At 43.9% G+C, this 102,776-nt stretch overlaps 1 protein-coding gene and 1 long non-coding RNA gene across 2 annotated transcripts; one reads left to right on the top strand and one right to left on the bottom strand.

Annotated features, from left to right (window-relative positions):
* The first annotated feature begins 46,448 nt into the window (after positions 1-46,448).
* On the top strand, positions 46,449-77,170 carry PTP4A2 (protein tyrosine phosphatase 4A2). The gene is made up of 6 exons (XM_042996272.1): positions 46,449-46,601; positions 62,534-63,239; positions 66,799-66,891; positions 71,022-71,152; positions 73,747-73,821; positions 74,628-77,170. The coding sequence occupies exons 2-6, from the start codon at positions 63,144-63,146 to the stop codon at positions 74,734-74,736; spliced, it is 504 nt and encodes a 167-aa protein (XP_042852206.1). The 5' UTR covers positions 46,449-46,601; positions 62,534-63,143; the 3' UTR covers positions 74,737-77,170.
* Positions 77,171-90,419: 13,249 nt separating this feature from the next.
* On the bottom strand, positions 90,420-101,738 carry LOC122241118. The gene is made up of 3 exons (XR_006221093.1): positions 101,211-101,738; positions 91,719-91,865; positions 90,420-90,499 (listed from the first exon to the last, which is right to left on the bottom strand). It is a non-coding gene; the product is annotated as an uncharacterized LOC122241118 (long non-coding RNA).
* Positions 101,739-102,776: the final 1,038 nt, after the last annotated feature.

The following is a 102,776-nucleotide window of genomic DNA, read 5'->3' as shown; positions in this document are numbered from 1 at the left end:
AAGCAGGCTCTGTGCTGTCAGTGTAGAGCCCGATGCAGGGCTTGATCTCATGAACCGTGAGATCATGACCTCAGTTGAAATCAAGAATCAGATACTTAACTGACTGAGCCACCCAGACGCCCCAAAATACATTTTAGAAAGACAATGGCACCAGATACTGTGCAAGAGTGACTGAGAAGGGGTGGAGTTGGGCATTTTATGTGGGGATAGTTCAGGAAGGTCTCTCTGAGAGGGTCCTGATGAGAGAGAAGAAGCTGGCCATAGCAAGTACTGGAGGAAGAACACTCTGGAAAAAAGGAGCAGCAGGTGCAGGGGCCCTGAGTCAGGAGCTGGTTGAGTGAATTCTAGGAACAGAAGAAAGGCCATATGGCTGGAGAATAAAGTGGGCACAGAGAGTAGTTATAGAAGTGAGATGGGGTGAGGTGGGTGGGATCAGAATCCTGTATAGCTGTGCAGGCTGTGGAGCCGAATTTTCCCTGGCTGTTGTGGAAAAACTGGGGGTTGGGGCACCTGGGTGGCGTAGTCGGTTCAGCTGCTGACTTCGGCCAGGTCACGATCTTGTAGTTCGTGGGTTCGAGCCCCGCGTCGGGCTCTGTGCTGACAGGTCGGAGCCTGGAGCCTGCTTCTGATTGTGTGTCTCCCTCTCTCTCTGCCACTCCCCTGTTTGTGCTCTGTCTCTCTCTCTCTCTCAAAACATGAATAAACATTTAAAAAAATGAAAAAAAAAAACTGGGGGAAGAACAGAAGTGCAAGACAAAGAGGCTATCACCCTAAATATTCAACAAATAGTTTTTGAGTATCTGCTATATGTCAGGAACTGTGCTAGATGTTAGGGATATAATGGTGAATAAGATTTGGGTTCCTGTCCTCAGGTTGCTGATGATAGTGGGGGACGGACAAGAAAACTGGTGATTGCCTATCAGTGTGGTAAATGCTAGACTGAGGTAAGTACAAGATGCCATGAGAACGCAGAGGACAGTCCCCAGTCTGAGGGGTTAAGAATGCTTCCTGGAGGAGATGTCATTTAAGTTGACCTTGAAGGACCTTAGGAGTCAACTAGGTGAAGGGCTATGGAAGGGCATCCCAGGCATTGAGAGGCTTAGAGGAGAGGGAAAACTTAGTGAGTTCAGCATGGCTGGATCTTAGAGGTATGTGTCCTGTAAAAAAGAAATCAGTTTTTTGTTTTGTTTTTGTTTTTTTGTAGTACAAGCTTTTTGGATTTGTGTGGGTAAGGTATTCAAAGTTTTTCGGCACAGAATAACATAATTCAGGGGCCTGTCCAACTCTCAACTGCCTCTCCCTAATCTCCTTGGATCAGTCTTAATAATAATCTGTTGAGCTGTAACTCTGAACCTGATAATATATTCAGTGTCGAAAAGCACAAAGCATGCTGGTTGAACACCTCTGTTCTCCTCTAACTGGCTGAGAAGGCACAGTGGAGGGAAAAATCACTACTCCCTGAGTAATGGAAAAGACCTACTTGGGAAACTGAGACAACTTAGATCCAACCATCCGTGAGGCCACAGCCCAGGGGGACAGTGTGCTAAAGAAGCTTGGTGCCTGCTTTAAGCATTTTTTTTTCGTAGGCTCCACACCCAACGTGGGGCTTGAATTTACAACCCCAAGATCAAGAGTCATATGCTCCACCAACTGAGCCAGGCAGGCGCCCCTACCTTAAGCTTTTTTATGGAGTCCTGAAAAATTCTATTAGTCGAAGGATGGGACCAGTCAGTTGATTCTCTGCTCCAATAAGCTGACTTGCTAGGTTTGTCCCTAACCTCTAGGGTAGTCATGAATAAAATGGATTCCTGAGTGGCACAGTTGGTCTGTTTCTTTGGGTAGTGGTTTACTACCTGTGGGATCAGATTTTTCCCTTGACACAAGCTCACTAGAGCACTTATGACTTTCAGATACCTTTTTTGATAGGAGAAACTGTTTTACTTCTCTCCACGATTAACTTCTTACTAGGAACTCAGAATCACAGAAAAAAGGCCATGATAGCCAACAATACATGTGTTCAGTTTATTCTCACAGCGGTTCTACGAAGCCGGTGTTGTTATTCCTATGTTAAAGTTGAAAAAATAAAAGCACAGGGAGGTTATGCCACTTCCTCAAGGTTCTCAGGGATTCGAACCCAGGTAATTAGATTCAAATTTTTAAGCACTACACCATAAGTGGGACTAATTTAGGAATAAAACACTAGGATATGATCATAAGCCCCTAAAATTATATTTTGCCCTCTAGTTCTATAAACTTGGGCATAATTATATTGAATACTTACTTTTTTGAAGTTTTTATTTGTTTTAAAGGAATCTCTACCCCCAACGTGGGGCTTGAACTCAGGACTCTGAGATCAAGAGTCGCACGCTCCACCTACTGTGCCAGCCAGGTGACCTGGGCGTAATTATATTTAATTCAGTAATTATATGATGGTATTAGCCATCATATATCAATGGCTACAAAAACATTTACAACCCATAAAAACAGAATTTATTTCTGTCATTAAGTTGACCTAAATGAGTTAATTCGTTTTCAAACGATTATATTTTTTAAGTTTTAATTTTAATTTAATTTGAAAAATTTAATTTTTTAAATGTTTATTTTTTTTTTGAGAGACAGAGAGAGAGAGAGAGAGAGAGAGCAGGAGTGGGGCAGAGAGAGAGGAAGACACAGAATCGGAAGCAGGCTCCAGGCTCTGAGCTGTCAGCACAGAGCCTGACAGCAGGCTTGAACTCACAGACTGTGAGATCATGACCTGAGCTGAAGTTGGGGGCTTAACCAACTGAGTCACCCAGGCGGCCCTAATTTTAATTTTAAACTGCTATGATATTAAGTTGCCATGATAACTCTCACGTTAAGCAATTGTGCTTGCTTTTTTTTTTTTTTTTTTTTTTTTTTTTTGAGAAAGAGAGAGAGAGTGTGCATGGGGGAGAGGGCTCCACGCCTCAGCCCAATGCCAGCCAGACACGGGGCTCAATCCCACGACCCTGGAATCATGACCTGAGCCAGAATCAAGAGTCAGATGCTCAACCAACTGAGCCACCCAGGTACCCCTGTGCTTGCTTTCTTAAAGCTTATCAAGTCTTTGGGAGTGGGGATAGCAGGAGGAGGGAGGGGAAATGACCTAATCTTCTAAAAAACCAATCAAAAGGAAACTTAGGTTGGAGTCTTTTCCTCTTGGTAAATCTCCCTGTTACACACAGAGACTTCTAAAAGATTTCATTCACCCTAGGGCCCAGCATATAATACATAATACATTCCTACTACAAATCACAATTACTGAATAACTTAATATATGCCAGGCTCTGTGTAAGCCTTTAAGTCTAAGAGAAAGGACTGTATAGTTATGCTCACTTTACAGAGAGGAAGAAACTGAGGTTAGAGAGTTTAAATAATTTGTCCAGATTACATAAGTGGTGAGTTAAAGTTTTGGAACTTGGGGTTGTCTGATTTTGGAGTCCAAGCTCTTAGACTTATAAACTAGCTGTAGAGACTGACTCCAAGAAACAGATACTTACTTAAATGTATGAAATGATTATTTTTTTTATAAATTAAAAAAAAATTTTTTTTAACATTTATTTATTTTTGAGACAGAGAGAGACAGAGCATGAATGGGGGAGGGGCAGAGAGAGAGGGAGACACAATCGGAAGCAGGCTCCAGGCTCTGAGCCATCAGCCCAGAGCCTGACGCGGGGCTCGAACTCACGGACCGCGAGATCGTGACCTGAGCTGAAGTTGGACGCTCAACCGACTGAGCCACCCAGGCGCCCCTGAAATGATTATTATAATGAGGGTGTTTCTCCTACAATTTTGAACAAATCCAAATTTTCCTTTCATCCCAAACTACTTCTCAGTTTAATCTAAGTTATCAGATCAAAATGTGAAATGGGAAGCACTGGGGGTCATTAGCTTTCTTCCTTGACTTCAACCCCGGGCCTGCTTGACACCTTCTTGATGTGTTACAGAGCATATCACACTTTATGACTGTCACAGAATTACCAGGTTGTCATATCTAAAACATCTCTGTGAAAATGGCTGATATAGGCATAGTGGACATGTTCTCTAGTAGAGGGGGTGAGACAATGAGAGCTGAGATATAAGTGACAATTAGGCACTAAAGAGCGTGGCAAAAGCCAAGTATCTTAGGTGGGATCTGCCTGGAGAATCTAAAAAGATCCTTATAGAACAAGAGCATTTTTTATTTTCTTGGCTTTGTTTGTTTGGGTGAGGAAGATACCAAGGTGTTCTCAAATAACCCAAATATCCTTTTCATCAAGAGATGGTAAGACCACCCAACAGCAAAAATGTCCAATTCAGATGTCACACCTTAAGACAAATTCTGGATGGCATAGAAATAGCTTAGCAAACCACAGCCAGGTGACTTCTGGGAATGCCATCTAGGAAATAGCAACCTGTGAAGTTAAGGTGATGTCAAAGGAAATGGTATATGCCTTAAATAAGCAACGAATATATGGTGCCACCTTCTTTATGGTCAGAATCCAGGGGTCCAGAGTGGAAATGGGAGTGAGCTTTCTCACATTTATACTTAACAACTCACCCATAGAATTTTTGTTTTTTGGGGGTGCCTGAGTGCCTCCGTCGGTTAAGCCTCTGACTTTGGCTTAGGTCACGATCTCACAATTTGTGGGTTTGAGCCCCGCGTCGGGCTCTGCGCTGACAGCTCGGAGCCTGGAGCCTGCTTTAGATTCTGTGTCTCCCTCTCTCCCTGCCCTTGTCCCGCTTGTGCTCTCTCTCTTTCGCTCTCAAAAATAAATAAACATTAAAAAAAAGGAATTTTTACTTTTTGTTCCTGCAACTTGGATTCACTGGGTTTGGACGTCCTATTTCGCAAGGAATGCTTCTGTCAGGGAACAGACATTAATCTGGTTGCATTAAATTGGAAGCTGAGACTTCCCCGTGTTCATTTTGGGTTCCTCATCTATTCAGCCAATGGCAGAAAAGGGGTTTACAGTATTGGCTAGGGTGATTGGTCCTGATTATCTAGCGGGAATTAGGTTGCTGCTACCAACAGGGGCAAGGCGAACTCTGTCCACTCCCAGGGGATTCACCAGAATACCTCTTAGTACTTCCATTCCTAATAACCATCAATGTAAAATTATAGCAAAGTGGTAAAGACAGGAACACTAAACGCTTGAATCCTGTGGAAATGAAGGTGTATGTCATGCCATCAAGCAGAGAATCTCCTCCAGCCAATGTGCTTGCAGAAGTAAGGAACATAGAATAGATAATGGAAGAAGGCAGCCGTGAGTACCATTTAGCCCTCCTGGCCACCTGCTGAGGCAGGGTCTGTAGCTACTATGGATATCTGACATTCATTGTTTCTCCTTCTCCCCTACTTCCTTACCATCTCGCATGAAAAACACTGGTGGTGGCTAACGTCACAGTGGAGGTTCCAGTTGGAGAGATAACTGAGGTGACATGGCTTGACTACAAGGTGGTTGGTAACTGACGGACTTGGTGCCTTGCCTGTGTGGCCCACGCTCATTCATTCTCTGCCCTTGTTTGCTCTGTGCCCTGGGAAGGTAAGCTCCGTGGACCGTATCACCTGGACTCATTGCTCTCTTGGATTCTGCCGGTGGGAGGTACTGGCAAGAGACTGGCATGCAGGGGGAGAGAGAGTTTGAGGTTTTCCTCCGCTCTGTGCTCTATTTTCTTATTTTCTGGCAGTGACTGCTTCCTTCCAAGACAACAGCTCCTGTCAGCAGCCCCTTTGCCATGGCGCAGGGTCTCACTGGGTTCACAAAACTCCCATTTCCTTCCCCTTGTCTTTTCTTCTCTTTTTCCGCACACCCCCCCCCTTGTCTTTTTAAGCAAGCATGATAATAACTTGCTTCTGTTGGCAGTTTCCGATGACCTCAACCCCCCTCTTCATTTCCCCCAACTGTGCCCACATCTCATGAATAGTCCCTTCATTGAAGTTTCTTGAATCATCTGAAACTGAGTTTCAGTTTTCTGCTGAGGCCCTGACTGGTAGATCAACCATTTAAAGGTGAGATGCAGAATTTTCAAAGTAAACCTGTTTATTATTGAACAATAAATTAAGGGGCGCCTGGATGGCTCAGTCGGTTAAGTTTCCAACTCTTGGTTTCAGCTCAGGTCATGATCTCGCAGTTTGTGGGGTTGAGCCCGGCACGGGGCCCTATGCTGGCAGTGCGGAGACTGCTTGGGATTTCTGTCTTCCTCTCTCTGTGCCCCTCCCCAACTTGTGCTGTCTCTCTCTCTCTCTCTCTCTCCAAATAAATAAATTAATTAAAAAAAAATTTTTTTTTAAAGCAAATCAGGCCAGGGGCACCTGGGTGTCTCAGTTGGTTAAGAGCCCAACTTCGGCTCAGGTCATGATCTCATGGCTTGTGAGTTTGAGCCCCGTGTGTGTCGGGCTCTGTGCTGACAGCTCAGAGCCCGGAGCCTGCTTCCGATTCTGTGTCTCCCTCTCTCTCTCTCTGTCCCCGCCCACCAACTTGCGCTCTGTCTCTCTCTGTCTCTCAAATGTAAATAAACATTTAAAATTTTTGAAAAAAAAAAAAACACACAAAAAAAATCAAGCCAAAAAACACAATTAGAAGGATGGGAGATGAGAGGCGCCCCGAAACACACTTATTTTTAAAAGCTTATTTTCATATTATGTCTTAGGCTAGGATATTAATTCTCAGTGCAACAGGAAAAGATCTGGAGGGATACCCAACAAAGTGTTCCCAGTTGTTACCTCTGGGAAATAGGAATAGGAGAATAAAATTTCATCGTCACTTTATTCCTTTCTATGTCATTTACATTGTTTTTCAATTAAACATTAGATTAAAAAATTGGTAAAACTCTATGCAATTAAATACGTAGTATAAGTGAAAGAAAGAGAAGATATAATGGTTATGGCAGATCTCAGAAAAGAGGATATTGATTTGGGTCTTAAGGAATGAGTAGGAGGAATTCATGGAGTAGAGAAAGAGGAGAGAGAGAATAAAACATAATCACAGGGGCGCCTGGGTGCGTCAGTTGGTTAAGCCTCCGACTTCGGCTCAGGTCATGATCTCAGGTTCGTGGGTTCGAACCCCGCATCGGGCTCTGTGCTGACAGCTCAGAGCCTGGACCCTGCTTTAGATTCTGTGTCTCCCTCTCTCTCTGCTCCTCTCACGCTCTGTCTCTCAAAAATAAATAAACATTTAAAAAAACATAATCACAGAATATCTCATCCTTGTTTCAGATTGTTGTAGTTCTTCCTTCGCACCTGCGCCTGTAAATTAACTCATTGATAGCATCTTGTCAGAAAGCAAATATATATCTAATCCTTGCTCTTTGCCAGTGTACTAGATATCAAGGCAGCAGGAGAGAGTTTCTGTTCTCAGAGCATTTACAGTCCCGGTGGGGAGTTAAGACATTCTAGAGACAGCCCATGGTTAAGTGCCAACGGGTTTGGCCCATGAAAGCGCAGAAAAAGCTGAGTCCACTGCCAACGTTGGAGTCTGGGAGAGACTTTGGAAGAGTGGTGCCATTTATAAAAATGGAAAGTTGGAAAAAGAGAGCTGTTTTGAAAGCAGATATACCTATAGTAAAATATCACAGTCTATGGAAATTCCTGTTTGGCTATGCAAATGAGCAGGGCTGCATAAGTAATGTTGGGACTGCAGGGTGCCAGGGACTATAATAATCTCTACCTTTTATTGAATGTAGACTGGGTGCCAGGCACTGTGCAAAGCCATGTGCACACATTCTCATTTAATCTCTCCGATAACTCTATGAGGCCACTGTGACCTCTGCTTTTCAGATGAGGAAAGCGAGACTTGAAGAGGTTGGGTCACCTGCTAAGGCCTTGCAACCAGTGGGAAAGATTAGGATTTGAACACAAGCCCGTCCAACTCCAAACCACTGTGACACGGTGACACTATGCTGTGTTATTCAGGAGGATGTGGGAGATAGCAAATCTGCCCTTAGGTCCAAGGTGAAGAAGGTATAGGCAGGAGTGTGGCAGGCAATTGACCAGCTCCTCCCACCCGCGGCCCTCCATGCCCACCACCACATCATCATCCAGAGAAACTTGGAGGAAGCCATAACCTTGGACCGGAGTGGGCGGGGATGGCCTCAGGAATGAGTTGAGTTTTGAGCCAGACCTTAGAGGATGGATTGAATCTGAATAGAGGAGGGAACGGAGGAAATGGTGTTCCAGGGGGAGGTAGCAGAAAAGGCAAAGAGGAGATGGGTGTGGGTGAGGCATGCACGGAATGAAAGTCAAATCTAGAAAATGAGATGGGGGGGGTGGCGCCTGGGTGGCTCAGTCAGTTAAGCATCTGACTTCGGCTCAGGTCATGATCTTACGGTTCGTGGGTTTGAGCCCCACGTTGGGCTCTGTGCTGACAGCTCGCGTCAGGCTCTGTGCTGACAGCTCGGAGCCTGGAGGCTGCCTCGGATTCTGTGTCTCCCTCCCTCGCTTACACTCTGTCCGTCTCTCTCAAAGATAAATAAACTTAAAAAATAAATAAATAAAAAATAAGATGAGATGGAAGGCCTTGAATGTCCTCAACATCTCACAGAACAGGCCTTAAAGGGACTTTGAAGGAGATGGGAGCGGGTGGAAGGAGCACATCTGGCATGCTTAAAAAGTGATCTTTTTTTACATGGGTGCAGTATTCACGATGGATTGGAATTAGCCATTAAACCTGGATCAGACCTGGTCTAGAGTGACAAGAGGAAAGATGGGAAAGAAGAAGGAGGCGGAAGTGAGAAATGTTTTGAAGAAAAAAATAGAGATGCTTGGCAATTGATTGGACTCAGAAAGAGAGGGAAAGAAATAGACCAGCATCTAGAATTTGGTGTGTGGGTGGCCAGGAGCTTTGAGATCGGGAGCCAGAACAGACTGAGTTTGCTTTTGGTGACTGTGTTGTGGCCTTTCTCTGGGGACAAGCAGGTAGAATGTGGAGAGCAAAGGACAGAGAAATAATCTGAGGAGGATGAAAAGCCTGGGAAAGAGCGGGGAGAGAGGGAGGGAGGGCCAGATGGTGGGGAGAGAGAGAGGCCGAGTGATCCATCAATCAGGGGATCAAAGAGTGAAGAAGACCACTGGGGAGAGGGAGGAGGTCTCAAAAAAAGGCAGAGGTGAAGACCAGGGTCAAGTAGTACACAGATGGCAAGAAGAATCACAACAGGCAAGAGACCACTGGCTTTGAGAAAATCAATACGCTCTCCCAAAGTAAATCACTTTGAGCAGACTTTCCTCTCAGTAAAAACTACCAGACAAGGTGAAGGATGTTGGAAGAGGGTGATGAGTCTATACCAATGCAGCTAATATTTCCTGAGGACCTTCTGTGTGCTCGGGCTCGGGGGTTGGCTGACTCTATCCCGTGGATCAGGCCAGTATTATCAGTGTCTTCTTAGAGCAGGAGACCGAAGCTCAGAGCAGTTAATTAACTCTCCCAAGGCCACGTAATGGAAGTAATCGAACTAGGATCTCAAATCAGGTCTGCATGGTCCTAAAGGTCCCACCCTTTCTGCCTCACCACAGTGTCTGTGCTGGAGTGAGCGCTGATGGCTCCATAATTGTAGTAGTATGATCGTCTACCATTGAATGAGCACTTCCTGGGCACTAAGTACTGTGCTAAGTAGTTTATATACATTTATTTTATTTTATGACACCCTTTGAAGTAGGTATACTTAATTCTATTTTGCAGATGGGGAAAATGAAGCTCAGAGAGGAGAAGTGATATGACCAAAGTTACACAGCTAGAAATTTAAAAAAAAATTTTTTTAATGTTTATTTATTTTTGAGAGAGACAGACAGAATCCGAAGCAGGCTCCAGGCTCTGAGCTGTCAGCACAGAGCCCAGTGCGGGGCTCGAACCCACAAACCCTGAGATCATGACCTGAGCCGAAGTCAGACGCTTAACCGACTGAGCCACCCAGGCGCCCCTGCCTTTCAAGAATTTCTTTTTTTTTTTTTTAACGTTTTATTTATTTTTGAGACAGAGAGAGACAGAACATGAACGGCGGAGGGGCAGAGAGAGAGGGAGATACAGAATCGGAAGCACGCTCCAGGCTCTGAACCATCAGCCTAGAGCCCGACGCGGGGCTCGAACTCACGGACCGCGAGATCGTGACCTGAGCTGAAGTTAGACACTTAACCGACTGAGCCACCCAGGCGTCCCTCAAGAATTTCTTAAAGAAAATTTCTTCTTGGGGCCCAATAGTGCTCAGAAGCTTTAGAAGTCATTAATTGGATAAAGCCAGTATCACATACTTCCTGGGTGATTTTCAGTGGCTGGAATGCTGAGCTTCTCTGGTGGCCGACTCTCTGTGTGGCATCGGCATCACTCAAGGCGGCTCTATTGAGTTACAATGCTTTCTCTTTATCACATTCTTTCCTCACCCCAGGGGTTGCGGACAGTATGTGGCTTTTGAACTTGCTTTCCATCAGGGATGGAGAAAGCGTGAGAGTTCATGGCTGCCTTAATTGTCAGAAGTGTTCGGGCAGAATCAGGCACTTGTGGCTGGCCGGTGCCTCCCCCTGCAGTTCCGGTGGCCGGCATCACTTTTCCTGTCTGAACTCGGCAGGAAGAGACTGGCTGGGTCAATGGAGGCATCCGCCTGGCAGTCGGGGGGCCTGTGAGCCAGAGCTCCAATTCTCTCTCGGCAACATTACCCGTGGCCTGGCCAAGACCTGCTGAAGGCTTGGTCTTAGTGACAGCAGCCTGGATGGGGAGGGGGCACAGAGATTTGCCTGTGGGGTTCTGGGCAGAAATGAGCAGGCGCTCCCCTGACACACTGGTTGGTAGGCCAGAGCAGGGAGGGAATATTAGGCCAAGTGCCTCTCTTCCCCTTGGTCGTTAGTCAGAGGGCCTCGGGGAAAATGTCAGCCTTCCTGATCTGATCTAATTTCGGCCCCCCTGCTGTATAACTGAGTGATCCTCTCTGTACATAATCAGCAGCAGATTTTTCTCAAGGTGAAAACAATTAGGCCTTCGTCCCCTCCTCCCCCTACTGCTGGAAAGAAAAGGAACACGGAAGGGAAGCTGTCCCTGCTTCCACCAAGGTCAGCCAGGGTGCCCTGGCCTGTTCCAGTAATTGGCTACCCCACCTAGTCCCACCTGTCACAAGTTGTCGTGGTCTCAGGCATCCTGTTGTCCCTGAGGGCTGAGGCAGCAGAAGAGGGCTGGAGCTGCTTCTACGCTTCCCTTCAGGAACAAGAGACAGGGCATCTCACCCTGCCCTAGGCAGGGAATGAGCCCGGACTGGGCGGCACTCACGGGTGGGGTTGAGCTGTTCACTCTTCTCTCTGAGAGATTCAAAGCCAGGCAGGAGAGAACTCTTTATTATTATTATTATTATTATTATTATTATTATTATTAAGTGTTTTATTTTATATTCAAGAGAGAGAGACACACACACATACAGAGAGCGAGCAGGGGAGGTGCAGAGAGAGATGGAGACAGACTCTGAAGCAGGCTCCAGGCTCCGAGCTGTCAGCACAAAGCCCGTCGTGGGGCTCGAACTCACGAGCAGTGAGATCATGACTCGAGTGGAAGTCAGATGCTTAACCGACTGACCGTAGGAGAGAACTCTTTGGAAGAAGAATTCATTCATTCTGATTAGCAACTATAGCAAGCTCTCTGCTAGGAGTTTCTGGTCTCTGTGAGCCTGGGGGGTGGGGGGGGGGAAGGGGCGGGGGGAGGGGCTAGGAGAGGTTGTGAAGGAGCAAGTAGAAAGGTGCTAAATGTCACAGTGGAGGAGGGGAGGATACCCTGAGGATCTACCTGATCTAGTCAGGGAAGACTGCTTGAGGAAGAGACTTTTGAAAAAGGGATACAATCCCCTGATAAAATGTTTAAAGGTTAAGGGGCACCTGGCTGGTTCAGTTAGCGGAGCATGCGACTCTTGATCTCAGGGTCCTGAGTTCAAGCCCCACATTGGGCATGGAGCCTACTGAATACTAATACTACTACTACTAATAATAAAGTGTGTAAAGATAAAAGTGCTTAAAGATGAAAGGTAAAAACTGAAAAAAGAAGCTTCTGATGATCCCCTACCACCCTCCATAGTGGTAACAGCTGCTAGTTTGGTGTTATATACTTTTTTTTTTTTAATCTTTTTTAATGTTTATTTACTTTTGAGACAGAGAGAGACACAGCATGAGCAGGGAAGGGGCAGAGAGAGAGGGAGACACAGAATGTGAAGCAGGCTCCAGGCTCCAAGCTGTCAGCAGAGCCCGACGCGGGGCTCGAACTCACAAACTGTGAGATCATGACCCGAGCCGAAGTCGGACGCTTAACCGACTGAGCCACCCAGGCGCCCCTGGTGTTATATACTTTTTAAGGAATTTTCCGTATGTAGCCAAGTGTCAATGCATATACGTAGCGCTCCTTTTAAAAAATGGGACTGTCTGAGGCTCCTGGGTGGCTCAGTCGGTCAAGCAACCAACTTCAGCTCACATCATGATCTCATAAAAAATGGGACTGTATTATGCACTTATTCTGCTGGTTACTTTTTTTCGCTTCACAATCTATCCAGTGCTTTTTTTCATGTCAGTAGAGAGAGCTTTGCCTCATTCTTTTTGAAGGCTGGGTGTGGTATGAGGAAGTGATTTTTGAAAAGTACAACCTGGAGAATGAGTGAGTAGTGGTTCCCTGAGGAGCAGAGTCCCTAATGTGCAAAGCAATTCAACTCCCTTTGTCTTGCCCTCGCCCTGGGGAGATTCATTCTTCAAGCCGAAGCAACTTATTAAGTATTTTCCTAAACAAAGAGCCATCTACCTAGAGAAAAATTATGCCATTCCCCTAACAGACAAAAGTAGCTGCAGGCAGTTGTGGTTTTAAATAGCAATTAAGAGGGGAAAAAATCTGTTCTGCTGTAAAGCACCCGGCAGTTCAGAAATGGTAGTTGTTTGTTACTATTATTATTTTACAGGTGCTGATGGATGAACTGGCTGCTGCAGGAACCCCTCCTTCATCCTGCGACACCCACCTCTTGGCTGGCAGGCTTGAAGGGCAGGGATGGTGTTTTCCATTCTCCCTGCTCTCAGCACAGGGCCTGGCACAGGGCAGATACGCAGGAAACGAGTGTTGAGTTGAACAAGGGCTAGAGTGTGCTGCTCTGAACAGACACTGGGTCATGGCTGCTGTGAGCCTGCTGTGATCTTAACCCCAGTATGCTTTAGAACAGGAGAGCTAAAAATCAAAACAAGACTTCTGGCCCTGGGAAACTTCACTATCCAGCTGGGCCTCTTGAACTGTCATAACATATCATGAAACTAAAATATCGATAGTCCCTGGATTGGAGCTTTGTTTTTTGTTTTTTGTTTTTTTGTTTTTGCCTTGTGGGGGGAGGGGACAAACTTCCCCCCCCCCCCGCTCTTTAGATACAAAATAGACACAGTAATGTGCACAAATCTTAAGTGAGCAACTGCATGAATTTTTATACGTGTATTTGGCTTTATAGCCACCGCTCAGATCAAGATACAAAAAAGCATTTCCAGCACCCTAGCAGACTCTCTTGGCTCCCTTTCAGGTATACCCCCTCCCATAAGAGAAACCACTATTTTTGACCTGTATCACCATTAACCAGTCACATCTGTTTTTGAGCTTTTCATGAACGGAATCACACAGTATGATTCTTTTAGGTCCGGCTTTTCTTATTCAACATTATACCTGTAAGATTCATCCATATCAGTATTTCATTCTTTTTGTAAGAATGGTGTAGTGTTGTATTGAATGAACATATAACAATGGACTTGGGTTGGTTTCCTGCTTTTGGCTCTTCTGAAGAGTGCTGTTACGGACATTGTTTACACATCTTTTGGTGGAACGAAGCGCAAATTTCTCTTGGCTATATAGCATAGGTGAGTAGAATTGCTAGGTCGTGGAGGATACATTTGTTTCGTTTCAGTGAATACTGCCAGTTTCCCAAAGTAGTTTGTCATTTACCCTCCTGTCAGCGGTGTATGGGAGTTCCATTTGTTCTACATCCTTGCTAACACTTGATGGTGTCAATCCTTTTTTTTTTTTTTTTTTTAACGCTTATTTATTTTTCAGACAGAGAGAGACACAGCATGAACGGGGGAGGGGCAGAGAGAGAGGGAAACACAGAATCGGAAGCAGGCTCCAGGCTCTGAGCTCTGAGCCATCAGCCCAGAGCCCGACGCAGGGCTCGAACCCGCGGACCGCGAGATCGTGACCTGAGCCGAAGTCGGACGCTTAACCGACTGAGCCACCCAGGCGCCCTGGTGTCAATCCTTTTAATTTCAGCCCTTCTGCTGGATGGGTAGGGGCCTCTCACTCTTTTCCTATCTGTACCCTAATAAGTAATGATGTTGTTTTCATATGCTTATTTCATGTGTTTTTGGCCTTTTCATATGTTTATTGGCCAGTTGGCTGTTCTTTTCCAAGATTCTGTTCAATCTTGATCCTCTCACCCAGAGATGTCCCCCCGGGGGGATTAATGACCATCCTTGTGTGGGTCACTCATGTGCTGCCTCCAGAGTTCCTGTTCCTAAACTCCACACCCACATATCCTGCTGGCTCTTTGATAACCTCTAACAGGATGACCCACATGCCCCTCAAGATCAAAATCCCAAACTGAATCTCCTCTTTAGTCCCAAATCCATTTTTCGTCCTTTCTGCTCAGGCCCACTCATAATCTGGTCCATCATCTTCATTCTAACTGTCCCTGTTAAGGTTCAGGTCAAGGGGCACCTGGGTGGCTCAGGTTGAGCATCCGACTCTTTTTTTTTTTTTTTTTTATGTTTATTTTTGAGAGAGAGCGTGAGTGGGGCAGGGGCAGAAAGAGAGGGGGACAGAGGATGGGAAGTGCTGAGAGCAGAGAGCCAAATGTGGGGCTTGAACTCATAAACCCTGAGATCATGATCTGAGCCAAAGTCAGATGCTTAAGCAGCTGAGCCACCCAGATGCCCAGAGTGTCAGACTCGATTTCAGCTCAGGTCATGATCCCAGGGTCATGGGATTGAGCTTTGTGTTGGGCTCGCTCTGTCTGCCCTTTCTGTCTCTCTCTCTCTCTGCCCTTCTCCCTCTCTTGTTCTCTCTCTCAAAAAAAAAAAAAAAAAAAAAAAAAAATGTTCAGGCCACAATCTCAAGAAATTTGCATGACCTGTTTCCTTTTCTCACCCCATGCCCCTCCTCCTGCCCCCAAGACCTCCTCTCAAGTCTCAGCTTGCATGCACTTCCTCAGGGTTAGGCGTTTCCTATGTGCCCCTCTAGCGCCAGTTCCTCCCCTTTGTGTCATTTACCACACTGGGTTGTAAATATCATTGCCTGAATCTCTGGATCAGACATCTGCTGTTTCGCTTACAAAGCAGAACTTCCCTGCTTCTTGATACAACGGTGGCCTGGGGGCCGTGCCTGCATTCTCAATCCGTGTGGTCCAGCTGGGGCTGCACAGAGGGGTGTGTATATCACCCAGACCTGGCTAGTCCCCACGGTCCATCCTTCAGCCCCATTACTTGCTCTTAACAGGGAATCAAAGTAGTTGATGGGAGCCAATCTTAGATTCTTACTGGAACAACTGGGAAAGAAACATTCTTTTCCTGAGGGGGTTACTCACAGGCCAAGAGGAAAAGAGCCAGTGAGAAAGAAAAGAGCCAAGAGGAAAGAGCCAAGGAGAAAGCCTGCCTGAGAATGGAGAAAGCCCAGAGGAGAGCAAGGTCAGGGTGGGAAGAGACAGACTCCCACTGACAGTTTTGAGCCCGGGAACAACCAGCCTGAAGCCCATCCTGCCACTTGCCTTTTCAAGTAAATTCTCCTTTGTTTGAGCCCATTTGAATTGGTTTCAATCACTTGCAACCAGAAATGTGCCAAATAATATGCTCCCTCACTAGACTGCAAACTTTGTGAAGGCAGGAGGGACTGGCACGTCACAGGAATTCAGCAATAGGAGTTTAAGGAAGGAGAGATGGAAGGGTTCCTCCTCTTCCCTTTGCTGGGTCCTTCCTTCTGACTCTCCCTGCCAGTCCTCCCTCCAGCCCTCCATCCTCAGGTGCGCCCTTGCTGGTCTAAGGGCTGTTCACACATTCTCAGCCATGGATCTCTGCTCCCTGATTCCTTGTTAAGCTCACCTGCCTCTCCCACCAAAGGCTCCGATGGATGGTTATTTTTAGCTCACTGTGCCCCGGAGTTTCTCTCTTGCTCAGTCCATCCAGCCACGTGTTCTAGGTAGGAGATCTGTCTTCCACGTTACTGGAACACATAGATTCTACAAAAAAAGGACTCCTCCACAGTCCTTTTTGCATGTTTAGTACTTTGATGGATTTTCTAATTATCTTCATTTAGCTTTATGTCAAACTAAAGAGTCGCAGCTGCTAAAAGCACAAATTCGGGAGGCCGATTCAAGGGTTCAAATCCCTGCACTTCTACTTACCAGCTGTGTGACTTTCAGGAAGTTACTTAACCTCTTAGTGCCTCACTTTCCTCCTATGTAAAATGAACATGGGAGTGGCACTCACTTTATACTATTGCTGTGAGCATTAAATGAGTTGATTAACATAAAAACACTTGTTTACACTGGGTGGGGGGAAATACCACACGGGACATTTCACAAAGGAAGTGAAAGCAAGGCCAGGTTTCCAAGTGACTATAGACGGCTTTATCGGTGGTGGGAAATGCAGCCTGAGTGTCTTACCAGTAACTTCTAGAGAGTTCCTTTGTTTTCTGTATTTTGTCTGTAACGTGTTCTTGATCTCACACTGACATTACTAATGAAATTATTTCAAGTGTTTGGCGTCTCACTGGGGCTCGACAGTCAGAGTGGAGGCCAAGTGGGCTAACCATAACAAGATGATCGTGGTGTTTGTTGCAAAATCTGGGGAGATTGCATCGTTTACACTGAACGGGGATGTATTTCCTGTGCATAACAAACGGGGGTCACTGTGATTCCAGCACACACGTGCATCCGTGTTATAGAGAAGGCTCGGGAACTCCTTCAGCCACTGCCTACCTCTAGGACACCGTCAAACAGCGCAATTTGTAGACGATGGGCTCTGTGATCGGCCATCCCTGGGTTTCGGTCCCACCTCTGCCTCTTGCTTGCTTGTGTGAACTTAAAGTAGTAATTTATCTGCTCTGAGCCTCAGTGGTCTCTTCTGTAGAAATGAATAAAGTAATTGCTCCTCAGATTGCCTCATGGCACAATCCCGGGGGGTGCCGATCACAACATAGCCTATACTGATAGCACCTGCTGTATAAGGTGGTCGTGAGGATTACACGAGCTGGTTTCTGTACGGCAGTTAGCTCAGTGGGCACACAGAACGCACTCAGTAAATATGAGTTGCTCTTCTTAGTTATATTACGTGCAGAAGTACTTCGGATAGCCATCCTAATAGCAGGAGAGTGCACAGTCAGGCAAATTAATGAGAAAAGCTTTCTGAGGAGATTCAGAGGTTTTAACCGGATTTGAGAGGTAGAGAGGAATCTATTTTGGCAAAGAAGATGGGGGTGAATGTTTTGGGAAGGAAGAAGAGGGAACAGGTGTCTGTGTGACCAAAATGAGATACTTGGACGCAGCTCAGGCCTGTCCTCAGGGCACTGTTGGGCCCCTGCCAGTAGTGGGGAATCCCAGAAGCTTCTCAGGCTTGGCTGCAGAAGGAAACAGACATCTCCCATGGAGAGAAAGGGAAATCACAGAGCCGCTGTCTGGTGGTGCCTGAGATTGGGGCCAAACCAGCCCGCAGACAGATTTCTAAGGGGTCAAGGGAGCTGGCAGGGTAATGGCTTGAGGGTCAGCTCAGGACTCTCTGGCCATGTGGGAAGCTGAGCTGGAGGCTTTTTGCTCCCAAGTTAGCAGGGCTAGTTCAGTGACTTCTTCCCAGATGTTCAAAGTACTTGTCCCCTATATGCCATCTTTTGGGGTTGCCTCCGTGGAAGGACGGAGAGTGCTATGCAGGAAAGACCAAAGCAAACCATGAGAGTTTTAAAACCGGTCTGAGCTTCCAAAAGATGATCATGGGATTGTGGGAAAGACAGCCAGACCAGGCTGTGCTGCTTTCTTGTTGGGCCCCCTATTTCCTGTCTGTCCCTCCAGCTCCACGCTTCACTCTGTTCTGGGTCTGACTTGTTTTGATGCATTGGCAGACTCCTTTACCTTCTGGCTTCTGGCTGGGCTCAGCCGATGGTAGTCTGTTGATGAGAGACAAGCAGAGAGAGAAGTCGGGGTATTTATTCCCCTGGCTCCCTCCACAGACCAGTAATATGATTGAGAGTCCCTGCTCTTCTTGAGGAGGTCCCTTTTCCAAAGCTCTCTCTCTCCTGGTTCAGATGACTATCTTCTCTGTCCATTCAGGCCTAGGGGTGGTGATAGCTCCTCAGTTGTTAGTAGCCCCTGGTCCCCATGCTGTCTCCCGTGGTTCTCCTACACCACCTATACCATTAGATAGATGGTATCTTCAAATTACTCTAATTTGGGGCACCTCGGGGGTTCAGTCGGTTAAGCATCCGACTTCGGCTCAGGTCATGGTCTGATAGTTCGTGAGTTCAAGTTCCGCACTGGGCTCTGTGCTGACAGCTCAGAGCCCGGAGCCTGCTTCGGATTCTGTGTCTCCATCTCTCTTCGCTCCTCCCCTGCTTGCGCGCTCTCTCTCTCTCTCAAAGTAAATAGACAAACATTAAAAAAATTCAAATTACTCTAATTTGAGCATTCCATCTGTTTTCAGTTGGGACCCTGATGGAGACATTTGCCAAATAACGATTCTTTGGGTGGACTTCAGGAAAGAGAGAGAATGTGAATTATTGTCTTGTGTGCCTAAAGCCTGAAGTATAGACTTTAGACATATCTGTCCAAGCATTTAGGCAAGAGCTCCGAGTGTACACGCTCAGCCCCATTCCACCCTTCTGCTCTATTTCTTTTGGATTTGCTTTGCACACAGGCATGTTCTCCACCTGGCAACCCCCAGCAGTCCCAAGCTTCTCTGCACCTGATGTCAAGTCCAAAGGCAGGTTCATCTGTTTCCCAATGGACTCAACAAAGTTCCAGGATTCTCACTGACTCGGCATGAGTTACAAGTCTAATCTCAAACCATTCCCTGTGACCAGAGGGATAGAGTAAGGAACTTGCCAGACCTGAGTCACGTATCCGCCCCTGGAGCTTGAAATAGAGGTGTCAACCCCACCCAAATCACGCGGCCTGAGAGTGGGGGAGGGCTGTTGCCAAAAGACAGTGAAGGTACTCTAACCAAAAGAGTAGGATGGCTGCCCAGGAAGCAAAACTACAGGAGTCTATAACGCCTGGCTGTGTGAATTCCGATACATGACCCACCCTCTGGAACTTTGGTGTCCTCTCCTCCGAGAGCACTAAAAATAGCTAATGAATATTGAGCAGCTATTGTACACAAGGCCCTAGGCTAAGGGTTTTAAATGAATTTTTGTTTGGCAGGTACCATTATTTCCCCCACTTTATCGATGAGCAAACCAAGAGTCGGAAAAGTAAAGTCGCGTTTCCGGGATCACAAAAGCCTAGATGCAGCTAGAATTTGAACCCAGATTTGTCTGACCCAAGAGCACGCACCATTACAACAGACTGCCTCTCATTTTGGAGCCCAGCTTGCAGGGGTGTTGGAGGATTCAAAGAGATACGATAAAAATAACGTATCCAACATTTATTGTACTCTTACTGGGCTCTACATGGATTCATATTCATATTCCCTGCCACAGGTCTCTCAGCCCTGAAAGCACCTGGCACAGCCCCTGGCCCGGTAGGAACTCAGAGTGGCTTCTCTCCCCTCCTCCTGCCTGCCTTTTCTTTTCACGTTGGTTCAAGTATCTCTGCAGCGTTGACCATTCGTGGTTCTTTGATGTTGCACAGGGTCTCTGAGCCATTTCCCCGGTTGCCCAGAAGCTGAGAAGAACCAGCTTCAGGGCCTCAAGATATTGGAGAAGTCCTGATCGGGGGACAGGGCCCAACCAGAGGAGAGCAGGAGGGAAAAGGGATATAGGGATGTGATGTGATGTGATGTGATGTGATGTGATGTGATGTGATGTGATGTGATGTGATGTGATGCGATGTAACGTCACCGCATCAGTGTTTTCCCCCTGAGCAGCTTTGGACACTTCTCTGGAGGACTGGGGTTTACCCCTATTGGGGAAGTGAGAGGCAGAGGCCTGATGAGTTCAAGGTTTCCCAGCTAGCTGGTGTGAAGACAGATATACATTCTGGTTTGCTCTCCAATCCCCCGCATTGCTTCTTTCTGAGGCTGGTTGTCCATTATTTTTGATTCTTCCTCTATTCTCTTTGTCCAGTCAGGTGCCAGGCCTTGGTGTTTCCCCCAGAGGACTGTTGTTACCTGAGAGATTGTTTGTTGAGAACTTTGGTTGAGTTTTCTCCATTCGGGGTTGAGGGTAGAGGCTGTATCTTTCTTTTTTCTGTTTCTAGCCACCGCCGCATGTTTAATTGAACTTAATCATAGTGATGATTTATTCAAAGCCTCCCATGAACCAGTTACTTTACTGTCAAATTTGATCCTCACAATGACCTTGTGTTATAGCTACTGCTTTTTTTTTTTAAAAAAAGAAGTTTATTTATTTTGAGAGGGGTGAGGGGCAGAGAGAAGGAGACAGAGAATCCCAAGCAGGCTCCACACTGTCAGTGTGGAGCCCGACGTGGGGCTCGAACTCACAAACTGTGAGATCATACCTTGAGCCGAAACCAAGAATCAGATGCTTAACCGACTGAGCCACCCAGGTGCCCCAGCTGCTACTGTTTTATTCCTATTTGACAGAAGGATCAAGTGCAGCTCTGGGAAGTTAGGTGACTTGTCTAGGGTCACAAGGCTAGCAAGTAGCTGAATGGTAAGCTAGTGAGTAGTTTGGGCCTCTCTCTTGAACTCCAGACTCACGTGTCCCAACTGCCTATTCGACACATCCTCTTGAATGTTCAGTGGGCCTCTGAGAATGAACATGCCCAAGACTGAGTTCCTGATGTCCACTCCCTCCTATCCGCTCAGCTAATTGCAACTACATCTTTCTTTTTGTTTTTTTTTTCTTAAAAAAAAATTTTTTTTTAATGTTTATTTATTTTTGAGACAGAGAGAGACAGAGCATGAACGGGGGAGGGGCAGAGAGAGAGGGAGACACAGAATCAGAAGCACGCTCCAGGCTCTGAGCTGTCAGCACAGAGCCCGACGCGGGGCTCGAACTCACGGACTGCGAGATCGTGACCTGAGCTGAAGTCGGACGCTTAACCGACTGAGCCACCCAGGCGCCCCTGCAACTACATCTTTCAATTGCTCAGGACGAAAACTTTGAGTTATCTTTAACTTCTTTCTCATACGTCGTAGCTCTAATCCATCAACACATTCTGCCAGCTCCTCCTTCAAAATCCCAACAGAATTGACCACTTCTCACTCTCTCTACTGCTCCCTGTCTGGTCCAACCTATCATCATAAGCCGCTGGTTTCCCTGCTTCTTTCTGCCTTTGCCTTCTTTAATCTGTTCTCAGCAGAGTCAGATGTCCCCCTTCTGCTCAAAACCCTTCAGTGGGTAAGTTGATGAGTAAAAGTCAAAGTCCTTACTCTGAGCTGTGGGGGATTATCTGAGCTGGTTTCCTGAGACTTCTCTTACCTCATTTCCGGTCTCCCCTCCCCACCATCACTCTGCTACCCGTGCTTTTCTATGCATTCTTACTTGACAGCTTTTGCCCGTGCTGGCACCCTGCCTGGGAGAATCTCTTCCCCAAGATTCTCAACATGACTTGCTTCCAGATCTCTTTTAGGTCTTTCCTCCAATTCCATCTTCCTGGCGGGGCTTGTCCTGGTCACTCTATCCAAAATGTCACACCCTCCGATAATATTTCCTGTTCTCTTTCCCTATGTTATATATATATTTTCTCCTTAGGACTTACCATCATCTAAGATAACATATATCCTGGTTTATTGTCAGTCTTCCCACTAAAATATATGCTCCATTATACCAGGGTTTTGGTCACTTTTTTTTCCACTGTTGAACCCCCAGCTCCTTTAGCAATGCCTGGCACATACTGGATGCTTAAATGTCTGTTTTTTTTTTTTTTTTAATTTTTAAACGTTTTTATTTATTTTTGAGACAGAGACAGAGCACGAACGGGGAAGGGTCAGAGAGAGAGAGGGAGACAGAGAATCCGAAACAGGCTCCAGGCTCCAAGCTGTCAGCCCAGAGCCCGACGCGGGGCTCGAACTCACGGACCGTGAGATCATGACCTGAGCTGAAGTTGGACGCTTCACCGACTGAGCCACTCAGGCGCCCCTTAAATATCTGTTGAATAAATGTATGAATGAATGGAATGAGAGGGAGAGATGAGGGCTGTTGACTTACTCCATTGCTCCATGCTACCTCTCCCAACTCAATGGCTCCGTGATATACAAGTAGTTATTGGATGGAATTCATACTAGGCCGGGGTTCTTGGGGAGTCAATTAAATAGCACCCCCCATGCTTCAAAATGTTCTGAGCCACTTGAGAAATAAGATGAGGGAATGAGGCGTATGAAAACCAAAGCAGCAGTATCGGTAAAGCTGATATTGGAGTTTGTGGATAGGTGCTTCCTAATAGTGACCCCAGAATTGGGCCACCTTAACCACCCACTCACAGGCAATGGCTGATATTGCAGAATTTAAGGCATACAGAACGAGGGAGAATGCCTCCTCCAGGAAGAGAGGAGTGTGCAGAACTGCATGCCTCAGTTCTTTATTCCAAACACACAGATCAATTAAATAGCTTCTTTCTTTTAGGGGAGGAGTGAGTCGCAGGCAGAAAGAAGCCAAGAGGACCACACTAATGGCTGCCTTTCCCGTGGAAGGGAAACCTCAGGAGGAGGCTGTGTGTATTTCACATATAACAATCCCCAATTAAAAAAAATAATAGTAGCTTTATTGGTATACAATTCACACACTGTACAATTCACTCTTCTAAAGTATGTAATTCAGCGGTGTTTAGCATGTTCACAGTTGTGCAACCATCACCACCCTCTGATTCCAGAATATTTTCATGGCTCCCAAAGAAACCCCATACTTACTAGCAGTCACTCCCCAACCCCCACCAACCCTTGGCAGCCGCCAATCTACTTTCTGTTTCTATGGGTTTGACTCTTCTGGCTGTTTTCTGTACATGGAATCATAAAAGATGTGACTTTTGTGATCGGTTTCTTTCGTTGAGCATAATGTCTTCGAGGTTCATTCCTTTTGTAGCATGTGTCAGTATTTCGTTCCTTTTTATTACAAATAATATTCTATTGTATGGACACGTCACATTTTGTTTATCTATTCACTAGCTGATGGACATTTGGGTTGTTTCCACTTCTTGACTATTGTGAATACTGTTGCTATTAACATTCATATACACATTTTTGTGTGGCTATGTTTTCATTTCTCCTGGTTATATACCTAGGGGTGTAACTCTATGTGTAACATTTTGAGGAGATGCCAAATTATTTTCCAAAGTGGCTGCACTATTTTACATTCCCGCCAACGGTGTACAGGATTATGAAGGCTTTAATTTCTCCACATCTTCACCAACACTTATTATTATCTTTTTTTTTTTTAATTTTAGCCATCTTAGTGGGCGTGAAGTGGTATCTATCTCATTGTAATTTTGATTTTGCGCATCTTTTCATGTGCTTATTGGCCATTTGTGTATCTCCTTTGGAGAAATGTTTTTTTCAAATTATTTGCTCGTTTTTAAATTGAACTATTCTTATTGTTGAGTTTTAGAGTTCTTTATGCATTCTAAATACAAGTTCCCTTATTTGGCATATGATTTGCAAGTGTTTTCTCCCATTCTGCGGGGTGTCTTTTCACCATCAAGAGATGGTGTCCATTGAAACACAAAAACTTTTAGTGTTTGGAAAGTTCGATTTATCTAATTTTTTATTTTGTTGCTCATTCTTTTGGTTTCATATCTAAGAAATGATTACCTGACCCAATGTCATGAGGGTTTACTCCTATTTTTTTTTTTTTAAGAGTTTTTGGTTTTACCTCTTACATTTAGGTCTATGATGCATTTTTTTCCTATGGTGCATTTTGAATTAATTTGTTTGTATGGCACGAATAGGGGCCCAACTTCATTCTTTTACATATGGATGTCCAGTTGTTGTCTTCATATTTTTGTCTAAAATTCATTGACCATAAATATAAAAAAAAGACTGACTTGTATACTTTAGAAGAGTGAATTGTATAGTATGTGAATTGTATATCAATAAAGCTATTATTATTATTTCTTTTAATATGGGGATTGTTACATGTGAAATACTCATAGCTTCCTCCTGATGTTTCCCTACCATGGAAAAGGCATCCGTTAGTGTCATACTCTTGGCTTCTCTCTGCCTGCATAAATATAAGTTTATTTCTAGACTCTTATTTCTATTCCATTAATCTGTATGTTTATTTAAAAAATTTTTTTAAATGTTTTTATTTATTTTTGAGACAGAGAGAGACAGAGCATGAGCAGGGGAGGGGCAGAGAGAGAGGGAACACAGAATCTGAAGCAGGCTCCAGGCTCTGAGCTGTCAGCACAGAGCCCGACGCGGGGCTCGAACTCACAGATTGTGAGATCATGACCTGAGCTGAAGTTGGATGCTAACCGTCTGAGCCACCTATGTGCCCCTGTATGTTTATTTTTATATCAGTATCACACATTATTTCAGCTATGTGATAGGCTATATAATACGTTTTGAATTTTTTTTTTTTTTGGCTATTCTGTGTCCCTTGCATTTCCATACAAATTTTAGGGTCAGCTTGTCAATTTCTACAAAAAAAACCAACTGAGATTTTGACGAGCATTGATCGCATTGGAGATGCCGATCAGTTTGAGAGCCGTTATCATCTTACTCCTCACAATGCTCTGTTTATTTCCATCTATGAACCTAAGATTCCACACCCCTGCCCCGATTTACCTGTATTCAGTTTTTCTTTAAATTTCTTCAGTGTTTTATAGTTTTCAGTGTACACGTTATGTACCTCTTTTGTTAAATTTATTCCTGAATATAATATTCTTCTTGTTGCTGTTTTAAATGAAATTATTTTCTCAATTTCTAGATTGTTCATGGCTAGTGATTATGGGCTGAATGCTTATGTCCCTACCAAATTATCATGTTGAAATCCTAAAACCCACTGCGACGGTATTAGGAAGGGAGGGGGCCCTTTTAGAGCGTAATTAAGTCCCACCCTCATGAATGGGATTAGAGCTCCTATGAAAGGGACCCCAGAGAAAATCGCCAACTGCAGCCTGGAAGAGGGCTTTTACCAGACCCCAAATATGGTGCCCCAACTCTGATTTCAGATTTCCCACCTCCAGAACTGTGAGGAATAAATTTTTGGGTTTTGTGTCACCCAGTCTCTGGTATTCTATGACAGCAGCCTGGATGGACTAAGACACTAGCACATAGAAATTCAACTGATTTTTGCGTGTTGATCTTGTGTCCTGAAAACTTGGTCAACTTATTTATTAGGTCTAATTGTGCGTGTGTGTGTGTGTGTGTGTGTGTGTGTATTCTGTAGGATGTTCTATATGTAAGATCATGTTATCTGCAAATAGAAAGAGTGTTACTTCTTACCTTCGAATCTAGGTGCCTGATCTCCGACTCTTATCCTTATCCTTATGTCTTTCTTCTCACACATAGCCTTTAGCTAATCCCCCTCGTGTTTTGCTTTTAATTTGGAGTAGGAATTTGGAGACCTATGTCCTGAGCCAGCTCTGGCTGCTGATCTATTCCTGTTTCTGTAGGTACAAAATTCTTTGAAGAAATGACAAATCAAACTGAAATTACACATGAAAATTGTAAGTTTTTCTCCCTGTATCTACCACATACCAGACCCCATATTCAGCAGGGCCATCACAATGTTCATCTCTAGAGGGTGCCCATCATATGAAAGGTAACATGAATAATGCCCCCTGGAGGTGTGTGGCAAGATTGTCCTGATACTAAATGCTTATTTTTAATCCTCACAACAATGCCATGAGACTGATGTTACTGATACCATTGTAGATGTAAGAAAATTGGGGTTCAGAGTCGCTAAGTGGTTTACTCAAGGTCATGTAATTGGTAAATCTGAGTCTAGCTTTAAACCCAAGCCTTTCTGATGCCATTATATCAAACTGTCTTTTGGGAAATATTATTTTAAAATTTAAAAATTAATTGAAAAAGCCATACATGTATGTGGTGAAGAATTTAACATTATACAAAGATATAGCGAAAGTAGTTCTCTTTCCTATTGCCATGATCCTCAGTCTTTCCTTCCCTAGAGGCAGTCATTATTATTTGTTTCTGTTGTTTCCTTCTGATTGTATATCTAGAAACTTATTTCTCCAGTTATATAGATCCTTATTTAAGACACATACACTCACACTTCTTGACTCTTACACATCTTTCTTTTTTTTTTTTTAACTTAATGAATCTTGGAAATCATTCTATAACAGCACATACTGATCCACCTTATTTTTTTAAGTTTATTCATTTGTTTATTTTTAAGTAATCTCTACACCCAAAGTGGGGCTCAAACTCAAACCCTGACATCAAGAGTCGCATGCTCTTCTGGGGGCACCTGGGTGGCTCGGTTGGTTAAGCATCTGACTCCGGCTCAGGTCACGATCTTGAGGTCTGTGAGTTCGAGCCCTGCATTGGGCTCTGTGCTGACAGCATGGAGCCTGGAGTGTGCTTTGAGTTCTGTGTCTCCCTCTCTCTCTCTGCCCCTCCCCGGCTCATTCTCGGTCTGTCTGTCTCTCAAAAATAAGTAAAAATTAAAAAAAAAAAAAAAAAAAAGAGTCGCATGTTCTTCCAACTGAGCCAATCAGGTGCCCCCGGATCCACCTCGTTTTCGAAACGGCTATATACTATTCCATTTTGTCCAAATATTCCCACACAGAGGGATATTTAGATTGTTTCAGTCTTTTGCTGATACAAGCAATTCTGCAGCAGACATCTTTATATGAATTTATTTGTACATGTCAAACCACTTTGGAAAGACCTTAAAACATGAAAGGAACCATACAAAGACAAGGGCTTTCGTGATAGGGGTGATTGCAGTTGTCTTCCTGCAACACGGTCTTCTTCTCTCTCGAGGCCCAAGGCCTGACCGTCAGCGCTTTCTAGTTGACAGGAAAGCTCTCCACCACTTGCTCTAGCAGTTGGAATAGAGCATCTCCCAGGATTCTCCGGCGTGGAGTGGACAGCACTGTCCAGATGGGTTTGCAGGCACGGTTAAGCCTGGGTCTTGGTCTGTTCTGGGAAGAGGTGCCGAGCTACTGACACTGGGGTGCAGCACGTTGAGGACTGCAGGGGTAGCTAGAAATCACACCTCCGGAGATGACCTTGGAGGGTGCACTGGGTGCAGTTTAGCTACATCAGGCTCTGACCTGTTTTCACCAGGAGAGGGCAGTAGTGAGCTGCCTAGCACGGAAGGCTGTCTTCCCTGTACAAGTCACTTCTGTCTCCCGCAGCTCCACAGAGGACTGAGCAAGTAAGCCTCTCTATTCTTGACGGAGGAAGATGTGTTAGAGGACATCTGGTAGAACATGCATCTTGGACAATAGAAGACAAAATAAAATCAAGCTAACCTCCCCTGCCCCATGAAAATAGTTTTTTTCTTTTCTTTTCTTTTTAAATGTTTTATTCATTTTCTGAGAGAGGGGGATGGGCGAGAAGGGGCAGAGAGAGAAAGAGGGAGACACAGAATCCGAAGCAGCCTCCACGGCCCGGAGCCTGACATGGGGCTCGAACTCACGAACCATGAGATCATGACCTGAGCTGTAGTCAGATGTTTGACTGACTGAGCCACCCAGGCACCCCCGTTTTATTTTTTCTCATAAATATAATACACACACATTATAAAAACGTCAAACAATATATGAGTATAAAGAAGAAAAAAAAACTGCCTGAAATCCCATGGCATGAAGTAACCACTATTCTTTTAGGATTTTTTTTTTTTTTAAGTTTATTTATTTTGAGAGAGAGAACACAGTGGGGAAGGTGCAGAGGGAGAGAGAGGGACAGACAGTGAATCCCAGGCAGGCTCCACACTCCCAGAGCAGAGCCCAATGCGGGGCTCAAACTCACAGACTCTGAGATCATGACCTGAACCGAAGTCAGACGCTTAACAGACTGAGTCACCCAGGCACCCTGTAACCTGTCTTTCCTGTAACTTGGAAAATGTTGTGGACATCTATCTTTGTCAATACCTTTAATGTTAGAGGCCTCAGGACTTGTACTTACATAAATGCTTCTTAAAATTTTCCACCCAAGTTACCCCAAAGGCAGAGAAGATGAACGAACGCGTTGCTGGGTGGTTGGTGTGTGAGACGGTGTGAGGTGCTGAAATGTAAGAAATATTGGGCTCCTACCTTAAAACTCAGACAAATGTCGCATTAAATCCCATAACATCCTTCATCCCACCCCCTTTATTTTTTATTTATAAATATTGTGGTTTTTTTTCTCTCCCCAATCTTCATAATATTCTATTGTGTGTATATACGTAGCATCATCTATTAAACAAAACATAGTGATGGACATTTAAGTCACTTCCAGTTTTTCTCTAATATAAACACTACTGCACTTATGCATATATATTTTCTTTTGTTTGACTATATTATTAGAACACAGTTCCAGAATGGGCACGTTTAAAAATAACGATAGGGGTAGGGGTGCCTGGGTGGCTCGGTTGGTTGAGCATCCGACTTCGGCTCAGGTCATGATCTCGCGGTCTGTGAGTTCAAGCCCCGCGTCGGGCTCTGTGCTGACAGCTCACAGCCTGGACCCTGCTTTAGATTCTGTATCCCTCTCTCTCTGCCCCTCCCCTGCTCATGCTGTCTCTCTCTCTCTCTCTCTCTCTCTCAAAAATAAATAAACATTAAAAAAATAATAAATCTTAAAAAAAAAAATGATAGGGGTGCCTGGGTGGCTCAGTCAGTTAAGCATCAGATTCTTGATTTCTGCCCAGGCCATGACCTCATGGTTCATGACAGCATGGAGTCTGCTTGGGATTCTCTCTCTCCTCTCTCTCTCTGCCCCTCCCCCTGCTCGCGCTTTCTCTCTCGAAAGAAATAAAAACTAAAAAAATACAAATAAAAATAAAGATATTCCTTTCCTCCTCAATGCTTTTGAAAAATCGGTGCAAATGAGATGAAAAGGGTGCCGATAGGGACAGAGCTTGTATCTTTAAGCTTCCTTTGCTCGTCCTGTGTGGGACCCACCAACGGACTGGTTCTAGGCTGGTACCCAGTCTCTCTCCTGCATTCAGCTCACACCGATTATAATGGGTTCTTGGGGCCCCCAAGTGTGCTAAGCTCGTCTTTCCATCTTATCTCAGTCTTCACAATAACCCAGTTGGGTAGGCATTAGTATTCCCATTTTCCAGAGGAGGAAGCCAGTTCAATGAATCCAGGGGTTTTGGCCACGATTACAGTTAGTACTGGGATGTGAGGGTGTCCTGATTCAGGAAGCCAGGGTCTTCGTCAGCCTAGAGAACAGGACACTTAGCAGCAGACTTGCTCCTGGGCCGGTTGTCTAAAAGCCATTTAGTTACAAGTAAAAACAATGCAAAACAAAACACCACTCGAGCTATTTTAAGTTATAAAAAAAAACAACAACCAAAAAACAAAACAGGGGAGGGTGATGGCAGGGGAGGGCATTATGTGAATCCTGAGAAATCTCATGGAACCCAAGAGGAGAAGTAATTAGTCTCAGGAGGGACGAGGAGGCCGCCTGTACTCGCTCGCTCTCTTTCTCCTCTCTGTCTCTCTGGGAAAACATGGCCTCCAGCCTCTGCTTCCCTGTGTGCGGCAGCCTCATTCTTGTCCTTCGGCAGATCAGCTTCCCTGCCGCTCTGTGCCTGTGACCTTCTCCCAGCTCCCAATTTGACATCCCTCAGTTTAAGCACGCGGCTCTGTCGCTAACAGAACAGTTAAGGGCTTGGCTGCAGGCACAGCTAGATCCACTTGCTCAAAAAATACCGTTAGGAACCCATCTCTTTCCATTTCTCAGACCTTTTTCTGTGTTATTCCTAGGTAGGCTTTCCTCTCATGGTGGTAACATTACCACTAGCAGTGCTAGCCTTGTAGTCTCGTGACCTAGCTTCGGGTGTGGAAAGCGAATGTCTCCTTTCCAAAAGTTTCAGCTCTGATTGGCTTTGATTGAGTTATAAGCCCATCCTGAGCCAATCACAATACTCAGGGGGTAGCTATCTCTGATTGGCTAGCCCTGAGAGTCACATGACCATCCCTACAGCTGAGGGGGGGTCAACCACAAGAGACAAGGGGGTGGGGAGGACAGTTCCCTAAAGGAAAAATGGGGTTATTAACAGACATTCCAGAACCTACTGTTTTAAAACAGTGGATTGAGATTTGTACCAGTAACCTCCAAGGGTATGTTAAAGAATCCTGGGGGTGCTTGGGTGGCTCAGTCGGTTGAGCGTCCGACTTCAGCTCAGGTCATGATCTCCACCTCGCGGGGTTCGGTGGGTTAGAGCGAGTTGGGCTCTGTGCTGACAACTCAGAGCTCGGAGCCTGCTTGGGATCCTGTGTCTCCCTCTCTCTCTCTCTCTGCACCTCCCCTGCTGGCACTCTGTCTCTGTCTCTCTCCTTTAGAAATAAACATTAAAAAAATTAAAAAAAAAAAAAAAAAAAAGAATCCTGGTGGAAGGGGGCGCCTGGGTGGCTCAGTCGGTTAAGTGTCCAACCTTGGTTTTCGGGTCATGGTCTCATAGTTCATGAGTTCGAGCCCGCGACGGGCTCTGTGCTGACAGCTCAGAGCCTGGAGCCTGCTTCCGATCCTGTGTCTCCCTCTCTCTCTGCCCCTTCCCCACTCACACTCTGTCTCTCGCACGTTAAAAAAAAAAAAAAAAAAAAAAAAAAGAATCCCGGTGGAAGGCAAAGAGATGCCTTTCATTTTTTTATTCAGTATCCATGAGTCGAGGGTCTTACTACCTGTGCTCAGCACCGTGTGAGGCACGGGATACACGAGCGAGTCAGATAGACAAGGTCCTTATTTTCACGGAGACTAAATTCCAGTAGTGTACCAACAAATAGATGTTTCTTGAGCGCCTACCAGGTACAAAACACACACTTCCTTTCTAAAGAGAGATAAAATGTGGTTTTACGATATATCAAGGCAGCTAAAATAGCGATCCGTCAGAAGAGCAAATGGTAAATGCCCAGAGAGTTACACGAACAAGAAAGTGTTCTGAGAGAGAAGGCTGGGCTGAGACCGAACGCTACTACTGATGACAGAAATGACAGCAATGGTTAATGTTCATTCAGTGCGTTGCTGGGTGTCAGGCTAAGAGCTTTCTGAGCAATATCTCCTTTAATCCCAGTAACAACCCTATTAAAAATGTACCCCATGTTGCAGAGGAAGGAACTGAGGTTCATAGAGGTGAAGTGACTTGCTCACCGTCACTCAGCTGAGGAGTCGAAGACTCGGCCCTTGAACCCAGGTCTGTCTGACTTCAGGGCCCGTAACTTTATCAAAAAACCCTGGGCCTGGGAGGAAGAACAGGAGATGAGATGCTGGGCCAGAAGATGTGGGCAAGGACCACATATCCCTGGGGGGACAAGGAGCCAGCAGGATCAGGCTTTGTTCTCTCTGTGCAGAGGGTTTTCTCCGCTTCTCCATACACGCGGCAGAAAGTGGCCGTCCCCAGCTTTGGGTCCGGTGCTTAAACCCTACTCCCTGGTGCTGACTACAAACTGACAGCCCTGTATGCCAGATATGATGCACAAGATATGCTTAGCTGGTGGCATTTAAAAGAATGAGTTAGTGCCCAAAATTCGAAAATTGGTAAATTTCACATAAAAAAAAAAAAACCTGGAAAATCGGAATATGCGACAAGCCTGGGCTTATATTCCCATGGCAACCATCTGCTGTCTTTAGACGAGGCACATACTCTCCGTTTGCTTGGGCTCTTTCACGTGTTTTTATTACTGACGTAACCCTTGGGGGGCATTTGGACTAGAGTGGCCGTATCCCAGTTTCATAGTCCCAGGAGATAGAATTCAGCTCAGCGTGGGTCGGATGTGCACCTCTGGTTCAAGACATCCTGGGGATAGCAGGGCAGGCTTCGGTGAGATCAACGTGGGCATCTCGGGGACAGTCTTCAGCAAGGTCTGTGGGTAACAGTGGGTCCTCAGGAAGAGGACTGTAGCTGGGCAGACACTCGAAGACAGGTCCAGTCAAAGCGGGGGGAAGACTGAAGGCCTAGAGCCCACTTATAATAAGCTGCACGGTGATCTAGGCTTCAGGTCATGATGAAGGCAGAAACCAGGGGGATGGGAGGGAAAAGGGGAGACTGAGAAGATGTGAAGAGCATGGTGGTTTTGTATGCAGGGCGGGGGGTGGAGAGGCAGGGTGACGTTTGAGCCTCTGGCTTGGGTAACACGGTGAAAAGGTGGTGTTGGTAGGCAGGTGACATTTGGAGGAGAGATCGGGGCTGGAGATACAGTGTGGGAAGTCGCCAGCAAAGAGGTGGAGTTAAAGACTCCGGACACAGGTTAACCCTGCAAGGGGAATGCAGACCGGGAGGGGAAAGGGCTAAGAGCAGAACCGGGGAGCAACCTTTAAGGAAGGGAGAGAAACCCATATCCCATACCAAAAAGTGCTGGCTGCAGAGGGAGGAGGACAACCGGTTGGCTGTGGCCTCAGAGAAACCCAGGAAGGAGACTTTAAAGACTAGGGTGGGGTCAGTGCTGGGTGTTTAGAGAGGGCGGGAAGGAAAGGCCTGGAGGCAGTCTTTGTCAATTAAGAGGTCATTGATGAGCCTGATGGTGTTGGAGTGGCTGGGTTAAGTTGCTAGAGGCTGAGAAATTAGTGGGTGGGGAGGCTGGGAGGCAGGGTGTCCACTCTCCCTAGGACTGGGGTGTGGAGGGACGGAGAAAGTTTGTCCAAGAGCTCGTGTCAAACAAGATTCCGTGGGAAGGCCTGGCGGCAGGCTGCTAATGTCTTGTTCCCAGCACCCACCCGGGAGGGCCTGGGGTCAGGTGCCGGCTTGTTTGTGGCACCTGCATGAAAGTTCAGCCTAGGGACCAACAGAGGGAATTGCCCTGAGAGGAGAGCAACCTAACTTTGTGGCTGGGTTTTCCCCATTCTGCATCTGGTTTCCTTGACCCCACCGATTGTCTTGGGCTGGTTTTGCTGAATGACTCAGGAGTTTGAGCAAGTTTGCTACTTGGTTTCACAGCTCTGGGGGAGGGGAGGTCAGATTCTTTCCTGATAACTGGGAAACAGTCATTAGATATTGAAAGAAGGACAATTGGGCCCCAGCTTCAGAGAAAAAAAAATGTCCTCTAAGCACTAGAGAATTCTAGTGCTTGGATCTGGGAGCAAACAGCTGATGCTGAGATGCTTTTCCTCTCTGCCTCCCCACCCCCTCCAGGTCTGAATAAAAATAACAATATCTAACAGTCATTGAGTGCTTTTACTCACAGGGCCCTGCACTGTCTGTGGGCCCTGTGGCCCTGTGGGCCCTGTGGGCTTTATCTCTGAAGTCGACTACTCTCATTATCCTGTTTGACAAGAGGAAGTTGAGAGTGAGAGACAGGAAGTGGCTGGCCTGGGGCATCCAGCCAGTAGCTGCAAGAGCTGAGAATTGACTGCCAAAAGCCATGTTCTTTACCACTAGGCACCACTGCCCTTCTTAGGATGTCTCTAGGTGACCCAGCAAGGCTGAGGGTTTGGTGAGGGGCCCCCCCAGATGAAGATCCTGCACAAGTGATAGGAAAACAAACTTCTTTCCAGCTACGATTTCTATTGGGGAGGAAGGGACAGGATCCTCTGAGCTTGTTCAGAGGCTCCATGTCACCTGAGACCCCTTCCCGTGGCTCCCTCCCCACAAGCTTCCAGGTTCAGGGATAAAAGGCCTATTCATCGGGACTCAGAGAGCTGGGTCTGGAAGTTGGCCCTGGCATCGGCCAGGGATTAGTCCCTCCCTCCCGGAGCCTGCCTTCCCTGCCCCTCCCTCTGGCCTCACACCTGGTATCTTTTTCTGGTGTCCCGGAGCCAGGGCACACGAGGCCCAGGTGGGCACAGTGTAGCTTTGTCACACAATTTCATATGCTGTGTGGCCCTGTTGTCAGCGCACACTTGCAAGGGTTCCTGTGGAATCCAGCCTCCGGTAAACACCCAAAGAGGAGGAAGTTGGCCAAGCAATGAGCCTGTGATTGCATCAGGACTGACGCACTCCCTGCCTCTCCCCACCTCACTCGCAGGGGAGCCAATGGGGCCAGGCCCAGGCCCTCTCCCCTTCATTCAGCCTGGGAGAGAGGCTAACAAGGCCAAGGTGATAAAGGGGATGCTGGGGAGGGAGGGATGTAGACCTCAAGCTGCACCTTCCTCGGCCTGGGAGAGAAATAGCCAACACTGTTGAAATCTAGAGAAGGCACAGAGGGAGCGTGGCTAGAGGAAAGGCTCCAAAAAGGCTGGGAAAGTAATGTTTACAGAATGTGAGCCAGGTGCCATGTGACAATAGCAATAATATCTGACTTAGGACACATCAGGAACAGGAGCTCTACTTCTGTAATAAGTAACTAGAATTTTGCTATCGGCTGGTGCTATGTGGTTTACGCACATTATCTCATGTAATTCTAGCACTACTCTTATGAGTTACTATGATTATGATTACTAATTTTTTTAATGTTGTTTATTTCTGAGAGAGAGAGAGAGAAAGAGAGAGCATGAGCAAGGGAGGGGCAGAGAGAGAGGGAGACACAGAATCTGAAGCAGGCTCCAGGCTCCGAGCTGTCAGCACAGAGCCCAATGCGGGGCTCGAACTCATGACTGCGAGATCATGACCTGAGCCGAAGTTGGACGCTTAACCAACACTAAAATATTTTTTTAGTGTTTATTTTTGAAGGAGAGAGAGACAGAGCGGGAGTGGGGCAGAGAGTGAGGGAGACACAGAATCTTTTGAAGCAGGCTTCAGGCTCTGAGCTATTAGCACAGAGCCTGATGTAGGGTTCAAACTCAGGAGTTGTGAGATCACTACCTGAGCTGAAGTTTGACACTTAACTGACTGAGCCACCCAGGTGCCCCTATCGTGATTACCCTATTAAGGTGAGGAAACTGGCTCAGAAGGGTTAATGTTCGGAATTCTCCGGAGTCACTCAGTTGAGCATTGGAGAGTTGAGCTTTGAATCTGGGCCTGTTTTTTGCTTCATCATTATATATTAATGAATGTAACTTTTCTCAACAAGAGGTAAGGTAGTTATCATTAGCTTTGGTTTACAGATGGGGAAAGTGAGGCACAGGACAGTGAATTAATTTGCCTGGGGTCATAGTGCAAGTCTCAATTCTTGTCACCCTTAATCTGATGCCTTCATGCTCAAGGCGAAGGAATCCTGGGGCGCCTGGGTGCCTCAGTCGGTTAAGCGTCTGACTTTGGCTCAGGTCATGATCTCACGGTTTGTTAGTTCGAGTCCTATGTCAGGCTCTGTGCTAATAGCTCAGAGCTTGGAGCCTGCTTTGGATTCTGTGCCTCCCTCTCTCTCTGCGCCACCCCCCCAAATAAATAAACATGAAAAAAAAAAAAAAAAGGAATGGGGGAAGGAATCCTTGCTCCAGCGTTTCTAAGAGTCCTTCTCAGTGCAGTGTGGGTTTCATATAGTTTCTTTCCTCCCTGGAAGGTCACCTCTCTGGGCAGTGATAGAACCGGCACCTGCCTCTGCAAAGTCACTTATACTGGCTCTGCTGACCCAGCTTTCCCTCTGGACTACCAAATGTCTGAGAGTCAACTCTGGCTGTTAAGTCTTCTCTTTGTACCCGCTAGTGCTGGCCCAGACGAGGGCTTGTTTGAATGAATGGATTCGCCGAGGAGCTGGGATTTGAACCTAGGCCTTTTGGGCTCTGCCAGAGCCATTTCTGTTCCCTTGCTGCAGACCCCTCTTACCCAGGGAGGCCTTTAGTTACACAAGCTCAAAAGCAAATAGCCAAGGCAGCAGACAAGCTAGCTTAGAATCTTTCCCTTGCCTCCCCTTTCCTTCTCCAGAAGCCAAGGAGAAACATGAAAGCTTAAATGTGCCCTGAACCAGTCTCAACCCCCAAGTCAAAGAATGCAAAAGGTGAGGAGTCGCCATGGAAACAGCAGTGCCCGGTGTGGTGGTGAATACTTACTAAGTTCCTGCAGCATCACTGAGGAAGGCCTGCCCAGTGCCTGTCTGTCTGAGGGTTTGCATTTTCTGGCTACAGGGGAGCTGCATTTCATTTGTTCCTCTTAATGGGACGTTACAGGAGACTTTTGCTTTTCATTGCTTCCATTTTCTTATAAGTGGAAGGGGAGGGGGGAAAAAAACCAACAACAAATATTTTCCTCTCCTCCCAAGCCACTCAGAGAAATGCCAAAAAAACACCTGCATCCCCATCCGAGGCTCTGTCGCCACTGGTCACAAAACCCCATCATCACCTAAATTGCTCTATTTTAAAGGTTTGTGAAAACTGCATCAAATTGATTTTTCCCATATCACCCCTATCTGTTATTTCTGCGGTTTTTCTTCTCGAGTGCTGTATTTCCTGGGAACAGGAGAGCAAGTCTATATGAAAACTTGAGGCACTCTTATGTGGTTTGGGAACCAAAAACTAAAGGTGTGTGAGAGAAGACCAAATTGTTTTTCTTTCTTTTACTTATTCAGGTATTTATGTATTTATTTTTACCTTGGGTCTGTTGAAAAAGATTTGATTCACAGATTCAAACTTAATTTAGCTTTAGGACTTAACCAGTATTGAGCAGAGAATCTTATACAGGGACGGAAAGAACCTTAGGAGTCACTTGGCTCAGATATAACACTGTATGTTAATTATAGTTCAATAATAATAATTTTAAAAAAATAAATCACTTGAAAAAAAATAAATAAATCACCTGGCTCAGACTTTTAGATGTCAGTTATAGTCAAAAGTTTAAAAAATGAGGAGGGGGACCTAGAATTGGTTGCCAGCTTTTAGTTTGGCCAGACAAGAACATTAAAGAAAGATAACTCCCATGGACTACAACCACTGCTTCATAAAAGGACATTTTCATACCAAAAAAAAGTAGAAAAGGTATACTCTCAGAATGAAAGACTGTCCTTTAAACTGAACAAGTGTAGCATATAAAAATTCATCACTTTATTTTACTTATTTATTAAAAAATTTTTAGTGTTTATTTATTCTTTGATAGAGAGAGAGAGAGAGAGAGAGAGAAAGAGAGAGCGAGCATGAGCAGGGAAGGGGCAGAGAGGGAGACCAGAATCCAAATTAGGTTCCAGGCTCTGAGCTGTCACCACAGAGTCCGACACAGGGCTCGAACTCACGAACCATGAGATCATGACCTGAGCTGTAGTTGGATGCTTAACCGACTGGAGCCACCCAGACGCCCCCAAAACTCACCACTTTATTTTCCTCCTTTCCCCATGAGTGAGTCTGAGGATGGCCGTTTGAGAACCAAATTTGGTTTATGGTTCCTACCAGTATTTCTTGGGGGTGGTGCCTTGGCCTTTGCTTGGATACCTCTGGTGGCTGGGGCACTGACTGCCTTACGTCTTTGGATAATTGAAGCTATGACTTCTTTCTCAACATTCCTGCCCTTCTTCAGGCTGCTTAGTGTCCCTCCTACATGCTCCCTCATCTCCCCTGAGGTTACCACTTTTGTGGTACTTATCTCAGAGGTGTTGTAATTGTCAGTTGACACATTCCTCCACAAGAGATTGTCAACTTCTGGAGGGCAGGATCCACCTCTGTTCACGGTTGGCTCCTCGGGCCCATCCCATGGCAGAAGTTCATCAATAATTGTTGACTGAAGGAATGAATTTCTTGGCACCAGGCCGATGATTGTGTGACATAAAGGTAAGAATAATCATGAAAACAACTAAAATGTATTCAATGTGCACTATATCCTAAGCAGTTGATGTGATTTTGATCAGGAACAGGCTTTTATGTCAAGGCGTTTGGAATTAGACGAAAACGATACTTTATGAAGCGTGGTGTTTTAAAAGGAATAGTTTCTCTGGGAATTTATCATTCAGAATTCCCCTAAAAGGGCTCCAAGATCTATGTGCAAAAATGTCCCTTGCAGTACTGTTTGTAATAGCAAAATATTGGAAGCAATCCAAATATCTATCACTAGGGAACCGGTTAAGTAAATTATAGTTTATCCATACTACGCAGGCAGCCTTTCAAAGAATAAAGTAGATCTATATGCACTGACTTGGAAAACTGTCCGAGACATATTGTTAAGAGAAACAATCCCATTTTTGTTAAACATACACATGCGCGGGAGTGTGTGCATTCATGCATAAATGAATACACAGAAAAAAATCTGAATGTACAGAGAGAAAAGTCTAGAGAAACAATATAATACAACTTTTTTTTCAGAGAGGGAGAGGGAGTGAGAAAGAGAATCTGAGCCCAACCCTGAGATCATGACCTGAGCCAAAATCAAGAGTCAGACGCTTAACTGACTGAACCACCCAGGCGCCCCTAACACAAAATGTTAATAGTGGTTCCTTTTCTGGGAATGATTGTGGAGGACTTTTACTTTATTAAATATTCATCCCTATAATTAAAAAATATTTATAAGAAGCATGTCTTATTTTTTAACAGCTTTATTAAAGCATAATTTACATACCATAAAATGCATGTATTATTTTTAAGGCTGGGGGAGAACAGATTTTTTATTTTTTATTTATTTTTTGAAAGAGAGAGAGAGTGAGAGAGAGCAAGTGGGGGAGCGGCAGAGAGAGAGAGAGAGAAAAAAAAATCCTAAGTAGGCTCCACGCAGATGTGGTGGGGCTAGATCTTACTACCCTTGAGATCATGACCTGAGTCGAAATCAAGAGTCAGATGCTTAACCAACTGAGTTACCCAGGTGCCCTGGGAGAACAGATTATTTATTTATTTATTTATTTGTCTATCTATTTATTTATTTATTATTATTTTTTTTTTGAGAGCAGATTTTTTTTTAATTTTTTTTAACGTTTATTTATTTATTTATTTTTATTATTATTATTTTTTTTATTTATTTTTGGGACAGAGAGAGACAGAGCATGAACGGGGGAGGGGCAGAGAGAGAGGGAGACACAGAATCGGAAACAGGCTCCAGGCTCCGAGCCATCAGCCCAGAGCCTGACGCGGGGCTCGAACTCACGGACCGCGAGATCCTGACCTGGCTGAAGTCGGACGCTTAACCGACTGCGCCACCCAGGCGCCCCAACGTTTATTTATTTTTGAGACAGACAGAGACAGAGCATGAATGGGGGAGGGGCAGAGAGAGAGAGAGGGAGACACAGAATCGGAAGCAGGCTCCAGGCTCTGAGCCATCAGCCCAGAGCCTGACGCGGGGCTCGAACTCACGGACCGTGAGATCGTGACCTGAGCTGAAGTCGGAGGCTTAACCGACTGAGCCACCCAGGCGCCCCAAGAGAGAGAGCAGATTTTTTTTAAAACACCACTGGAGGGGCACCTGGCTGGCTTAGTCAGTGAAGCACGTGACTCTTGGTCTCTTGGTTGTGAGTTCAAGCCTCACACTGGGCATGGAGCTTGCTTGAAAAAAAAAAACAAAACACCCACCACTGGAAGGAAAGGCTTCTAACATTGAGGCTAATCTAGTCTTTTGTCCCTTTGCCTATAGGTCTGTTCCCTTCCCCACAGTGGGTCCCCTTACCCCTTCTCAGGCTCTCAATATCTCTGAGTGGCTGGGACATTCTTTTTCTTTAGCTGGGCTCATAAAAGGAGGCATTGCACTGGGTGACTTCTGCCATTCTTTCAGGCATTAATTCAGGGAGGTTCATAGTCCAGCTCTCTCTCTCCCCCACCAAAACTCATTTTTAGGGAGGCTCTCATAATCTTGTTCTCATTACATGAAAATGGCTGGTGAAATCCAGTTAATTTTTTTTCCCTTGTAATGTTTGCATTTTAACAAAAGATGAACTCTATTTTGGCTTGAAACCAAGAAAGAAACCTCCAATTCTGTAGTTTATAGGCACACAAGCTAAGGATGGCGTAGGGGATATATTTTGGGTGGGGGGCAGGGTAACATTTTCAGCACCTTTGAAAGCATACCAGTAGTCAAATTAGGATCACTGGTGGGGAGATGGGTACTCCAGGTTACCAGTAGGTATGATGGAGCCCACTGTGGCTGGGGTGGGATCGGGGCGGGGGGGTAAGTCAACATTCTGGCCATAGCACTGGACAGAATTAAGACAACTGTGTACCATTGGGGAATGCATCTTCTCAATTTCACAATGTGACCTTGACTGCCCCATTTAACCCAGTGCTTTGATGTCTCAGTGTGTAGAAACATTATCACAGTCAGAGAGCACATATTAAACATTTATGCTCACACAGATAATCTAAGTCACTCTGAAAGAGGTTGCCATGATGAAAAGAGCTTACACTGTTAAACCAATGTGCAGGTGGGTAGGCTGTGACCACATTCTCATTAGGAGAGGCAGATGACATTGTGGTTGAGGGTGTGGGGCCCTGGAAAAATACTCCCTGGGTTCAAATCCTGCCTCCATCATATACTAGCTGGGAGACTTTGGTCAAGTGGCTTTGCTGTTATCACACTTTCCCCATATTCTATATGGGGATAATAAAATGTTCCATCTCCTAGCATATTGAGAAATTTAAGTTAGTTAATACATATAAAATGCTTAGAACAGTACTTGGCTCAGTACGTGTTAGTTGTGAACATCATTACCTCCAAAACCCTTTGTTGTGTCAGGAGATGAGTTACATTTCCAACAGCTCTTGTTTCAGTTATAAATTCTTTTTTATTTCCCCACTGCCAAATGGGGAAACTAAGTCTCGAGGTTATCAGAGAATGCTGCGAACGGAACCCAGAAGGCGGGGCAGCTTCAGAGGTTCAAGTTCTGGGGAGTCCACCGCTGACTCTCCGTACCGCCTGGAGCAGATCCCCACCTTGTCCGGGAGCAGTTGCCCCTATCCTTAGGAGGGTCCAAAAAGGTGGCTGAGCTACCTTTTCTACAAAGTTTCTAAACTTTTCCCACTCCTTCGCCGCCAGGTCCTGAAGTCGTTTTCTCTTTGGTTTCCTGGTTGAAATCCAGCTACACCTGACTGCGGTGGAGATGGGGATCCTGAGAGCCGATTGGCCTCGGGAAGGTTCCTGAAGGAGGCCGCGGCCTTCCAGCGCACTCAGGCCTCAGCCGGGATTCAGCTCCAGCTCTCCAGCTCCTACCGGCTAGAGGCGAGGGAACTCTCTCCACCCGGAGACCCACCCGGAGCGAGCCTGGCCGTCGGTCGCAATTCACAGTTCCTCTCCCCCACCGCGGGGCTCCCCTCCAACAGCACGCACCGCAGGGAGCAAACTGCACGGGTCCGTGCTTGAATCCCCAGGCTTCCCGCAGCAGCTGATTGGCAGGGTGTGTGTGCGCGGAGGGGAGGGGGGGGGGGGTGGTTTCTGCTGCCGGCCTTAACTGGGGCCCTGCCCCCTCCGCCTCCGCCCGAGTACAAGAGGGCTGTAAAATTCCGGAAGAGAGATTAGAAGCAGGGGATGGGTGGGGCGGTGAATCAGTACATTCCTTCCTCCCCCTGCCTCCTCCTCCCCGGTTATCACTTTGGGAGGGGGTGGGTCCTCTCTTGGCCTTCTCCTGACCGGTCCTTGGGGTCCAGACAAGCTAAGCCGTGCTGGGCGGGCACCTCCCAAGCTCCGCTGAACTTTGTAGAGGCTGGATCGTTTATTTTGCAGCTCATGACCGCATCTGGTGTCGGGTTGGGGAATTTTGGTCGTTGCTTCCAACTGGGTCCTTTTCATAAGAGTAGTTCATAGGTCTGTCAGTACATTGGTTAGTAGTTCCCATTTATTGAGCAAGACCCTCCTCTGAGGCAAGGTCTGTGCTTGGTCAATCAGTCTTGTTTTCCTAAAACTGCAACGTAGACATACCTTATCTCTTATTAGAGGCAAGGAATCTGAAAGCTCAGAGAGGTTAGATAACTTGCCCAAGGCCACACGGTGGCAAGAATAATGCCAGCTCTATTACTGATTTTATACATTTCCCACCACATCCTGCAGCTTCCTTTACTTTAGGACGTTGAAAAGCAACACTTGTTGGGGGTTAGGGAAGTAACATGTATGGCCCACCTCCACCGTGCTAGGCACTAGAATATATCGCCTTTAATCATTTAATGTTTTTCCCCACGACCCCCTGAGAGCGATGTGATCCCCATCCCATATTACACATGAAGGAACTTTACAGGTCAGGGATTTCAGGGGCAGAACTGGGATTCCTGTACCGTCATAGCACAAAACCACGGTTCGTGTCTACACAGTGCTTGACCGTTTACAAAGCACCTTCAGGATCTTCATTTCAGAACTGTCTCATTTCACAGATGAAGACAGTGGTTCATTCATGAAGTGAAGCCCCGTGTCCAAGGTCGCAAAGCTAGTAATAAGGAACAGAGCCTGCAATTTTGAAATAGACTCTGAGAACCAGGGGTAACAAAACTTATTCCATTTATTCATTCCACAGTGCCCAGTACCATTCTCATAGTTGTAATAGTAGCTAATATTTATTGAACACTTTTTTTTTTTTTTTGCGTTTTATTTATCTAAGTAATTTTTGGACTCAATGTGAGGCACGAGCTCATGACCCCAAGACCAAGAGTTGCTCACTCTATTGGCTGAGCCAGCCAGGCGCCCCTGTCGAACACTCACTATGTGTCTGGTGTTGGTGTGGTTCTACCTGAGTTATGTACGCTGGTTCCCGTGATGCTCAAAACTACCTTTGGAGGTAAGCACTGTTACCATTTCAATTTTACAGGTGAGGAGATTGAGACTAGATGAAGTAACTTCCCAAGGCCACCCAGGAACTACATGGCAATGCAAAGATGCCACAGGAAACAGCCTGGAGTCCTGGGGTGGGAACCAGGCACCTGGGTTGTGTCCCCACCTCTATCTAAAACCACTTCTCCAAGGGTCTCAGTTTCTTTGCCACATCACCATTATGTCTAACTCCTGTGTGTGGCAGGCCCACACAGCTTCTGCTCTTAAGAAGCTAACACTCTATAAAATCAGCCAAGAATAATGCCAGCTTTGCCTCACAGGGGCACTGGGTAGATTAATAAGCTAATGGCACTTGGAAGGTTTCAGCAAAGGCAGTGGATGAAGTCAGGGCACTCATTATGTGTGAAACTCACTGCCAAGGGTGGTTTATAACTATAGTAAGGCGCCTGCAGCCCAGTTCCTGATCTGTTTGAGGTGTGCAGCCTTCCTTGGGAAACCGTTTGGACAAGGTCATTCATGTTAGGGGTTAGAGCATTCCCCTGCTGTCCTGGGGGTATGGTGGCATCATGGTCTCAGGCCTTTCACTCTCGGAGGCCAGTGTTTCTAACACTTCAGAAGGGTTTCCAGCTTACTCTGAGGGACACCCATTATTGATTGGAGTCAGAGACTAATATGCTAATTTGGGCTTCAGAGGCAGATGCCTGGGTTGAGTCCTGGTTCTGCCACTTCATCTCTCTGAAATTCCAATTGCCCCTTAAAAAAAAATTCTTTAAATGTTTGTTTATTTTTGAGGGGGGGGGGACAGAGAGAGTCAGACGTGCGCAGGGGAAGGGGAGAGAGAAAGGGAGACACAGAATCCGAAGCAGGCTGCAGGCTCTGAGCTGTCAGCACAGAGCCCAACGTGGGACTCGAACCTGCAAACTACGAGATCATCACCTGAGCTGAAGTCCGATGCTCAACCGACTGAGCCACCCAGGCACCCCTAATCCCTTTTAAAATGAGAATAATAGGGGTGCCGGGGTGGCTCAGCTGGTTAAGCATCTGGCTTTTTGATTTCGGCTCAGGTCATGATCTCATGGTTTGTGAGATTGAACCCCAAGTCGGGCCTGGCGCTCAGTGAAGAGCCTGTTTGGGATTTTCTCTTTCCTCTCTCTCTCTGCCCCTCCCCCCCCCTCTCTTTCTCTCTCAAAATAGATAAATAAACTTAAAAAAATTTTTTAAAAAGGGGCGCCTGGGTGGCTCAGTAGGTTGAGCATCCGACTTCGGCTCAGGTCATGATCTTGCGGTCTGTGGGTTCGAGCCCTGTGTCGGACTCTGTGCTGACAGCTCAGAGCCTGGAGACTGCTTCAGATTCTGTCTCCCTCTCTCTCTGTCCCTCCCCCGCTCATGCTCTGTCTCTCTCTCTCTCTGTCAAAAATAAAAATAAACATTAAAAAAATTAAAAAAAAGACAAAATAAGAATGATACCTTCCTTATAGTATTATTTTGAAGAGTAAACTTGATAATATATTTAAAAACAATTTACCTGGGGCTTAGAATACTGTACATGTGGGGCACCTGGGTGGCTCAGTGGGCTAAGCACCCGGCTTCGGCCCAGGTTATGATCTCAGGGTTTGTGGGTTCGAGCCCCACGTTGGGCTCTGTGCTGACAGCTCAGAGCCTGGAGCCTGCTTCAGATTCTGTGTCTCCTTCTCTCTCTGCCCCGGCCCCTGCTCAGACTCTGTGTCTCTGCCTCCGAAAATGAATAAAATTAAAAAAAAAAAAAAAAAGAATAGTGTAGATACTTAATAATTGGTAGCTACTATCATAGCCATTATTGTTTTCCTTAGTTGATATTGTATTATTCACTGACATCTTAGGGCCAGGCTGAGAGCTAGATGAGGGAAGATTCATTCGTTTGTTCAACCATGTACTAGATTGCCCAAGGTAGGTCAATCGAAGGAGGGGAGAATCATGAAAATAGGCATTTACAATACACATGATAAGTGCTATGACAAGGGACTGCATAAGGTGTTTTGAGACTTTAGTGGAAGAATCAATGGCCGGGAAACTCAGCGCAAGTTTTGTGGAGGAGGCAGTTCTCTGTTTCAAGTCTGTGCTTCCGGGAAGTAGAAGATGCTGCCTGCTGGAGGCAGACAGAGTGCAAATGGCAGCTGAGCCTGTGCTCCTCATCCAAGGGCCTTGAGGGCCTCTCAACTCCCACACAGTCCTGCCAGCCAGCCTTGCCCTGGAATACCCTCTCCTGGGCCACCTGCTGGTGGTGAACATCTTGGGTTCTGTTCTGTGGCTTAATGTGGCTGAGTCATAAGACCTTTCTTTTTACTGCTAAGCTCTAATGGAAGCCTTCTGGTCAGGAGCAATGCCCCAGGTCTACCTTGTGGGGATGGCCTAATGATGACTGCTGACCACTGCTTCTCCGCACAGGGCCAGATGAACATGTGTGTGGTGGAGGGGAAGCAGCCTAAGGGGCAGGAGCCCCTTCTGGACAGGTGGCATTTCTGGGCAGGTGAGACATTTTAGGGTGGACAGGGGAGATCAAGCCCCCCTCCCCAACCCTCATGGGTGAGCCTCCCCTCTTCCTCCCAAGCCAGTTTGGAATTCCTCTTTTTGGCTGCCATCCAGTAGTGGCCCAGACCACTCTCCCAACTCACCGGTGACCACATTTTCCAAACCCAAACTCAGAACTCGTGGTCTGGCAAAGAATTAAAGAATTTGTGGTCACCTTCCAAACACAAGAGAGAATAGTAGATTCTCCAGGATAATCTCTGTCGTTACAGGGGACATTGGGTTGGAAACCCAGGCATTTTTCATACATTATTATCACTGGTATGTGAAAAGAGCCCTATGAGGTAGCTAACTATTTCCACTTAATAGTTGAGAATACTCAGAGAGAGGAAATAACTTGCCCAAGAAGTTCCGTCCCGGAAGTTTGAATTTTGGTCTGTCAAGGAGGGTTCCTAGGATGTGTGTTTGCGTGCGTGTGTGTGTGTGTGTGTGTGTGTCGCGCGGAGTTGGGCGGGGAGAGAAGCAGAAACATCCTTCACAATTGCAGACGCACACGCTATTTATTTGGGGCCTCGAGAAAGGGCAGCCAAGTACTGAGCGGCCCTGGTTGTCACTTCTGAGCTGGAAATCCCCGGGCAAAGGGCTCGGTCGCCGCCCCGTCCCATCAGGATCTGGCCCCAGGCTTCGCGGCTCGGGATGCGGGAAAAAGCCCTTCGACCTTGCACGTTACACAGCGGCCACCGGCCCTCGCCTCTGCCCAGGTGCGGGTTGAGGGGGCCGCGGCGTGGGCGAACGACTCCCCAGGCCACGTTCCGCCTCCCCCCCCCTCCCCGGTCACATGGACGCGCCTTCCGCAGCCGGGAGCGCGGAGCGGAACGAACCACGAGGAGGAGCTGGGGAGGCGCCGAGGGCAGTGGGTCAGCGCCCCGCGGGGTAGGTGGGCGGGCTCAACCGCCCCGCGAGCCGGCCGGTCAGCCAGTCAGCGGGCGCGGGGGGCGGGCCAGTGGGCGCGCGCGCCGCGCCCCGCAGCGCCCCCTGAGGGGCGGTGGCAGGAGCTGGTTCCGGCTGCGCGCGCAGCGGTGGTGGCGGCGGCGCGATCGGCCGGGCTGTAACCGTCGTCCGTCCGGTAGCGGCTGGAGCGGCAGCGGCGGCCGGGCAAGGCGCGAGGTGACGCCACAGGGCAGCGGCGGGAGCGGGGCCAGCGGCGGCAGCAGGAGACGCAGCAGCGGCCGCAGCAGCAGCAGCAAGACGGACTCGTGGACACGCGCCGCCGCCGCCGCCGGGCCGGGCCGGGTGTCGCGCGCCGAGGCTGGGGGGGAGTCGTCGCCGCCGCCGCCACCGCTACCGCCGCCGCCGCCGCCGCCGAGGTGACTGAGGAGAGAGGCGCCTCCTCGCTCCCGCCGCCGCCGGACTTCAATGCCCAGTCCCCAGCTCGCCAGCGTGAGTGCGCTCCTCCCGGGCGGCCCCCGCGCCGGCTCCCGGGGCCTCGGGGAAGGGGAGGGCGGGAGGCGCCGCAGCCATTAGTGCAGGCCCGAGACACGTCCCCGGAAGGAGGGCCGGGCCGGGCCGGGGGCGGGGGGAGCGCAGCCGGGAAGCGTGGAGAACGAGGGTGGGTGGGGAAGGGGGGACTGTGCGTGTGCAAGAATGTGGAGTGTGTGTGTGGGGAATGTGCGTGCATGAGGGGGACAGTGTGAGTTGGGGAGAGGGCTGGGTGTGCATATGGGGTGAGGAAGACGGAGTGGGGGGTGTGGATGGGAGAGTTGGGGGCCGTGTCCGGGGTCAATGTGTGTGTGTGTGTGAGTGCGGGCGGAGTGTAGAGGGCAGTGGGGGTGTGTTGGGGGAGTGTGCGTAGGCGACAGGGGTAAATGGGGGAGAGTGAGGAAGCGGGAGAGGGAGAGAGCGGTCAGTGTATGGGGTAGAGTGGGGGGGAATATGAGTGGTGCGTGAGAGGGAGGACGGGGAGAGGGTGAATGGCAGAGGAGGGAGTGTGGCAGGGTGTGCCTGCGATTGTCCAGCGTGTGAGCGGGCATCCTGGAGACTCCCCGTGATCGTGATCGCTGTGTATGGCGATAGTGAACCCGCGTGTCCTCGGTTAGAGAGTTCTTTCCAAGAGCGTCTTGTTCCTGGGTTCCAGTATGAGGAAACGGTATAGGAGTCTATTCCAATGGCACTATAATCTTCTGGTTCTGCGATTTCTAAAAGAACGGTCGTGTTTTTTCGGAAGGGGGGGGAGGGTGAATGTTTTCCCCCATGTCTTATGACATCCATATAAATTTCTAAATTTGTCAAGGACATGGTCTTCATCCCAACCTAGTCTGGCCCTCTGAACGCTAACTTGTCTATTGCCCAGGATCCTCGACTCTTGTCTTTAGAGTGTTCAGAGGCATAGACGGTTTTGTACAAGTACTGCTGGTTTTTCAGGTGAAAGGTATTTTATTGTTAGGTAAGTGGAAAGAATTTTTGTTAGGTTTTGGCTCTTTTCTACCCTTCTGGAGAAGAACTCTTAAGAAAAAATAATGTGATGATGATGATGATGAACCACAGGCTAGTTTATTATTCCCTGGAGTTTGTCAAGAAACAAACATATAAAGTGTTCCGCAGTTCTAGCATCACCATAGACGACCTTGTCTGTTTGGAATCACCAAACTACAACTGGTGCTGGATTAGAATATGGTAGTTATTTACAGTAGTTTCAGACAGGAAGTGAGTGAAGTTATGCCTTGTTCAATGTGCGAAGGGAAATTAAGGCTGCGGAACAACACGTTATTAAGGCTCCAGAATCACTTGTGTTGGTGTAGATGGTGAGAAGTTGTTTGCCTGTATTTTGATCTGACATTTTCAAAATCATTTCCTATTGGATAGTGAAAAGACTTTTTTTTTTTTTTAAATGATTATTTATTTTTGAGAGAGAGATCGAGTGTGAACGGGCGAGGGGCAGAGAGAGAGGGAGACATAGAATCCGAAGCAGGCTCCAGGCTCTGAGCTGTCATGACCTGAGCTGAAGTCAGTCACTCAACTGACTGAGCCACCCAAGCGCCCCTGGAATAGACATTGTTAACAGACTTTGCCAGATTCTTGTGTTGTGGAAGTAGGGGTTTTTGATAAAGAGTATTTGGTATGGATTTTACACTTTAATGATAAGTTTCTTAGAAGTTGGGAGTCTTTCAATATGATAAGCAAAGAGGAAGGTAGTCCTTTTGATAGTAGACATAATCGAATTATAGACCAAAGCATCTACGTGTAATTAGAAGTCTGAAATTATATTTTTTCTAGAGTGTCCTTCTCATTCACTAGCATGCCATGCTCTCTGCTTTCAGAAGTAGTGAATAGTATTGTTAACTAATATTCAGTGGGGGACTGGACTAATTAGTATTAAGTGCCTGTTGTGCACCAGGTACTTTTTATACACTCTCATTTAAATCTCACAGCTACTGTGAAGGTTGTAGCGATCCTCACTTACGTTTATTTGGCACATACTGAGTGGTTTTTGTTTGCTAGGCACTGGGGATTCAGTGCTGAGCCCTCAATGACTTACAGTGATGAGATGAAGAGATAATAGAGATGCAAAGAGGTTAAGTAACTTGTCCCAGGTCACAAGATAATAAGAATTGGAGCTGGATTAAAAACCCAGGTCTGTCTGATTCGAGTCCTTGGTTTTTCCACTACACCATCACCACCCTCGCAGTAGGTTGTCTCACTTTGAGGTTTCTCAACCACACAGTGACCCAGCAGCTTCTACAGATGAGAAATGTTGAATTTAATGCAGAAGACTAGATGGCCAGAGGCAAAGGGATCATTTAGGAGATGCTGACTTGAGGCTCTTTGGGGCCTAAGCTAGGCTTTTATGTGGGTGGAGGTTCTGCCTTGAAACTCTTGGGGCCCCAGGGTGTGTGCTTTGAGACATAGTTTTTATGAGGCACCTGGGATATGTCTGGGAGAGGAAAGTCTGATTAAAGAAACCCATCAGCCTTTTATGTTTTTTTATTTTGGGGGAAAGAGAAAGAGTTACTGGGGTTAAGAGTCAACTAGAAGTTGTCATTCCTATGTGAAAGTCTTTTCTGTTCAGCTGTATGAGATATTTAACTCAGATTGTGAAGGCAAGTGAGCAAATACATGTGGAAGCACTTTGTTAATTATAAATTGAACTATATAGATTCAAAATATTATCACCATTAAGACCTTTCTAAGGCAACAGTTTGTCATATTTAGTAACTGGAAAAAGCTAGCATTTAGGACACCTATACAAATGAAAAATTGTTTAGAACTGCTGAACTGGGTATATTCTGACTCAGAACAGCAAAAGTCAAACCACTCCCTCCATGAGTCAGTCTAGTAATATTTAATTTGAACGAACCAAATTTATAAGCAGAAATCATTTACAACATCATTGAACTTTGGTGGCACTAGGAAGAGTAAATGTTTGAATGCTTTTGTGTATAACTTTCTTAAAAAGTTTGAAAGTCTCATATTTCCTTGAAAAGATATTTGTGTGAAATGAGGTAAAATAGATTTGTTTTTCTTAAGATTTAGCTCTTTGTTTAACAATTTGTCTTAACTTTTTTTTTGTTTATTTATTTTTGAGAGAGAGACAGAGAGACAGTGTGAGCAGGGGGAGGGGCAGAGAGAGAGAGGGGGACACAGAATTGGAAGCAGGCTCCAGGCTCTGAGCTGTCAGCACAGAGCTGGACGTGGGGCTCGAACCCACAGACCCCGCGAGATCATGACCTGAGCTGAAGTTGGAGGCTTAACTGACAACCCACACAGGTGCCCCTTAACATTTTTTCTTTCAAAGGTAGAAGTTTTGTATGTAATAGTTATAGAACTTTTTATGATTTTTGAGACAAAGTTGAAATTTAGTAAAGGTTCATTTAACAGGGTTTTATACTGTACCTTTTTGTTGGAATATGGGATTGTTAACCAGTGAAGCCTCTAGAAAAAACATTTACAGATAAGGTGCAGAGGGGCAGTACATAAATTTTTAGCTGTTGCTCTTGGAAGAGCGAAACTTAAGTTAGAGTGAAACCCAAGTTAGATTGATTTCTTCAAGTAATGTATAATCAGCTATACTACTTATAGAAGTTGGGGATCTTTAAACGTTTTGAGCAACTGAATATCAAGATCCATCATTTTAACGTGGTAGATTTAGTTATGTTTATTGAGTAGGGCAGTGGTAGAGATTTTGAGGTCATAGGATACTTGTGATGTCCAACATTATTACACTTTAAATTTCAACATTCCCTTCTTGAGAATCTTATGTATGCTGAATCATAAATCTTACTTAAAATTCATAATAATCCTTTGAGTAAGTGGCATTCTTTAAATTGTACAGATAAAGAAATTGATTTATAGAATCAGTTGTTGAATCCCAGGTTTTGGAATCCAAGTTAAAGAGTATCGGTAAATAGATGGCAGTGGATAAAAAAAAATTCCCCTTGAGGCTTAAGGTACTTAAATCTCTGGCTAAACTTGATTTTTGAGTTAACTCTGGTCATTTTATAGGGAGGTATATAGGAGTTAAGTAGATGTTAAAGAAGTTGGCCTTGGGGCACCTGGCTGGATCAGTCGGAGAAGCATGTGATTCTTGATCTCAAGGTCATGAGTTTGAGCCCCACATTGGGTAGAGAGATTACTTAAATAAATAAATAAATAAATAAATAAATAAATACATACATAAGCAGATGAACTTAAAGAAGTTGGTCTTTTGTTTGAAATGTAGTTTTTAGGGTTTTTTTTTTCTTTTTTTCTTTTTTTTTTTTTTAAAGGATACTTCAGTTACCTGCATATTTTTTGTTTGCTCTTTTGGTGATATTGTTGCTTTGAGAGTTTTCTTCAGACACTAGTTGGGTTATATAGAGACTGATGATTATTTTCTTTTCTTTTTTTTTTTTTTTAACGCTTATTTATTTTTGAGACAGAGAGAGACAGAGCATGAACAGGGGAGGGGCAGAGAGAGAGGGAGACACAGAATCTGAAACAGGCTCCAGGCTCTGAGCTGTCAGCACAGAGCCTGACGCGGGGCTCGAACTCCCGGACCGTGAGATCATGACCTGAGCTGAAGTCGGACACTTAACCGACCGAGCCACCCAGGCGCCCCTGATTATTTTCTAAAATAAAGCAAGAGTCTGTGATGTTACAGTTCACATAATTTTGTACCTTGGGTTTGTTAATGAACAATGGATACCACCAATTACAAATTTTGGGGGAAATGGTGATTTGAGTCTGTTAATCTGGAATGTTAGAAGAGCCTTTTATCCATTTTCATCCTTAGGGCTAGTGTATACGTATAGAGGTGTCTGGTCGCTTTCTCTAGTTACCCTTTGTTTTACTGATTGAACCACATTCTCTAGCTCCTTTGACTTCTGGCCACTGTCTTGGGACTTGGAGCCCTATAGGACTGCTTGATGTAGAGCCCAAGTAGGTATTGTATGTATGTTTTCTCTCCTTGGAGTAGTGGAGATCTATCTGGGCTGAACAGAAATTGTCACTAGTCTAGCACCTCTAAGAAAGAAGCTGCACAGCACTGTGGGCTCTGTCCACTTTCCACAGTTACCCTGTGGAGTTAACAGGACCTGGGTCAGAAAATGACCCTTCTGCACGTCTTACGGTGGTTTTCCCTGAACTATCTGTTCAATCAGCATAGATTGACAGGGCACAAAATCTTTCCTGACAAAATGACTGTGAGGAGTTGACAGATTATACCAACAGTTTTTTGTTACTTGAATACAAATGTTTTTTGTTTGCCTGCACGGATTTCTTACCCATACATTCTGTAATACAGCATCTACTTCATTTTAAGGGGCCTAGAAACTAAATTTCATCATTTGAATATAAATTTACATTGCACAACATTGCCTTTTCAAACGATAGAGGATTTTAAGCTTTTCTGTGACTCTTTTCTAGTTGAGCCTGTTTTGAAAAAATATTTTGACCATTAGAATGGTCTTTACCTTTAGAGATATTTAATTCCTTTCATAGTATTTTTGGGTTGAAATTTCATTCTTCTCAGAAAATGTTAATTCTTTTGGCTATAAAATGCACACATGATATATTTGCTTTAGCAGATCAGATAAATTACTTTGTGTTTTTATTTCTGCAGTGGTCAAAAATGTTGGCTCTTAACTAATGTATCCTTTGACAAGAATTCAAATTCAGTCTGCTTTCTTGTAGTCCTCTTTTAGTTTTAGTTGAGATTTGAGCAGTCTTATAGGAGACGTTCACTAGGTTGTATCACCACAGTATCCGTAAATTGGATTTATAGACATATGCTGATATTTACTGTTTTTAGTAGCAAAACAAATTGATGTGTTTTTTATTTTCCATTATATATGAAAAGCCTCTCATGAGGGAGCAGAATGACTGGTTAGTGCAGAAGGATATGAGTCATCGGCAGGGTTTGTCAGCAAATTGAGAAGGATATGATGGAGAAACAATAGATTCTAGTGACATTATTCTTCATACCACACGTGTGGATGCAAACAAGTTTCCTTTGGTGATTGGTTTAAGTTACTCAAATAATTTAGATCTTCCAAGATGAGAAGCAGTCCAAATTTAAGTCACAGACTATGCCCTGAATTGGTTTTCTGGTGAAATGAGGTCTTCATTTGGAGGTCGTCAACAAGTAGAATTTAGTTAAACTCCTCTCTCTGTTTACTAGGAAAAATAATTCACCTATGAGGTAGGAGTTAGTAAGTTGAGAGTCTGTTTTTGTGAAGCTTGTAACTATGGACGTGCTCGTAGATCAGAAGATGTCCACCAATGTGACGTATTTGTTTTCTGTCATTGAGTAAAGAGTCACTCCCTGACTGCTACTCCTACTTTTAAATTCTTAAAAGCTTTTATTGCATTCAAATTGGTTTGAAATTCTCAGCATGGTCAAGGCCTCCTAGAGTTATTTAACCAAAGACTCCTTTCCTTTCTCAAGGCATGCTACCATGGCCCTTCACTGTTTCTACAGTCTTGTCAGAAAAGTTTTACCTTTCCTCAGAAGTCGTAATCCTCCTCCATTCTGCTCATACTTACTTTGTGTCTTCAAAGTATGTGGCATTAGTATGAAATTTTAATGTCCTTCATCAAATATTTTCACCCACGTGGATTCTTTTAGGCTCTTGATCCTGGGTAGTGTTTGTATGGTGTGCACAAAGAGCTCCACAAAGGCTCGTTGTTCTATTGGATATGCTGCACTTTAGTATCGTTCAGAGGTGGCATACTGTCCCCCATCTCAGTAAGCATTTGGAGGAAGAGGACGAGAAAGAGTACCTTTTGCATTCTTTAAGTTGGAAGAGAAGGAAGGTGAATCCATGTTGACCTAAACTGGTGAGCAAAGAATAATAATCCCTTGACATGGTGTTATAGAGGTATTTCACCATTTTTACTTCACTCTCGTGTTTTAATGTGAAACAACTGCTTTCACTGTATGGTTTTTAAAGATTGTGAATGTTGTGTTTTATGAAAATAAACATCAAGCCATTCATGGACAATTAGTGGGTAGACAGTATATTTTAAAAGGCCACTGGCAGCTCCAAATAGAATGATTTGGGTTCTTGTCTATCTTGTATTACAGTGAGTACACAGAGAGAGATGGCCGTGAAGTACAATGTAATTTATAAAAAGCAAGTTTAGGAGAGGAAGTGAAGTGTAACTTAACCGGTTTTAGGGGAAACTTGGACCAAAATGCCCTAACAGCAGAAAAATTTCTGGGGCTCAAACAAAAGAATTTATGCTGACAAGATGTAATTTGGAATGTTTTTTATTCTGTATCCTGTGCATAGCTTCCTTCCCTCCCTGTCAGTGGTGGATATTTAAACAGGACCTTTAAATAATGTTCAATATATTTGACAAAATGGGGAAATGAAAGGGTTAAGCTGACCCATAAACTGCTCAGCTCTGAAACATATATTTTAAATAATGCTAACAATAGCCTGGAAGTTCTTACTTTGCATGCTGCTCCTGTGCTGTAGGTTATTTTGAAAGGTGATTCAAATAACCTTTTCCCAAGTATCTATTTTGCAACCTCAGGGAACTCACAGCTGTTACAGTCATTCTAACTGTCCTGATATAGCTCAGAAAATATTTCAAAGTGGTGTTGACAGGATGAATCCAGGTGTCCTTGTGGATTTTCTTTCTTTCTTTTTCTTTTTTTCTGGATTTTCACTACTGAATTTGCATTATTACAGTTGAAGTTCAGAACCTCAAATGTATTTCTTTATTAATGAAATAATCAATTCAGTGGTTCTGGGTTAATGTACATACAGTGATGTTGGAAACTAAATTAAAATGATTAAAACTTAAATTGTTTTCCAGGAAAATTACTTAGCCTTTTGAGGTTAAAGGAGGTAAGAAAGGAAAAAAACAAATATTAGAATTTAATTATACGGGAGTGCTGCTGAATTTGAGATAGTTATTATTATATAAAGGAGGTTACCAGTTATTTAGGAAAACAGTGAACTTAAACTTGATAACATTGGGAGTCTTAAAGTGCACGTAAACTAAAGTCTTTAAACGCAAAGCCGGTGAAGACGATAGCCGTAATATCTTTGCCTAGAAAGGAAAAGTGTGAATAAATAGAATCAATTTAATAGAGCTATTTAACTTAACTTTTAAAAGATTTTAAAGGTTGCCTGGATGGCTCAGTTGGTTAAGCGTCCCAACTCTTGATTTCGGCTCAGGTCGTGATCCCAGGGTTGTGAGATCAAGCCCCGCGTTGGGCTCTCAGCTGAGTGTGGAGCCTGCTTGGGATTTTCTCTCTCTCCCTCTCCCCTGCTCATACACTCTCTAAAATAATAATAAAAAATAACAAAAGATTTACTGAAATCAATAAGATTAAGCCCAATATTAGAATTGTGCTGTTAGGATTTTTAATGTTATTACCAGTATTCAAATAACTATTAAAATTAAAAAAAATTTTTTTTGAGAGAGAGAGAGAGCGTGAGTGAGCAAGGAGCAGAGGGAGAGAGACAGTGTGGAGTGCGGAGGCCACAGTGGGGCTTGAGCTCACCCCATGTGGGGCTCGAACTCACGAACTGTGAGATCATGACCTGAGCCGAAGTCGGACCCTTAACCTACTGAGCCACCTAAGCGCCCCTAAAAAAATTTTTTTAATGTTTATTTATTTTTGAGAGAGAGAGAGAGAGAGAGAGAGAGAGAGAGACAGATAGATGAGTGGGAGAGGCACAGAGAGAGAGAGACATAGACCCTGAAGCAGGCTCCAAGCTCTGAGCTGTCAGCACAGAGCTCAGTCTGGGGCTTGAACCCACGAACTGTGAGATCATGATCTGAGCTGAAGTCTGTCGCTTAACCGACTGAGCCACCCAGACGCCCCTCAAATGACTATTTTGGAAAAACTGAAAACTGGCCATAGTCCTGTTACCACCGTTTACATTTTATTTAAATTTAAAGGAAAAATAACATTTTTGGGACAAATTCAGCTGCAGAATTGCTAATTTTTAGAGAAACAGTAAAGTACAAAATTGAAAAGTAAGTATTTTCAAGTGTGGTATTGAAAATATTTAATGCAGTTTTCATCTTATAGTTATTTGTAGAGGTAAGAATTACTAGAAAATGACAAGTACTTCTAATCACTAGGGCACATACAAATTTGAAAACCACTCCCTTTTCATTTGAGTGGGAACAGAGCCCACAGGACTTCAGTAAATAACGGTCACTGTTCTCAGAAGCAGGTGCGATTGTTGGTTAATGACTTTCCTTTCTGAGTGGCAGGCCATGTTATCTCAGGCTGGTTCTGAAATGTTAAGATACTTTCCCACCATCAAGGTCATGATTTCTTTTTATATAAGTGATTATTGATTTCTGTACTGGAACTTGATTCTCAAGTTCCCTCCTTAAATGAGGAAGTGGAAAAGTGGGAATAACCAAGACAGTAACTATGAAACTTTTTTTTTTTTTTTTAGCAGTAAAGAAGCATCTTGGTATTTTTAGCTTGTTTACAGATATTTTGGATCCTAATTTGTGTAGAATTTAATGATACCTCTTTCCTTATCAACTCCCTGCCACTGTAGTAGGGGAGGGGAACTAACATTAATTTGAATTGTCTAAGTTCACGGATCCAGATGTATACAATTTTAGCTTGATAAATCAATTTTAGCTTGATAAATGGCAACCATCGAGGGATGAACAAAGTAGCAGAGAGAGTAGAACTGTTGTCTCTACAAGGCTCTGATGAGTTGGTAGGGTATGAAAGAAGAGTACGATTTCAGTTTGAGACCAGGTAACTAGAAGATTCATTAGCGAAGTTGAGTTCTCCTTAATTAACAAGTCTTTAAGATACATTTTCCCACAAATGGTCAGGATGCAGTAGATACAGAAGTTTCCCTACTCTTCTTGCGTGGTGTTGTGGTGATTTTATGGTCCATTGTTTGAATAGACTCAGAATATTAAGTTAGGCTTCTCTGAGTTCTTGGAGTTACTCAGGGCCTTCTTTTTTCACAGACCCCACATCCAGTCTGGACAGATCTACCTCAAAGTATATCTTGAAACTGATCCCTCCTTATCCTCTACTGCTATTACCATGGTCCAAGCTATTTCTCTCCTGATACGGCTAGCAGTGGTTCCTACCAGATCTCCCTGTTTCTGCCCTCACTACTCGTATTATCTGTCTCCACATAGCAGCTAGAGTGGTCTTTTTAAACATAAGTTGTCAATCTTCCTTGAAACCTTATCATTTTTCTTGGAACAAGACCGAAATACTTACATTGACCTTTAAGGCTCTCTTATTTCTCTGACCCTATTCATTCCATTGCCTTCTCTGCTCTGGTAGCACTAGCCCCCTTGCTGTTCCTAGAACACTCCAAGCATGGCCCCACCTCATAACCTTTGCAACAGCTAATCCCTTTTGCCTAGAATGCTCCCTCAAATATCTATTTGGCTCACACCCCCAGGTCTTGGATAAAATGTCACTTTTTTCAGTGAGGCCTTTTCTGATAGCCTTATTTAAAATTGGAATCCCTCTCTTTTCTGGCACTGTAGATTCCCCTACTTTGCCTTTTCCTCTGTAACAGTGGCATAGTTTGTCTTTTTCTGCCTACTAAAATATAAGGTCCACCCTGACAGGAATTTTTGTTTACTGCTCTTGCTGCATCTATAAAAGTATATGATGCATAGGAAATGTCTAATATATACTTGAATTATTAATAAATTGTTAATTAGCCAAATTGCAAGGAGGATGTCTTAACTCTTCAGAAGAATGAATTCTTTACCGTTGACAGATTATTCATTTCTAGTTTGAGAGAAGTGCTGGTGTCTTTGTTGAAGTGAGATGAATTTGTTTTAGGAAGAGATTGTTGCAAGGTTTTAGCCTTATATGCAGTATAATGCCTTCATGTTGCCTGTTTGTACAAACCAAGCTGACTCAAATTTGCATGACTTCCTGTAGAATTTCTGGTAAGAAAAGCAACAGTAAACGTATGCTTACTTGTTTTTCTAGACCTTTGCTCTTAGATTTTTTCTTAGGTCTAGAATTCTTTATTGTGCATTTATGTTATAATTTACTGTTTTAATTTGGTGAATACTGGTGTGACCCATCAAATTAGAGGGTTTATTGTATTATTTAATTTGGAAATAGGGGTAATTTCTCAGTGGAAAACTTGATGTGAGTGGATTGACAGGATTTTTAAAAGGATGCCTAGTAAGTTTGGGTTGCCCTCAAATTCTGTTCATTGATGTTTGAACTTAGAATTACAGTTGCGAAAGAGGAACCTGAATGTTACTCAATAATTTAATACTTTTTTTTAAAGTTTGTTTATTTTGAGAGAGAGTGCACATGCATGTGTGAGTGGGAGAAGCGGCAGAGAGGGAGAAAGAGAATCCCAAGCAGGCTGTTAGTGTGGGTCCATCTTGGGGCTCAATCTCACAAACACTAAGATCATGACCTGAGCTGAAATCAGGAGTCAGATGCCTAACCAACTGAGCCACCCAGGTGCCCCAATAATTTAATATCTTTAACAAAGAAGAAAACTGTCTGGAATTGTGTAGGTACAGGCCTGCCTGGGACAGAGTGACTAGCTCTCTCTTAAGGCTCTTTGTAATCCTATGGTTATAGCACTGTTGAGAATGTAAATTGTAGTTTTTAGTTTTTGGGGGGCTGGAGGGAAGAGAGAGTATGCATGTGTGGGAGGGGCAGGGGGAGAGAGAGAGAGGGAGAGAGAGAATCTTAAACAGGCTTCACAGCCCAGCGTGGAGCCTGATGTGGGGCTCCATTTCACGACTGTGAGATCATGATCTGAGCTGAAATCAAGTCAGTTGCTTAATGGGCTGAGCTACCCAGGTGCCCTGAGAACGTAAATTGTAAATCATTGTAGGGTTCTTTATCGCCCTAGAATTTCATTTTAATTAAAAAGTATATTTATTTATTTTTGAGAGAGAGAGAGGGACTCGTGTATGCACAAGCAAGGGAGGGGCAGAGAGAAGGGGACAGAGGATCTGAAGTGGACTCCGTGCTGACAGCAGAGAACCTGACATGGGGCTCGAACTCATGAATGGAGAGATCATGGCCTAAGCCAAAGTCGGATGCTTAACCGACTGAGCCACCCAGGCATCCCATACCCTAGAATTTTATAAAAGTAATATATGTATGTGTGTGTGTATGTATATATATATATATATATATATATATATATATATACATATATATATATACATATATATGAAAAACAAAACATTTCAAAAGGTATGTATTATGGTAGAGTAATTCAGAGTTCTGGCCTCCAGCTCCAGTCCCTTCCACCCCCTAGACAACCACTGTTACTTCTTTGTAACTCTCCAGATAATTGATGGGTATGAAAGCTGTACAGCACTCACAGATGTTTCTGTATATACTGTTCATACTATCATGTGCTCTTTTCACTTATTAGTCTCTTAGCCATCTTTCCATATTTCACATAGATGTGTTTTATTCCTTTTAACCTCGGCATAGTTTTCCTTTTTAAGAATATACCATGATTAACTGATGGTTATTGTATAATTTCATGTATTTTGGTTTTTGATTCTCATCTAAGTAGATGTTAGGACTAGACTTGACACAGGACATTTAAACTCTAATACACCGCTTTTCAAAGCTTTAAGTAGTCTCTGTTGTGTTACTGACTTAGTCTTTCTGGCAGTACACTATCTTAGCTTGGTAGGCCTCTGCTTGCTTGTTTCCAGTCTCCTCTTTATTCTGTTTTCTCTTTCCCTCTTTCCTCTCTTCGTCTCCTTAATTTAAAACGGTTGCAGGGGGGCACCTGGGTGGCTCAGTCGGTTAAGCGTCCGACTTCGGCTCAGGTCATGATCTCACAGTTCGTGAGTTCGAGCCCCGCCTCGGGCTCTGTGCTGACAGCTCAGAGCCTGGAGCCTGCTTCACATTCTGTGTCTCCCTCTCTCTCTGCCCCTTCCCTGCTCATGCTGTGTCTCTCTCTGTCTCAAAAATAAATAAACATTAAAAAAAAATTAAAACGGTTGCAGGGCGCCTGGGTGGCTCAGTTAAAAACTTCTAACTTCAGCTCAGGTCATGATCTCACAGTTCGTGAGTTTGAGCCCTTGGTCAGGCTCTGTGCTGACAGCTCAGAGCCTGGAGCTTGCTTCGGATTCTGTGTCTCCTTCTCTCTCTGACCCTGCCCTGCTCCTGCTCTGTCTCTGTCTCTTAAAAAAAAAAAAAAAAAAAAAAAAAAAAATCAAATGGATTTTTCTGTCACAGACCATTCCTTCTAATCCTGCAGTGAAGTTACCATCTTTTGTTAAAAATGGAAATGTTGTATAGGAGATGTCCCAAATTCAACATTTTAAAAGTTAAGTTCTCTAAAAGATAACATTACTTAATTAATGCCAGTGAGACAGTTTTAGAAGAAAGTTTTCCTGTAAGATGTGCAGGTGCTAAGTTTATGCTGAAATAACAGGCCTTTGTAACTTTTGAGTATTTTCCAGCTGTGGTGAGTTGTTTATGATTTTTTTTACAGACTGCTTGTTTTGTGTTCTTATGTCTGTTACAGGAATTAACATTAGTTTATCTGAATTGACAGGTGCAAGAGCATTTAACTGTTGATGTGTAGTTGAACTGGGGAGGGGGGCTGGAGAAGGAGCAGAAGCTTGTTTTTATCATGTATCTGTTAACATTGATAGAACATACTGTTTCATTTGGCAGAAATTCCTTTGCTGGGGATCTCAGTATGGTGTTAAGAATTGAAAATCTAATAACGAATTATCCTTATCCTTGGAAGTGGTCCTTCTAAAATGAAGTTGGAGGAGTAAGATGGGATAACATTTGTTTTGTTTGCTGAGCAGACAAACACTGGAGACTAGGTAGAAAACTTAATGCTAGAGCTGTAACCTTTTAAGCCTGGCCATCCCTACAAAGCAGGTCTTTCAGTGCTTTTCCTCAGCTGACACACATATTAGCTGTGATAACATCGTTAAACCAAAGGGATTCAAACAGGTTAGAATTTCCTTGTGTTTTGCTTTTCACTGCATGCAAACCATTGTTGAGTGGTTACTTTAATAATCTTTTCTCCCCTTATTTAAGGTCACAGAGTTGCAGATCAACATCCAAGCAAATATTTGAAGAAAAGTTACAGTTGCATGAAAAAAAAATTATGACTTGAAAAATATGTGGGTTCCTCCTAGTCAAAATTGGAAACATGAGTGGAGTTAGGAGATCTGGGTTCTTGTCCTTGATCTGCTACTTATTAGGGATGTGGTCTTAGTTAAGTCATTTTAATCTGCCTCCCAAACATCATCCCCCCCCCCCCCCCACCAAAGGTCAGAGTAGTTGCTAAGTTTCTTGTAGCTTTAAAATTCCTTGACTGCACAGGGAGTAGTACTCTATGAAATGTGTAATCTAAGGTGGCTGTGTTTTGTGGTTAGAGTTAGAATTAGGAGTTGGGAAAGTGGTGGTGTATATTCTTGTTTTTCTTAGTTTGAGTATAGAAGTTTCATGTTTTTACTGTAGTGTATAACTTCTGCTGAGGTATTGAAGTTCTTAGAATGCCATTTTGGATTTCTTATGTGTTTTGTGCTTGTGTCCATGGTTAACGTAGTCACAAGTATGTCACTGACAACAAAATACAGTACAGTGCCATAAGAATATCATAAAAAGATGACTTGTAAATAGAATAGGTTGAAAGTTTGTAAGCTTAGGTTCTTTCTTAGATGTATTTTAGTTTCTTCCTGAAAATGGTTCTGTAGCCATTATCTTCCATGTCTTTTTCTATCTGGTCAAATCATCTTTTCAGAGACTACTAAATAAGCGTTTACTAGTGGCTGAGAAGAGGCAAGTGAAAGAACTTAGACCCTGTCCCTATTTCCAGAGCTATGCATTTATTTAGATTTATTTATTTGAGTAATCTCTACCCCCAAGGTGGGGCTCCAACTCCCAAATCCTCACTTCCAAACCCTTACGGACTGTGCCAGCCAGGCATCCCCAGAGCAATTTATGATTATCTTGATACTCTGACTGAGCTAACTATAAAGGTTACTGTGTTTCAAAGCAGCAGGCCCAAAATAATATTAAAAAATTCTGCCACTTTTTTGCCTTGTTTTGGGGATGGATTAATATTTGGGCAGAAGAATGCTGTGTGAATCAATGACCTTTAGATGCTTTGTACTCTGGAGATAAGAGATGTGATGTGAGAAATAGTAAAGAAGTAAACTGGGCTAGAAATGAGATGATGGGATTCATGCATTAGTTGAGGTAGCAGGCATTATGTGTGGTACATTGGAAAAACATTGGATTAACAGAAGACATTTACCTAGACAAGTCATTTCACTTTTCTGATGCTCTTTCCTCATTCCTTCTAGGTAGCAATAAGTACTCAGAGTTGTGAGGAAAATAAGCTAATTTTTCAAAAAGTACTTTATGGACTAGTGTTATAATTGGGGGCCATTGCATATCCTTTGGATAGAAAGAATTCAGTCCTCAGAGTGGAATTTTGGTAAATATCCTTCATCCATTTACAGATGTATCTTATTTTAAGCAAAGTGTGTCTATGAAAGACTTAACCATCAAAGCAGAAGAATAAGATTGCTGTGAACTTTACGAAGAGCCTATGGACGGAAGGTTCTTTAAGGATATTTTAGTAATTATTTTAAGTGAATTTAAAAATTCAGTCATTTAAAAAATGACTTGAGTTACAAATAATCTTATTGACACAGAAATTTTGCTGAATCCCGTTTTAGAAAAGAAAAAACACACTTTTGAATTTTGGACTTTTAAAACTCTTGGTATACATTTTTATCCTAGTCTTCATAGATGACAGTAATTAAAACTTGGTGGCATTTCAGCATTTCAGAGCTCTTTGGGCTCACAGAGAATGTATTCATGACTTTGAGCATCATGTTTACTATGCTGTCAACCTCCACTTCATTTTATTTCTGCTTTTCTCCTCTAGGTTTTTCGTTGGAATATACGTTGCACATTTATGGCGATTCTGAGCGTGAGGGCAGACTTCTGCCAGGCTCAGCACAGCGTTTTCGCTGACAAGTGAGCTTGGGGCTTCTATGTGCCATAATTAACATTGCCTTGAAGACTCTGGACACCGAGACTGGCCTCAGAAACAGTTGGCTTTTTTTTTTTTTTTTTTTTTTTTTATTGCAAGCATATTTCTTTTAATGACTCCAGTAAAATTAAGCATCAAGTAAACAAAAGTGGAAAGCAACCTACACTTTTAACTTGTCTCACTAGTGCCTAAATGTAGTAAAGGCTACTTCAGTTTTGTATGTAGTTGGAATTTTTGGAGTCCGAAGGTATCCATCTGCAGACATTGAGGCCCAAGTTGAATTTGGATTCAAGTGGATTCTAAATACTTCTGCTTACCTTGAAGAGAGAAGCTTCTTAAAGAATAAACAAGTTGAATAGAGAAAACACTGATTGATACTAGGCATTTTAGTGGTCTTTTTAATGTTTTCTGCTGTGAAACATTTCAAGATTTATTGATTTTTTTTTTTTTCATTTTCCCCATCACACCTACACACGCACGCTCACACTTTTTATTTGCCATAATGAACCGTCCAGCCCCTGTGGAGATCTCCTATGAGAACATGCGTTTTCTGATAACTCACAACCCTACCAATGCTACCCTCAACAAGTTCACAGAGGTAAGATTGTAGTATGGTCTACTTTTTGGGTCGATTTATAGGTAAAGTTCCATTATAAGTGAACACCATTAGTAAAGAAATCTCTTACCACAAAGCCATTTATTTCTGTGATTGGAATATGGGTGGTCATCCTTCCCAGTCTCTGTTTAAATTGGGTTGAGTTAATTATAACAATTTTTTTTTTAGAGTTTATTTATTTAGAGAGAGAGTGAGCAGGGGAAGGGCTGACAGAGAGAGAGAGAGAGAGAGAGAGAGAGAGAGAGAGAGTGTGTGAATATCTCAAGCAGGCTCTGTGCTGTCAGCGCAGAGCCCAGGGCAGGGCTCGATCTCACGAACCATGAGAACATGGTCTGAGCCGAAATCCAGAGTTGGGCACTTAACCAGCTGAATCACCCAGGCGCCCCTACAACAGTTTTTAAAAGAACACTTACAGAATTTGGGGAGATTGTCTAGTGCTGGTTTTTTTAATATCCTTTTTACGTAATTAGCAGTTCTTTTGTCAGATTTTTAATAATAAAAATAATGTTTATTGAATACTTAGTATGTACCCAACGTTATAATCAGTCTTATAAAAAAAAAAAAGCGCAGTTTTAGGCGTTATATTATTTACTACTCAGAATAGCCCTATGAGGTATAGGTACTGTTATTTTCTTCCTCTTACAGATGAGGAAATTGAGGTTCAAGGCAATTTGGTAATTTAGTAATTTGGCTAGAGGTACACAACATATAGTAGAACTGTCTCTGACCCTGAAACCCAGGTCTGCCTCAAATATTCTAGCCACTTTTGATAAAAAGCTACTCCAGAACTACTTATCAGTCGTAACTATCATCTACAAGGATCAAAACCTTATGGGGAGGAAAGGTATTATAGGTAACATTTTTATGTCAGATCTTTCATTTTCTCTGCTGTATTTATAGAGTAAACTTAGCTGGATGAACTCCTAGGGATTCTAAATCTACCCCTCTCATTTTACAGATAGCAAAATGGAGTTCAGAAGAGGTTTTGACTTTCATAAGGACACAAATATTTACTATAAAAAACTGTACCATAACCTTTCAGTGAATGGCTACTATGGAGTTCATTTTAATAGGATTTTATTTGTATTTTGAAGTGTTTTAAAATTACTGACTCCATGTAATAGCAACAACTTTCCTGACTCTGTTTTAGAAGAAGTCCATTCTCTGAAAAATAAAGTCCTTTAGCAATTAGAATAACTTTTACCCTTTAGTTAACCAAATGATGGACACTTGTAGGATATCACTGTTCCTGCTTATTTATATTTATAATTCCCTGAGCTTCTTAACTGTGTGTACACAGTGTGTAAGTTGATTCCAGGCCTGTGTGCCCTTAGCTTGTTCAGTCACCTTTAAGCCTGGTTGAATTATGTGATACTATTTTCAGCCTGTGGATTCCTTGGCCATAGACTCCGAGAGTGGCAGAAGCCACTGTCCTGCAACTATAAAAAGATGTTGGTGACCCATTGAAGATAGGTAGTCACTGGATTAGGCATTACTGGAGAAAATTTTCATTTTTTATTTGTTAAAAAATTTTTTTTAAATGTTTATTTATTTTTGAGAGGGAGAGAGAGCAGGGGAGGGGTGGAGAGAGGGAGACACAGGATTGAAGCAGGCTCCACGCTATCAGGGCAAAGCCTGACGTGGAGCTCGAACTCATGAGCTGTGAGATCATGACCTGAGCTGAAGTCAGACACTCAACTGCCTGAGCCACCCAGGCGCCCTGGAGGAAAATTTTTAAAGGAGCAAGGCTTCTGGCTGTAATTATATGTTTGTTGGCTTTATAACATGATACCGCTTTTTAATCTTAATTTCAAAATTACTTTTGTTTCCTTTTATTTTTTAAAATATTTTATTATTTATTATTCATTAAAAAAATGTTTTTGGGGTGCTGGGTGGCTCAGTCGGTTAAGCATCTGACGTTGGCTCAGGTCTTGGTCTCGCAGTTTGTGAGTTCAAGCCCCGCATCGGGCTCTGTGCTGACAGCTCGGGGCCTGGAGCCTGCTTTGGATTCTGTGTCTTCCTCTCTCTCTCTCTCTGCACCTCCCCTGCTTGTGCTCTGTTTCTCTCTGTCTCTCAAAAATGAATAAATGTAAAAAAAAAAAAAAAAAAAAATTTTTTAAATAAAAAAAAAATGTTTTTAGGTTTATTTATTTTGAGCGAAAGAGAAAGTGCAAGCAAGGGAGGGGTAGAAGAAGAGAGAGAATCCCAAACAGGCTCTGTGCTGCCAGCGCAGAGCCAGACGTGGGGCTCGAACCCTGAAACTGTGAGGTCATGACCTGAGCCGAAACCGAGAGTTGGATACTCAACTGACTGAGCCACCCAGAAGCCCCTTTAAAGATTTTATTTTTAAGTAATTTCTGTACCCAACATGGTGCTTGAATGTACAGCCCCAAGATGGAGTTGTATGCTCTGCCAGCTGAGCCAGCCAGGCATCCCACTTTTTGTTTCTTTAAATTAAAAAAGCAGTGGTACTTAGTATGTAAAAATCAGAAGATACATATAAGCAAAAGACAGTTTAGGGTTGCCTGGGTGGCTCCATTGGTTAAGCCTTTGGCTTTGGCTCGGGCCATGATCTCTTAGTTCATGAGTTTGAGCCCCACATTGGGCTGTCTGCTGTTGGCACGGAGCCCCGCTTCGGATCCTCTGTCTCCCCTCTCTCTGCCCCTCCCTTGCTCAGGTTCTTTCTCTCTCTCTCTCAAAAATCAACATTAAAAAATTTTTAAAAAGACAGTTTAAAAATACTTAACTCTTCTTAATACCTGTCTTCTGGATGTTTTTCTCTACATATATGTATATATTCGCTTACGTTCATATACATAGGATCACATTATATTTTATCATCCCCCCAACCTTCTTAGTATTATTTTTATAGCTGTCACAGTATTCTGTATGGATGTACCATACTTTCTTTTTTTTGTAATTTTTTTTTTTTTAATGTTTTATTATTTATTTTTGAGACAGAGGGAGACAGAGCATGAACAGGGGAGGGTCAGAGAGGGAGGCACAGAATCCGAAGCAGGCTCCGGGCTCTGAGCTGTCAGCACAGAGCCTGACGCGGGGCTTGAACTCATGGACCGCGAGATCATGACCTAAGCCAAAGTCGGACGCTTAACCAACCGATTGAGCCACGCAGGTGCCCCATGCCATACTTTCTTTAACTGTTCCCCTGTTTTTGGACCATTAATGTTTCTACCTTTTTACCATTCCAAACAGCCCATGCTGCACATGTTGGTACCTAAGTCTTTGGGTGTATATTTAATTATTTTGTTACTATAAATTCTCAGAGGTAGGATTTCTAGGTCATAGTGTGTGTGTGCTTTCAAAGGTTTTGTGACAGGTTACCAAACTGCCCTTTATAAAGGTGAATCATAATGATGCTTCCATTAAGAACTTGAGTGTCCATTCTATATGTTGCCACAATGAGAATGATTTTGATCTTTTGAGAGTGATGTCTCATTGCTTCAATTCGTAATTGTATGCTTTTAAAGTTTTGGTTGCAGATTCTAAAAGTAAGTTCCCTTATATTTGTTTTTCTTCAAAGGAACTTAAGAAGTATGGAGTGACAACTTTGGTTCGAGTTTGTGATGCTACATATGATAAAGCTCCAGTTGAAAAAGAAGGAATCCACGTTCTAGTGAGTGTGTAGTGTTTTCATTTTTCATTACGAACTACTAGTAGTACCTTTTAAACATAGCTGTTTTGAAAACTGGACATTCAGTATGCTTTTTAAGCTTCTAGGAGGTACAACGTTGATAGCAGTCTTTTAAACTTTTTAGATTGGCAGTTTTGTTCATTTGTGCCCTTAAAGTCTATATATGCAAAGTATTTTCAACAAATGAAAAGCAAAATTTAATGTACACTTATTTCAAGAAAATGGAAATTTGATTTTGTTTTCTCTAGGAAATTATTGCAATATTTAGTTTTTGTTTCTAGGCTACTGTTTTGAATCTAGCTGAAAGTAATTTCCATCAGGAATTAAGTCACGTGGAAATACAGTTGACCTTTGAATGCAGGGTTAGAGACACCAATCCACATATGACTTTTGACTTCCCCAAAACTTTACTAATAAGCCTACTGTTGACCAGAAGCCTTACTAATAACATCAGCAGTCCATTAACACGTATTTTGTATGTTATAGGTATTATGTACTATATTCTTACAATAAAGTTAGCTAGAGAAAAGAAAATTTCATTAAGAAAAAATAAGAGAAAATACGTTAAAGTACCGTACTCTGTTTATTGAAAACAAATCTGCATGTAAGTGGATCTGTACAGTTCAAATGCATGTTGTGTGAGGGTCAGCTGTATTCTGTCTCACTTTGCAAATGCTATTTGTTATTTAATGTTTTGTGGATAACTTATAGGGGACAAAAAGGTTGGAGAAGAGGTTAAGAAGGGAGAGGGAGAAGGCATCTTGCTCTAGAGTAATCAGCATAGGTTCTGACACGTTTTGGTGGGCTTCTAACAAGCTCATGTGTGATTAGATTTATTTATGCTCAGTTTGAGCATAAAGTGCTTGGAATTATTTTAAATTCCTCCTTAGCCCCTAAATACACTATTTCATGTATCAGAAACAGGAGCATTAGGCTATTTTTCCCTAAATAATTGTCTAAATTGCAAGAGCATGTAATGAAATGACCTTGTAGTCTTAGGTGTCTTAGAGCTATTTGATTTGATTGTGGGAAGACACTGTGGTGTTGTAAGTAGTTGGTTAGGAAAAAGGTAATAAAGAAGATATTGGTACAAGGTTATTTATTGAGAGGTACTTTTGTAGTCTTAATGCATTGGTCATCCGTGGTTGGAAAGTCAGTTGCAAAGGAAATAAATGCCTTCTTGGTAAGGCAGCTGTCTCATATCTGATTTGTAAAGTTTCCTCGCCTTCATTTTGGTGAAAACATAAAAACAAAACAACCAAGCATTAGGTTTTTTTTTTTTTTTTAAACATTTATTTATTTTTTATTCTGTTTATAAATTTTTTTTTAATGTTTATTTATTTTTGAGAGAAAGAGTGCAAGTGGAGGAGGGGCAGACAGAGAGGGAGACAGAATCTGAAGCAGGCTCCAGGCTCTGAGCTGTCAGCACAGAGCCCAGCGTGGGGCTCGAACTCCTGAACTGTGAGATCATGACCTGAGCCAAGGTTGGACGCTTAACCAACTGAGCCATGCAGGCGCCCTGTTTTTTTAATGCTTATTTATTTATTTTGAGAGAGAGGGAGAAGTATATGTGCACTTGCGCACAAGCTGGGGAGGGGCAGAGAGAGAGAAAGAGAGAGAGAGAGAGAGAGAGAGAGAGAGAGAGAGAATCCCATGCAGGCTCTGCACTGCGAGCACAGAGCTGCACCTGAGGCTCAGTCCCATGAACCATGAGATCAAGACCTGAGCTGAAATCAAAATTCAGGCACTTAACCAACTGAGCCACCCAGGTGCCCCCAAGCATTATGTTGTAAAAAAAAAAATGTATTTTAATAGTATGGCATGGTAATAATTTGCTTGCATTCCCATTTCTAAATGATTTTAAGGTCCTCTGGCTGTAAATCACTGGGGAATAAGTAGAAACTTGTATAAAATGTAGCCCTGTGTTAAAAAAAAAATTTTTTTTTTCTGAAACTAGGCTAAATACAAGTTCTTTTTCCTATGTTGTGAGTATGATCTCCAGTGGCCAGATGAGAAATCCGTTTTTGACATATGGCATGGGTCAGAAAATGAACTGTGGGTTGACCATAGTCTGTTTGAATCAGTAATGTTGGTAAACACCTTTATGAAAGAGAAATGAACTAAAGAACTTGAACTAGTTTGTAGAAGATAATGGTAGGGCTGGGATTTATGTTAGGCCCTTAAATCTAGGCTATTGTTTTGTTTTTGTTTCAAATAGCTGTGATCAGATAAAATTAAAGGTCTAATTTAAGCTTATAAAAAACCAGAACATTTAGAATTAAGCTTGGAATTTCTTTCCTTTTCCCAGACAGAGATTTTAAGTGGATCGTTAATCTACTTTTGGTAGGTGAGGAGGGTTTGGAACACTTTATAAGGGCATATCCCCAAAATAAGACTTTTCAAATCCTTTGACTAATGTTCTTACAAATCAGAGGCATATTGGAAGACTAATAATGGTAGTTTCATTTATGTCCATCAGTTTGAAGTTCAGACCATTCTAAGTTATTTTGATGATTTTTTTGGTAGAGACTGCTTATATAAGTGAAGCATATTTCATATTACTGTTACTTAACTAGGTACATTTTAGGAAGTATTAGAGGAAATAAGCTCTCAACTAAGGCACTAACTTGTTTTACTGCTATTTACAGTTAAACTCTATGGTGACATTTTTAATGGTAACACTGACAGCCATTTAATAATGGGGTGTAGTTGACAAATCAAACATAATGTGTTGTCATTGCTAATGGGCTACATGAAATGTTCTAGTGGTGCCCATGAGTGTAGAATCAATTTAGTGTTCTGTCACTTTTCTTTTTCTTTCTCTAGTGTCTTAAAGTGTCCTTATCCAATCTCATTAGGATAATCTTATGTTTAAAAAAAATTCCCAGTGTTTTTGCATTTCTGTCCTTGAAGCTAGATGGAAGAGAGAGACTGCAAAATGTGAATTCCCTTCCCCTTTTTTTTCTTTTTTAATAAAGTTTATTTATTTTGAGAGAGAGAGTGTGCACCATGCACGTGAACTGGACAGAGGCAGAGAGAGAGAGGGAGAGAGAGAGAGAATTCCAAGCAGGCTCCTCGCTGTCCAAGCAGAGCCCATTGCTGGGCTCGGTCTCATGTACCTCGAGATCACGACTTGAGCCGAAATCAAGAGTTGGACACTTAACCAGCTGAACCACCCTGGCGCCCCTCCCCTCTTTCTTTAAAGCTGATTTATGTTGGTTTCTTAGGTCTTTTGCTAGGTAGAAAGGAAGATAAACCTCTGCCTATATGATAAATGCACATGGGGTTGGTCTTAATTAAAAAGCAACCTGAGGGGCACCTGGCTGCCTCAGTCAATAGCGCATGCAATTCTTGATCTTGAGATTGTGAGTTTCAGCTCACTTTGGGTGTAGAGATTACTTAAAAAACAAAAAACCAAAAATGCACAAATTGGTGAATATAAAGAGAAAGGGATACTTAAGAAAAAGTTCTCCATTTGCTCAGGACCCTATCGTCTGGTACTGTGCTTTTTAAATGGGATATGTATACTTTAGGCAGAACTTTTAAAAATATTTGCTACTTGGCTTTTTTTTTTTTTTTTTTTTTAATATATAAGCACAAAGATGGTAGTATATTTCTGTTACGATATGCCAACTACTGGTGATTTCTTGAGAGTCTTCCTCTAAAGGAAAGACATCATAACTTAGAGCTATTTGAGGGGATAATCCTCAAAATATTTGTACAGGTCAGATGGTATTCTTTGCCAGAGTGGACATTTATGTCATACTGACAGGTGTTTATCCTCTCTTTGTCTCGGCTTTATAGTTTTCTCTATTATGTCTAATTACTGCTTTATTCAGATAAAATATTTGAGGAACACTGGTTTCTCATCACTCTGATAAAAGATCTCCATCAGATAAAACTAGATGTTTACAGTGCTGACTACATGTATTTGAGAAGGAATTTTGGTCTTGGATCATTTTTCAATAGTGATCAGAATTGCAGTATTAAGAATAGGTATATAAAGTACAGTTAGTTCACTTAAATCCCCGCTGTGTACTGTGCAGCTATTCTGCATTAGATATTATCCTGGAGAAAATAACAATTTAATGTAAAAGATCTTTCCTTTCCAGGATTGGCCATTTGATGATGGAGCACCACCCCCTAATCAGATAGTAGACGATTGGCTGAACCTGTTAAAAACCAAATTTCGTGAAGAGCCAGGTTGCTGTGTTGCAGTGCATTGTGTTGCAGGATTGGGAAGGTAAGCTCTTTCTTTTTTGTCTGTGAATTCATTATCAAAAACTTCACTTTGGTAGAAATTTGTATTTATGACACTAAATATTAATTTGCCTGAAAGAAAAGGAAATGAGAGCAAAAACTGGTGTAGATTTCTTGAGACAGCTTTTTGTGTTTCATTGGTTGTCTGATTCTAATGCCATAATAGGTTTAGTAGATGATCACTCAGAAATTGTTTTGAAACTGATTCAATGTAATTATCTTATTTGAGTTAAAAAAAATATGGTCTTAATTCAGTATTTTTTTTCCTTCTCCTTATTTCACATATTCAATTTAAAAAAAAAATATTCGTTTTTGAGAGAGTGTGAGTGGTGAGTAGCAGAGAGAGAGGGAGACACAGAACTGAAGCAGGCTCCATGAGCTGCCAGCACAGAGCCTGATGCTGGGCTCGAACTCACGGACCGTGAGATGATGACCTGAGCTGAAGTCGGACGCCTAACTGACTGAGCCACCCAGGCGCCCCCTTATTTCACATATTCAAAGGCTTAGGTCTTTGAAATAGGCAACGAAATGAAAATAATTTTAGATTTTGAAGAATCTATATGGGGTTAATTTTGGATTGAGATGAATGGGAAGTTAATAGGTGGAGAGAAGATGGCTGAGCTTCAAACTCATGAAAGGAGATGTAGAGAGAATGAAAAATGATGTTGATTTCAAAGCCTTTTTCCTGGAGCGCTGTGTGGAATGGTGCCGCAACACTCTCATCGGCAGCAGATTAAATGCCAGTTTATGACGTGCACTTTGACTCAGAACATTAGTGCAGGCTGCTCTTGCCTCAAGGTGGTGGTGACTCAGGCTGTTACCTCTGCTTAGCCCTTTTGTTTGCTGTTTTCCTTTTTTTCCATATCAGTGTCTAACAGTTTCTTCTTCAGGGTCAGAAGCTTCAGTCTTTATTCTGAGGGTGAAGGTAGTGTTCTAACTGGACTTGGCAGTTTTGTAACTAGTACCTATTGTAGCAGGTAGTCCAAAGTTGGTGCCAGGTAGTAGATTTTTTTTTTCTTGTTGCAATTTTGTATATATATAGTTTTTAATTTTATTTTTTCAAATTTACATCCACATTAGTTAGCATATAGTGCAACAGTGATTTCAGGAGTATATTTCCTTAGTGCCCCTTACCTATTTAGCCCCTCCCCCCCACACCCCCTCCAGTAACCCTTTGTTTGTTCTCCATATTTATGAGTCTTTTCTGTTTTGTCCCCCTCCCTGTTTTTATATTATTTTTGTTTCCCTTCCCTTATGTTCATCTCTTTTGTCTCTTAAAGTCTTCATGAGTGGAGTCATATGGTATTTGTCTTTCCTTGACTAATTTCACTTAGCATAATATCCTCCAGTTCCATCCACGTAGTTGCAAATGGCAAGATTTCATTCTTTTTGATTGCTGAGTAATACTCCATTGTCTATATATACCACATCTTCTTTCTCCATTCATCCATCAATGGACATTTGGGCTCTTTCCATACTTTGGCTATTGTCGATAGTGCGCCTATAAACATAGGGGGTGCATGTGTCCCATCGAAACAGCACACTTGTATCCCGTGGATAAATGCCTAGTAGTGCAATTGCTGGGTTGTAGGGTAGTTCTATTTTTAGTTTTTTGAGGAACCTCCATGCTGTTTTCCCGAGTGGCTGTACCAGCTTGCGGTCCCAGGTAGTAGACATTTTCAAACATCATTTCCCTTGTTAGATTTTTTTTTGTGTGTGTATTATTTTATTGTTAAGGAGTCTGCTTCTGTGACTGTCATGAAGCCCAAGCTGGGTTCACAGTAACGAGTCCTGGAGGTAACTATATCTCACTCTGGACTCTCTGATCAGGATCCAGTCTTCTGTCTCTCCCTCAGCTGAAAACACAGACTCCCTAGGCCCCAATCCCTGCCTTCCCATTCCTGGAAGATGCCAAATCCAACTATGTAGGAGGCTTTTTCAGAGGAGACAACTTTGTCTTCCCAGAAGACAAACCCTCTCCTTTGCTTTATGAGGCAGATAGCATCTCCAAACCAAGGACAGGTTGGGACCTGCTCAGGCCTCAACGTCCCTTGTTAGATGTTTAAAAAAAAAAAAAGATACTTATATAGAAAACTGTTTGTAAATACCAATTTTCTGACACTCTCGTAGCTCACAGAAAGGATTTTGTTGAAGAAATGTAGCACGTTTTAGTATTTGTTGAGGAAATGATATTAAAATGGATTTGTAATGAAAATTCTGAGATGCTTAGTATGGATGACATACTTGTTCACTTATTTTGCTACAGTACTGGTTAAAGGCCAATGAAGAATTTTTGATGACATATAATGTGAAAATTTGAGATCTAATGTGACGGTGCTTTAAATAAAGATCTCTTAACGAGGTGTAGAATTTAGTGCTTTACTAAAAGTGGGTATCACCATAGACCCTATCATGATACAGACATTTGTATAAGGAGAATAGCAGCTATTTTAGTACACGGAAAAAAAGGGAAGCTCAAACTTCGTGTTGTTTTGGTAATATGTAATCCTGGGTTAAAAAAAAAATCCTTTAATTCCAAAGACTTGTGGATATTTACAGATGCGTTTCTCTCTATAGGGCACCCGTGCTGGTTGCACTTGCTTTGATTGAATGTGGAATGAAGTATGAAGATGCAGTTCAGTTTATAAGACAGTGAGTAGTAAGTTTTATGTTCAGAAACACATAAAGCAAGACCATACAAGAAGAAGGAATTACGGAAAGTACCCTTTTGTAGTATGGAGTCACTTGTTGGTTTAAAATATTGTTTGATCGAAGAAATCAAAAGTGCTAAACTTGTAACAGTACTGTTGGCTCCCAGATTTAAAGATTTTTTAAGTTAGGTGGCAAATTTGGACGCTAAAGAATTTGCCCAGTATGGCTTGAATATCTAGGAATCTTTAAAATGAATAGGTAGTAGAGTCTCAGAGATCGAGTGACTCTTTTAGTGGATGTCCAAAACACCTTTCAAGTGCAACTATGACCAAGAGGCAAGGAAGAATCTATAGAGGAGCAGTTAATCACTTAAGAATCTTAAGTGACCTGTTCAGGCACAAAATCGGGATGGTAGTGCCCAGACAGAATCTTGGCATCAATCTGGAATAATGGGCCATGTTATTTTGTTGTCCAGAATTCTTTGGCAGTTAATACCTTGTCCTTTCCCTTTCAGCCTTTTCTTTAAAAAAAAAAAAAAAAGAAAAGAAAAGACTGTGACAAGAGGTCATGAAATGTATGGTAGCAGCTCTAGGAAGGTGACATATTTCAAGGAATGCCATCTGTGCCTGCTGCTTCATTTAATACTTGGTCATTCATCAGCCCCTTCTCTTAAGAAGTGATACTGTACAAGGAATATGCTGGTTTTCACAGCGTGAAGTTAGAAAAGCCTTAGGCCATAAATAATGCATTTCAGTGAATCAGATAGCTTTTTTCCATGATAAAGTTTGTCATTCTTGTATTTTCAGAAAAAGAAGGGGAGCATTCAATTCCAAACAGCTGCTTTACCTGGAGAAATACCGACCTAAGATGCGATTGCGTGTCAGAGACACCAATGGGCACTGCTGTGTTCAGTAGAAAGAAGTGTAAACGAAGGCTGACTTGATTGTGCATTTAGAGGGAACTCTTGGTACCTGGAAATGTGAATCTGGAATCTTAACTGTGTCACCAAAGTAGCGATGGATTCAGTACTCCTCAACCACTCTCCTAATGATTGGAAAAAAGCAAAAAAGAAATCCCTCTATAACATGAATAAAATGTTTAAGAAAAGAAAAAGAGAAAGAAAAAAGGGATTAATTCAGTGAAGGATGAGTTTGCTCCTAATTGTTGGAGTTTGAATTTCTGTCAGAATTGAATTATATCAAAATCCCCTGTCTTTTTTAACTTTTCAAACTAGGTCTCTAAGGAAAACCAGCAGAACATTAGCCTGTGCAGAACCATCTGTTTGGGGAGCACACTTTTCCATTATGCTTGGCACATAGGTCTCCCTGTTGTGGGACTTTCTTTCTTTTTCTTTTTGGTGGTGGTGGGCGTATATTTTTCTCTTCTCTTCTTTCCCCATCCCCCCACCCCCCACCCCCCATACAAGTTGTAGATGGAATAGGAGAAGCCCTTGTTGCTGTAGACGTGTGTGCAGTCTGGCAGCCTTAAGCCCACCTGGGCACTTTTAGAAAAAACAAACAAACAAACAAAAAAAACCAACAAAAAAAAGAAACAAAAAACACCAAAAAAAAAAAAAAAAAAAAGCAGTGGCATATATATTATATGATCCAGGTGGTTTTTAGTCTTTACTGATGATGGGGTGTTCATGTTAGTTTCTTTTCTTGAAAACCCTATTCAACATTAGGCAACGTAGCCAAGAGCCTTTTGTTTTGGTTTTGTTTTGGTAAATTAGTGGGGAAATGGCATTTTAAAAAGAGTCTTTCTTCTCAGAGAACTTAGCTGAGAGTCGAATTCTTCTCTTTTCCAACCAATGAAGCTAAGTAGGTATCCCAGAAACTTTTGCTTTCTGAAGGGGAGCGCTCCAGGCCATCACTAAAGGTGTGTCCAGGCGGAGAGTGAGCATACTTTGTACATCACCGAAAATTGTGGGTCGTAGCATTACTCTGATTTTCTGTCTCATGATATCAGAGAATGCCGATAGTTTGAAATTTTTATTCAGGATTTACTCGTACTATGAATTTTTGAGAATGGTGGAAGGAGTAACAGCAAAGATGGGGTATTTTGGACTCGAGAAATGCCTGTGATGCATATTTTCCAAACTGCCCCCTCTATGTACAGTTAAGTTTAACCACTGATTGCCTTGTTATTTTCTTACTAGGTTCTTTATGAGATTAAAAAAAAAAATCGCTGGTTCAAAACCAACAATGCCTAGTGAGTATGTGTCCACAGGCCATCCAGGGTGGCAGAGAGACCTAAAGCAACCCAGTGAATAGCAAAGGGACTGTGTTGTTGATGAAATGGTGTAGTATCAGTTTTACAGATTCTTTGCTGGGTTCATTGTGCTGATCTAGAGAAGCTGTTTTTCTGCTCTTCTGCAGAAAGCAGTCGTGACCGGGCTGCACTCACAAAGCAAGTTGAAGGACACCATCCAGGGCTCTTGCACCCTTCATCTAAACATTACTTAATAGTGCTCTGCTGCTAAGGATTTGAATAAAGGCTTAGGGTCATCTTGTCTTGCTGGAATTTGCTATGCAGAGCCATAAACTTCCCATTTTTTTTAGGATCAGCTAGGCCAGTAGGAATGGACCGGAACCTTGTCTCACACTGATGATACCTCAGACGTTGGCTGGCTATGTGAACTGCCTATTTCCTGTGCCGGAGTTGTTCTGATTTTTAACTAAATGAAAGTATGTAGGTTCTCTCCTCCCCCATCCCTGAAAACAAAACAAAATAATGCTTTTTGAAATTGTTTCTAGAATTTTAAAGTGAAAAATGATGGTACTCTCCAAAATTCTTTATTTCAGAACATTACAATAGATTCCATTAACGTAGGTTCAAGATCAGAACAGCATACCATCTAAACTCAGACTGTCTGTTGACTCCAAGGGTTTTGATCAATACAATAACAGACTTTTTCCCTTTGACATGCTCTGATTTTTGTTGTTTGTGGGGAGTGTGTGTGTGTGTGTGTGTGTGTGTGTGTGTGTGCGCGCGTGCGCGCGTGCATGTGTCGGGTGTATATGTGTGTGCAGTGTCCAGCAGTATCAGTGCCTGCCTGAGTTAAGAAAATTACATTCCTGGTTCTGTATGAGGAGAAGGGTGTATAAAGCGACAAGAAACATTATCCCTCATTTTGTTTTAAATTACATACTAATGTTAATTGTTCTCAGAACTGGATTTTCTTCCTCAAAATTAAAAGTTTTTTTTTTCTTTTGGATTTAATGAAGTATTGCTAGCTGAAGCCAGTTTGACATGGTGAGAGAGATGTCAGACTGATGAAAGGTGTGCAGCCTGATTGAAAACCAAACCCTGAACCCTTTTAAAGAACAATAAAACATATTTTACATGCTCTTTGTCTGTGTATTGTTCTCCACCCCAGGTTGAATTTCATTTATGTCTCCTTAGAAAACTTAGTATTCTCAAGGTCTGTTTTGGATCCTGCTAATTACTGCAAGGAGGTGAAATAATTAGAGGCTGGGAAGTTGAAAGATTTCATGCCACCCAGGTGTTCAATACGGCAAACTTAACTGCAGTTGGGATACATCTGGTACATTTCGGGGATCAGTTCTTGTACACAACATTGTAGGAATTCAGCATCTTATTCCACGGGATTTTTTTTTTTTTTTTTTTTTTTTTTTTTTAAAGCTACTCGGGAAGAGGTGGGTTCCCAATAACTTGCTGGCTTTTAGGACCAAAGGATTTGTTTATACCATAGGTTTTGGTGAAGCATTGCAATTTTTTACTTGAACTCTTAAAGAACAGTAAGGAAGGAGGAACATTATATATCCTAGGTCTGGGGTGGGGAATTTCCTTCAAACCATGGGTCAGCATCCATCCATTCATTCAGAAAACAAGCTTATCTGCTAGGGTACTAAGGACGAGAAGACAAGACACTGTTCGCACTGTGAGGACCTTAGTTTAGGAGAGGAGTTAGATCTGTAGATGTTAAGAACAGAGTAAGCAGATACAGTACTGTGTGACTTACAGTTCATTGAGCCTCCTCCCTGTTTTAAAGTTCCCACCTTCCGGTCTTCATTATCTAGCTTCCATTCAGTGGGCTGTTGTTCCATTCACTTGGCTACATGGCAAATTGCCCTGCCGCATCTCTTGCTTCATTTTACTTGCCTGGCTAACCTCCATTTTTGGTGAAGTTCAGTCCGCCCCCTTATTTGCACATGTGCACTTGTGCAACTGGACACGCTGACTCCGCGTCTGTGTTTAAAGTCGTGACCTTAGATAGACCTTAGTACCGTCTGACAATCCTGCTTCATTTCTCTCTCTGATTTATTTACTCCTTGACTTTCCCCGAGAACACTTAAATGTTAATTCTTTCCCCCTTGTCTCAGTTTGCGGCCTCCCCCGCCCAGACTAAGAAAATAGAAACAAGGAAATTTCCGCCTGATGGCATCTCTACTTACCTACATGCATCTCTGTTTGTATGCTCAGTCTTTCCTTTGGTTGTGTGGACAGATTGTCCTGGCCCTTCTTCAGGCAAGCTCTAACACTTGTGTACTGGATTCCATCACTGTTCAAAGGGCCCAGATCCAGCCATTCTTCCTTCTGTTCATTAACTTACCTCTGCTAGATTACTCCTGTCAGCCTTTGAACGTACTATTATTTCTTCCATGTTAAAATCCTGTTTGACCCACACTCATCCCCTTTGCTCTTTATAGCAAAACTCAAAAGGGTTATGTAACTGTACACTCTACTTTTGTCTTTTGAACCCATTCCAATGAAGATTTTGATTCCACTGAAACTGCCCACGTAAAGATCACTAGAAGCTCTGTGGTACTTAATCCAGTGGTCAATTTTTTTTTTTTTAATGTTTATTTTTGAGAGAGAGAGGCACAGAATCCGAAGCAGGCTCCAGGCTCTGAGCTGTCCACACAGAGCCCAACGCAGGGCTCGAACTCAAGAACGGCGAGATCATGACTTGAGCTGACGTCATATGCTTAACTGACCGAGTCACCCAGGCGCCCCAGTCCAATGGTCAGTTCTTAATCCTTACCTTTTTTTTGGCATGTTAGCATATGACATAGTTAATCACTCTTTGAAATGCTTTCATTTATTGTGGTAGGAGGAGTAATGCCTCCCAACCCACTACCCCATGTTCATACTCTAAATCCCTGGAACCTGTAAATATGTTGCATGGTAAAAGGGACTTCTGGCTGTGGATAAAGATTGTGAGATGGGGAGATTGTCTTGGATTATCTAGATGAGTCCAGTCTAATTGCGTGAGTCCTTAAAAGCAGAGAATCTTCCCTGGCTGAGATCAGGAGATGGGACTAAGGAAGAATGGTCCGAGAGATGCAGTGTCGCTGTCTTGGAAGATAGAGGAAGGGGGCCTCCAGAATCTGGAAAAAGCAAGGAAACGTTCTCTCTTAGAGTCTTCAAAAAGGAACTCAGCCTGCTCATGATTTAGGCCCATGTGGGACATCCTACAGAATGTAGGATGATAGATTTATGTTGTTTTAAGCCACTAAGTTTGTGTTAATTTGTTAACTGCAATAGAAAATGAACACAGAGTTTTGCTTTCTAGGACAGATCTCATACTCTGAGGTTTCACCTAGTTTAGCAGCCACACCTTAGTCTGAGGTTCTGGTTCTTCATGATCTCTACCTCTGCTTTATCTACCTGGACTCTATTCTCTGGACTCCAGACCCATTATTCAAAACCTACTTGACATCTCTCATGGATGTTCCATAGTTCAGACAATTTCAATTCCTGCTCAACTTAACTTCAGTGAGACCTTCCATGACTTTCACTTTAGAATTGCCCCCCCCCCCCCCACCATTGGCATGTTCTACTGTGTGGCTATGCTTTAGTCCTTAACAACCATTTCACAAACTTTGTCTCTTTCTGCCAGCTCCACAGGGCACAGGGGTTTTTGGTTTCGTTCACTGTATCTTCACCTAGAACAGTGCTTGGCATGTACCGGGTGCTCAGGAATGGTAATAGATCAATAGATAAATGATGGTATTATGGAGAATGAGTGACAATCTGGCCTGGAGCAGGTTAGGAAGTTCCATGGCGGTCACATTTGAACTGGGCTTTGACGTGTGAGGTGCAAATACCTGTTGCATGAGGTAGCACTTGACGTCCACTAGGATGGCTAAAATAAAAAAAAAACAAAACGGTGGACAGTGACAAGTCCTGGCAAGAGTGTGGAGAAACTGGAGCCTTCATACCTTGCTGATGGGGATGGACAGTGTGGTGCAGCCTCTTTTGAAAACAGTCTGGCAGGTCCTCAAAAAGTTAGACATAGAATTGCCATATAACCCGGCAATTGCAATGTATCCAATATCAGTTCTAGATACATACCCGAGAGAATGGAAAGCATGAGTGGTTGCTTGGGGCTGGGGTGGGGGTGAGGATGTGGAGTGGCTGCTGATGGGTATGGGGTTTCTTTCTGTAGTGATGAAATGTTCTGGAATCAATAGTGATGGCTGCACAACACTGTGAATGTACCGAGGCTGGGCTTTGAAGAAAATACATTTCAGGCAGGAAAAACAATACAAGGGAATGGATAAAGAGGAAGGTATGTTCGGGAGAAGTGGCATGATTTGATATCTCTGGAGGGGATGGTTTATGCCAGGCAGCTTTGGTTGTCCTGAGATTCTAGGAAGCGTGCTAGACACTCCTCTCTTGTGCTTCCCTCTCCATCCCCAAGGCTACAACTAATTGGGTCAAGAGATAGACAGCTGGCCCAAAGCTAACCAGCGGCCCGCAAATTCTTACTTTTAACTGAGGGAGACTCTTGGATGTTGAGAAGCCAGCAGGGCCGGTGCATATGTTGGGTCATAGGTGAGCTGAGTAAACACAGGACAAGGAGGAGGATGGAGTTGCAGCTTAGGGAGCAAAACATAAAGACGATGGCCCGGGAGCTGGGTAGAAATGCCTTGGCCCCAGCCAAGTTCCACTTTGCCATGAGGCCTTCTCGGTGATTCCTGCCCCTTCCCTTGTCCCTCGTGTCCCTTGTCCCTAGTTTGTGTCCGTTGCTTCATAACCAACAGAGCCTAGACTTTGATGATACAAACGGCGTGTTAAGTGCTGTGACCGAAGCACCCATAGGAGGAGAGATGATCTAGTCACTAAGTATTTGAGTACCCACCACTTACTACACACTGTTCTAGGCACTGAGGATATGGCAGGAAATGCTCTGCCCTGACAGAGCTTAAATTCTAGCTGAGATGAAAGGATAAACAGGTACGCCACCAAGTAATATATGTTTAGATAATGATTAACGCTCTGAAAGTTGGAAGAAAGTAAGGCAGGTAAGGGGTTAGTGACTGGGGTTATGTATGGAGTTAGATGGGATGGTCAGGGAAGGTCTCTGAGAAAGGTAAAGGAGCCTACTATGTGCAATGCTCTGTGAAGGTGCTGGAGGCACTTTTCAAGTAGTGGCCATAATAGCATGTGTCAACTTGAAAGGGTCATGATCTTGCGGTTTGGGAGTTCAAGCCCCACATTAGGCTCTGTGCTGACAGCTCAGAGCCTGGAGCCTGCTTCAGATTCTGTGTCTCCCTCTCTCTCTGCCCCTCCCCTGCTTGTGCTCTGTCTCTCTCTCTCTCTCTCTCTCAAAAATAAAATAAACATTAAAAAAATGTTTAAACATTTATTAAAATAAGTAAATAAACATTCATTAAAATAAATAAATAAATAAATGTTTATTTATTTACTTTGAGAGAGAGTGTGCCAGTAGGGGAGGAACAGAGAGAGAAGGAGAGAGAGAATCGCAAACATGGAGCCCAATGTGGGGCTTGATCCCATGAACCATGAGACCATGACCTCAGCCGAAATTAATAGAAGCTTAACATCCTGAGCCACCCCATGCCCCCAAGAAACTCTTCAGAGACCGTACCTGTAAACCCAGTGCCTGATTCGTATTATTCATGCAACCAATACCAGCTGAAGGAAGGAAAATGAATTGCAGAGAGAAGTTGACCGTTTATGGACGGTGAGTTGACGATGGCTTGCAGGAGGCCAGGACAGAGGTGTTGGGGCCTCATCTAAGGGAGCCGCAGAGGAATAGGGTAGAAAACTATCTTTTCTGTCAGCCACCAGCCTGGATTACACGAAACGATGACTGGTGTATCTGCATTCACATTTCAAGGGAGTAATTTCATCAGCTGTGATATCTGGCCTTGGGGAAAGATTTGTAAGATGGCCCCCACCTCTTGTTTTCTCTGCAGATCACACATGCAATGAAAGCAATTAGAACACCTCACTGCCTGCAGCCTGGTCAACCACCCTGGAAGATTCACTGGCCCGTGTGACCACAGTGCCATGCCTTTGCTGTTCTGGGGTCAGGGCAGTCAGGATGATGAAGGAACACGGGGTGAATCCTAGCCAACATCGGCCGAGTACAGCTGTGCTCAGAATCTCACGTGCATTTTCTCATGTAATCTCCATGGGCTTCTACTCATTGCTAACCCCATTTTGTAGATGAGGAAACTGAGGAGGGAAATACTAAGTAATTGGCTAGGCCAGTATTTGAATTAGGGCCTGATTTCTAAAATGCTTGCCTATACTGCCATAGCAAAATGGGACGATATTTATGTTCAGGATGTTGCTGTGGGTTTTTGCACTCAATGAGTCCCTGTTAATTGAGCTGCACCTTTGTGTGCGTGTGTGTGTGTGTGTGTGTGTGTGTGTGCAGCACACGTATGTGTGTGTCTAGCAAGCCATTCTGTCTAGTCAGTGGATTTAACTTGTACAAACTGTGTAATGGGCCCTACCAGTGACAAACCAGGATGTTTGAGCAGAGTGGTTTATAGTTTATAATTGGCTTCCTATTACTGTTGGCTGCTTCCCCTGCACATAGAGTCGTACTCCAGGATTGGTATTTGATTTAAGAAATTTTTAAATTGATTTTATCTTCAGTGCATTAATGCGTGGCCTAAATTCCTGCAGAGGCATTAGATAACCAGCCTGGACATGCCTTAGCGATCGTAACCGGATCTGAGCTGCCAGGGTCACAGCTTTTATTCAGCAGAGATGAATCACTTTTCTGAAAACACTTTTCTACCTAAGCCCTGTGACTTATTTTTTTTAGGGTCCCTCAAGTTTAGGCCCCTTGAAATTGGAATATATTCCCCAGATCATGCTAAAACACACAAATGGGAATATGTTCATACAAGTAGGTTTAATCTTTATCTTCCTGTAGGAATGGAACACATAAATATTCAAGGAATGGTGTGGAAATCAGCCTAATTTTCAAGGGTGCACAATTGTAATGTCTTTTAAAATCAGGAAATATGAAATGTGACTCCAGTAATGAACATGCTATAAATGTAGCTGAGTGCATGAAAAACTGAAAGGTGTTCTGCAATTTCATGAGGATTACTGTAGGTAAATGTTTTTAGGGGAAATTTTTTTTCAGCTCTTGAAGTGCCGAATGGATCACAGCTGTATGAAAATACCAATTAATCATCTTCTAATGCTTTTATGCAAATGATTACATTTGACTTTCATTTAGAATTGCCATTAACACCTGGAACCCTAAGATTGATAACGGGTAAAATTTTAATGAATACATAAATTAAAGATTTGAATCATGTTTAGATTAATTTATAGCACTTTTATTCATGAAAAGTCCTCCTGAAATGTAAAAATCATAGGATGAGACAGAAAATAGAGAAGAGGAGACAGTCTTTGAACTTACTCATTTCTTTACTGGTGAAAAAAGATGATTTGGGAATGCTAAACTCTGCAAATATTTTTTCTGCCCTTTGCAATAATTTGCTAGGGTGATAGGCCTGTGTATACCACAGAAGACTTTAAAAAATTTTTCTCATGCCCTGAGACAACACTGGTCTTTTTTTTTTTTTTTTTTAAATGAGGATTTTCCTTGCTATACACTGTCCTTGCTTGCTTAAAAAGTATTTTTTTCTGGGGCTCCTGGATGGCTTGGTCGGTTAAGTGACAGATTCTTCGTTTTGGCTCAGGTCAGGATCTCATGGATTTGTGAGATGGAACCCCACACTGGGCTCTGTGCTGATGGGGGCATGGAACCTACTTGGGATTCTCTCCCCCCCACCTCCCGCCCTGCTCCTCTCCTGCTTGGGTGCGCTCTCTTGCTCTCTGTCTCTCAAAATAAATAAATAAACTTAAAAATATTTTTTTCCGAATGAAAGCCAAAGTAGGGTTGTTGTAGAAGTTTTGGGAAATACAGAGGAGGTGAAGAAATAAACCCCATGGTCCTGCCATTCAGGGACAACTGTTGTTAATATCACGATGTATTCCTGTCACTCTCCCGCCTCCTGCCATGTGTAATTGTAATTTTATGACTATTTTGCTTTTTCACGTGCATAGCCACAAAAATATTTGCAATTTATTGAAACTTTATCATGTGCCAGGCGCTGTGCTTATAGTGTTTTAGGGATATTATCTTTTGAGTGGGAGGTTGTATTATCTCCATTTTATGGATTAGGACATGAAGGCTCAGAGGGTATGTAGCTGGCCCCGTATCACGTGTCTAGGAAGTGGCAGACCCAGAACTCTAGCCTGAAATGTCTAACTCAGAAACCCTGATCATATCACCACACTATACTGCCCTTGCACTCAGTAAGAGAAAGCTGTTATTAACTGAAACCAAGTTATCCCCTGAGGATACTGCTTTCCCTGGGACCTCAAAAATGGAGGCTACTCATTCTCCCATGACCCTTGTATTACAAAGGCCAGTGGGAGATGAGGGCTTGGCAATCCATGGCCATGTTCAGACCATTGCTCTTCTGCCCTTGGGTAATACCAGCTTGAGACCGTTTACCATCAGACTCTTACAACCACTACCCCTCATTGCTACTGACTTCTGTCACCCTCCCCATCACTCAGTGCATGGAGTTCTTTGGGCCTTAAAGGCCACCCCTAGTCATGATCCTCCTGGGAAAATTCAGTGCATCTTCTAGCCCCTCAGCATTGAAGGCTTTCGCTACCTTAATTCCAATGATCCGTTCCTAGAGGGGTGAGACTTCTCTGCCCCTTGTGGAGTCAGGAGGTTGAACAACGTGTGTGTGTGTGTGTGTGTGTGTGTGTGTGTATACCCCCACGTACAATAATTTACTGTAAATTTTACTGATATAAAGGATGTAACATATAACTTAAAAATGATAAAATGTGCTTTGCTCTTTATTGTAAATTCCATGGAGCCAACTGGTTCTCACAGAATGATTTGTTGACTTTTGCCAAACTCTTTTTATTTAATTTCTTAATGTTTATTTTTGAGAGAGACAGAGCATGAGCAGGGGCAGTGCAGAGAGAGAAGGAGACACAGAATTCGAAGCAGGCTCTAGGTTCCGAACTGTCAGCACAGAGCCCAACACAGGGCTCGAACTCATGAATCACGAGACCATGACCTGAGCCAAAGTCGGATGCTTAACCGACTGAGCCACCCAGGTGCCCCAAACTCTCTCTTTTTTTTAAAGTTTATTTATTTACTTTGAGAGTGACAGCACAAGTTGGGGAGGGGCAAAGAGAGAGAGAGAGAGAGACTGAGAGAGAGAGAGAGAGAGAGAGAGAGAGAGAATCCCAAGCAGGTTCTTTGCAGAGCCTGATGCAGGGCTCGATCTCATAAACCATGAGACCATGACTTGAGCCGAGATCAAGAGTCTGACACCTAACTGACTGAGCCACCAAACATCCCTCTATTACTTTCTTAAGTGTAGACAATTGACAAAAAATTAATCAAGCTCTGATCAGTAGCACTTGCTGGTTTCCACAGTATAAATACACCCACCACGGCCACTTTCAAGCTATCGATAGGTGTCACTGAACATAGAGCTGGAAAGAGAGGTGCAGGGGCACACTGTTACAGTATTTCCACCATACAGAGACAAGAAAATAGCACAGATAGAAGTAAAATGCACTAATTAGGAAGAGATGAGTTAAGAGTTTATGACCTTTGTCTTTCAATATGATTTATTTAATTGTAAGTTTTTGCAACTTATTCTTAAACATTTTTTAAACTATTAAAAAATTTTTTTTTATTTTAGAGCGGGAGAGAGAGTGCGTGTGCGTGTGCAGGGGAGAGGGGCCAAGGGAGAGTGAGAGAATCTTAAGCAGGCTCCACGCTCAGCACGGAGCCCAATGTGAGGCTCAAACCCTGGGATCATGACCTGAGCTGAAATCCGGGGTCAGACGCTCATCCGACTGAGCCACCCAGGCGCCCCTGCAACTTAATTTTAAATAATGGCCCAATTCCTGAAATTTACCAGTCACGGGGTAGGAGCTACTCCAGCACGGCACTGTGGAAAGTCATTTCTGCATCTGCTCGTGAACTCCAGACCACAAAGCCATGGCGTTCTCTCACTTGCAGCTCATCTGTTTACCCTCTGGTTTATTTTCTATTCAACCCTCAATCCACCACGAGCTGACTTCTGTCCCTTCTGTGACGGACCCTGTGCTAGTAGGTGAAGCCTCCTTTTCCTGCGCTGGCCTCCTGAATTCCAGTTTTCCCCAGGGCTCCGTGGTGGGTGGTCTGCTTGTCTCTTCCCACACAGCTTGCTTCGGTGATCTCATCCAACTCCCTGACACGAAGAGCCCCGAGGGCTCCTGAATCTGTAATTCCTAACCACATCTCTCTCTGGAGCGCCGGAGCCTTTTGTCCAGCAGCCTATTGGACTCGCTGGTCTCACAGCAATTCAAACTCAGCATTTCAAGACTGTATTTATTCATTGCTTCTTCAGCTTTCAACCTCCACCCTTCAAATCTGACGTTGCCCCCCTTTTTTTTCCTTCCTCTACAACGGAGATGCCTCATTTACTAAGTCATCTGAGCCAGACACCAGGGAGTGATCTTCGATCCCTCTCGTTTCTTCATCATCCCCGTCTTTCACGCTGGTACTATATCCAGATTTACTCATTCATTCATTCATCCATCCATTGAACCTTTCAGCAAATATTTATTAGAACGGCTGTGTAGCATACTGTGCAAGAACGCTAGAGCTTGGTGTCAGCCTACCAAGCATCAAATCCTGGCTCTGCCACTTACCTAGCTTTGTAACCTTGGGAAACTTGTCCGACCGTTCTGGGTTTCCGTTTCCTTAAATAGAAAGTGAAAATAGTAATGGACTCTTCCTCACGGAACCAAGGCGATGGGATGGGTTGCTCTGAGCAGACCACTTAAAACGTAGCCTGACGGAGTAAGCACTCAAGAAATGCTAGCTGTTGGTATTTATTGAGCTAAGTAACTATGCCAGGATGGTATCCTGAACAGGTGGGAATGTATTTGTTTGCTAGGGTTGTTGTGACAAAGTCCCACGGGCTGGGTGGCTTAAACAACAGAAATTTATTGTCATGCAGTTCTGGATGCTGGAAGTTCGAGATCAAGGTGTCAGCAGGGCCATGTTCCCTCGGAAACCTATGGGAGACTCTCTCTTCACCTCTTCCTAGCTTCCAGTGGTTTGCTGGCAATCTTTGGTGTTCCCTGGCTTAACAGCTGCACATCCTGGTCTGTGCCTTCGTCACCACGTTGCTTTCTCGCTGTGTGTCTCTGTCTTCACATGCTGTCTTCTTATCAGGACACTAGTCATATTGGATGAGGGTCCACCCTAGTACAGGATGACCTCATCTTAACGATTCCATCTGCAATGGCCCTAACTTCCTAATAAGGTCACATCCTAGGGTCCTGGGAGCTAGGATTTCAACATATCTGTTTTTTTTTGGGGGGGGGAAGGGTTGGGGAAGCCCTGATCAAACCCATATCAGGCAGGAACGATGATCTAGGAATCATATCTGATCCCCAGCCTTCTCACCTCCTCTCTCCCGATAGCCACCGCTTGGTTCATTCTGTCTTGTGACACCCCTCCTGACGAGACCCTGGTCTGGCCCCACCGTCGCACATCCTCCATGTGGCTGTCAGAATGATCTTTCCAAAACATGAAGCTGATGTTTGGAATTCACCCCCTTTGAAAGCTCCCTGAGTTTTCAGGTAAATGTTTAGCACAAAAGACCTTCTTGCTCCTTCCTGCCTCTCTGCCTGAAACTTACACCACAAACCCCCAAATTGTTTGTGTTTCTCTAGTTGTATCCTTCTCTTTCGCAGCTCTGGATGAGTACCATTTTTCTGCCTTGTACTCACCTACCCTCACATTTCTTCCCCTGTCTGACACCCTCCACCCCTCTCCCGAGTTCCTTTGGTACCCGGTGCACACCCTCAATATGGGACTTGCTGAATTTATTGTTTTTTTTTGTGTGTGTCTGCTGACAGGACAGTGTGCCCCTGGAGGACAGGGATTGTCTTCGTATCCCCTTTTGTCAGACATTAGTGTCACTTTCAATCTTTTCCCTAACGCAAATAATACTGTGGTGAGTATCTTTATGTTTAGATGCTTTTGCAAATTTAAAATGATTTCCTTAGGCACAGCTCAGCAACAAAAAGACACACAGCCCAGTTTTTAAAAACGGACCAAAGACTTGAATAGACATTTCCCCGAAGAAAATGTACGAATGGCTAATAAGCACATGAAAAGATGCTCAATGTCACCAGTCATTAGGAAAATGTAGATCCAAACCATAATGAGACACCACCTCCTGCCCACCAGGATAGCCATAGTAACTTTTTTGAAAAATTGTTAGGCGGGGGCGGGGGGAGGTTGTGTGGAGATGGAGAAGGGGGAACATTGCTGTTGGGAATGTGCAATATGGCGGACCGGATGGAGGCTCCTTAGCAACTCACATAGAATTCCTGCATGACACAGAAATCCCACTCTTTGGTATCGGCCCCAAAGAGTGGAAAGCAGGTGTTCGAACAAGAACGTGTACACGAATATCTTTCTGTAGCAGCACTATTGACAATGTCCGAAAGGTGGAAACGACCCAGGTGTCCATCAATGGACGAAGACGATACACAAAATGTGGTCTGTGCATACCAGGAAATGTTGCTCAACCACAAAGAGGCATGAAGTACCGATGTATGCTGCAGTGTGGATGAACCTTGAAAACATCATGTTTAGTGAACGAAGCCGGACACAAAAGGTCCCCTGCTATGTGATCGCGTTCATAAGAAATATCTGGAAGAGATAAATCCGTAGATGCAGAACGCAGACGGATGGTTGCCCGGGGCTAGTGGAGGAGGAGAGAATGGGAGTCAACCGCTTAATGGGCACAAGTTTCATCTGGGGGCGATGAAACGCTTTGGAACTAGGTAGAGTGGTAGTTCCTCTACCTAGCAACACGCGACACGGAAATGTACACTTTAAAATGTGCCATTTTCTGCTATGTGAACTTTACCTCAACGGAAAGATTTGTGAAAGGCATGAAATATCGACACGTGCTGCAACACGTGACGGACCCTGAAAACATTATTCCGAGTGAAAACTCCAGACGCAGACGGTCACGTGTTGCGTGATTCCACTTTTAGGAGATATCCAGAATAGATAAGTTCTCAGAGACAGAAAGCAGATTCGTGGTGGCCAGAGACTGGGGCAGAGGGGGATGGGGGAGTGGCTCTGTGTAAGGGATGTAAGGTTTCCCTGTGGGGTGATGAAATGTTCTGGAACAAGGCAGTGGTGCTGGTTGCACAACATCGTAAAGGTACTAAACGTTACTGCAGTGCACCCTTTATTTTTATTATTATTATTTTTTATTTTTGAGAGAGAGAGAGAGAGCGAGAGCACGCATGAGTGAGGGAGGAGCAGGGTGCCTGGGTGGCTCAGTCGGTTGGGTGTCTGCCTCTTGGTTTCGGCTCCGGTCGTGATCCCAGGATCGTGGGATCGAGTCCCGTGTGGGACTCTGCATTGACAGTGTGGGGCCTACTTGGGATTCTCTCTCTCTCTCTCTCTCTCTCTCTCTCTCTCTCTCTCTCTCTCCTTCCCACCCCGCTCCTCCCCCTACCCTGTGTGCTCTCACTCTCTCAAAATAGACAGATAAACATTAAAAAATAAAATAAAATGGTTAAGATGCCAAATTTTTTGTAATGTGTGTCTTACCACAATAAAAAATATTTCCCAAGGAAAGATTTTCCTGAGTCACAGGACGTAGTATAGCACCGAACTTCTGTTGAGAAGGGGTCACTCACTGCCGGGTCACCAGCCAGCTTCACTAATTTGACATAACACTGTTCCTCTTCAGGAAGTTCCTCAAGCTTCCAAGCATAAGGTTAAGTTGAATGAGAACTTCTGTAGCAGCACAGCCAGAGTGAACAGATTTTAGAGCTGGGAGGGGCCCAGATGCCCTCTGGGTTTCATCCTTATCAATATTTAGTAACGACCTTACTATCCTGAACTAAAATCCACAGAAAACCTACCTAAAGTCTATATGATATAGTGCTTGTGCTTTAGAGCATATAAAATTTGGAGTAAACTTCTTAGGTTTGAATCCCTGCTCAGCTGCTTATTAGCTGTGTGAGCTGGGGGGGGTCTTACTCTGTGCCTCAGTTTCTTCATCCATAAAATGGGGCAATGACAGTGTCTACTTCATCCTAGTGTGTTGAAGAGTAAGTGAGTTGACATATATAACGTGTTCAGGAGTGCAATCTCAACATTAAAAAAAAAAAGAGAAATAAAAGGCAAGTAATTTATAAAATGTATTTTGTTTTATTTTTTAAAGTTTATTTATTTTGGGAGAGAGAGAGAGATCACAAGCAGGGGAGGGGCAGAGACAGAGGGAGAGAGAGAGAATCCCAAGCAGGCTCCACATTGAATCCCACGAGGGGCTCGCTCTCATGACTGTCAAATTCTGACCTGGGCCAAAATCAAGAGTCGGACTTTTAACCGGCTGAGCCACCCAGGTGCCCCCTTGGGAAATATTTTTTTAAACCATCCTAGTATTGGGGCGCCTCAGTGGCTCAGTCAGTTAAGCGTCCGACTTCGGCTCAGGTCATGATCTCGCGGTCCGTGAGTTCGAGCCCCGCGTCGGGCTCTGTGCTGACAGCTCAGAGCCTGGAGCCTGCTTCGGATTCTGCGTCTCCCTCTCTCTCTGCCCCTCCCCTGCTCATCCTCTGTCTCTCTCGGTCTCAAAAATAAATAAAAACACTAAAAAAAATTTATACCATCCTAGTACGTAAAATGGAGTTCGATTCTAGGCTCAGATAGCTTTACAGGCTTCTCATCTTCATAAATTTGCCGTGGGACATATATTCGAAAGTGGGACATGGGACCAACCATTCGTTGTCGTGTGGGATGTCCTACATATTTCTGGATGTGTAGCATCCCCAGCCCCCTCCTCTAAATGCCAGTGTTTCCACCCCCGCTGAGAACCGCTGAAGCTATTCCAACCATCTCCTTTTCCAGACCTAGTTACTGGGACTCAGAGAGAGAATTTAAAACAGGCACATATTCCTTTGATTGCTTGCTCGCCCCATCTCTCCGTCTTCAGCCACATGATCACCGTGGGAAGGGCCTTGTTGGCAAGCGGGACTCCGCCCTGGCCACATTAAGTCACTTTATTCCTGCCTTTGCCTACACACCACCTTTCTCCCCTCTCCCTCCCAACGTATCCCAACCCATCCCATCCCATCCCCGACACCCAACCCATCCACAAGTCCCTTCGCCAAACCCTCCAGCACCTGCCACTACGGTTTCCCTGCTTCCTCTCTTGACCCATGACAAAAAAAATAAAAAAAATCACATCAAGCCAGCCCTCTGCTTTAGCGGCTCCAGAGGCTTTCTGACCCACGGAGAATGAAATGCGAATTCCTCTCGCTGCCCTCAAGGCCCTCAGAGATCTGCCCTCATCCCCTTCCGTTCTCCTGACGAAGCTCCAGCCGCAGTGACTCACACACCTGTCTCGGGAGCTTCACGCCTGCTGTTCCTTCTGCCCGGACCTAACTTCTCTTCAGCCAGATCTTCGGAGAACTGAGTTCTCATCCTCCATGTCTATTCAGATGTCACCTCCTTAGAGACCATCCTTGGCGACCTTATCTAGAATTACCCCATGCCCCATCACTCCCTATGCCCTTACCCTCATTTTTGTTCTTTAAAGCGCTGATCCTGGTTTGAAGTTTGCTTTGTCTCCTCACTAGACTGGAAGGCACACGGGGGCGGAGACTTCATTGGTGTCGTTCGCCAGGGGACCCCAGGACTCAGCACAATGCCAGCAAGAGATGCTCTGTATTTTAAAAAACAATTTTTTTAACGTTTATTCATTTTTTGAGAGACATGGACCGCAAGATCATGACCTGAGCTGAAGTCGGACGCCCAACTGAACGAGCCACCCCAGCGCCCCTCCATATTTTTGTAAATGTTTATTTGTTTTTGAGAGAGAGAGAAAGAGAGAGAAAGCATGAGCAGGAGAGGGGCAGAGAGAGGGGTGGGGGACAGAGGAGCCGAAGTGGGCTCTGAGCCGACAGCACAGAGCCCAATGCGGGGCTCGAACTCACAAACCCTGAGATCATGACCTGAGCCGAAGTAAGACGCTCAACCCACTGAGCCACCCAGGCGCCCCACTCTGGTTTTTTTGTTTTTTTTTTTTAGTTTATTTATTTATTTTGGGAGGGAGTGAGAGAGAGAACATGTGGAAGCAGAGGAAGGGCAGAGAGAGAGAGGGAGACAGAGAATCCTAAGCAGGTTCCACACTGTCTGCACAGAGCCCAACATGGGGCTCGAACTCACGAACTGTGAGATCATGACCTGAGCTGAGATCAAGGGTCAGAAACTTAACTAACTGAGCCACCCAGGCGTCCCTGCTCCATATTTTTTTGAATAAGTGAATTAAAGCCCAACATACAACCTCAAATCGTTCCCCAAGAATTTTGTAGCTTTTTTTTTTTTTTTTTAAATGCCTGGGCCTTAGCATAGAAAGCTCAAAGAGTATTGGCAGCTAAAGGTTCTACCTTTTAGGCCAGACAACGGGAAAAGAATCGATGGGTGAGACAATTAGAGAGAGAGAGAAGAATGCTGTGGGCATATGGAGAACCAGACACAGGAGAGAAAGACGGAGGGAGAGCACGTTTGCTGGAGTGGGAGGTGGGTATCAGGTGTTCCTGGGGTCCAGCTGCTAACCTGTTCTCTGGGTGGGTGTGTGCACATGCTCATGTGTATGTCCTGTTGGTTAAAAATCAGTTCCGTGGAGGTAAAACGTGTATGTGACGAAACCCTGATTTTTAAGTACCCAATTCAAAGGGCTTTCGCAAATACACAGGGGCGCCTGGCTGGCTCAGTCAGTACCGTGCGACTCTTGATCTCGGGGTGGTAAATTCAAACCCCATGGTAGGTATAGAGATGGCCTAAAAATAAAATTCAAAACGGAACAAAACAAAATCCCACAAATGTAAAGTCCTCCGTGAAGATATAGAACATTTCCTTCAACCCAAAATGCATAACCTGTTTCTGGAGTTCACATGGTAACCCCAAGATTCTTTTTTTAAAAACAGCTTTGTTGAGGTGTATTTGATATACAGTAAGCGGCACCTATGTAAAGTCATTTCGTAAGTTTTGGCACACGTGACCCCCCCCCCCCCCCCCCCCCCCCCGCCCCATGAAGCCATCACCACTATCTCCACTACTCCCCAGAGTTTCCTCCTGCCTCTCTGTAATCCCTCCCTCCCGGCCCCCTGCGCTCCCACCCCTGAGCAACCACTAATCTGCTTTCTGTCACTGTAGATGAGCCTGCGTTTTCTAGAGATTTATATAAATGGAATTATGCAGTGTGCCTTCTTTTTTGTCTGGCTTTTTTTTTTTTTTTTTTTTTTTCCCCTCTCAGTGTAATTGCTTTTAGATTCACCCGTGTTCTGGCAAGTATCTTTTTTTACTGCGGGGTAGTACTCTGTTGAGTGGATATGCCATGATTTGTTTATCCATCTATCTATTGATGGGCGTTTGGGTTGTTTCTCATTTGGGATTATTACAGATAAAAAGCTGCTATGAACATTCCTGTACAAGTCTTTGTATGGACATAACATTTCTTCTTCTTCTGGGTAAATACCTAGGAGTGGAATTGCTGGATCATATGGTATCTTTATGTTATTCCTTATTTCTTTATTCCTTATTTCCTTTTTCTTTCTTTCTTTCTTTCTTTCTTTCTTTCTTTCTTTCTTCCCTTTCTTCCTTTCTCTCTCTCTCTCTCTCTCTCTCTCTCCCTCCCTCCCTCTTTCTGGGATGGGGAGCAGAGAGAGAGGGAGAGAAGGAGAATCCCAAGAAAGAGAGTCCCAAGCTGACAGCACAGAGCTGGATGCGGGGCTCGGCCCCACCAAGAACCGCGAGATCATGACCTGAGCCGAAATGAAAGAGTTAGATGCTCAGATGCTTAACTGACTGAGCCACCCAGGCTCATCCTTAGGTAAGGATGTAAGCCCCATCCTTAGGTTATTCTTAATAATATATTTCTCTTTTTGCTGAAGCCAGTCGGTTAGGACTGGTCAAGGTCCCTCAGCAGGACTGGGACTCAGTCCCCTCCCTCCTGCCTCCCCCTGCGCTGCCTCTGGTCCTGTGCAAGCCCTGCTGTCGCACCGGGCTGAGCAAACACCTTGGCTTCCTGGGCACGTCACATCTGAGAGCAATGTTGGCTTACATAAGCACACTGACCTCTTGCTCTTTGCCAAAATCTAACATCAGGGAATCTTTTTCAAGCGCGCTCTCACTGCCACCGGACTGGAATGTTAAGTGCCGGCAGAGTCGTCTGGCATAACAGTGCGATCAGCATCTGTCTGTGGACAGACGACGACAGTGATGGACTCCAGGCAAGGACAGCCTGGGATGAAAAGGGTCTGAGGGACAGGGAGCCATAGGATGAGCTGAGAACGAGTCTCGAACATTCAGAGCTTAAAGACGGCCCTGCCTGGGCAGCACGTTTTTACACTGGCGTTTAATTTATTTCTGAAAAAGGAATGCGCTCAGATGGTTCAAAATCCAAGAGCGAGGGTGGGTACACAGTGCTGTGAAAAGCCTTTCTCGGGGCGCCTGGGTGGCTCCGTCGGTTAAGCGTCCGACTCTTGATTTCGGCTCAGGTCATGATCTCATGGTTCGTGGGTTCGAGCCCCGCCCCGTGGGGGCTCTGTGCTGGCCTCGCGGAGCCTGCTCGGGATTCTCTCTCCGTCTCTGCCCCTCCTCTGCCCGCACTCTTTCTCAAAAAAAAAAAAAATAAATAAAATAAACAAATGTAAACAAAAAGAAAAGCCTTTCTCTTACCCACATCCCTAGCCACTGAGTTCCCGTCCCCAGAGACAACCACAGCCTCCCCCCGCCCAGTCCCTTGTATGTTCTTCCAGAGATCTGCAGGTGCAAAGATTTGCGTGTATGAGCACAGGCGTGTGTACATCTTGTATGTGTGTGTGTGCATGTGTAGCACTTTTTACACGAGTGCTAGCAGGCTAAGCACCCTGTGGTACACTTTGATTTTTTCCCCTGTACATATCTTAGGGCTTCATCCACACTACAGTGGAAAGGGCCTGCCTATTCTTTTTTTTTTTTTTTTTTTTTTTTATGTTTACATAATATTCCATTATTTAACCAGTCCGGCAGCATTTGACCACTGGTATTGGTAGGACCATGGGATGAGGAAGTGAATAATTTTAGCTTGCACAGCAGGTAACGACAAAGTTACAGGTGGATTCTCTCGGCCCACCAAACTGTAACATAATCTCAGTGAGGGCAGACTAAAGGGTTACCTCCCCTTTGATATGCCAGAGGATTCGTAAAGCAGTGGTTCTTCAACTTTGGTGTCTTTAAGAATTACCAGGGGAGCTAATTAAAAGTGAGGCTAAGGAGGCTTCCTTCTCCTTCACCGCCCCAGAAACTCTGTTTCACTGGAGCCTGCGGTGGGGGGAGCACAGAATTCTAACACAAGCGGGTCCTCAGACTATAAACTTTGAGGAAAACCGTGCTCTGCAGAGGGAAAAGCGCTTTCCGCTGAAGGAATCACTGAATAGTTCATGAATTCAAATCATTAAAATAACTTCATTCTCATATTTTTAAATCTGAAAGGAATTCGGGAACAAGTAAATGGTCTTTTGGAACAGTTCAGAAGGATACGTAGCATCCCGTCTCCTGCCTCCCAGCTCCCTCTCTCTCTCTAGAGACAACAGCTTCTTGTCAGTCATTACCTTTGAAGAGACATGAAGCCCCTACCGCAAGGCAGGGAGCACCGTGGTGACTGGGGAAGTAGGCCCAGTCCCCAGAGGCAGGGCCCTGGTCTGGGAAGGGCAACAAACTTGGATTTGGAAGTCCTGGGTCGAACGTCTTCTTAAATATCAGCGACTCACTGTGCGCCAGGCACAGAGCTCAGGATTTTATAAGCGTTATCTCAGCGAATCTTACAAACACCCATTTTACGGAGCGCAAAACCGAGGCCGAGAGGGAGGTTTAGTAATTTGCCTGGAGTGGAGGGGTGGCTCACATGGCTAAGGTGATGGAACCAAGATTTTGAATTCAGACCTAAGGCTATTGGCCTTAAACACTCTGTTTAAGTGTCCTTAACCACTGAGTCACTGGGCAATTTTGGGAAAACTCTTAACTACTCTCAGGTTCTTGGGACTCCGTAACACTTTATGGAAATCACTTGTTCATTGCCTTCCTTTTTCACTGCAGGAGCCCTAGGAGTTCATGCCCATGTCAAGGCACATCAGAAATATTTTTTTTCTAAATATCTATATATCCATAAAATCAAAATATCCATAATTACATCACCAGCAAACAACCTTCTTGACCTTCTTCCACTGGTCTTGTCTGCCTACATTTTATATACACACCCGTATATTATATATACACATAATATGCACATAGTATATGTTATGTAGAATATATAACATATATAGCATATAACGTATATATATGTAAAATGTAGGCAGGCAAGATCATTACATGCACACACACTATATACATCTATAAATATATATACAATTGTATATATACATTTACATATATATTATATATATTTGTTACACATTATTAGCTGATTTGGTGAATGAACTGCAGGTGTAAATGGCCACGATGCTTCTCAGCTAAGCCACGCTAAGAGCTAGCTTGTGGATTGCCATCTTTTTCTTTTCTTTCTGCCGTAAATCCAGCAATGGCCCTGAGAGGCCTGGACTGAAGGTCACATGGAGGACAGACAAGCTGACCTATGAGGACATGTAACGCGAGTGAGAAATAAATATTTGTCAAAGAAGAAAAATTGTCTCTGAGAACTGGGGGCGGGGAGAGGCATCTGGTATTTACAGCATAACCTAGCCCATCCTGATACGGTGGCCTTGGACATGACACTTGGACCTCTCTGAGCCTGAGTATCCTTTTCTATAAAATGGGAATAATTGTGGCTTACTTCCCTCACAGGGCTGTTATGCGGATTTACATAAAGCAATGGATTGAAAGCACTTAGCCTCGTTCCTGGAGCTCAGAGCTACTTGTTGAATGTTAGCTGAGTCTCAACCTCATCAGCAATTGGAGAGAGGCCAGCCAGAGACTGATGGACGGTGACCTTTTATTTAAAAGCTGGTAAAACACTGCTGTCCGTAGCAGTGCCATTCACAGCAGTCAAAAGGTGGAAACAACCCAAATGTCCATCCACAGGTGGGTGGATAAACGAACTGTACAGACACACGATGGAATATTATTTAGCCTCCAAAAATAAGGAATGCTAAGTGAAATACGCTGGCCACAAAAGGACGAATAATGTATGATTCTACTTCTATGAGGTATCTACAGCAGTCGGATTCTTGGAGACAGAAATTAGAATGGGGGTCGCAGGGGCTCAAGGGAGGAGGGAATGAATTTAGTGGGGGCTCAGTTTCGACTCGAGACGATGAAAGGGCTCTGGAAATGGATGGTGGTGGTAGTTACACAACAGTGTGAAAATGGGTAATGTCACTGAGCCGTACATTTTAAATGGTTAACATGGTAAACTGTATGTTATGCGTTGTCACAATTAAAATCAAGCTGGGTTGGGGCGTCTGGGTGGCTCAGTTGGTTAAGTGTCTAACTTCAGCTCAGGGCATGATCTCGCAGTCCGTGGGTTCGAGCCCCGCGTCGGGCTCTGTGCTGACAGCTCGGAGCCTGGAGCCTGCTTCGGAGTCTGTCTCCCTCTCTCTCTGTCCCTCCCCAGCTCGTACTCTGTCTCTGTCACTCTCTCTCCAAGATAAATAAATAAATAAATAAAAAAGCTGGATAAAGCTTCCCTTTCATTTGGAAAAAACCCAAAAACCTCATTCCATTTTGGCTCTGCTTTGTGTCGGGCAGACCTCATTTGGAGCCCTTATTCTGGACCAGAAATTTTTTATCTTTTCCTTTCTTATTATTTTTATTGCATACATCACACACGGTAGTTATTTAAAAGATGGAAGCACAGATAAGCAGAAGGAAAAATTAAATCTACTCAGGTACTCAGCCTGCAGTGATAACCAGTGTTAACCATTTGGTGTATCTCTTTCCTAACATCCTTCCAAGTGCGTCTACCTAGCATTCCATATTCATCCATACACAGTTATACAAAGCTGGGTATAAACATAAAATCAGGTCAAAGGATATATGCTGAGACATAACCTGCTTTTTTTCCTCTGTAATAAATACAGATCTTCCTTGACTTAAGATGGGGTTACATCTTCAGGGCGCCTGGCTGACTCGGTCAGTGGAGCATTGTGACTCTTGATCTTGGGGTTGTGGGTTTGAGTCCCACGTTGGGTTGTAGAGATTACTTAAAAATAATATCCTGGGGCGCCTGGGTGGCGCAGTCGGTTAAGCGTCCGACTTCAGCCAGGTCACGATCTCGCGATCTGTGAGTTCGAGCCCCGCGTCAGGCTCTGGGCTGATGGCTCGGAGCCTGGAGCCTGTTTCCGAGTCTGTGTCTCCCTCTCTCTCTCTGCCCCTCCCCCGTTCATGCTCTGTCTCTCTCTGTCCCAAAAATAAATAAAAAACGTTGAAAAAAAAAGTAAAAAAAAAATAATATCCTAAAAATTTTTTAAATGTTTATTTATTTTTAAACTATTTTTTAATGTTTATTTATCTTTGAGAAAGAGAGAGAGAGCAAGCAGGGGAGGGACAGAGAGTGAGGAAGACACAGAATCTGAAGCAGGCTCCAGGCTCTGAGCTGTCAGCACAGAGCCCAACGCGGGGCTCGAACCCACGAACCATGAGATCATGACCTGAGCTGAAGTCGCACGTGTAACCTACTGAGCCACCCAAGCACCCCAATGTTTATTTATTTTTGAGAAAGAGAGAGACAGAGACAGAGACAGAGAAAGAGAGCGTGATTGGGGGAGGGGCAGAGAGAGAGAGGGAGACACAGAATCCAAAGCAGGCTCCAGGCTCTGCGCTGTCAGCACAGAGCCCGAAGCAGGGCTTGAACTCATGATCTGTGAGATCATGACCAGAGCAGAAGTCAGATGCTCAACCAACTGAACCACCTAGGTACGCCCCCCCCCAATAAAATATTTTTTTTTAAAAAAAGATGACGCTACATCCCCCAAAACCCACTGTTAGTTGAAAATATTGTACAGTTGAAAACGCACTGAATGTACCTGACCTACGAACATCATAGCCTAGCTTGGTCCGCCTGACACGTGCTCAGAACACATACTTGGCCTACGGTCGGGTGGCCTCCTCTGACACAAGGCCTATTTTATAACGAAGTGTGGACTATCTCATGTAATTTATTGAACGGTGTGCTGAAGGTGAAAACCAGAATGGACGTACGGACGCAGCATGGTTGTAAATGGGCTGGTTATTCCCTTTCCTGATCGCGTGGCTGGAAGCTGTGGCTGCCACCGCCCAGCGTCACAAGAAAGTATGGTACGGCGTGTCCCTAGCCGAGGAAGAGATCAAAATTTCAAATCTGAAATACGCTGTCTACTGAATGCATATCACTTTCCCAGCATCGTAAAGTCGAGCCGTTGCAAGTTGGGGACCATCTGTACAGGAACAGTTTTCCACATTAACAAGTATAGATCTGCGTCATAATTTTTAATGGCTGCACAGCAACCCGCTGTATATATGGATGTAATATCTTTATTTAACCAATCCCCTCCTGGTAGACATTTAGGCTGTTTCCATTCTTCTTCGTTATTATAAGCAAGCTTGTGGCAAATATAATAATTATGGTACGATCTATTGATTACTACTTATGTACCAGGTACTATGCCAAGCACTTAAAATTTTTTTAAATGTTTATTTATTTTTGAGAGAGAGAGACAGAGAGTGCAAGTGGAGGAAGGGACAGGGAGAGAGGGAAAGACAGCATAGGAAGTGGGATCCAGTCTCTGAGCTGTCAGCACAGAGCCTGACGTGGGGCTCGAACTCACAAACTGAAATCATGACCAGAGCCCAAGTCAGATGCTTAACCGACTGAGCCACCCAGGGGTCCCTACACCAAGCACTTTATAAGCAATATTTAATTTAATCTTTGCAAGAATCCTATAAGGTAATACAGTTGTAATCCCGGTATCACAGGTGAGCGAACTGCAGTTCAGAGAGGTTAAGTCACCTGTCTACATCACCCAGCAAGTGACAACACAGGGATTTGCGTGGAGCTCTGCTCATTCTATAGCCCACTCTCTTTCCTCTCAGTTGTGTTGTGTCCCAACTACTAAAATAAGACTCCTTATAGTCCCTTTCTTCCAGGGGTGCCTGGATGGCTCAGTCGGTTAAGTGCTGGACTTCAGCTCAGGCCATGATCTCACGGTTCGTGGGTTCAAGCCCTGCACTGGGCTCTGTGCTGACAGCTTGGAGCCTGCTTTGCATTCTGTGTCTCCCTCTCTCTCTGTCCCTCCCCCACTTGCACTCTGTCTCTCTCTCTCAAAAATAAGTAAAAAAAAAAAAATAAATAAAATCCTTTTTTTTGGGCTCCTTGCAGCCCTAGGAGGAAAGGAACCTGGAAGGTCCCCCATCTAGCTCTTTTGAAACATAAATGGAGGCCCCACAGCCCTGGATCCTTTCCCCTTAAGAAAGTTTATGTACTTGCCAACAAAGACACTCAGTCTTCCCTGGGGACTGTGTCCAGAAAGTCTTTGATCTGGACCATCCCTGTCATCGAGCAGGCCCAGGCTGCCTGAGGCCATGCGCTCTTCAGAAGCAGATTCACCTGTTGTCCTCTCTGCCCCCAGGAAGAAGCGCCCTGAACCCTCCAGGTTTTCTTGCCGGCTGAGGCCTAGACGCTGACCAGCCCAACCCTGAGTCTTGCCCTTCCCAGTCAAAAAGACAAGGTCCTCCCACGGGTCCCGGTCCATGGTTTCCTTGGGAACAGCAGCCACTAAGAGGCGGCTCTTGCGTCCAAAAGCCACTTGGGTCCAGTAGCCTCTCTCTAACACAGTACCTGCTTCCCCCAGAAGCAGACCCTGAAACATGGATTTAAGTGCACACAGTTTTTCAGAAAGTGCAAGAAACACCAACAGAAGAGTGGGGGAAATCCCACCACAGGGCTGGGAAGGCCGCCAGGGAAGGGTATGTTATCACCAGCTACCACACTGGGCAACCAGAGCTAAGTGAGCTCATCAGAGGGGCGAGGGAGCTGGGGTATTTATATACCTACCCTGTCGTCACTCTCAGGGCACAGGGGTCTTCTGCAGGTTTGGAAAAAGCCTTCAGATAACGTGACGTGGAAACCGGAAGCTGGCTGGTGCCGTCTGAAGAAATCCCTCCGAGCGGTGTGGGAGGGGGAATCAGCGATGTCTGCGACATCCTGGTGCCAGTACTCCCAGGGCCAGGGCTCTGTTGGCAACGAAATCTTCCCACACCGCGCCACCTTCCCACCCAGTCCCCGGAAACAGCTGGAAACATTTTGCCACCCACGTGGGATTCCAGATGGATTCAAATCTGACGTGTTGTTACTTACACTTTTGTTTGCTTCTTCTATCGATTACGAGAGGTCTGTTATTTCATCTTCTTCTTTTTCTCCCCCCTTCCATCAGTCCAGAAGAAATACGTTCTGATCCTATTCTTACAGTAGTTACCCTAGTAACTTTCACCTTGCCGTCAACGTCTCATCAACGTCTAAAATTAATCGATGTCTTTTTTCCCCCTGGACCGGGCACAACAACCTTAAAACACCCTCACTCCAATAACTAGCCTCTATAGTCTTATTTTTCTTCGTCACCCCCAGAAGACATTTTTATTATGATTGTATGCCGTCAATGGATAACATGAGTTATTTAGAAGCATCACTTTTTTTTTTTTTTTTTTTTTTTTTTTTTTTAGAATTTATTTTTAACTAATCTCTACACCCAACGTGGGGCTTGACCTCACAACCTCGAGATCAAGAGTTGCATGCTTCCTCTGCCTGAGCCAGCCAAGGTGCCCCCAGAAGCATAATTCTTAATTTTCAAGTATATAGGGATTTTCTGGTTACCTTTCCCTCATTAGTTTGTAACAAATGCACTGTGGCCTGAAAACATAATCTGTATGATTTCAATACTTTGACACTTGTTCAGACTTACTTAATAGCCTAGGATATGGTTGATTTCTGACGTGTCCTGAATGTTCCACATGTCCTGAGAAAGAACACGAAATCAACAGTTGCTGGATACCCTGTTCTACAGGTGCCTGCGAGGTCAGACTTGTTAATCATTAAATCTCCTATGTTCTTACTGTTTTCTGTCTGCTTGTCCTAGCAATCACTGAAAGAGATATGTTGAGATCTCCTGCTATGATGGTTGATCTGTCTGTTTTTCCTTGTCATTGCTACCATTTTTTGGCTTTATACCTTTTAAAGGCATCTTATTAGGTACATACAAATTCAGAATTGTTATGTTTTCTTTTTTTTTAAGTTTATTTATTTTGGGGGGGGGCGGGAGAGGGGCAGAGGGAAAGGGAGAGAGAGAATCTCAAGCGGGCTCTGGGCTGTCAGCACAGAGCCTGACTCGGGGCTCGATCTCATGAACCATGAGATCATGACCTGAGCCAAGATCGAGAGTCAGACACTCAACTGACTGAGCCACTCAGGCGCCCCATAGAATTGTTATATCTTCTTAAAGGGAATTTTTATCATTATGAGATGACCTCTACCTTCCCATTGTGAAATGGTTTTGACTTTACAGTCTATTTAATTCTGCAACTAATCTAGCTATATCTGCTTTCTTTTGTTTAGTATTTGCATGAC

The sequence above is a fragment of the Panthera tigris genome, chromosome C1 (assembly GCF_018350195.1).
Source record: "Panthera tigris isolate Pti1 chromosome C1, P.tigris_Pti1_mat1.1, whole genome shotgun sequence".
Classification (NCBI taxonomy): Eukaryota; Metazoa; Chordata; class Mammalia; order Carnivora; family Felidae; genus Panthera; species Panthera tigris.
This window is presented reverse-complemented; position numbering and strand designations above follow the sequence as displayed.

Coding starts and splice junctions, on each gene's coding strand:
- PTP4A2 (XM_042996272.1), top strand. CDS start 63,144: ATGAACCGTCCAGCCCCTGTGGAGATCTCCTATGAGAACATGCGTTTT. Junction 66,892..71,021: donor AAGAAGGAATCCACGTTCTA/GTGAGTGTGTAG, acceptor TTTCCTTTCCAG/GATTGGCCATTTGATGATGG. Junction 73,822..74,627: donor GCAGTTCAGTTTATAAGACA/GTGAGTAGTAAG, acceptor TTGTATTTTCAG/AAAAAGAAGGGGAGCATTCA.